Source organism: Papio anubis, chromosome 4 (assembly GCF_008728515.1).
Source record: "Papio anubis isolate 15944 chromosome 4, Panubis1.0, whole genome shotgun sequence".
In the NCBI taxonomy this organism is placed as follows: Eukaryota; Metazoa; Chordata; class Mammalia; order Primates; family Cercopithecidae; genus Papio; species Papio anubis.
The window spans coordinates 142,749,977-142,892,656 of record NC_044979.1 but is presented as its reverse complement, the minus strand read 5'-3'; the positions used below and the strand labels follow the sequence as shown (position 1 = coordinate 142,892,656).

Sequence of the window (142,680 nt, the reverse complement as noted above, 5' to 3'; positions counted from 1 at the left end):
GTGCTAGGATTACAGGTATGAGCCACTGCACCGGGCCAATTTTTGTATTTTTAGTAGAGACGGGGTTTCACCATGTTGGCCAAGCTGGTCTCAAACTCCTGACCTCAGGTGATCCATCCACCTTGGCCTTCCAAAGTGTTGGGTTTACAGGCATGAGCATCCGTGCCCGGCCCCAAAAGGATTATTGTAAAAAGAGTCTACACTCACAAGATTTGTAAATGAGTCATTTTTATGGAGATTATTTCTACTGCTTGTTTTTTTTTGAGATGGAGTCATGCACTATCACTCAGGCTGGAGTGCAGTGGCACAATCTTGGCTCACTGCCAACTTCGCCTTCCAGGTTCACGCAATTCTCCTGCCTCAGCCTCCTCAGTAACTGGGATTACAGGTGTACACCACTACACCCGGCTAATTTTTTGTATTTTTAGTAGAGCCAGGGTTTCACCGTGTTAGCCAGGATGGTTTCGAACTCCTGACTTTGTGATCAGCCCGCCTCGGCCTCCCAAAGTGCTGGGATTACAGGCGTGAGCCACTGCGCCCGGCCTACTGTTTATAATTCTCTCTAGAACCACACGGTAGAAAGCGCAGAGTGAAATCTACCACAAGGTAGAAATCTGCCACAAGGTAGAAATCTATGTAGTTGAATGTGCAAAGGACTCCAATTCCTGATGTCCAAACCTGATGCAGGAAACCAGATACAGAACCTTTTACAAAGACACAAAATCTTTTTGTAGAAACAAAAGGAAAAGCCAGCTGGGCGGCTGGGCATGGTGTCTCATGCCTTTAATCCCAGCACTTTGGGAGGCTAAGATGGAAGGATCCCTTGAGCTCAGGAATTCAAGACCAGCTTGGGGAACATAGACCACATCTCTACAAAAACGAACAAAATTAGCTGGGCATGGTAGCATGCGCCTGTGACCCAAGCTCCTCAGGAGGCTGAGGTGAGAGGATTTCTTGAGCTTTGGAGATCGAGGCTACAGATCACACTACTGCATTCCAACCTGTCTCAAAAAAAAAAAAAATCCCATGTTATAAAAGAAAAGGATTGTTTTTCCTCCCACTCAAAAAAGAGCGTGATTAACTGGGCATGGTGGCATATGCCTGTAGTTCCAGCTACTCGGGAGGCTGAGGTGGGAGGATCACCTGAGCCTGGGGAGGTCGAGGCTGCAGTGAGCTGTGATCATGCCACTGCCCTCCAGCCTGGGCAACAGAGTGAAACCCTGGCTCAAAACAATAAAATACCATAAGCTGGATCTAAGAGTAAATTTTTAAAAGTCTCAGTGACTGTGTCCAATAATTCAAAATAGATTGATACGAAGCTTACTGTTTAAACATGTTAATAACTAAAATGATCATTGGTAATTTTCAAATAAAATCACATAGAAACATTCAGTGTCCCCCTCCACGACACATTAAACCATAAGGAATATCAATTTTAGACAAGCATCATACTTGTTTGTTTGAACTCTACAGGCAATTCCATTAACCTTGTAAAATAGGAATTCTAATTTACTAAGTTATAAAAACTAGGATATCCCAAAGTTTTAAACAATAACTTCAAAGGTAGAAATGGTCAAGCATACAAAAAGCATCATTTTAAACTTTATTAAATTTCTTTTACTCTCACTTTGTAACTTTTGAATACATTTATTTTTTAAATTATTTTATTTTGTGATGGAGTCTCACTGTTGCTCAGGCTGGAGTGTAATGGCATGATATTGGCTCACTGCAACCTTCGCCTCCTGAGTTTAAGTGATTCTTCTGCCTCAGCCTCCTGAGTAACTGGGATTACAGACACTCACCACCGGGCTCGGCTAATTTTTTGTATTTTTAGTAGAGACAGGGTTTCACGATGTCAGCCAGGCTGGTCTCAAACTCCAGACCTCGTGATCCGCCCGGCTCAGCCTCCCCAAAGTACTGGGATTACAGGCGTGAGCCACCGTGCCTGGGCTTTTGTTTGTTTGTTTGTTTTGTTTTGCAGGAGGCAGTTCTCGTTCTGTCACCCCAGGCTGGAGTGCAATGATACGATCTCAGCTCACTGCAACATCCACTCCCGGAGTTCAAGTGATTCTCTGTCTCAGCCTCCTGGTAGATGGGATTACAGGTGCCGTCCTGCATGGCTTTGTATTTTTAGTAGAGATGAGACTTAGCCATGTTGGCCCAGGCTGGTCTCTGACTCCTGACCTCAAGTGATTGCCTTGACCTCCCAAAGTGCTGGGATTACAGGCGTCAGCCACCACACGCCAGCCACAGGTAAAATTTTTTTAAAAAGAGATGGGGGAATCTCACTGTTTCCCAGGCTAGAGTGCAGTGGAGCAATCCTGGCTCACTGCAGCCTGGGCTTCGACCTCCAAGTGATCCTCCCAGCCTCCCAGCCTCCCGAGTATCTGGGATGACAGGAGCAAGCCACCATGCCTGGGTCCCAGACATCATTTTTATGCAGGGGTTCCTCCAAGGTAAATATTGAGGATGGGGTACCTCTCACTCCTTGCCTATGAAATGGAAATCATGACATGTTTTGGGGACTATCGTGAGGACTGAAGCATAGGCCTTAATATAAAAATAAAATTTTTAGCCAAGCACTGTGGCTCACACCTGTAATCTAGCAGAAGGAGGATTCATTGAGCCCAAGCGTTCACGTCTAGCCTGGGCAACATAGGGAGACCCAATCTTTACAAAATAGAAAATAAAAAAAATTAGCCTGCATGGTGGTGCAGGCCTGCAGTTCCTAGCTACTGGGGAGGCTGATGGGGGAGGATGGCTTGAGCCCAGGAGTTGCAGGAGGCTACAGTGAGCTATGATGGGTGCAGCTGCACTCCAGTTGGGTAGCAGAGGCAGAGCATAGTCTTAAAAATTCTCGGCTAGGCGTGGTGGCTCAGCCTGTAATCCCCAGCACTTTGGGAGGGCAAGGTGGGGTTCACCTGAAGTCAGCAGTTTGAGACCAGTCTGGCCACAATGGTGAAACCCCATCCCTACTAAAAATACAAAAAATTAGCTGGGCATGGTGGCGGATGCCTGTAATCCCAGCTAATAGAGAGCTGAGGCAGGAGAACTGCTTGAACCCAGGAGGCAGAGGTTGCAGTGGGACAAGGTCTGCCACTGCACCCCAGCCGGGCAGGGGCGAAACTCCATCTCTAAATAAAAATTCTTCTGATGAGCTCCCAGGCAACAGACTCTCTCTCCTAGGAAGGGCGCAGTGCCAGACCCAGGTGGAGACTTCGAGTTCAGTTAGCCATAGCCCGCCCACGCGATGGAACAGGGCTTGGGCAGATCAGATCAGAAAACGTGGGGCCCATGAGGGGCCACCGCAACCATGGGGGACGTGTAGAGGCGCGATGCACCCCAGCTCTGTGTCACCAGAGCCACGGCGCCACACCCTGCCAGCCCGTGGCCACATCCCATGTGACTGCAGCCGCGGCTGTGGCTGGAAGTGCAGCGTGGCTAACCAGGCTTGTGGCGTCGTGGGGGTTCTGGGAGTTGGTCCCGGGGGAGTTCTTTTACGCAGTGTTTGCAGGGGTGGGACTGCAATGCGCGCACTTCTGGACCCTGAGCTGTTCCCACGGCATTGACACCTCCAGACACGTGGGGAGGGGCGGCGCGCTGGCTATGGGGCTGTGCTGAGTGCGCGCGAGCGTGGCCGGCACCCACCTGCTACAGAGCCAGCACTGTGCACTGGGGTCTGGGGCGACTCACTCCCGGCACGTGTCGCGGGTTTGTCAGGTGCTGCCGGTTGGGCTGGGGGACCGAGCGGCGGCGGCCCCTTATCTCACTGTCCTCCCGCAGCTCTGCCTCCTCGAGGACCCCCACCGTCCCTTGGGAAGCTCGCGCAGGAGCACCCACTGTGACCACCTGGGACGCAGGTGAGCTGGGGGCTCGTTCTGCACAGGGACCCCGCTCTTCCCAAGTGGGTTTGTTGCCGTCCCTTACCCTGGAGCTTCTCTGCCCATCCAGGTCCCTGAACTCCACACTGCACTCCGGTGCCTGGGTCTCTAAGGGGAAGGGGGCTGTTGGGGAAAGTCCCCGTCTCTTGCAGAGGGTAACCCCTTCTTTCTCTCTCCAACCTGGCTCATAGACCTCGATCACAGCCAGTGGTGGGCACTGAGCTAGGAGGAGGCAAGGCAGGGTGTGGGGGTTATTTCTGAAGCCTGGGCTCATTCAAAGAGCATATTGGTACCTGGGTCCAATTTGGGGAGGAAAGGCTGGGGTCCCTCGTTGGATGCAGTCCTACGGAGGTGTTGGTCACACACGTTAACGTGAAGGCGATCCAGGGGTAGGCCTGTCAGTTACCCAACTATCGGGGGATGCATGGACACCCAGGGGAGGGAGGGTTAGTTTCAACTGGGGAAAGAAAGGAGTGACTTCAGGTCAGACTTAAAAAGAAAAAATAAAGATGTTGCAGATGAAAGAGACATGGGGTCTTTCAGGACCAGTGAGAGCATCCTAAGGAGTAATGATGGGTGACACACTGAGGACTTGCTTGCAGGGGGCCTTGAGGCTGGGGCAGGGTCGGGGGCTGACTGGCAGGGTCCCAAGGCTGGGGTCTCCCTCTTGCTCCAACTGCAAAATACACAGTGCGCAGAGGCAGAGAAACACGATCATATTTGGGTGGTCAAGCATCCCTGCAGGAAGTAGAGTTATGAGGGTTGGACCCAGGGTGTGAGAAAATAGAGTAGGAAGATGTGAGACGCCTGATGAAGGCGGGACAGTGCCAGCACCTCTGTTGCAGACTGGAGGAGGAGGCGGCAGCTGCGCCAGTTCCATGTAGACTGTTCTTTTCCAGCCCTTGGTGAAGAAAGGTGAGCAACACTAGGGGTGGTGTGAGGTGATGGAGTTAGCGGAGGATGTCTGTCTTTGATGCTTTTTTTTAAGATGAAACTGACTTGAGTTGGGGAAAGAATGAAACTGGTACTGTAGGTTTAAATCTTGATAAGACCAAATGTTTTTGTGGTGGTGGTTTTTCTATCACGACTTTCCCTTGGGTCTTATTGGAAGAGGTTTTTCTTTTCTTTTCTTTTCTTTTCCTTTCTTTTCTTTTGAGACCGAGTCTCACTCTGTCACCGAGGCTGGAGTGCAGTGGCGTGATCTCAGCTCACTGCAACTCACCTCCCAAGGTTCAACAATTCTCCCTGCCTCAGCCTCCTGAGTAGCTGAGAGTATTACTGGCAAACTTACTGCAGCCAGCTGATTGTATTTTTAGTAGAGACAGGGTTTCACCATGTTGGTCAGGCTGGTCTCGAACTCTTGACCTCGTGATCCGCCCACCTCGGCCTCCCAAAGTGCTGGGATTACAGGCGTGAGCCACCTTGCCCGGCCTGAAGGAGGTTTTTCCTATGACATGTCCATAATTCTTTTTTGCTATTTTTGATTAGTAATATTAGAAGAGATCTAAATACATAGCAAAGTAAAAGAAAAAGAAACCTTTGTACTCATGATCCAGATTGAGCAGATGTCAAAAGTTTACTTCATTCTAAGCCGAATGGATGTGGAAAAAAAAAAGTATGCTGGGTTCAGATTTTCTACAGAACTAAAACCTCATAAATGCTGTTGACCCTTTGTACTCTCCCTTACTGAGATTAAACTGAAACTTAAAATTGCTATATATCTTTTATTTGCGGGGGTTGAGTCTCTTGTCACCCAGGCTGGAGTGCAGTGGCCCGATCTGGGCTCACTGCAACCTCCGCCTCCTGAGTAACTGGGATCACAGGCGCCCACCACCACACGTGGCTAATTTCTGTATTTTTGGTAGAGACGGGGTTTCCCCATGTTGGGCAGGCTGGTGTTAAACTCCTGGCCTCAAGTGGATCACAGGTGTGAGCCACCCCTGGCCAACATTGCTGTATATCTATGTTTTGGTTTATTTACTAGACAGGGTGTAGCCATAATCAGTGTAAAGATTGCTTTGTATGTTCATCACCTTTGCCTGTATTTCTTTCGGGGTTGTCTTTTTCTTATTTTTAGCATTTTTTTCATATATTTTAGATATAAATTCACTTTGAGTTGTGGACATTGCAGAAATCTTGAGTAGAATGTGATACATTCCTGACGTTTCTCCAATGGCTGTATTTTTTAGGATGGATCCACTTAACGTTGAGTGGTTTATTCTGGTTTTGTGTTTGCCAATTTTAGTAATTTATATTTTCTAGGAAAGTGTCCCATTTAATTTTGAATTTGTGGCAATTATTTATAGCAATCTTACAATTGTAAAACTCGACCATGGCCAGGCGCTGTGGCTCACGCCTGTAATCCCAGCACTTTGGGAGGCCAAGGCGGGTGGATCATTTGAGGTCAGGAGTTGGATACTGGCCTGGCCAACATGGTGAAACCCCGTGTCTACTAAAAATACCAAAAAAAAAAAAAAATCAGCTGGACAGTAGCGGCGCACGCCTGTAATCCCAGCAATCAGGAGGCTGAGGCAAGAGAATCGCTTGAGCCTGGGAGGTAGAGGTTGCAGTGAGTCAAGTGTATGCCACTGCAGTCTCATCTGGGCGACAGAGTGAGACCCTATGTCAAAAAAAAAAAAAAAAAAAAAATCAAACCTTGACCGTATCTGAAATTGTCTTTTTCATATCTTCTCTTGCTCAATTTTGCCTGGATTCTGGTCGATTTTATTTTATTTTATTTTATTTTATTTTATTTTATTTTGAGACGGAGTCTTGCTCTGTCACCCAGGCTGGAGTGCAGTGGCCGGATCTCAGCTCACTGCAAGCTCCTCCTCTCGGGTTCACACCATTCTCCTGCCTCAGCCTCCCCAGTAGCTGGGACTACAGGCACCCGCCACTTCGCCCGGCTAGTTTTTTGTATTTTTTAGTAGAGACGGGGTTTCACCGTGTTAGCCAGGATGGTCTTGATCTCCTGACCTCATGATCCGCCCGTCTCGGCCTCCCAAAGTGCTGGGATTACAGACTTGAGCCACCGCGCCCGGCCTCTGGTCGATTTTATTAATCTTAAATACAAGCCAATTATTTTATTAGTTTTAATAAAACCTTTCCAAGAATTAAGTTTTTTCTTTTTAACTTATTATTGTAGTCCTGATATATGTATTAAATAAAAAGTGAAACGTAATAACATTCAGCTGAGGTGGCTAGCATGGAAAAAAGAATAGGGAGCATCCACCCCCATTTGTCCAGTCTGTGTCTCCCAGAAAAAGACATTTAAAAAGGAAAAAAAAGCACAAACCCCCAAAGATAAAAGCATATGAGGAGAAATTAAAAAGAAGAGAGGAATACTTACTCTGTTTTATGGAATAAAGTGTTTTTCCACTTAAAACAAAAAAATAGAGCAGGTTAAAAAAGAAATTTCTGCCACAAATGTGTCACCTGAATCTAATCATGAGATATTAAACCTAAATTGAGTAATGTTCTTTTTTCTTTTATTTTTTTTTGAGACAATCTTACTCTTTTGCCCAGGCTGGAATGCAGTGGCACTGCCTCGGCTCACTGCAACCTCTGCCTCCCAGGTTCAAGTGTTTCTCCTGCCTCAGCCTCCCCAGTAGCTGGGATTACAGGCGCCCACCACCACACCCGGCTAATTTTTGTAGTTTCAGTAGAGACGGGGTTTCACAATGTTGGCCAGGCTGGTCTTGATCTCCTAATCTCAGGTGATCCACCTGCCTTGGCCTCCCAAAGTGCTGGGATTACAGGTGTGAGCCACTACGCCTGGCCTGTTTTATTTTTTAATAGAGACAGGGGTCTCACTATGTTGCCCAGGCTGGCCTTGAACTCCTGGGCTCAGAGGATCCTCTCGCCTTGGCCTTCCTGAGTGCTGGGATTATAGGTGTGAGCCACCATGCCTGGCCCCAGTGGTTTTAATGGTAGCCCAAGTACATGCAGATTTATAGTTATTTAGAGATCTCTTGCTGTGCATACCTGGGAAAATGCACCTAACATCTGCTGGCCATGTATAAGACAAACCATGTGACTATCAAGACCCCAAGGCTAGCTGGGCGTGGTGGCTCATGCCTTTAACCCCAGCACATTGGGAGGCTGAGGCAGGCAGATCACCTGAGGTCAGGAGTTCAAGATCACTGGCCAACATGGGGAAACCGTGTCTCTACAAAAATACAAAAATCAGCCAGGCATGATGGCAGGGGCCTGTAATCCCAGCTACTTAGGAGGCTGAGGCAGAATCGCTTGAACCCAGGAGGCAGAGGTTGGAGATCGTGCCACTGTACTCCAGACTGGGTGACAGAGTCAGATTCCATAAAAAAAAAAAAAAAAAAAAAAGACCCTAAAGCTCTCAGAGATACCCAGGAGCTGGCCCTGCCCCCTCTCCTTCTGGGTCATGAACGCCAGCCATGCCACAGCCCTGGGATGGCGTCTAGTACGAGGGGCTTCCTGCCCGCACAAAGCCTCACCCAGGTGCCGCTCGTGTGTGCTCTGCCACCTTGTGGTGGGACGTTTTTCATCAGCCCTGAAGTCCCTCCAGCCGCCTGCACAAATGTGGTAAAATGTTAGTATTTGGAAGATCTAGATGAGAAGGGTATTTGGAAATTCTTTGTACTATTCTTGAAACTTTCCTTTGAGTCTCAAGTCATTCAAGTAAAAAGTTAAAAAGCTAAAATCACTTATTGGAAAGGATGTGTTTAAACGCCCCCCCCCCAAAAAAATTTGGTTTGTATTCAAAACTAATAGACAAACTTCAGTCTGCACTGATCAAGGGAGAACAGAAATAAGCTATTTTTAGAATGGAAGACAAGATAATTTAAGATACAGTAGATTTTCTTTTCTTTCTTTCTTTTTTTTTTTTTTTGGAGACAGAGTCTTGCCCTGTTGTCCAGGCTGGAGTGCAGTGGCGTGATCTTGGCTCCACTGCAATCTCCATCTCCCTGGTTCAAGCAACTCCCCTGCCTCAGCCTCTGGAGTAGCTGGGATTACAGGTACACGCCACCACGCCCGGCTAATTTTTTTGTATTTTTAGTAGAGATGGGGTTTCACTATGTTGGCCAGACTGGTCTTGAACTCCTGACCTCAGGCAATCCGCCTGCCTCAGCCTCCCAAAGTGCTGGGACTACAGGCGTGAGCCACTGTGCCTGGGCTTTTTTTTTTTTTGAGATGGAGTCTCGCTCTGTTGCCCAGGCTGGAGTGCAGTGGCATGATCTTGGCTCACTGCTACCTCAACCTCCTGGGTTGAAGCAATTCTCCTGCCTCAGCCTCCCCAAGTAGATGGGACTACAGGCATGTGCCACCATGTCCAGCTAATTTTTATTTTTATTTTATTTTTGTAGTTTTAGTAGAGACAAGGTTTTACCATGTTGATCAGGCTGGTCTCGAACTCTTGACCTGAGGTGATCCACCCGCCTCGGGCTCCCAAAGTGCTGGGATTACAGGCATGAGCTACCGCGCCTGGCCAGTAGATTTTTAAAAAATGAGATGTTACTATAAATCATTTAATGGCATAAATCTGAAATTAAGTAAGACACATTTGTAGAAAATTGTAAATTGCTAAAATTGACTGACATAGAAAACCCGAATGAACCGCTTCTATACATTGCAAAAGTCTTGAAGAGAGTTTGATAAAATTCCTAAAAAACATATAGGCCTGGTATTTCTTTGGGAATATTTTCAAGTATGGATTCATTTCATATTTAGGGGTTTAAATTTTTTTTGTATTTTTATTTTCTAATTTTATTGTTTTTTGAGTTAGTGGGATCTATGCAATGTATATATTTTTGTTTTGGTATTCAGGTTTGCTTTTATGCTTGCCTTTTTTTTTTTTTTTTTTTTTTTGAGATGGAGTTTTACTCTGTCACCCAGGCTGGAGTGCAGCAGTGTAATCCTGGCTCACTGCAACCTCTGCCTCCTGGGTTCAAGCGATTCTCATGCCTCAGCCTCCCAAGTAGCTGGGATTACAGGCATGCACCACCATGCCTGGCTAATTTTTGTATTTTTAGTAGAGACAGGATTTCGCCATGTTAACCAGGCTGGTCTCAAACTCCTGACCTCAAGTGATCCACTTGCCTCAGCCTCCCAAAGTGCTGGGATTATAGGCGTGAGCCACTACACCTGGCCTGTAGTAATTTTCTATTGTTGTATGATAGACTGCCACTCATTTGGTGACTAAAACCACACCCACTTACTAACACAGAGTTTGGGAGGTCAGAAATCCTGGCAGCCTCGCCTATGGGTTCCACGCTCCAGGTAGCATCTGGCTCAAAGGACCGCGTAGGCTGGGGCTAGGCTTTTAGCTGAAGGCTCTGGGAAGAATCTGCTTCCAAGTGCATTTAAGGTGGTTTGCAGAATTCTGTTTTAAGACTCAGATCCCCGATTCCTTGCTGGCTGTCAGCTGGGGGCCGCACTCAGCTCCCTAAACCCACCAGCTTGCTTTCCAATGGGGTCCCCCGTTTTTTTTTTTTTTTTGAGACAGAGTCTCGCTCTGTCACCCAGGCTGGAGTGCAGTGGTGCGAACTCGGCTCACTGCAACCTCTGCCTACCGGGTTGCAGTGATTCTCCTGCCTCAGCGTCCCTGGTAGCTGTGATTACAGGCATGCGCCACCACACCTGGCTAATTTTTGTGTTTTTAGTAGAGACGGAGTTTCACCATGTTGGCCAGGCTGGTCTCAAACTCCTGACCTCAGGCGATCCACCCGTCTTGATCTCCCAAAGTGCTGGGATTAGAGGCGTGAGCCACCGCGCCCAGCCGGTCCCTCCATTTTCAAAGCCAGAAACAGCATGGACTCCGTCTTTTGTTCCAGGCTTTCTGACTTTCCCTTCTGCCACCGATTGGTTTCTCTCCATCGGGGTAAAGGTACCCTGCTCATATCTTCTCTTCCCCCTGTAGAGGCGGGGTGTTTGTTGACCAGGCTGGTCTCAAACTCCTTGGCCTCAAGCGATTCTCCTGCCTCAGCCTCCCAAAGTGCTGAGGTGACAGGTGTGCTAATGTTTTCATGTGAGCCTCACTGTGTCATTGTAATTTTGGGTTTTCCTCGTGTCTTTGCAGAAGCTCAGGATCGGACTTTGTCAGGAAGGTGGGTCCCTCCTCTCAGCACCTCAAGCTTGTTTCTACCCCGGTCTGAGAGCTGCAGAGGCTGGAGCTGGAGTCCCCACCTGAAGGTAAGTTCTCAGTAGGGGAGCGGAGCCTTGGCAGCCAAGTGGATTTGCGCAAGTGTTCGAGGCCCAGGCATGCCGGAAGTAAAACATTCCTGTGAAGAAGAACTTGGCAGCGGGGAGCAGGAATCTGCTTTGGAAAGCGAGACCCCAGTTCTGAGACCTCTTCACATAGCTTAGGGCTGAAGCCGGAGGGCCACGTGGAGGGTGGCAGCTCCCAACGTCCGTGTACCTGGGGCCGGGCATGGTGGTTCATGCCTGTAGTCCCAGCACTTTGGGAGGCCGAGGTGGGCGGCTCACCTGAGGTTGGGAGTTTCAGAGCAGCCTGGCCAACATGGCAAAACCCTGTCTCTACTAAAAATACTAAAATTAGCTGGGTGTGGTAGCAGGTGCCTGTAATCCCAGCTACTCGGGAGGCTGAGGCAGGAGAATTGCTGGAACCCGGGAGGCGGAGGTTGCAGTGAGCTGAGATCATGCCGCTGCACCCCAGCCTGGGCAACAAGAGCGAAACTCCACAAAAAAGCCCAAGGTCCACGTGCCTGAAATGGCCCCTGCCTGCAAACCCAGCGCAAACCTGAGTGGTCACGTCGAAGGATCATCTAGGTTTCAATTGAGTGGAAGCCTTGCTAGGAAGAGAAAGAGGATCTTGCTTTAGGGAGTGCGAGTTTGCGGGCTCAGGGCCAGAGCATGTCCCTGGTGCTTAGAGGACAAGCCCGGCCCACGCTGTCTCTGGATCATTTGCAATTCCCATCATCCTCTCCTGCCTGCGCAGCCCGAGCGTCCGCTCTGCCCATCCCCCTGGCACCTCCGGACCTGGCTTCTACCACGATGGAACCAGGGGTGTGCAAGGGAGAGAACACAGTCATAGCTTCTTAGTTTCTGTTTCCGGTTGGGCCAGTAAAGCCCCTTCCTCATCCCTGTTTTCCACTTAGCAGTAGAGACAGAAACGAAAAGCCATGGCCTCAGGCTGCTAAACAAAACCAAAACAACAACAACAAAATAAGGTGGGTTGAACAAGCTTGAGTAAATAAACTCTTACACAATGTCAAGCCATAGAATTTGCTTTCTTTTGGGCGGTGGGGGGAAGCAATCTTTTTTTTTTTTTTGGGACCGATCTCGGCTTTCTGCAGTCTCGGCCTTCCGGGTTCAAGCAATTCTCCTGTCTCAGCCTCCCAAGTAGCTGGGATTACAGGCGTGAGCCACCATGCCCGGCTAATTTTGTATTTTTAGTAGAGCTGGGGTTTCACCATGTTGGTCAGGTTGGTCTCAAACTCCTGACCTTAAGTGATCCACCTGCCTTGGCCTCCCAAAGTGCTGGGGTTACAGGCGTGAGCCACTGCCCCTGGCCCATAATTTTTTCTTTATAGATGTATGTTTACAAACTTATTTCATGTGCTGTAGTTTGTGGTGGATGTATACAAACAAGAAACAGGCCGGGCACAGTGGTGCATGCTTGTAATCCCAGCACTTTGGGAGGCCAAGGCGGGAGGATCACTTGAGGCCAGGAGTTCAAGACCAGCCTGGGCAACATAGCAGGACCCTGACTCTACAAAAAGCATATATATATGACATATATATATGCTTTTATATATATATATAAAGCATATACATACACACACACACACACAAAAATGAGGTTTTTTAGACGGAGTCTCACTTTGTTTGTTGCTCAGGCTGGAGTATAGTGGTGCGATCACAGCTGTCACTTCCACCTCCGAGGCTCAAGCGATTCTCCTGCCTCAGCCTCCCAAGTAGTTGGGATTACAGGGACAGGTGGTAGGGAGCCGAGATTGTGCCATACCACTGCACTCTAGGGCGACAGACAGAGACCCCATCCCCTTAAAAATGTTTTCTTACAATATTTTTGGGGGGATGGAGTCTTGCTCTGTCACCCAGGCTGGAGTGACACAATCTCGGCGGTACGGCTCAATCTCGGCTCCCTGTGACCTCTGCCTCCCGAGTTCAAGAGAGTCTCCTGCCTCAGCGTCTTGAGTAGCTGGGATTACAGGCATGTGCCATCACACCTGGCTGATTTTTGTATTTTAGTAGAGATGGGGTTTCACCATGTTGACCAAAATGGTCTTGAACTCCTGACCTCAGGTGATGCACCTGCCTTGGCCTCCCAAAGTATGGTGATTACAGGCGTGAGCGTCTGTGTCCAGCTGTTTCTTCAGAATAAATTTATAATAATTACGTTTTTGGGTAATGGGTGGGGGTTGTAGTAAATTGCACATCGATTACTGAGACACAGATACACATACTCATTAAGAAAAACTCCAGTCAGTCGTGGTGGTTGACCCCTGTAATCTCAAGGTTTTGGGAGGCTGAGGCGGGCAGATTGCTTGAACCCAGGAGTTTGAGACCAGCCTGGGCAATACAGTGAGACCCCCGTCTCTACCAAAAAATTTAAAAATCACCTGGGTGTGTGACACACCTATAGTCCCAGCTTCTTGGGAGGATCACCAGAGCTTGGGAGTCCAAGGCTACATTGAGTCGTGATTGCATCGCTGCGTTCCAGCCTGGGTGACAGAGTGAAACCCCGTCTCAAAAAACAAAAATCCAAGTCAGGCCTCACAAGAGTGAGTCCCTATGACATTTGCAAGGTGAGGGCTTTGCTCTGATAATGGGGACCCTTCAGAGAAGGTTTTCTCCCACCTGTGCCTGTGAGGGGTGGGGTGTGGGGTGGTCCCAGCAGTTGATCAGGAGCCCCTGGACAAGCGTGGCCTCTCACATCCTCTCTCCCCACCCCGACGTCTGCCTTCACAGGTGTCTGCTTTCCCACAACAGCAAAGAAGAACCATGGCCCAGGTGAGTGTGGCATGTCTTTCTACTGCGCTTTTTCAGCAGGGATTTCGGATGCTCATAAGAACGTGTCTAATAAAGGCTGGGCGTGGTGGCTCACACTGGTAATCCCAGCACTGTGGGAGGCCAAAGTGAGCAGATCACCTGAGGTCAGGAGTTCGAGACTAGCCTGGGCAACGTGGTGAAATTGCATTGCAGCCTGGGTGACAGTGAGACTCTGTCTCAAAAAAAAAAAAAAAAAAAAAATCTGGTAAAATGCAAACAGAAGTCAGGATCAGTGAAAACAGGAAGGAAGGAAGATCACAGCTGTGGGAAGGACAGGGGAGAGAGACTGTAGAGGCTGCTGCAGTTGTGAGATGCCTTGTAAATTTTTGAGACAGAGTTTCACTCCGTCATCCAGGCTGGAGTACAGTGGCATAATCTCGGCTCACTGCAATCTCTGCCTCCTGGGTTCAAGCAATTCTCCTGCCTCAGCCTCCTTACAGGCACCTGCCACCACACCCAGCTAATTTTTGTAGTTTTAGTAAAGATGAGGTTTCACCACGTTGGCCAGGCTGGTCTCAAACTCCCGGCCTCAAGTGATCCACCCACCTTGGCCTCCCAAAGTACTGGGATTACAGGTGTGAGCCACTGCGCCCAGCCCAATGCCTGGTAAATTTGTATCTGACATTCCTGTCACTTGAAAAAGGCAGGCAGATTCCATCTAATATACGACTTGTGTTGTCTGTTTTGGACAACCGTGTCTACTTCTCAGGAGAAATACGGCTTTTTCAGGCATTTAAAAATATATTTGATCTTTGTATGCGAGATGTAGCAGGCCTGTTCCTCAATAACCACCACAGCAAATCTCTTGTGAGTTTCCTTCCCCTCTGTATAAACAGCAGGTATTATGCCAAAGCTGCCGTCTGTGGTTCTGGTGGTTTGGTTTGAGGATGCAGAACACTCAGGCCTACAGAGACAGCCTTGTGTGGCGCCAAGTGACCTGGATGTAACACTGCATTACCTAGAGGAACGAATGAACGAACTGCGTGTTCTTGAAATGACCTGCCATGTCTACCGCCACACCACCCGGAACGTGCCTGATCTCGTCTGAAATTGCTTGCCATGATGGTTTTTAATTTTTAAATTAAAAAAAACCTTTTTGAGATGGAGTCTGGCTCTGTCACCCAGGCTGGAGTGCAGTGGCACGATCTTGGCTCACTTGCAACCTCCACTTCCCGGGTTCAAGTGATTCTCCTGCCTCAGCCTCCTGAGTAGCTGGGAATATAGGCAGGGACTAACACGCCCAGCTAGTTTTTGTATTTTTAGAGATGGAGTTTCATCATATTAGCCAGGCTGGTCTCAAACTCCTGACCTCAGGTGATCCGCCCCCTTGGCTGCTAGCTCTCTTTGCATGTGAGTGACATCAGTGTTTTCCACCAGTCTGGAAGCTTTCTCCTTCTTCTGCTCTTCACCCCGGGTTCTAGGAATGTGTGAGTGTGGAGTGCACTGGTCAGAAGTTCTAATTCAAGTTCTAATCCTTGAAGTTTTAAGAGCCAGAAATCCAACTAGAAGTAGGTTAGGATTAAAAAAAAAAAACAAAAAGTAATTCTAGAACTTTGGGAAGCTGAGGCAGGAGGATTGCTTGAGGCCAGGAGTTCAAGACCAGCCTGGGTAATGTGGCAAGACCCCGTCTCTACAAAAACAAAAATTAGCCAGGCATGGTGGCACATGCTTGTATTCACAGTTGCACAGGAAGGCTAAGGTGGGAGGATCACTTGAGCTTAGGAGGTTGAGGCTGCAATGAGCTGTGATTATGCCTTTGGACTCCAGCCTGAACAACTACAGACAAAGGAAACCTGTCTCAAAAAAAAAAAAAAAAAAAAAAATATATATATATATATAATATATATAAGAGCCCAACACACAAAGCCTTGGGAGAGCGGTGTGCAGTAGAACAGAGGCATCTGGCAACCCAGGTATCGCCAGGAATCTTTCTTGTTCCCTGTTCTCTGCTTCTGTGACTTTCTTCTCAGGCTGACTTTGTCTATGTGGCCAGAAATAGAGTAGCCACAGCTCGTCTCCTGACAGCTGCAAGTTCTGCCGCGGTGAGGGACTGAACCTCCTTTCACTGATCCAGTTTGAAAGCTCTCTGGGGAGGATTCCATTGGTCCAGCCTGGCTCAGGTGTGATGAAGCCCTCTGTCAGACGGCTATTGCTGGGGCAGGAAGGGGTTGGTCCCAGAGGAAGATGAGGCCTCGTGAAGTTTACCACTGTCCACTCCAGGAAGGAAAATGCTCACAGAGCCTGGGTTTCTTTGTGCTTTGTGAAGCCAGGGATGTCTGGGTGTTTCACACCAGAAATGTCTCAGAGCAGTAGAAGAGGCTAGAACAAGGTGGCGAGCCACACCTGCCCTGTCTGTGAAGCTGGACGTTTCACTTGCTCTCTTCCTTGGAAGCACTATTTTTTTTTTTGAGGTGGAGTCTCACTCTGTCACTCAGGCTGGAGTGCAGTGGCACAATCTCAGCTCACTGCAACCTCCGCCTCCTGGGTTCATGCCATTCTCCTACTTCAGCCTCCTGAGTAGGTGGGACTACAGGTGCCCGCCACCACGGCCAGCTAATTTTTTTGTACTTTTAGTAGGGGCCAGAGTTTCACCATGTTAGCCAGGCTGGTCTCGATCTCCTGACCTTGTGATCTGCCCGCCTCAGCCTCCCAAAGTGCTGGGATTACAGATGGGAGCCACTGCGCCCAGACGGAAGCCACTGTTTTGGACGAAGCCAAGTGCCACTGGGAATGACTCCCTGTTAGGGCAATCTGTGCACTAAAGATGACAATGATGACCCGTTCAGCTGTCTGTCCAGCACTTTTGTGGTCCTGCAACATGCATATTTATTTCATGAATAAACCCATGAGGAGAGCATATCTGAAATTATATATATTTACTTGGCCATATATTTATATAGAAATCATATAAATAAATTACATAGAAATTGCAAAGACATATGTATTAACTATGTAGACATTGTGTATATATATACTAGACATATGTGAACGACATTATATATTTATATGTATGTATGTATATGTACATATACTACATAGACGTCTGACATGATAGAGCATGCCTGTAATCCCAGCACTTTGGGAGGCTGAGGTAGGCAGACCACCTGAGGTCAGGAGTTGTTGAGACAGCCTAGCCTCATGGCAAGAAACCCTGTCTCTACTAAAATGCATAAATTAGCTGGGTGTGTGCCTGCCAATCCCTTTGCCCAGGCGACTGAGGCAGGAGAATCACTTGAACCTAGGAGGCGGAGGTTGCAGTGAGCCAATACTGCACCACTGCATTCCAGCCTGGGCAACACAGTGAGACCCCATCTCAAAAAAAGGCCGGGTGCAGTGGCTCAAGCCTGAAATCCCAACTTTGGGAGGCCAAGATGGGTGGATCGAGGTCAGGAGAATCCCGAGACCATCTGGCTAACACAGTGAAACCCCATCTCTACTAAAAAAACACAAAAACTAGCTGGGGTGTGAGAGCCTGTAGTCCCAGCTACTCGGGGAGGCTGAGGCAGGAGAATGCAGCCGAACCTGGGAGGCGGGCTTGCAGTGAGCTGAGATCCAGCCACTGCACTCTGGCCTGGGTGACAAGAGCAAGACTCCGTCTCAAAAAAAACCAAACAAAAACAAAAACAAAAAAATCCAGTCACTGGCTTCAGCAGCCTTTAGCCCTTGGTCATAAGTTTCTAGAGATCGGGGTGTGGAAGAGAACCCAGGCTCCTCAGGGTGATTGGAGATCTGGGCTTCTTTATGGTGCCTCTCCCCCCTCCCACATGGCTCCCGGTCCCTGCTGCTGCCCGGGCTGTGCCCTGCTTGCTGACCCCTCCCTCTGCACTTGTCCCACCTTTGGGGACACTTTGGGTCACCCATTTGCCTGTGAGCATCCCTCACCACCCCAGCAGCCTGTGTCTGGGGCGCCCACTGCAGCCCTCTCTACCCAGCATCCCCCCTTGACTTCCGCCGCAGTGACGAAAGCACCCAACCCTCACTTTTTTTTTTTTTTTTTTGAGGCAGACTCTTGCTCTGTGGTCAGGCTGGGTCTTGGTGGTAGCGATCTCGACTCACTGGCTCAAACTTTCCGGGTTAAGTGTTTCTCCTGTCTCCTGAGTAGCTGGGATTACAGGTGCCCAGCACCATGCCCAGCTAATTCTTTTGTATTTTTAGTAGAGATGGGGTTTTACCATGTTGGCCAGGCTGGTCTTGAACTCTTGCCCTCAAGTGAGCCACCTGCCTCGGCTTCCCAAAGTGCTGGAATTACAGACGTGAGCCAACCTGCCCGGCCTCAAATTATTTAAACTTTCATTAAACAACATAGTGAGACCCCACCTCTACAAAAAATTTAAATAAAATTAGCTGGGTGTGGTGGCATATGCCTGTAATCCCAGCTACTCGGGAGGCCGAAGCGAGAGGATCACTTAAAGCCAGGAGTTAGAGGCTCAGCAAGCCATGATCACACCACTGCACTCCAGCCTGGACAGACTGAACCACATCCCAAAAGATCTAGGAAACCAGGGCAGCTGTCACACCTGTAATCCCAGCACTTTGGGAGGCTGGTAGACAGATTACCTGAGGTCAGGAGTTAGGAACCAGCCTTATTCAACGTGGGAGAAACCCCTTCTCTACTAAAGAAGAAATACAAAATTAGCCAGAGTAGTGGTGCATCGTGTAATCCCAGCTACTCAGGGCTGAGGCAGGAGAATCACTTGAACCCAGGAGGCAGAGGTTCTTGGCTTGGTAAGATTGCGCCGGCACTCCAGCAGGTGACAAGAGTGAAACACACACTCCAAAAAAAACAAAACAAAACAAAAACTCTATATGTGTGTGTATATATATATCTCTATATATAATATATAGATAGATAATATCCTTGTATTTATATATATATATACACACACACACACACACACACCTCTTATATTTTTCTTCTAATAGGTTATAAATTAAAAATGTTTTGAATGGGGTCTTTAAAGAATTCCTTAGGGGGATGGGAGGAGGGTGCTTGAAGGAGGCCTGGCCTGTTCTGCATCATGGAATCCCTTCTCTGCATTTCTCTTGCTGTTTTAATTTTGAGCATAGCTTACATTGAGGATTAGAATCGTGCGCTAATTTAGCTCCTGCTATCCTCTTGTCTGGTGCCTCCCACCTTTTTTCCACATCAGATCATCTGCAGTTCCCCTCATACATCCGTGTGAGGTGGAGTAGCCATTTCCTGGGAAAAACAGGCACTTCTAAGCTCTGCTCGCGCCTTGCAAACGTTTCGCGAACCTGCAGGGCTGGTGCCTCTTTGCCCATGCCCAGTTTCTTTGGGAACTGGGCATCAGGAATCCCTTTCGCCAGCGGTTCGCGGCCACCAGGAAGCTTCCGCCGACGAATCGTTGGATCTGGCTGCTGTCTTCCTCGTGTCCATTCTGTACGTAACCACATGTCTACCACCGCCTACAGTGTAGTCTTACGGTACAGCTCTCTTCATGTGTTCATCTGCAGCAACACTTCTAAGCACCTGTAGAACAGGAACGATTTTGTGTTTAGCCCTTGACCCCAAGCACCTGGTAGAACACCGGCAGCGTGCCAGGTCCTTGAAAGATGCTTGATCATTGAAGGAATGAATGAAGATCCGGTAGTGATTGCACTCTTTTTTTTTTTGAGATGGGCTTGCAGCCTGGAGTGCAAGGGGCAGGATCTCGGCTCCTGCAGCCTCGCCTCCACAGGTTAGGAAAGCCCGATTCTCCTGCACTGAGCTTCCCTAGTAGCTGGGATTACAGGCACCCACCAGCACGTCCAGCTAATCTGTTTTTTGTAGAGATGGGGTTTCACCATGTTGGCCAGGCTGGTCTCAAACTCCTAACTTCAAGCAATCTACCCGTCTCAGCCCCACAAAGTACTGGGATGACAGGCGTGAGCCACTGCACCCGGCCGAGATACTTTTTCTAATATATATTTTCTCTTCCACAAAGTGTAGTACAAAGTTAGGGGCGTGCTCAGCTTCCTACCTAACCTAACATGGGGAGAGCTGACCTCAGAAGGTGATAAGAGCAATCTCCTCTACGCCTTTGCCATGGTACCCAGTGCCATGTGCTGTTCCAGGGGTCACTGTCATTCAGGGAGGTATTGTGAGCTTCACCTGGAAGAGTAGCGCTTAGCCCCTGAATGAGGCGGAGGGACCTTGTACCGGATGTGATGCTGGAGAACTACAGCCACCTGCTCTCTCTGGGTGAGGAAGACTTCCCCGTGGTCCGCCGAGGTTACATGAAGACTCTTTTCTTAGTTCAAGCCCAATAAAACCCCAGAACTGCTCACACACTAAAAGTGCTAGGCTGGGCATGGTGGCTCATGCCTGTGATCCCAGCATTTCGGGAGGCCGAGGTGGGAGGATTGCTTGAGCCACAGGTGCAAGACCCGATCTATACAAATTAAAAAATGAGCCAGGCATGGTGGCATGTGCCTGCAGTCCCAGATACTTGTGAGTCTCAAATGGAAGGATCACTTGAGGCCCGAGTTCAACACTAGCCTGGGCAACAGAGCAAAACCCCATCTCTACAAAAATTAAAATTAGTTGAGAGTGGTGATGCATGCCTGTAGTCCCAGCTATTTGGGAGGCTGAGATGGGAGGATCACTTGAGTGCAGGAGGTTGAGGCCGCAGTGAACTGTGATTGTGCCATTGCACTCCAGCCTGGGCAACAGAGCAAGACCCTGTGTCAAAAATAAAAGTGCTTGGCCTTGGGTTTCAGTGGTCAAAGAGTCTCGATCCCATTTGGGGTCCTTGTGAAGTTACTGGCCAAGTGAAACAGCTCTTCTCTGGCTGAGACGTCCACCGTTTGTTTTGCAAGCTGAACTGTCTGCTTGCTTGAAGGCCCAGCTGGCTCAGCACAAATCAGCACCCAACTGTTTCTCCAGACAGGGTGTCAAGTCAACAAACCAGCTGTGATCTCAGTTTGGAGCAGGGGAAGGAGCCATGGATGGAGGAGGAAGAGACAAGGACGTGGAGCTTCCTAGGTGAGTGGGTGGCCTGCAGGGGGCTGCGGGATGAGGCTCCTGGAAGTCTACAAAGCAGAACCCATGGATGTTTTTGGTTTTTTTTTTTTTTTGAGATGGAGTCTTAGTCACCCAGGCTGGAGTGCAGTGGTGTAATCTCAGCTCACTGCAACCTCTGCCTCCCAGGTTCAAGCCATTCTCCTGCTTCAGCCTCCTGAGTAGCAGGGATTACAGGTACATGCCACCATGCCTGATTAATTTTGTATTTTTAGTAGAGACGGGGTTTCACCATGTTGGTCAGGCTGGTTTCAAACTCCTGACCTCAGGTGATCCACCCACCTTGGCCTCCCAAAGTGCTGGGATTACTGGCGTGAGCCATGGCACCCTGCCGGATGTCCTCTTGTTTCAGGCAACTGTTCTTAAAAGCCTGGGATCTTGGCTGGGCGCGGTGGCTCGCGCCTGTAATCCCAGCACTTTGGGAGGCAAAGGCGGGCGGATCATGAGGTTAGGAGATCAAGACCATCCTGGCTAACACAGTGAAACCCCGTCTCTGCTAAAAATTAGCCAGGTGTGGCGGCACGCATCTGTAGTCCCAGCTACTCGGGAGGCTGAGGCAGGAGAATCCCTTGAACCTGGGAAGCAGAGGTTGCAGCGAGCCGAGATTGCGCCACTGTGCTCCAGCCTGGTGACAGAGCGAGACTCATCTCAAAAAAAAAAATATATAAAAATAAAAAATAAAAGCCTGGCATCTTTGCAAGCAGCTGTGGACATTTGGCCCTAAACCCTGAGATGCCTCAGTGATCCTGCCACCTGCACACATCACTACACGATTCCTTTCCTGTCCCTGGATTTTAGAGAAAGGCGTATTCTATTTTTTTTTCTTTTTTTGAGACAGTCTGGCTGTTGCCCAGGCTGGAGTACAGTGGTACCATCTCGGCTCACTGCAACCTCCGCCTCCCAGGTTCAAGCGATTCTCCTGCTTCAGCCTCCTGAGTAGCTGGGATTACAAGCACGCACCACCACCATGCTCAGCTAATTTTTGTTGTTGTTGTTGTTAGTAGAGATGGGGTTTCACTATATTGGCCAGGCTGGTCTTGAACCTCTGACCTCAGATGACCCTCCCCCACCTCTGCCTCCCAAGGTGCTGGGATTACAGGCATGAGCCACCGCTCCTGGCCCTCTTTTTTCTTGTTTTGAGAGAGGGTCTTGCTTTGTTACCCAGACTGGAATGCAATGGAGTGATCATAGCTCACTGCAACCTCCAACTCCCGGACTCAAGCGATCCTCTTACTTCAGCCTCCTGAGTAGCTGCTACTTCAGACACATGCCATCACACTGAGCTTCTTTTTTTTTTTTTTCATTTTTGTAGAGATGGAGTCTCCCTATGTTGTCCAGGATGGTCTGGAACTCCTGGGCTCGCGCAATCCTCCTGCCTTAGCCTCCCAAGTAGGTGGAACTACAGGCATGAGCCATATGCCTGACCGTCTATTTTCATTTGTCCTTTGATTCTGCTCTGCTGTCCCCACTAAGACCTCGATTGCTAAGTCTTCCTGTAGAATCTTCCGTATTTTCCCTGTGGTTATAAAACAGGCTTTCTCCTGTGTTCAGAGATTCATTCATCTGCCCTTTGTTAAAACAGCTATGATTTTATGCCATTTGTTGTTCTTTTCATCTTTTTCTTTCACTGTGAAATGCCTCAAAAACATATTTGCTACACGTATAATTTAGTCCCCATTCTCTTCTTCACACCCACAAACTGGTGAAAGCCATTCCTGCCCTTTAGTATACTTAATGACTTTATTTATTTTTGAGATGGAGTCTCCCTCTGTCGTCCAGACTGGAGTGTAGTGGCACCATCTTGGCTCATTGCAACCTCCGCCTCCCCAGTAGCTGGGACTACAGGTGCGTACCACCACACCTGGCTAAGTTTTGTATTTTTAGTAGAGATGTCATTTCACTGTGTTGGCCAGGATGGTCTTGATCTCCTGACCTCGTGATCTGCCTGCCTCGGCCTCCTAAAGTGCTGGGATGACAGACATGAGCCCCTGCGCCTGGCCAACTTGATGACTTTAAATCACTGCTGTCTCCCTCTCAGCTCACCTTCGTGTGGCATTGATTCATGCTGATCACCAAGTTTCTGCTGTAGAAAATGAAGGGGCTGGGTTATCTGGAGCTGGCAGCATCTTTTCTATTAAACGCTCATTCAGAGGCCAGGCATGGTGGCTCACGCCTGTAATCCCAGCACTTGGAGAGGCTGAGGCAGGCAGATCATATGAGGTTAGGAGTTCAAGACCAGCCTGGCCAACATGGTGAAATCCCATTTCTACTAAAAATACAAAAATTAGCCGGATATGGTGGCGTGCGCCTGTAGTCTCATCTAATCAGGGGGCTGAGGAGGGAGGTTTACTTGAGCCCAGGAGGTTGAGGCTACAGTGAGCTATGGATCCTTCAGCCTGGGCAACAGAGCGTGACCCCATCTCAGAGAAACAAAAATGGAAGTTCAGCTAGCAGCAGTAATGGAATCAGAAGTAATTAAACCCTCCAGGCATGGCAGCTGTCACCTGTAGTCCCAGCACTTTGGGAGGCTCAGGCTGGAGGATTGCTTGAGTCTAGGAGGTCGAGGTTGCAGTGAGCTATGATCACATCACTGCACTCCAGCCTGGGCGAGACCCTGTCTCTTTAAAAAAAAAAAAAAAAGAAAGAAACTTGGCTCATCTTCCAGGTTTTTTAGTAGAGATGGGGTCTCACGACGTTGCCCGGGATTGTGTTGAACTCCTGGGCTCAAGCGATCCTCCCACCCTGGCCTCTTAAAGTGCTGGGATTACAAGTGTGAGTCACTGTGCCTGGCTGATCTTAGAGGTTAATGTCAGCTTTGTCTACTTCATGCATCTGGTACTCTACTGTCCAGCCTGGTGTATGACCTTTTATATGATTTTTACATTCTTCTTTCAAGACCGTGTAATACGGCTCCATTCTGCCTAATGGGCTATACTCAGTATAACCCCACGGGGAGAAGAGCTGTTATTTCATTTGTCCATGTTTCTTCAAGAAGCTCTGGGGGACACTCCTTTAAACCCTCTTTGGATCAGGACAAGGATTCTTTGTCAAGCATTTGTTCAGGACACTGCTAATTAATTGATGATCCACACCGAAATTACTTGGGGAACTTTAAAAATACCCCTGGCTGGGTCTCACCCTAGAAATCTGATGGAGATGAACAGGTGGTCTTCACCTCAGAAATTCAGCAGTTCGGCTGGGCGCGGTGGCTCACACCTGTAATCCCAACACTTTGGGAGGCCGAGGCGGGCAGATCACAAGGTCAGGAGATCGAGATCATTCTGGCTAACACGGTGAAACCCCGTCTGTACTAAAAAATAAAAATAAATTTAAAAAATTAGCCAGGCGTGGTGGTGGGCGCCTGTAGTCTCAGCTACCCAGGAGGCTGAGGCAGGAGAATGGCGTGAACCTGGGAGGCGGAGCTTGCAGTGAGCCAAAATCACGCTACTGGACTGCAGCCTGGGCAACAGAGTGAGACTCCATCTCAAAAAAAAGAAAAAAAAAAAGAAAAAAAAATTCAGCAGTTCAGCTCAGGAACTTTTTTTTTTTTGAGACAGAGTTTCACTCTTGTTTCCCAGGCTAGAGTGCAGTGGTGTGATCTCAGCTCACCGCAACCTCTGCCTCCCAGGTTCACACGATTCTCCTGCCTCAGCCTCCCGAGTAGCTGGGATGACAGGCACCCACCACCACACCCGGCTAATTTTTTTGTATTTTTAGTAGAGACGGGGTTTCTCCATGTTGGTCAGGCTGGTCTCAAACTCCTGACCTCAGGTGATCCGCCCACGTCAGGCTTCCAAAGTGCTGGGATTATAGGCATGAGCCACCGCGCCTGGCCAGGAACTTTTTTTTTTTTTTTTGAGACAGAGTCTTTCTCTGTAGCCCAGGCTGGAGTGCAGTGGTACAGTCGTGGCTCACTGCAACTTCTGCCTCCTGGGATCAAGCAGTTCTCCTGCCTTAGTCTCCCAAGTAGCTGAGATTACAGGCATTCACCACCATGCCTGGCTAATTTTTGTATTTTTAGTAGAGATGGAGTTTCACCATGTTGACCAGGTTGAGTCTCAGACTCCTGACCCCAGGTGATCCGCCTACCTTGGCTTCCCAAAGTGCTGGGATTACAGGCGTGAGCCACTGCACACAGCCGGGAACTTCTAAACAGAGGAGTGACTCCCCTGAGTCGAACATGAGCCTCAGAGGTGAGGCAGCAGGTAGCGTCTTTGGTTTAAAATGTAAATGAAGATACACCAGGTGTGGTGGCTCATGCCTGTAATCTCAGCATTTGGAGAGGCTGAGGCAAAAGAATCACTTGAGGCCAGGAGTTCGAGACTAGCCTGGGCAACATAGTGAAACTCCATCTCTACAAAAAAAGAAACTAGGCATGAGCCACCGTGCCTGCCTAATTTTTATAATCCCAGCTAATTGGGAGGCCAAGGCAGGAGGATCACCTGAAGCCAGAAGCTCAAGACAAGCCTGGGCAACATAGTGAGACCCCCATAGCTACAAAAACAGTTTTAAAAACTAGCTGGATGTGGTGGCATGCACCTATAGTCCCAGCTACTTGGGAGGCTGAGGTGGGAGGATCGCTGGAGCCCAGGAGTTTGAGGCCGCAGTGAGCCATGATTGTACCCCCATTCTCCAGCCTGTATGACGGAGTGAGACTGTGTCCCCCCCAAAAAAAACAACAAAGTGGTAATACAGGCATCAGGAGACAGCAGGGAGTCTGACTCTGAGGCCAGGATGGCTTGTGTGGACTTTAGTATTCTTCTGTTAGACATCTTAAAGATCCATAGGTCCATGTGAGGATAAGTCACTGCAGAAAATGCCTCTAGCTACAAGATAATTCCTTTAATAATAAAGATCTCATGGCTGGGTGCAGTGGCTCACGCCTGTGATCCCGGCACTTTGGAAGGTAGAGGCGGATGGATCACCTGAGGCCAGGAGTTCGAGACCAGCCTGACCAACATAGTGAAACCCTGTCTCTACTAAAAATACAAAAAATTAGCCGGGCATGGTGGCGGGTGCCTGTAATCCCAGCTACTCAGGAGGCTGAGGCAGGAGATCACTTGAACCCAGGAGGCTGAAGTTGCAGTGAGCTGAGATCGCACCACTGCTCTCCAGCCTGGACAATGGTGTGAGACTCCATTATAAAAAAAAAAAAAAAAAAAAAAAAAAAAAAGCTGTCTTAAATCTCTTTAGGGGTGATCATGTTCCACATGCCTGCAGCATCTGGGGAGAAGGCTGGGAGGCTCTCCTGCTCCAGGGCTACGGCTTTTGTGTTTCAGGTTCCCTGACACCAGCCTTAAGAAACCACAGAGAAGGATGGAAATGGTATGAAGAAAAGACTCTTCCTCTTTCCCAAGACTCCTGAAGCCATTGGTGGCTTCCTTCTTGGTGCGCCTCACTGGCATAGACGTAATTCTTCCCAATCAGCCTTGACCGGCATGCACGTTCGCCAGCCAGGAGGTTAGGTAGGCAGAGGCTACCTGCACTGGCCATGCCTCTGAGGTTCCTGGCTCCTAAATGGTCCCTTCAGGAGGTATTTGTTTTTGAGACAGGGCTTTGCTCTGTCACCCAGGTTGGAGTACAGTCCTGCAATCACAGCTCACTGCAGCCTCCACCTCCTGGGCTCGTGATCCTCCCGCCTCAGCCTCCCATGTAGCTGGGACTACAGGCACACAGCATTACACCTGGCCAATTTTTGTAGAGGTGGGGTTTCACCGTATTACCCAGGCTGGTCTCAACCTCCTGGGCTCGAGATCCTCCTGCCTTGGCCTCCCAAAGTGCTCCAGTGCGCCGAGCCCAACAACATTTTTGATCATCACGTAGGGGAGTGGGGTGGAGGGTGCCACTGGCATCCAGTGAATAGAGAAAGATTCAGGGTGTGGCTGAGCATTTTATAATGCATGGGACATCCCTCAACAGCAAAGAACCATCCAGCACAAGACATCAACAGACGCAGCAGCACTAGGCTGGTGTTGGATTGGCGGTCCTTGCGTGCCATACTTACGTTTACATCCAGTAGGCGTTGGGGAGGCTTAGATGGCTCCGAAATGGTGAGATTCCCCTCAGTGGGGGAAATCTCAGGACAGATACTGCTTGGCACCCAGCATCAGGCGAAATCCACCTGGTGACCCATCCCCGGCGTCCTCTGGCCGACCATGCGTTGCAGGGCCTCCTCCATGTCCTGGTTCCGCAGTGTGTAGGTGGCTGGTACAGCAGCGGGGTGACGACGTAGATGAGCGAGACCAGCTTGTCCTCCTCAAGGGAACGGCTGCTCAGGGGCCTGGCATACATGGCTGTGGCGCAGCCGTAGTGGAGCACGGCCACGGTGAGGTGGGATGCCACCGTGTTGAAGGCCTTGCGGCGGCCTGCGACCCTCCCAACGCCCAGGACGACCACCAGCACCCAGGTGTAGGAGAGCAGGATGAGGAGCAGGGGCAGCAGCAGCAGGCAGGGCACCAGGAGGACGTGCTCCTGTGGGGCCCGGGACCCGCAGGCCAGCACCAGCATGGCCGGGAGGTCACAGAAGACGTGGTTGACCAGGCCGTCACGGCAGAAGGCCAGCTGGAAGATGGCCGTGGTGAGGCCCAGGGCCAGGATACAGCCACCCGCGCAGCAGGCGGCCAGCAGGCCCCAGCAGACATCTACGGTCATGAGCTGAGGGTAGTAGAGCGGGCAGCAGATGGCCAGGTAGCGGTCGAGGGCCATGGCAGCCAGCAGCAGGCACTCGGAGCCCCCCAGGGCCACAAAGAGGCCCATCTGGGCAGCTCAGGTGGAAGGGGCAGGAGAACGCCGGCCAGCATGCGTGGCGTGAGCACCAGCGTGTAGGCTGCCTCCACCGCGGACACTGCCCCCAGGAAGAAGTACATTGGCGAGTGCAGGGCGAGGTCCACCAGGGCTGAGCCCAGGATCAGAAGGTTCCCCGCCCGGGTGGCCAGGTAGAGCGGCAAGAGGAGGGCGAAGAGCAGCACGCGGAGCAGCCCAGGATCACCAACTCCTGCAGGGCTGTCCCGTTGGACTCAGGCCAGCAGCTCGCGTTGGGGTCAGCGGCAGGGACAGGAGTGCAGGCTGGAAAGGTGTCACTGTAACACCTCCCTCCCAGACACCTGCATGCCTTTTGTTTGTCCTAGCCCCAGAACCCCATGCCCAGCCTTCCGGGGCACCCCCCTTGCTTCTCACTCTGACCCCACATTCTCTCAAGAACCCAGAATCCTCCCCTCCATCAGTCCTGGGCATCCCTCACTTCCCACTGTCCAATGTCCCCCAGAAATTCAGATGGCCGGAGCTGCTGTACTGTGCCCTGCATGCTTCCAGGCACCCAGGGGTCTCCTTCAGACCTGGCCACCCGCCCTCCCCATTCTATCCCACCTCGTCCGTACCTAGGGAGCCAGGCATCCTGGTTTCCAGCCTACAGTGAGGAGGAAGAGCTGCACCCGGCGGGGAAGAAGGACTGGAGGGAGTCCGGGTTCTCCCGGGTGATCTCTGCGTGGAGTGGTCTTGGTTCTGAGCGGCAGGAAGGACCAGTCCTGCAGACAGAGCCATGTGGGTGAAGCCTCAGGAGCAGTGGGAGTATCCTCTGTGCACAGAGGCCGCCTGACCCCCTGCACGCCTGCCAGCCCCGTGCTGATAAAACAAGTGCATCCGTCATCTCTCCTGCGCTGGGATGGGTGCTTTATGATTCCCTTTACTTCCCCTTTGCTGGATTCAGGACAAACCCATTGCAATCCTGGGTTCATCATTTCTCCCTCAGTCGCAGAGAAAATAACTACCAAGGAGGAGCATCCATCCTCTCCAGGGAGGCAGCCGCCTCGTGAGGAAGAGCAGCCTTCACGAGTCAGAGCACCTGCTGCCATGGTCGTGAGGAGAATTCCAGTCCTTCCTCTTAGATGCAGAGTCATATATCATCATCACTACTGAGACTGGGTCTTGCTCCGTTGCCCAGGCTGGAGGGCAGGGGTGTGATCTTGGCTCACTGCAATCTCCACCTCCTGGGTTCAAGCAATCCTCCCATCTCAGTCCCCCAAGTAGTTGGGACCACAGGTGTACACCACCACATCTGGCTAATTTTTTTTTATTTTATTTTTTGAGATAGTGTCTCACATCACTCTGTTGCCCAGGCTGGAGTGCAGTGGTGCAGTCTCAGCTCACTGCAGCCTCTGCCTCCCAGGTTCAAGCGATTCTCCTGCCTCAGCCTCCCGAGTAGGGGGGACTACAGGCATGTGCCACCATGCCCAGCTAATTTTTGTATTTTTAGTAGAGACGGGATTTCACTGTGTTGGCCAGGCTGGTCTCAAACTCCTGACCACAGCTGATCTGCCTCAGCCTCCCAAAGTGCTGGGATTACAGGCATGAGCCACTGTGCCTGGCCTAGTTTTTCTATTTTTTTGTTGAGACAGGGTTTTGCCATGTTACCCAGGCTGGTCTTGAACTCCTGGACTCAAGTGATCATCTGCCTCGGCTTCCCAAAGTGCTGGGATTACAGGGGTGGACTACTGCACCCTACCTTTTTTTTTTTTTTTTTTTTTTCGAGACAGGGTCTCACTCTGTTAACTAGGTTGGAGTGTGGTGGTGTGATCACAGCTCACTGCAGCCTCAACCTCCCAGACTGAGGCAGTCCTCCTCCCTCAGCCCCCAAGTAACTGAGACCATGGGTGCATGCCACCACACCTGGCTATTTTTTTTAAAAATTATCTGTAGAAAAAGGGTCTCCTTATATTGCCCAGGCTGGTCTCAAGTGATCCTTGTGCCTCAGCCTCCCAAAGTGCTGGGATTACAGGTGTGAGCCACCACACCCAGCCCATATGTTTAAAAAATTTTTAAAAACTTTACATTTTTTAAAATGTCAAGACTTTAAATTTTTTTAATTTTAAAAAATTTAAGCATTTTTAAAATTTAAAGAAACTAAAACATTTTTAAATTTTAAAAATCTTAAAAATTTTTAATTTCAGAAAAGCTTTAAATTTTTTTAAGTTAAAAAAAAAGTTTTTTATAGAGATGGGGTCTAGCTGTGTCACCCAGGCTGGTCTCAAGCTGTGGGCTTCAAGTGAAACTCCTGCCTCAGCCTCTTAAGTAGCTGGGACTACAGGTGCGTGCCACAATGCTCAGTTAATTTTATTTATTTTATTTGTGTAGAGATGGGAGTCTTGCTATGGTGCCCAGGCTGGTCTCGAACTCCTGGGCTCAAATGAGCCTTAGCCTCCCCAAATGCTGGGATTACAGGCGTGAGCCACCACACCGAGCCCAGAACCATTTTTTCCGCCGCCTCCTAAACACTTCCACCAACCCTTCCAACTCAACCTGTCCCAAGTTCAATGTGTTATTTCTAACCCAAGCTTCCCCCATCTTTCTGGGAATGGAGCTGGCCCAGTGCCAAAATCAGGAAGATTCATTCCAGATTAATTCTCTCTCCTGCACCCTCGAATGCAACTGGGCCCCACAGACGTACCTCCACCTTGGAAGTTCTTCTCTTTCCCCTAAGTACTGTTTTCCCTTTCCTTTCTGAGAAAGAGTCTCGTTCTGTCACCCAGGCTGGAGTGCAGTGGCGAGATCTTGGCTCACTGCAACCTCCGCCTCCCTGGTTCAAGCAATTCTCCTGCCTCGGCTTTCTGAGTAGCAGGGATTACAGACGTGTGCCACCACACCTGGCTAATTTTTGTAGTTTTAGTAGAGAAAAGAGCTCACCCTGTTGGCCCGGCTGGTCTCGAACTCCTGACCTCAAGTGATCCACCCGCCTTGGCCTCCCAAAGTGAACCACCGGGCCTGGCCATGTCTTTCTCTTTCCTAACAGATCCTCCTTGATCTTCCAGTCGCAGCCAACTTCTGAATCACTTTTCCATGCCACCAATTGGAACGGCCCTTCGGATCCACAGGTATCAATTCTTTGCTTAACAATCCCTCTCGACCATCAGGGTCGAGTCCACACTCCTTAGCATGGCATGCGTGGTTTTTTTTTTTTTTGAGACAGAGTTTTGCTCTTGTGGCCCAGGCTGGAGTGCAGTGGTGCAATCTCAGCTCACTGCAACCTCCGCCTCCTGGGTTCAAGCGATTCTTCTGCCTCAGTCTCCCAAATAGTTGGGATTACGGGTGCCCGCCACCATGCTTGGCTAATTTTTGTATTTTTAGTAGAGATGGGGTTTCGCCATATTGGGCAGGCTGGTCTTGAACTCCTGACCTCAGGTGATCTACCCACCTTGGCCGCCCAAAGGCACTTGGGGTCATTCACAAGGTCATGCCCTGCATCATTTTTTTGTTCCCTTCCCCTGTGCAACACGTACCCGGGTTGGAGTGAGGGACTCACATCCTGAATACACCGTGATTTTGCTCAAGCTGTTCTCGTTTCCTGAATTTACCTACCTGGAAAAGTTCTAGTCGTCCTCCAAGGCTGCATGCATACGCCACATCCTGGGTGACAACCCTTGTTCCCCAGGCAGGCTCGGTGCCACCCTCTAATCCCACCGTCATTTAGGCAACTCCACTAAACTCCGTTTCCTGCAATCAAAGATTTGAATTGTGTTTATCTGTGTTGTTTGCTGAATTATCGTAAGTGAAGGAATGGCCAGGCGCGGTGGCTCACGCCTGTAATCCCAGCACTTTGGGAGACCAAGGTGGGCAGATCACAAGGTCAGGAGTTGGAGACCAGCCTGGTTAACATGGTGAAACCCCGTCTATACTAAAAATACAAAAATTAGCTGGGCATGGTGGCAGGCACCTGTAATCCCAGCTACTCAGGAGGCTGAGGCAGGAGAATCACTTGAACCTGGGAGGCAGAGGTTGCAGTGAGCCGAGATCGCGCCACTGTGCTCCAGCCTGGGTGACAGAGTGAGACTCTGTCTCACAATAAATAAGTGAAGGAATTAGTTATGCTATCCTTATTTCTCCCTAATGTGTGCCTCCTCTCAATGTCCCCCTGACTTGGGGTTCTGTCCCTGGAACCTCAGAGAGCCAGAGGCTCCAGCCTTGTGCTGCAGTCAATTGCTCCAAATTCTGTTGGATCCTGCCCTAAAAATGCCCCTTGGCATTTGCCATCGGTTACCATCAATCTCAGATGAGGTACCTGCAATAAATCAGCTTCATGGTCAATACTGCCTCAAATTACTAGAATCACGTCCATCTGCACACCCAGCCAAAGGTCAACCACCCAGTCTTCCTCTGGACTCACTCAACTGAGGCACATCCTTCTCCTCCTCCTCTGTTTCTTCATACATCCCAATCCTTGAGACTTTATATTCCTTTAAAGATGCCTTAAAGAATTAAAGGTAGATCTACCATTCGATCCAGCAGTCGTACTCCTGAGTATCTACCCAGAGGAAAAGACATCATTATATGAAAAAGACACGCATATTTATAGCAGCACAATTTGAAATTGCAAAAATATGGAACCAGCCCAAATTCCCATCAATCAACGAGTAAAGAAAATGTGTGTGTGTATACATATACATACACATACATATGCATATATACATATATGCATATATACATACACACACATACATATACATATACATATATATATCACAGAATACTACTCAGCCATAAAAAGGAAAGAAATAATGGCATTTGCAGCAACCTGGATGGAGTTGGAGACCATTCTTCTAAGTGAAGTAACTCAGGAATGGAAAACTAAACATTGTATGTTCTCACTTATAAGTGGGAGCTAAGCTATGTGGATGCAAAGGCGTAAGAATGATACAATGGGCTGGGCATTGTGGCTCACGCCTGTAATCCCAGCTCTTTGGTAGGCTGAGGTGGGCGGATCAAAAGGTCAAGAGATCGAGACCATCCTGGCCAACATGGTGAAACCTTGTCTCTACTAAAAATACAAAAATTAGCTGGGCATGGTGGCAGGCGCCTGTAGTCCCAGCTACTCGAGAGGTTGAGGCAGGAGAATTGCTTGAACCCAGGAGGCAGAGGTTGTGGTGAACAGAGATCACGCCACCGCACTCCAGCCTGGCAACAGAGCAAGCAAGACTTTGTCTCAAAGGGGAAAAAAGAAAGTCATTTGAGTGGGGCTTTTCCAGGCAGTTGCCTTATAGGTGAAGTACTGACAATTCTCTGAAGATAGGGCTTTTTGGCGAGTTTCAAACCCATTTTCTCTCAAATGGTTGCTAATTTTTTTTTGAGGCAGGTCGCTCTATTGCCCAGGCTGGAGTGCAGTGGTGTGATCTCGGCTCACTGCAACCTCAGCCTCCTGGGTTCACACTATTCTCCTGCCTCAGCCTCCCGAGTAGCTGGGACTAAAGGGGCCTGCCACCTCGCCCGGCTAAGTTTTTATATTTTTAGTAGAGATGGGGTTTCACCGTGTTAGCCAAGATGGTCTCCATCTCCTGACCTCATGATCCGCCCACCTCAGCCTCCCAAAGTGCTGGGATTACAGGCATGAGCCACCACGCCTGGCCTTTTTTTTTTTTTTGAGATGAGTCTCTTGCACTGTCATGCAGGAGTACAGTGAAACAGCTTTCGGCTCACTGCAATCTCTGCCTTCTGGGTTCAGCCATTCTCACCACCTCAGCTATCCCGGTAGCTGGGACTACAGGCACCCGCCACCAGCCCGGCTAGTTTTTGTATTTTCCAGTGGTGAGGGGTTTCACCGTGTTAGCCAGGATGGTCTCAATCTCCTGACCTTGTGATCCACCCACCTCGGCCTCCCAAAGTGCTGGGATTACAGGCGTGAGCCACTGCGCCTGGCCTAAATTGCTGGTTTTTACAGCTACTGTGGGTTTTTTTTTTGAGATGGAAGGATCTCACCCCCCATTGCTCAGATTAAAGTACAGTGGCATGATCATGACTCACTGCAGCCCCGACTTCCCAGGTTCACGCAATCCTCCCACCTCAGCCTCTCAAGTACCTGAGACTACAGGCTTGTGCCACCATCCTTAACTAATTTTTGTATTTTTTGTAGACATGGGGTCTCGCCATCTTGCCCAGGCTGGTCTTAAACTCCTGGGCTTAAGCAATTTGCCCACCTTAGCCTCCCAAAGTGCCGAGATTACAAGTGCGTATCTGGCCAAGTCTATTGGGTTTTAAGGCTATCACAGAGCTGAGAAGAATGAAATGGGAAGGTCGTATGTCACAAAGCTCATTGGTCGTGTGAAAGGAAATTAAATCTTGGGAACCCAGGCTGGGCATGGTGGTTCACACCTGTCACTCCAACACTTTTGGATTTATCTGCCAGATAACCTGAGGTCAGGAGTTCGTGACCAGCCTGGCCAACATGGTGAAACCCCATCTCTGCTAAAAATACAAAAATTAGCTGGGTGCGGTGGTGCGTGCCTGTAATCCCAGCTACTCAGGAGGCTGAACCAGGAGAACTGCTTGAACCCAGGAGGCAGAGGTTGCAGTGAGCCAAGATTGTGCCACTGCACTCCAGGTTGGGCGACAGAGTGAGACTCCATCTCAAAAAAAAAAAAAAAAAAAAAAGAAAAAATAGGCCGGGTGTGGTGGCTCACACCTGTAATCCTAGCACTTTGGGAGGCCGAGACGGGCGGATCACGAGGTCAGGAGATCGAGACCATCCTGGCTAACATGGTGAAACCTGGTCTCTACTAAAAAATACAAAAAGTTAGCCGGGCGCGGTGGCAGGCGCCTGTAGTCCCAGCTACTCGGGAGGCTGAGGCAGGAGAATGGCGTGAACCCGGGAGGCAGAGCTTGCAGTGAGCTGAGATCGCGCCACTGCACTCCAGCCTGGGCGACAGAGTGAGACTCTGTCTAAAAAAAAAAATAAATAAATAAATAAAAATTAAAAAAATAAATAAATAAATAAATAAAATCTTGGGACCTCAACCTCATTAAGCCAAAGGGAAAAGTCAAGCTGGGAACTGGGTTGTGCAAACCTGCCTCCCCATTTTGGGTTTCTAAATAAGATGGTTACAAGATGAAAAGCTACAAGCCTCCCCCACATTTTGCCCACAAGGAAATTCCTAGTGAGCTGCAAGATCTTTAAGGTGTTTCTGTTAAAATTTCACCATGGCAGGCCGGGCGCGGTGGCTCAAGCCTGTAATCCCAGCACTTTGGGAGGCGAGGCCAGGCCCAGGATCCACGAAGTCAGGAGATCCGAGGGCCGTCCTGGCTAACACAGTGAAACCCGTCTCTACTAAAAATACCATAAAAAAACTTAGCAGCTGGAAATGAGGTGGCGAAGCCACCTTAGTCCCAGCTACTCGAGAGCTGAGGCAGGAGAATGGCGTGAACCGGGGAGGCCCGGGCTGCAGTGAGCTGAGATCCGGCCACTGCACTCCAGCCTGGAGTGACAGAGCGAGACTCCGTCTCAAAAAAAAAAAAAAAAAATTCCTGCAGTAAAACTGATAGCTTATCTTTTAAAGGGGCAGTCAACCCGCTGCCCACCAGACACAAATGCATATCAGATTGCTCCCCTGCCCCACTTTCTCTATGGTATCTTGTGTAAAAAAAATGCTGGGCAGACATGGTGGCTCATACCTGTAACCCCAGCACTTTGGGAGGCCGAGGTGGGCTGATCACTTGAGGTCAGGAGTTCGAGACCAGCCTGGCCAACATGGTGAAACCCCGTCTCTACTAAAAATACATATATTAGCTGGGCGTGGTGGAGGGCACCTGTAATCCCAGCTACTTGGGAGGCTGAAGCAGGAGAACTGCTTGAACCCGGGAGGTGGAGGTTGCAGTGAGCTGAGATTGTGCCACCGCACTCCAGCCTGGGTGACAGAATGAGACCCTGTCTGGGTGCGGGGGGTTGGAGGGAGAGCAGATTCACTGAGCCAGACAAAAGGCATGAATGACTATTTTTCCTGCCTCCTTCTTATATGAAAATTGTGTACTTCTCAGTATCTCACCCCTTCCCCTTTAAAGGTGGAGCCCTCAAAATTATCTCTGGAGAAAGACATAGACGTGTCTCCCTGGCATGTATCATTAACTTTGGCAAAGAAACCTCCTAAAATGATTGACAACTTGTCTCATCATTTTTCTCTGTTGACAATCTTACAGATATTCAGCTATTTTTCTTAAACTCCTCAAATTGTTATAAGCCTTTGGTTAATTTCTAAAGTTCTGAAAAAGTTGGTTTTGACTATTTTTGCCAGGGTTTGTGTGGCTTTTATGCAGATTTTCAGTTGTTTTTGGGGGCTTGTTTTGAGACGAAGTTTTTGCTCTTGTCACCCAGGCTGGAGTGCAGTGGTGTAATCTCAGCTCACTGCAACCTCCACCTCCCGGGTTCAAGCAATTTTCCTGCCTCAACCTCCCGAGTAGCTGGGACTACAGGTGCACGCCACCATGCCTGGCTAATTTTTGTATTTTTAGTAGAGACTGGGTTTCACCATATCGGCCAGGCTGGTCTCGAACTCCTGACCTCATGATTCGCCTGCCTCAGCCTCCCAAACTGCTGGGATTGCAGGCATGAGCCACTGTGCCTGGCCAAGGTGCTATTTCTGTTCCTATCTTATGGATGAAGAAATGAGATCATAATGGGGTGTTTGGGGTAGAGGGCTGGAGATCTGGGGTAGAGGGCTGGAGATCTGGAGTAGAGGGCTGGAGATCTGGGGTAGAGGGCTGGAGATTTGGGGTAGAGGGCTGGAGGAGTCACTTCTCAGCAGAGACCCTCATGGGGCTACAGCCAGAGTCTTTGCCTGCAATATTGTCCCCCATTTCACACATCCCAACACTGAAACTTACCCCATTGCTCTTGCAATAGACTGAACATGTCCCCCCCCAATTTATATGTTGAAACCTACCCTCCAAGGTGATGAGACAGGGGCCTTTGGGAGGTGATGAGTCATGAGGGTGTTACCCTCACCAATGGTATGGTGCCCTCATATTAATAAAAGTGATGGCTGGGCGCGGTGGCTCACGCCTGTAATCCCAGCACTTTGGGAGGCCAAGGCAGGTGGATCACGAGGTCAGAAGTTCAAGACCAGCCTGCCCAACATGGTGAAACCCCTTCTGTACTAAAAATACAAAAAATTAGCTGGGCGCGTGGTGGCAGACGCCTGTAATCCCAGCTACTCGGGAGGCTGAGGCAGGAGAGTTGCTTGAACCTGGGAGGCAGGGGTTGCAGTGAGCTGAGATCATGACACTGCACTCCAGTCTGGGCAACAAGAGTGAAACTCCATCTCAATCAATCAATCAATGGGACCCCAGAGAGTTCCCTCCCTCTTTTTCTACCACGTGAAGACACAAGAAGTCTTCGATCTAGAACCAGAAGAGGACCCTCACCAGAAGCTGACCAGGCACCCTGATCTCAGATCTTCAGTCTCCAGAGTTGCAAGACATAGATGTCTATTGTTGATAAGGCAGCCAGTCTATGGGACTTTGTTATGGCAGCCCAGACTGTCAAAGACAGCTCTAGAGGGGCTATGTGTCCAGGAGGGGATGAATCAGTCTTTTTCGTCTTCTTAAGTCAGGGTCTTGCTCTGTCACCCAGGCTGGAATGCAGTGGTGTGATCTCAGCTCACTGCAACCTCTGCCTCCTGGGCTTAAGCCATCCTCCCACCTCAGCCTCCCAAGTAGCTGGGACTACAGGCACGTACCACCACACCCAGCTAGTTTTTGTATATTTTGGTAGAGACAGGGTTTTACCACATTGCCCAGGCTGGCCTTGAACCCCTGGGCTCAAGTGATCCACCCACCTCAGCCTCCCAAAGTGCTGGGATTATAGGCGTGAGCCGCCATGCCCGGCCTCTCCTTTAGTTCTCAGCTGTGAATGTTCTCCCACATCGTCAAACTCCCAGCCTGCCCCCAGGCTTCACAGAGTCCTATCTGATGAAGTAAGGGAGCACAGCCACCCCCTTATCTCCCTGGCTCAGTCTATCCCCTCCAGGGCGTCTGGACTTTTCTCCAGGGCAGCGTGACCTAGGGGCGACATGGGAGTTTCCTTGACACAGGTACTATCTCTGAACATCTCTGCCTCCATCTCTGTTTTGAGACTGGTCCCTGGAGTCAATGAAGGGGTTCCCTCCTTTCTCCCAAAACCCTTATCTTAGCTCCTGCTTTTCCCAGGCCCTAAGATCCTGGGGGCAGGTCTTGTAGAGGGGGAGCCCTTGTGGGGCTTCAGGGACCTGCAGTCTTTAGGAACGGGCACAGGTCTGGATGTTGATGGGCAATTGCGGTCAGGGTAGATACACCGCTGCCACAAGCGCCTTCCGTCCAGGGCTGCTGCCAGGCAGACGCTGCAACGCCCGTTCCCGGCATCTCCCACGATCTGGTCTTCAAGCCTTCATCTCATTCTCTGCCCACCTGGGTCTTGTCAGCCCCAGAAAGAACCTGAGTTCAGAGGAGAAGCGGAACCCAGGCCAATGGGCAGTGGCCACCGCAGAGACACTGACCATCCCTGGGAGAGCCTGAGCCCACCGCCCAGAGTTCAGAGCCTGAAATAAGCAGCCCAGCTAAGAGCCCCGCTCCACTGCCCAGAGGAGTACCAGAGTGAGCTTGGCCTGGAACCCAGAGACCATCTTCAAAATCTCATCCCAAACCTCTCATAGATGCCACTGTGTCCCTGGCCCCTCTGTAATTACTTCCTTCAGCCCCTTGTTCCCTTCACAGTAGTAATTTTCTTTTTCTTTCTTTCTTCTTCTTTTTTTTTTTTTTTGAGACAGAGTCTGCCTCTGTCACCCAGGCTGGAGTGCAGTGGTGCCATCTCAGCTCACTGCAACCTCCCGCCTCCCGGGTTCAAGCAATTCTTCTGCCTCAGCCTCCCAAGTAGCTGGGATTATAGGCCCTCATGCCAGGCTAATTTTTGTATTTTTAGTAGAGAAAGGTGGACTCAAACTCCTGACCTCAGGAGATCCGCCCGCCTGGGCCTCCCAAAATGCTGGGATTACAGGTGTGAGCCACCGCGCCTGGCCGATTATTTTAATAAGATGATTGACCATCTTTCTTATTAGACTGTAACCCACAAGGGCACTTCTGTTGCCGTAGTGTCTCCAGATCCTAAGGCAGCCCACCTGCTGATGCAGTTCTGAGTGCTGCCACCAGGTGGCAGGGCTGCCTCACACTTGTCCCGGGGACAGAGGCAGGACGACCCTCACCTTGAGGGCTTTTCCCTTGGTTGGTTTCCTACCTGCACTCCACTCTCTCCCTGAGGTGTGAGTAGGGATGCTCCCAGCTCCAGGAGACACAGCTGTGGTGTCGCTGGCCAGGATGAAGGTTTCTAGAGAGGTTCCACTTTTATACCTCCAAGTTCAGACATTTTCTTCCCCTCTTATAGGCTGGGGCGAGCTACCACCCAGCCCACAGTGTAAAAGGGGTCTCATGTCTGTCTTACCACTCTTTTTTTTTTTTTTTTTTTTTTTTAAGACATAGGGTTAGCTCATGCCTGTAATCCCAGCACTTTGGGAGCCCCAGGCAGGCAGATCACGAGGTCAGGAGATGGAGACCATCTTGGCCAACATGGTGAAACCCCATCTCCACTAAAAATACAAAAATTAGCCGGGCGTGGTGGCCGGCGCCTGTAATCCCAGCTACTCAGGATGCTGAGGCGGCAGAATTGCTTCAACCCGGGAGGTGGAAGTTGCAGGGAGCTGAGACCACGCCATTGCATTCCAGCCTGGCAACAGAGCAAGACTCTGTCTTAAAAAAAAAAAAAAAAGACATAGGGTCTGGGGTCTGGCTCTGTCTCCCAGGCTGGAGTGCAGTGGTGCAATCATAGCTCACTGCAGCCTCCAGCACCTGGGCTCAAGCAATCCTCCCACCCCAGCCTCCCGAATAGCTGGAACTACAGGTGTGCACCACCACACCTGGCTAATTTTTCTATTTTTATGTTTTGTAGAGATGGGGGTCTCACTATGTTGCCCAGGCTGGTCTCAAACTCCTGGGCTCAAGGGAGTCTCCTGCCTTGGCTTCCCAAAGTGCTGGGGTTACAGGCATGAGCCACTGTGCCCAGCCTTCACTCTGACTTTGAACAGGTCTCCTGTTTGCAGCCCACTGCACATCTCCACCCTCTGGCATACATGTTTCCTCCAATCCCAGAGCCTTTTCCTCTTTGACTCCCCTCCCAAGGAGTGTTTACCTCTGCAGAACTTGGGCTTCTGGGTTTTTTTTTTTGTTTGTTTGTTTGTTTTTTTGAGACAGTCTTGTTCTGTTGCCCAGGCTGAAGTGCAGTGGTATGATCTCGGCACACTGCAACCTCTGCCTCCTGGGTTTAAGCGATTCTCTGCCTCAGCCTCCTAAGTAGCTGGGATTACAGGCACCCGCCACCACACCCAGCTAATTTTTGTATTTTTAGTAGAGACGAGGTTTCACTATCTTAGCCAGGCTGGTCTTGAACTCCTGACCTCGTGATCCACTTGACTCAATCTCCCAAAGTGCTGGGATTACAGGCATGAATGACTGCACCCAGCCTGGGCTTCAGTTTTGCTCTGCCAGGCGTTGCCATTAGCAGTGTTTCTCCTAACACTGTGTGGACATTTCTCTTCTACCTTCAACTGTATTCATGCTCCCTTTATCTTGGTGGGGTTAAGCCAAAAAAGGGGGATGGGGACTGCATGCAGTGACTCATGCCTGTAATCCCAGCCATGGCAAGAGGATCACTTGAGCCTGGGAGCTCTAGACCAACCTGAGCAATATAGCAAGACCCTGTCTCTACAAAATAAAATTAAAAAAAATAGCTTGGTGCGGAGTGTGTGCCTGTAGTCCCTATTACTCAGGAGGCTGAGGCAGGAGGATCTCTTCAGCCTAGGAGTTCAAGACTAGTCTGGGTGACAGAGCGAGACTCTGTCTCAAAAAAAAAAAAAAAAAAAAAGTCCTGGTTGTGGGTTGAGTGAGATGCAGTGGGGGATTGTTTGTGCCAAATCAGTCTCTTACAAGCTCCTCAGTAGGTTTCAGGGGAAGCTTCGATGTCACGTCCCTCAGATTCTGGGGGACAGTTGCTGCTTTGGCCTGGTGATTATCGTGAGGCAGTGGGATGGAGAGAAGCAAAGGCGATGCAGCTGGTCCATATCCCCAGCAAGTGCAAGAGCACATAACAGACGCACTGCAAGCGCACATAACCATGCCGGACGCACTGCAATCACACATAACCGTGCCAGACACATTGCAAGTGCAGATAACCATGCTGGATGCAGGCAAGCACACATAACCTTGCCGTATGTATTGCAAGCACAGATAACCATGCCAGGAGCCATGGCAAGCACTCATAACCATGCCGGAGGCACTGCAAGTGCACATAACCATGCTGGACCCATTGAAAGTGCAGGCAGCCATGCCAGACGCATTGCAAGTGCAGATAACCACGCTGGATGAAGGCAAGCACACATAATGGACGCATTGAGAGACTGCAGGCGCATATCATCATGCTGGACTCATTGCAGTCCACTTAAGCATGCTAGTTTGGGGGTTGATACCAACCCCTTTTCCTTTCCTAACTTTGTAATCCCCCAAGCCATGAACACCAGCGTCAGATGTATAGAAGTCAAAATCTGTTTTATTATGAACGATACTGAATTGGAGGAAGTAGAGGGACTGGGGTTGGGGGCAGGGGGTGGCGCGTGGGTTTCCCAGCACTTTGCACCTGCCAGTCACAGGTGAAGTTAGAAAAACACAAATTCTGTTAGAAAAAGCAGAAGGAACTGTGGACAAGGCTATCCCAGAGAGACCAGCTAGGGAGGGGACAAGGTCTGCTTGCTCACTTGGCACTTTTGCAGCACTCACCAGCATGGTGAATCCAGGTGAGAAGAGGACTAAGGGACTGGAGACACCCCCTGCTTCCTGGAAGGCGTGAAAATAACCCCCACCCCTCCCCAGCGGGAGACAGAAGCCCATCACCTGAGGCATTTCTAAATCCCAGTTTCTTTCACCCAGGCCGGCTGTATTGCAGTTGTGCAATCTCAGCTCACTGCAGCCTCCACCTCAAGCCATTCTCCTGCCTCAGCCTCTCGAGTAGATGGGACTACAGGCACCCACCACCATGCCCGGCTAATTCTCTCTCTTCTTTCTTTCTTTCCTCTGTTTTTCTTCTTTCTTTCCTTCCTTCCTTCCTCCCTCCTCCTCCTCCTCCTTTTTCTTAAATATATTTTAAGTAGAGATGGGGTTTTGTCATGTTGGCCAGGCTGGTCTTGAACTCCTGGTCTCGAGTGATCTGCCTGCCTCGGCCTCCCAATGTTCTGGGATTACAGGAACGAGCCACTGTGCCTGACCCAAATCCTATTTCTCAATGGCAAAACCTGGAAACCCAGTTTTTGGAAATAATTGAATCCCTGGCACTTTCTTCTCAGATGACTGGGCATGATGCACCCCAAACACATGGTAAAGGGAAACTGGGATACAGCAAATAGTGACTTTTTTAAAGCAAAGAGGCCCAGCATGGTGGCTCATGCCTATAATCCTAGCACTTTGGGAGGCCAAGGTGGGAGGATCGCTTGAGCCCAGGAGTTTGAGACCAGCCTGAGCAATAGAGTAAGACCTTGTCTGTACAAAAAATAAATTAGCCAGCATGGTGGCATGTGCCTATAGTCCTAGCTACGTCGGCGGTTGAGGCAGGAGGATTGCTTGAGCCCAGGAGGTGGAGGCTGCAGTGAGCTACGATTGTGCCACTGCACTCCAGCCTAGGCAACACAGTGAGACTCCATCTCAGAAAATAAAAATAAAAAAGTAAAAATAAAAATAAACACAACGCTTTAACAAAGAAATATCAGCAGCCTAAAAGTCATCAACTGTGTGCTTCAGTGGACTCAGGCTGTGGGGAGGGATGTCTTTTCTTTTGAGGTGGAGTCTCGCTCTATCACCCAGGCTGGAGTGCAGTGACCGGATCTCAGCTCACTGCAAGCTCTGCCTCCCGGGTTTCCGCCATTCTCCTGCCTCAGCCTCCCAAGTAGCTGGGACTACAGGCGCCCGCCACCTCGCCCGGCTAGTTTTTTGTATTTTTTAGTAGAGACAGGGTTTCACCGTGTTAGCCAGGATGGTCTCGATCTCCTGACCTTGTCATCTGCCCATCTCGGCCTCCCAAAGTGCTGGGATTACAGGCTTGAGCCACCGCGCCCAGCCGAGGGATGTCTTTTCTGAAGACTGGAAGGGAGTTGAGGAGCTCCATACCTTTCAGGTGGCCACAGAGAGAGCCCCAGCAGAAATACCCACGGGGAGAGGGAACCTGCCATTCTGTGGGTCTGAAGGGTGAAGAGGTTCCCCCATTCGTTCAGAGCCAGGTCCTCAGAAGGCCATTTTCTAAAGTCTTAAAAAAAAGAGACAGGGTCTTACTGTCACCCAGGCTAGAGCACAGCAATGCAATCACAGCTCACTACAGCCTCAACCTCCTGTGTTCAAACAATTCTCCCTCCTCACTGGGACTACAGGCATGCACCACCATGCCTGGTTAATTTGGAAATTTTTTGTAGAGACAGAGGGGGTCTTGCTATGTTGCCCAGGGTGATCTTGAACTCCTGGCCTCATGAGTTCTTCTCACCTTGGCCTCCCAAACTGCTGGGATTACAGGCATGTGCCACCAAGCTGGGCCATCGTGGGGGGATTTTAAGTTACAGATTCAATTTCTTGTGTCAGTTTCAGTAATTTTCTAGAAAGTTGTTGGTTTTATCCAAATATTTAAATTCATTGGCATGGCCAGGCACGGTAACTCACACCTGTAATCCCAGCACTTTGGGAGGCCCAGGCGGGTGGATCACTTGAGGTCAGGAGTTCGAGACCAGCCTGGCCAACGTGGTGAAACCCCGTCTCTACTAAAAATACAAAAATTAGTCAGGCGTGGTGGCACATGCCTGTAGTCCCAGCTACTTGGGAGGCTGAGGTGGGAGGATTTGTTGAAACCGGGAGGTAGGGGTTGCAGTGAGCCAAGATCATGCCACTGCACTCCAGCTTGGGCGACAGAGCTAGACTCTGTTTCAAAAAAAAAAAAAAAAAAAAAAAAAAATTAAAAGCAAATTAAAACATTAAAAAGAAGTTGACATAGAATGTTGATACTATCTTATAGGCTCTGCAATGATGTCTCACTTTTCTCCTTCCTAATGGACCAGAGGTGAGGACAGAGGCTGGCATTCCAAGCAGTGCAACAGTGTGAGCCAAGCTCCAGCACAAACGCGGGAACAGCAGCTGGCCCTGCCCGTCTGGGGGTTCAGGCAAACACCGGGGATGCAGAGGAGGGTCCCAGTGCCAGGTCCTGCTGATACGTGATGGACATTCACCTGCTGGTAGAAGTAGCTGCCATATGATTGGGTGGTTTTATCAGCCTGGGGTCATGGAGGCAAACAAAGTGCCACCTAAGCCACATTGTTGCTTGAAGCCAAGGGACAGGGAAGCTGTCACATCTCCTGAAGCCTCTCCTTGCACCATTCAGGGTCCCCCTTTGCTCCTGATGTCTGCACTATGCACATTCACCCAGGCCCAGTGCAGGCTGCTCCTCCACCACCAGCCCCACCAACCACACCTGCCCCACCTGAGCTCAGCTGATTGTCACAGCCTTGCCTCTGCACAGTTCTGCCCTAAGTTTTTTTTTTTTTTTTTTTTTTAAAGAGATCAAGTCTCGCTCTGTAACCCAGGCTGGAGTGCAGTGGCATGATCATAGCTCACTCTAGCCTCAAATGCCTGGGCTCAAGCAATCCTCCTGCCTCAGCCTCCTGAGTAGCTGGGATTACAGGCACAGGTCACCATGCCTAGCTAATTCTTAAATTTTTATGTAGAGATGGGGTCTTGCTTTGTTGCCCAGGCTGGAGTACAATGGCATAATCATAGCTCACTGCAGCTTCCAACTCCTGGGCTCCAGTAATCCTCCCACCTCAGTCTCCCGAGTAGCTGGGACTACAGGTCCTTGCCACCACACCCGGCTTAGTATTATTTTTTTATAAAGATGAGGTGTTGCTATGTTGCCCAGGCTGGTCTCAAAATGCCTGGACTTAAGTAATCAGCCTCCCCAAGTGCTGGGATTACAGGTGTGACTACCATACTTACCCCTTTTCTTTTCTATTTTGAGACTGAGTCTTACTCTGTCACCCAGGCTGGAGTGCAGTGACACGATCTCGGCTCACTGCAACCTCTGTCTCGCAAGTTCAAGCAGTTCTCCCATCTCAGCCTCCGAGTAGCTGGGATTACAGGCACCTACCACCACGCCCAGCTAGTTTTTGTATTTTTGGTAGAGACGGGGTTTCACCATGTTGGCCAGGCTGGTCTCGAACTCTTGACCTCAAATGATCCACCTGCCTTGGCCTCCCAAAGTGCTAGGATTACAGGCATGAGCCACTGCGCCCAGCCAAACCCCTTTTCTAGATCCTCCCACATCTCCCTTGCTCTGCTACTGAGCCTGGTGAAGGCCAATGTCACGCTGGGCCTGCTCCTCTGGCTTGGCTCAAGTGAAGACCTACCAGACAGTGAGCCTGTGGCAGTGTAGAAATGCCCAGCTATGCCCCCAGCTATGTCCAGGACACAGCAGGAGGAGAAGGTGTCATCACTTTAACCACAAAGCTTTAAGAAATAGTGGTTTTAGGTCAGGCACTGTGGCTCTTACCTGCAATCCTAGCACTTTGGAAGGCCGAGGCAGGCAAATCACTTGAAGTCAGGAGCTCAAGACCAGCCTGGCCAACATAGAGAGACCCTGTCTCTAGTAAAAATAGAAAAATTAGCTAGGCATGGTGGCACACACCTGTAATCTCAGCTACTCGGGAGGCTAAGTCAGGAGAATCACTTGAACCTGGGAGGCGGAGGTTGCAGTGAGCTAAGATTATGCCACTGCACTCCAGCCTGGGTGACAGAGGAAGATCCTGTCAAAGAAATAGTGGTTCTTTACCTCCCAGTAGAGATCAATGTGCTCCTGTGAGTGGTCAATTTATTTTTTTGATACGGTCTTGCTCTGTCACCCAGGCTGGAGTGCAGTGGCGCAACTGGCTCACTGCAACCTCTGCCTCCTGGATTCAAGCGATTCTCCTGCCTCAACTTCCCAAGTAGCTGGGATTACAGGCATCCACCACTACGCCTGGCTAATTTTTGTATTTTTAGTAGAGATGGTGTTTCACCATGTCGGCCAGGCTGGTCTTGAACTCCTGGTTTCAGGTGGTCTGCCCGACTCGTCCTCCCAAACTGTTGGGATTACAGGCATGAGACACCACACCCAGCCCCATTAATTTTCAGTCACTGCCAACTCACCCATCTATCCATGAGTGTAAATTTCGCTTTTCAGCCTTTGAACAAGAGGACTCTAGCATTCTACGCAGTCCCACGCAATCACCATTGGAGCAACAGTAACGTGGAAATAGGGGCTGGAGCGTCTGGGAACAGCCTCTCTGCACAGTGTGTGGCAGACACAGTCACCTGAGTGCTTGTCCCCGGTGGGAGAAAAAGCCTTTGAGAACTGAAGGTCTGCCAAGCTCTCTGCTGAGCGTCGTGTGACACAGCAGGAAACACGGCCCATTCTTGCCATCAGGAGCTTGTAAGACGGTTTATGGCAAAGGAAAGCAATCATTTTCGTGCACACACACACTTGTATGCAGAAGACATCCTATCCTGGGTTTGTGGCTACAATAGTCAAATGCCGTTTCTGCAAACTATTGGTCAGGACATTTCAGTTAAAATGGACAACAGGGCTGGGTGTGGTGGCTCATGCCTGCAATCCCAGCATTCTGGGAGGCCAAGGTGGGCAGATCACTTGAGGCCAGGAGTTTGAGCCAGTCTGGGCAACTTATGAGACCCCCGCCTCAAAAAAAAAAAAAAAGAAAACAAAAATTTTTTTTTTTTTTTTTTGAGGCGGAGTCTCGCTCTGTCGCCCAGGCTGGAGTGCACTGGCCAGATCTCGGCTCACTGCAAGCTCCGCCTCCCGGATTTACACCATTCTCCTGCCTCAGCCTCCCGAGTAGCTGGGACTACAGGTGCCCGCCACCTCGCCCGGCTAGTTTTTTGTATTTTTTAGTAGAGACGGGGTTTCACTGTGTTAGCCAGGATGGTCTCGATCTCCTGACCTCGTGATCCGCCCATCTCGGCCTCCCAAAGTGCTGGGATTACAGGCTTGAGCCACCGCGCCCGGCTCAAAAATTTTTTTTAAAGATTAGCTGAGGGTGGTGGCGCATGCCTGTCGTTTCAGCTACTTGGGAGACTGACACAAGAGAATCACTTGAGCCCAGGAGTTTAAGGCTGCAGTGAACCATGACTGTACCACTGCACTCCAGCCGGGGTGACAGAGCAAGACTCTGTTGAGAGAAACAGGAAAAGGAAAGGGGAGAAGGAGAAAAGAACATTCATGACGCGGGTGTTGGCCCGAAGGTTTCAGCATGGTAGGCAGCTGTGGGTGTGTTGGGTTTGGGGTTGTTGGGATGAGGAACAGATGAGCTGCATCACAATCAACCACTTGGGAGTGGAAGCTTTACCTGGGCCAAAGATGATGGGATACAACTGGGTCTCAAATAACTTATATCAGGCCTAAAAACGGAATGCCAATTAGCGACCATACGAAGCAAATAGACAACACCAGGAGATGCCAGACCTCAAGGCAGGTCCCTTAAATTGCATCCCTCCTTGGACACTGACTGTGCAGTGCCAGAGCGGCCAGGCAGGAGGCCAGGGCAGACCTGCAAGGTGAGGCATGCCACACAGAGGGAGCAAAGGCTACGCCACTCTCAGTGCTCTTGGGGTGCAGGGGCAGTGGCAGTGACATCCTCCCAGGCATGATGACGGGCAGGGACGATGGTGGGGGGTGCCTCCACCCACTCGCCATTCTCCATGGTGCAGAGGGAACCTGGCCCAGGTTCTCATGAAGACCGAGGGGACTGGGAGGAACAGACAAGGACCTGAAAAGGCTGCAGGGTTCCTGCCAGGCGGCGCTCCGAGCACAGAGCTGGCATTGTTAGTTTACTGAGGTCTGATGGATATAGAGAACTGCATCCATTTAACTGTGTGGTTTCAATGAGTTTTGACATAGATATGTACACCTGTGAAGCTGTTGCCACAAAGAAGATGGGCCAATCCATTGCCCCCCGTATTAGTCTGTTTTCATGTTGCTATAAAGAAATGCCTGATACTGGGTAATTTATAAAGGAAAGAGGCTCAATTGACTCACGGTTTGCATGGCTGGGAGGTCTCAGGAAAGTTACAGTCAGAGCAGAAGGTGGAGCAAACACCTTCTTCATGATCTTGGGCAGGAGGAATTGGCACTTATAAAACCATCAGATCTCGTGAGAACTCCCATCAGATCTCGTGAGAACTCCCTATCATGAGAACAGCACGGGGGACGCCACCTCCATGATTCAATCACCTCCCACCAGGTCCCTCCCCTGACACCTGGGGATTACGATTCAGATTACAATTCGAGATGAGATTTGGGTGGGGACACAGCCAAACCATATCATCCCCAGAAGCTTCCCTGTGCCCCTGTCACCCCATCCTCGCCCACCCTCATCCCCAAGCAACCTCGGATCTGCTGTCAGGGTAGATTCAAGTTTTTTTTTTGAGACAGGATCTCACTCTATTGCCCAGGCTGGAGCGCAGAAGTGCAATCATGGCTCACTGCAGCCTCAACCTCCTGGGTTAAGTGTTCCTCCCACCTCAGCCCCCTGAATAGGGACTACAGGAGCTCACCACCACACCTCAATTAATTATTATTATTTTTGAGACAGAGTCTTGCTCTGTTGCCCAGTCTGGATCTCGGCTCACTGCAACCTCCCCCTCCCAGGTTCAAGCAATTCTCCTGCCTCAGCCTCCCGAGTAGCTGGGATTACAGGTGTGCACCATCATGCCTGGCTATTTTTTTTGTATTTTTAGTAGGGACAGGGTTTCACCATGTTGATCAGGCTGGTCTTGAACCCCTGACCTCAATCCACTCGCCTCAGACTCCCAAAGTGCTGGGAGTACGGGTATGAGCTATTGCACCTGGCCTGAGATTTTGCCTTTTCTAGGATTTCATCAAGGATAGAATTATATGCAGTATTTGGTCGGGCATGGTGGCTCACGCTTGTAATCCCAGCACTTTGGGAGGCCGAGGTGGGCGGATCACGAGGTCAGGAGATCGAGACCACGGTGAAACCCCGTCTCTACTAAAACTACAAAAAAATTAGCCAGGCGCGGTGGCGGGCCCCTGTAGTCCCAGCTACTCGGGAGGCTGAGGCAGGAGAATGGCGTGAACCTGGGAGGCGGAGCTTGCAGTGAGCCAAGATCATGCCACTGCACTCTAGCCTGGGTGACAGTGAGACTCTGTCTCAAAAAAAATAATTATATGTAGCATTTTTTATTGGCTTTTTTTTATTGGCTTTTTTTTTTTTCAGGGTAACGTTTCTGAGACCCATTCATGTTGCATGTGTCAGTAATTCTTTTCTTTTTATTGCTGTTGAACATTCCCTCATGAGGCTGTATCATGGTGTTTATCCATTCTACCTGTTGATATTTGGGTTGTTTCTAAAATTCGGCAATTATAAATCAAGCTGCCATGAGCATTCGTGCACAAGTGTTTGTGAGGCATGCTTTCATGCCTCTTGGGTAAGTGCCTAGACCATGGAATGGCTGGGTCGTAGGCAGGTGTGGGTTTAACATTTTAAGAAACCCGCCGGGTGCGGTGGCTCACCCTTGTAATCCCAGCACTTTGAGAGGCCGAGGTGGCTGGATCACCTGAGGTCAGGAGCTCGAGACCAGCCTGACCAATATGAAACCCCCGTCTCTACTAAAAATACAAAAATCAGCTGGGCATGGTGGCAAACGCCTGTAATCCCAGCTACTTAGGAGGCTAAGGCAGGAGAATCGCTTGAACCTGGGAGGCAGAGGTTACAGTGAGCCAAGATGGCACCACTGCACTCCAGCCTGGGCAACAAGAGCAAAACTCTGCCCAAAACAAAAAACAGAAAACAAAACCCAAAAACAAACAACACAAAAAAACACCCACCAGGGCTGATATTTTTGAAATCATTGAGACAGAAAGTAACAAGGGTGGCTCCGGCGTGTGCTGTTACTGAGGCTGGGGCCAGGAGGCTCAGTGTGGTGAGCAGTGCCCCTTGGGGGAGCAGGACTAGACATGCTTACTGTGCCCAAGTCAGCACGCTCCTCTGAGATCTCAGGTGGTCTTGAGCAAGAGCTGAGTGCCCCACCATTGGAGACGTTAGGGACCAGCAAATGGGACATCCACAGGCTGCAGCATCTAGAGATGACAGAGTCAGGGGCAGAGTGTTCAGACAGGGCTGCAGGTGACAGTCAAGGACAGAGCACAGAGCGGCTGCAGGTGACAGGTCAGGGACTAGGTACATGGCTGGAGCTGCAGGTGACAGTCATGGGCCAGATGCACAGGCGGGGCTGCAGGTGACAGGGACCTGGTGGACAAATAGGACTGCAGATGACATTGAGGGATCAAGTACACATATGGGGCTTCAGGTGACACGGGCGGACTGAGTGCAGAGAAGCGTCTGGGGATGTCAGCATCAGGGACTGGGGGACACAGCTGCTTCGTCAGAAGACAGTGACAGTGCCTGAATAGGAACACCGGGCCTCAAGAGCTCAACCAGGGCAGGTGCCTCCTGGCAACAGGGCCAGGCCTGGAGCTGGGAGGAACCCAAGACAGCCTGGCCTACCAGGCACCGGCCCATCCAGAAAGGAAACAGCACCGCTAGTTAACAAAGAACTTTATTATTTCTAATAAATGGTGCTGAGGGTGGGGTCTGGAGAGGGCACACAGCTGTCCCCTGTCAATGCATTGAGGCCCACACTCCTTGGGAGGGGACAGGGGAAGCCCCATGTTCCCCGGAGCCTGTCGCCGTGGCCTGCAGCCCTGGATGCCTCTCACGGAGCCGCAGGTCTTCCTCCCCGGCTTTCTGGTCGCGTGGCCACCACAGCCCCATTATTACAGCCAGAGCCCGGGGCCAGGTGTGAGTCGGCCTGCAGCTCTCCGTCTCCGCCAGCCTGGACTCCTGGGAAAGGGGATAAAAGGGGGGCTTCCTGGTGCTGGCTAGAAAGCGTGATGCTCTCCAGCCAGGCAGCCCCCTGGTCCTCTGTGCTGTAGCTGTGCCTGGGGGGGCAACGGGGACGCTGTCCCTGTCCCGCAGCAGGTGCCCTGGGGGTTCCAGGTGTGTGGCCGGCCTCAAGCCAAGGGGCCCAGCAGGCCCACCCCGTGTTCTCCACCCTCTGACCCTCGGGGCCCAGCCAGTCACCCTCCCACCCCTATCTGGTCCCGTCCTTATCCAGGTCCCTGTGCTGGGTCTGTAGTGCCTCATCTTTGTCTCCGTCTCTTCCTTTCTCCGGGTCCCTGACTTCCTCTCTTCCCGTCCATCCCCCCGCCCCTAGTCCCCTTCCCCGCCCCTCCCCTGCAGCTTGGGGCGATTGAAACCTTGAAGCAGGTTCTGAAGGCCTTCCTGGGTGTTAGCATCTGGGAGGGGAGCGGCCTTGGCGGTGGGGACCGGGGCGGCCGGGAGCAGCAGCAGCAGCAGCAACAGCGGGGGCCACATGGCCTGTGGGCCGGGCGGCTGTGGGGGGACAAGGTGGGCGTTAGAAGCCCTGCCCCCTCTCCACGCCCTTTCCTCTCTGCCCTCTCACTTCTGCGTGCCAGGCTTGCACATCCAGCACCCTTCACCTGCCACCACGGCCCGCCTGTGTCTCTCGAGCAGCCCTGAGTCAGCCCACAGACCGGTCACCGGTCTCCGGCTCCCCAGGGATTGTTAGATCCAGACAGTTCTGCCCCAGAGCTGCCCTGGAGCTCGGACGCCTACACAAGCCAGAGCCACGCCTCCGCGTGCTGGCCACGCCCTCGAGCCCAAGCCATGCCCACCAACTGTTAACGCTTCACCCAAGCCCCTACGCAATGACCACGCCCACACACATAGCCACACCCATTCCCGGCCACGCCCCCAGAGTCCCGCAGTCTCCACTCACCAGCCATGCCCCCACTGCAAAAGGCCACGCCCCTGAGCACGGCCCTGGAGACCCATGCGGGCCTGGCCCTCTTCTGTGATCCCCAGTCCAGCCCCAGTGCAACGGCCCGGGCCCCCGAGTTGAGCCTCATCCAGCATCCGGGTCAGCCTCTGCCACCCTCAGCATGGAACACAGTCGTTTCGGGTTCCTCACTCCTGTTCATTCTCCATTTTTCTTGAACATACGGGGAATATTCATAGTAGCTGTTTTAAGGTCCGGATCACTAATTCCATCATCTATGCCACTTCTGGGTCTTTATTTTTCTACTCATTATGGGTTCTGTTTTTCTGCTTCTTTGCATGCCTGTTTTTTTGCTTTTGTGTTTTCGAGACAGGGTCTCACTGTTGCCCGAGCTGGAATGCAGTGGCATGATCATAGCTCACTGTTAATTCCTGGGCTCAAGCGATCCTCCCATCTCAGCCTCCTGAGTAGCTGGAACCACAGGTGCACGCAGCCATGCCCAGTTAATTTTTAAAATTATCTTTTGTAGAGATGGAGTCTCACTCAGTTGCACAGGCAGGTCTTGAACTCCAGGCCTCAAGAGATCCTCTTACCTCAGTCTCCCAAACATTACCAATATATTCTTATTTCTTTGAGAATCTTTAGTATAGGTGGTACAGTTTTTTCTTTGGTGATTGAGTTCCTCAAATGTCTGGTTATTTTTGTCAGAACTCATTTTCTCCAGGGAAGTGCTGCAATCTTGACTGGAAAGAAAAACCAATCACATAGCTACTTCCTGGTTGGGAGGTTAACCCCATTTCTGCTTCTTAGAAGGGTTTTATAGAGGATGTTGGCTGGGCTCAATGGCTCACGTCTGTAATCCCAGCACTTTGAGAGGCCAAGGCAGGTGGACCACCTGAGGTCAGGAGTTTGAGACCAGCCTGGTCAACATGGTGAAACCCCATCTCTACTAAAAATACAAAAAATAGGGCCGGGCGCGGTGGCTCATGCCTGTAATCCCAGCACTTTGGGAGGCCGAGGTGGGCGGATCACGAGGTCAGGAGATGAGACCATCCTGGCTAACACGGTGAAACCCCGTCTCGGCTAAAAATACAAAAAAATTAGCCAGGCGTGCTGGGGCGGGCGCCTGTAGTCCCAGCCACTCGGGAGGCTGAGACAGGAGAATGGCGTGAACCCGGGAGGCGGAGCTTGCAGTGACCCGAGATTGCGCCGCTGCACTCCAGCCTGGGCGACAGAGCCAAACTCCGTCTCAAAAAACAAAATAAATAGAGAAGGGGCCTGGCTGTGCTGCCCAGGGTGGTCTTGAACTCCTCAGCTCAAGATCCTCCCATCTCAGCCTCCCAAAGTGCTGGGATTACAGGTGTGCCTGGCCTGCTTCCCTTCTTTGAAGAGCTTGGCTTCCTCATATCTGGACATAATTTAGGATGGAATAAGGAACAGTGGATGAATTTTTGGCCTCAGGTATAAAGAAGTAGTCTTGCGTTTGTATCTTTTGACATAAAGACAAAATTGAAAAGTTCGCCAACCCCAAGCCAAGCACCAGCAAATATGGGCGTGGGTGGAGAAAATCTCCTGTGAAATGGGCACTTCCGGTGGGAGTGAAGGGTGAGCCCCTGCCTTGCTTAACACTGCCTGGTAGTTCTGCCCAAAGGACTGAGAGAGCAAAGTGAGCCACTGTGGGGGAATCACACCCCCAAGTCGCAACCAACTCCCAGATTCCCCCTCCTTCGCAAAGCATTAGTCACCTGTTCACACTTCAGCTTAACCCTCAACGAGTAGGGTGGAATGAAAAGCACACGGCCGGGCGAGGTGGCTCACTCCTGGAATCCCAGGACCTTGGAAGGCCAAGTTGGGTGGACCACTTGAGCCCAGGAGTTTGAGTCCAGCAACACAGCAAGACCCCGTCTGTATGAAAAAAAAAAATAAAAAATAAATTAAAAAATTAGCCAGGTGTGGTGGCATGCACCTGTAGTCCCAGCTACTCAGGAGGCTGAGGTGGGAGGATCATTTGAGCCCAGGAAGGCGGGGCTGCAGTGAGCTGTGATTGCACCACTGCACTGCAGGCTATGGTGAGCACCTGACTCTAAAAAAAAAAAAAAAAAAAAAAAAAAAAAAAAAGGCCTCTCCACCAAAAAAAATTAGGCACACATAGTCTATGCCATCCAATGTCACGTCCTTTTTGCTGTGCTTTTACAAGCTCAGCCAGCCCCCAATCAAAGTGTTTTTTTTTAATGGTGCAAAGTCTTCATGACCCGTTTCTTTCATTCACTTACATCTGTGCTGTTAATTGTGTAACTGAGATTTCCTCAAAGGTTTAACTGAATACTTTTTAAATAATTTTCCATCAAATCAAACAGCATTATATTCATTCACTGCCAAGAAAGGTCACCTCTAAGGTAAAAGTTAAGATGAATCCCGAATTTAGAAATGCGGAAGAACAATTTGTTTAGGGAAATATGAAACGTTACATATTAGCTTCTTTATTGAAGAGGCAGCTCAGACCCATTTATATATGCAAAAGTATGGATGACAAAGTATGTAATGACTCTTTAACCTTCTCAAATATTTCACTTAAAATATACATTATGCTAAGCCTTAAGGACAGCATAGGAAATCTTAGTAGTTGCCATCAAAATTACTATAAATATGTATTTTCTGCACAGAATTATGCAAAATCTACCATTTAATTCCTGTTATGCAGCATATTCATACACATCTAGAAAAATATGAGTAGAGTGACGAGTAACACAAATGTTAGCCATTTGTGATTTTAAAAAACTTTTATGGAAAGTGTAACACACATGCAGAAAAATACACATACCTTAAGTGCACAGCTCAGAACACACTCAGATATTTAGCACCCAGGTTTAGAAACAGATTATTCCCAGCACCAGATAAATGCCCCCTTTCAGCCTTGGCCAAGACTAACCGCTATCCTAATTTCAAACCACATAGACAAGTTTTGCCCGTCTTTATAATTTATACAGAAGGAATCATACAGCATGTTGGCTTTTGTGCCTGGAGTCTTTCATTTAGCAAGGTTTGTTAAGTTCAGCTACATTATTGCATGAACTTCTAGTTCATTCGTGCTGTTTTACAGTATTCCATGGAAATAATGCCACTTGTTTATTCATTCCATTGCAATGTGCCTTAAGATAGTTCTGTTTTGTGCAGTTTTATGCTATAAATATTCTGCGTGTCCTTTGGTGGAGACACATGCCTTTTTGCTGGGTTTGGGTAAAAGGGTATACTTGGTTTTAAGTGCCAGCTTTCAAAAATGGTTTTATGGAGGAGCAATTCCACCAGTAGCGTACAGTTCCTCTTGCTTACATCCTTGCCAAAAGGATGCTTTTTCATGCTTTTCATTTTAACCATTTCCATGGATGGGTAGCAGTACTACATGGTGTTTTAAATTTGCATTTCCCTGATTACTAATAAAGCTAACATCTTTTCATGCTTAGTGGCCGTCTGGATATCCTCTAAAGTGAGTGGATATCCTCTAAAATATTTTGCCTTTTCCATTTTCCCCCTTGATTTGTAGGTGCTCTTTACATATTCGAGATCAGGGGCCAGAAAACTATGAGTGCAGACCAAATCCAGACTGCCACCTGGGTTTATGAATGGTTTTACTGGGAAGCAGTCATGCTCATTTTTTAAAATGCATGGTGTATGGATGCTTTCACACAATAGCAAAGATAAGCATTTGTGACAAAGCCAAAAATGTTCACCATCTGGTACCTTGCTAAAAAGTTTGCCAACACTTTTGCTATACTCAGTGCTGTTGTCACATACATGAACTGCAAATATCTTTTCCTCCTCATGGTTTCCTGTTCATTTTCTTACTGGTGGTCTTTCTGATAAACAGAAGTTCTCAAACTTACTATTAAGTTCTATTTTATGGGTTAATGCTTTTTTGGGTCTCAATAAACCTTTGCTTACTCCAAGATTACAAACTGTCCAAGATTTCTTTGTAAAGCTTTCACATTTCATATTCAGATTTGCAATCCACCTTCAACTGACTTTTTATTAAATTACAAAATTTAATTGGCAAAGCACATTTACTGGAAAGAACACCCTTTCCCCCACTACACTTCAATGTCACCTTTCTCAAAAGTCAGGTGATGGTATACATGTGGGTCTACTTTTGAATCTGTATGCTATTCCACTAGTCAGTTTTTTCATCCTTGTGCCCAAAATAACACCATCATAATTTATGTGGCTTTATAACAGGTCTTGATATTTGGAAATTTCAATCCTCTCTGTCCATTCTACAAGATAGCTTTGACAATTATTGGCCTTTTGAATATGCATATGAATTCTAGAATTAGCTTGTTTATTTACATTAAAGAATTTGCTAGGATTTTAATTAAGGTTGCAATGAATTTAGGGAAAAAGCAACGGTTTTGAGATTGTCCTGGAATCCTATCCCTCTCCTCCTTTGTAATTTTCTTTTCTGGATACAGTTCTTCAAAGCTTATTAACTCATTTTTCCCCCCTAGGCACTTGAGGGATCTTTTAAGTGGCACTGCTTTTCAAAATTTCATTTTCCATGATTTTTGCTGGTATATCATAAAATGCTTTTTGCATAACTTTTATGCAGGGAACCTACCAAATTTACTCATGGCATCTGCAAATAGAGATTTATATTTTTTCTTTTTTTAAAATTTTACTTCTTTTCTAATCTTTATGCCTTTTGTTTCTGTTTCTTGCATTAGTTTTCTGGTTAGGTCCTTCTGAACAATGCTGAATAAAATCATTGACAGCAGATATCCTTGTCTTATTTTTATAATCTTAGGAGAAATGTTCACTATTTCATCATACTGTTTGTTGAAGTCTGTTTATGCAATTAAGGAAGTCCCTTTCAATCCATCATTTGCTAAGATCATAAATGAACATTAACTTTACCATAAGAATGTTCTGCATGCCAGATTACTTTTCTACAGGTGGTGTACAATAGCAACTGATTTGTGAATATTAAGCCACCTTTGCACTCCTGGAACACAATCTATTTGATTACCATTTTACCTTTTTCCAGAACAAACGATCTTTGTTTTGTTTACCCAGTATCTGGTCATATGACCACTATAAAACAAGTTACTGGCAAAGAGAATGGAATCATTATTATTTTGACTAATCAGGATTCCCCTGTGTAATGTGAAGAAGCAGTAGCTACCTAAACTGTTCCAGCAAGAAATGGAGTGAGGACATTAAGTTAATTGACCAAAAAATATCTTCTAGAAACTTGAATCAATTTGTTCCAAAATACTGGGAAAAAGGGGAATGCACAAAACAATGACACTGTATTTGTATCAAAGAGAAGTTTCTGAATAAAATTTCTAAATTACAAAATATTGGCACTAGGCACACTGAAAACTATGGGTTAAAAAACAAGGGTGGTGTGAGAGCTGGGGATATTTTAGAGTATGGGCAGTATGCTTGTTCTCTTTCACTGAAACAGACTTAATTCCAAATTATGTTATGTATAGTTTATCAAAATAGTCTTTTAGAAAATCTTATCTTGCTCAGATGCAGTTGAAAATTTTACAAAAACACTGCCTCTTCTACTAATGAGGCATTTGTTAAAAACCCATTTGTAAATTCCTCTAAATAGAAAACTAGGTATTTTACCATTTTATACCTACTAAATATTATCTGACCAACAATATATCCTGTCTTAGTACATTTGCCATCCTAATATTCAAATAAGAAAACTGCCTCTTCACAAGTTGCCCAATTCCAAACTTGCATAGAATTACCATTAGATTGCATTTTAAAGACATGATAAAAAATGGCCATACACTTATTTAATGCTACTGTCCTCATGATCAACTCCTGATAATTTAAAAACTTCATTTTATACAATGAAGATTTATTCAGAGCTTATAGCCTCTGAGATCTTTCCTATAAACACCTGATTTTACATTAGAAATATGGCTTTTAGTAGAACAAATTTCCAAGACAATATATTTTCCACATTCACCATATTGACAGATTTTGCCTTTGTATGATTCCCTGATATGTAAATACAATTTGAATCCAAAATAAATATTAAATATTTATAAAACTTCACTCCTGCATAAATTATCTAGTGTCTGATGAGTCGTATGATCTTGCTGAAGGTTTTGCTTCTTGTTACATTCTTCGGGATTCTTCTCTGTGAAAATCCAGATTAAAATGAATCTAACGCCTAAATGCTTCTCACTATTCAGGAACATGAACCCTCAGATAAACACTTTGACTTTCTATTGGATTTTCCATATTCATTATATTCAGAGAGTTTTCTAAAAATTGAGATCTGACTTCAGAGACTTTCCACATCAAGTACATTCATATTTCCTCTTCTGTGAATTCTCTGATGGCTATTGAAGGCTGATCTGTGGTGGAACTTTTTCCCACATTCATTACATTCATAGGGTTTCTCTCCTGAATGAGTTCTATAGTGTACAGTGAGGTATGACTTCTGAGAAAAGACTTTCCCACATTCATTACATTCATAGGGTTTCTCTCCTGAATGGCTTCTGTAGTGGACAGTGAGGTTTGACATCCGAGAGAAGACTTTTCCACATTTACTACATTCATAGGGTTTCTCTCCTGAATGAATTCGATGATGTATGGTGAGATATGATTTCTGAGAGAAGAATTTTCCACATTCGTAACATTCATAGGGTTTCTCGCCTGTGTGTACTCTTTGATGTCTGAACAGGGATGAATTATGGGAAAAGGTTTTCCCACATTCGCTACATCCATAAGGTTTCTCTTCTGAATGACTTCTATAATGTTCAGTATAGTATGATAACTCAGAGAATAACTTTCCACATACATTACATTCATAGGATTTCTCCCCTTTTGGAAGTGGCTGGTGCCCATCAAAGGCTGAATTTACAAGGAAAGTTTTCCCACATTCATTACATTCATAGGGTTTCTCTCCTAAATGAGCTGTATGATGGTCGGTGAGATATGACAACTGAGAGAACTTTCCACATTCACTACATTCATGGGATTTCTCTTCTGTGTGTACTTTCCGATGTCTAATGAAGGCTGAATTTAAATTGAAAGTTTTGCCACATTCATTACATTCATAGGGTTTCTCTTCTAAATGACTTCTATAATGTATAGTGAGGTATGACACCCGAGAAAAGAATTTCCCACACTCGCTACACTGATAGGGCTTCTCTCCTGTGTGTGTTCTCTGATGTGTAATCAGGGTAGACTTTCGGTAGTAGGATTTCCCACATTCATTACATTTATAAAGCTTCTCTCCTGTGTGAGTTCTCTGATGGTCACTGAGTGCGGACTTGCGGGAGAAGGATTTCCCACATTCGTTACATGGATACGGCCTCTCTCCTGAATGATTCCTCTGGTGTAGGGTGAGATGTGTCTTTTGGCAGAAGGTTTTCCCACATTCACTACATTCGTAGGGTTTCTCTCCTGAATGAGTTCTTAGGTGCTGAGTGAGGTGTAACTTCTGACAAAAGGTTTTCCCACATTCATTACATTTATAGGGCTTCTCCTCTAAGTGTGATCTCCGATGTACAGTGAGGGTTCCCTTTTGGCTGAAGGATTTCCCACATACATTACATTCATAAGGTTTCTCTCCTGTGTGAGCCCTCTGGTGGATGATGAATTTTGACTTTTTACAGAAGGATTTTCCACATTCACTGCATTCAAAAGGCTTCATTTCCATTTGTGATCTCTGATATGCATTAAAATTTGACATCTGTATGAAGTCTGGTCCAGAATCATTCCACTCATAGGGCTTCTCCCCCACGTAAGCTCTCTTATGAGCAACAAAAACAGCCTCATTGTCTAAGACTTCCATGCATTCATTATATTCAAAAGGTTTCTCCAAAATATTAATTTTCTGAAGAATATTTTCTTCATTTTGAGAATAGGTATCCCCATTTTGATTAAATTCATACATTTTCTCTCCATGATATGTTTTCTCACATTCATTACACTCATCAGGTTTTGTCTTGGCATAGCTTCCGTCACTACTAATTAATTCCGAAATAGATTCTAAATTCTTTCCACATGAGACACAATTATGAGCTATTATGCTTGAAGGAACAAGGCTTGTTTCCATATAAGTTTGACAAAATGTATTCTCTTTCTCTTCAGTCAGGGTTTTGCTGTTGATACAAGCAGCTTGCCTTGAATGTTTATCTTCATTTTCTTGGATTCTCTCTATCAGGTCATCAAATTTCCAGACTTCTAAAAAGGAAAAATAGTAAACAAACTTTGTAAATCTAAACACACTAGCCATGGAAAGGTACTGGTACTCAAGAGCCCCCATTGTGGGGTTGACTCTGGCTTTAGAGCCAATCTCCATAAATAAAAATAATTACAAATGCATAGTTCTCTTTGTCCTTTGATTTCTAATACAAAACATAAACACACACACACACACACACACACACACGGTGAAAGGATAAAGATGAGATAGTGGTAGAAAATAGAAGAGCAACTTCATATTGAATACAGGTAACTTTGTTGCTTTACAAATATTATGTTTCAAACTTTGGTAGAAAAGGTGAAATAAAACCAAATGATGAGCAGAGAAGTGGCTGAAAGTGTGCCAGATCCAGGCAAAGATGGGAGGATTTAGATCAAATAGAATCAGGAGGAACAAAAACAGGTGCTAGGTCTCCATACAAAGGAAATCTATTATGGATTACATTTGGGAGACATCTATTACAATTTATATTAAACTGCAAGATATTGCTTCATATCAAGATACGATGGTAGCATCCCCACTAGCCTAGACCCTTCCAAAATCTGTGCCTTACTAGTCTGCATACAAATGCAAATAAACATTCTGAATGCTCTGATTTCTTCATGTTTACAGAGAAGATTCGCATTCATCTGGAGGAGACCCAGGCAAGTCAATGTCCAAAAGAAATGTAAGCTAGACCAGAGGGCAAGGTATCTTTTTTTTTTTTTTTTTTTTTTTTTTTTTTTGAGATGGAGTCTCGCTCTGTCACCCAGGCTGGAGTACAATGGCACAATCTTGGCTCACTGCAACCTCCACCTCCCAGGCTCAAGTGATTCTCCTGCCTCAGCCTCCCAACTGGCTGGGATTACAGGCACACACCACCACCCCCAGCTAATTTTTGTATTTTTAGTAGAGACAGAGTTTCACCATGTTGCCCTGGCTGGTCTTGAACTCCTGACCTCAGGTGATCCACCCACCTCAGCCTCCCAAAGTGCTGGGATTACAAGCATGAGCCACAGTGGCCAGCCAGCGGGTATCTTAAAAACAAGATCATGCTGGGCATGGTGGCTCACGCCTGTAATCCTAGCACTTTGGGGGCCCAAGGCGGGTGGATTGCCTGAGCTCAGGAGTTTGAGACCAGTCTGGGCAACATGCAAAACCCTGTCTCTACTAAAAAAAGAAAAAGAAAAAACAAAACAAAAAACCCAAGATCAGATCTTTGAAGTGTTCTGAAAGTCGTATTTAATACTAGCTAACCTTCTTAGCCATTAAATTCTGCTTTCCCTGATTGCACAATAAAGCACAGTGGTTAAGAGCATGAACACCAGAGCAGGCCACCTCAGTTCAAACCCCCAACAATTTACTAACTAAGGCACTGTGGTCAAGTTACGTAACTGTGATGCAGTTTCCCTCATCTGAATTCAGTATGAATATGAGTGCCTAAATCATGGGGTTGTCAAAGGACTGAATTAGTACATGTAAACTGCTTAGAACAGTTTATAACATAAAACAAATGATCATTAAGTTCATTTTCTTTCAATTTGCTGACTTAAATTTCCTAAAACCATTCATGTCCCTATAATTCTTTTACCTAATTCTGAATACAAACAAGAGTTCCCAAACTCCTGGGTTTCATTTGGTGTAAAATCTTGTATCTCAGATTCCTAAAGCTGCCCCTATGATGTACTTTCATTTTTATGTATCTTACACATTTTTGGATCCACTAAACTATTGTTAGCTGCTATCACCCACATTCAAAGCAACCCTGATGGTACTCTGCTCAGAAATCTACAACATCTCTGAGCTCCAGCACCCCAAACTCCAACAGAAGAAACAGAAAGGTTATTAATGATATTTTTCACTACCTGGATTCATGATATATATCCAAGCTAGCATTCCACTAATCTGCCAACATCTTCTGCTCCTGGAAGCCTAGGCTATGCCTTGCATATTCTAAGCCACAAGTCTGTGCTAGTGATCTTCCCCGCTCAGTTTGACTTCTGGTGTTGGCTATACTCAAAATCTATCTATACTTTGGGGGAAAGTTGAAGACACTTATCAAATCTCTTCCCAGTTCACTGAATCTCTTTCCCTTACATTTTAAAATAGCTTTTACATAAAGTTGCACAATGTGCATTGGAGTATAAATTTTCCATGTGAAAGCTGAATTTTATAGTTCATGCAGCTATGATCCTATTTCCTAACCAAAACCTATGCCCCTGGAAAGTATTCATATTTTCTTTGTATCTCTCTGAACAGAAATTAAAGTAGTTCCTAATCTGATGGGTGCTTACAGGTTCTAATCTAACCCCTATCTGTTTTATCAGAATCTATAGCTCAGAATAAATGATCTCTCAATGGATTAATGATAAAGATCTTTCTTTTACCTAGCTCCTTGGCAAGTCAATAAAAAAACCCACTGAATACCTACTGTATGTTGCATTATCAAAGCAAGAAAAGTAAAAAGGTCTTTCCTCTTTGGAGGATTATAATTCTGGTAGAAGAAGCTCAAGCAACAAATATATGTACCTACCTATCAGAGCATATAATCATTTAGAGCATATATTCCTATCAAAGCATAGAATCACAGAGCATATACTCCTATCAGAGCTTATACTCAGAGCATATACCACTCCTATCACAGCATAGAATCCTATCAGAGCACACAATCTCAGAATATATAATCCTATCAGAGTGTATAATCATATTGGAGTATACAATCATATCTAACTTTTTGTGGAAACAATCGCTGAGTGGAATAGGTATTAAGAGAAGGAAAGACTGGAGTAGTCAACGAATCATGAAGGAAACTTCAAGGAGTTAACCTTTTAAGCTCAAATGTAAAGCATAAAGTTCTAAAGTTTATTGCTCAACAATGCAAATACAGTTAACATTACTGTACACTTAAAAATGGTTAAGACGGTAAATTGCATATTACGTGTTTTTTTTGGTTTGTTTGTTTTGAGACGGAGTTTTGCTCTGTCGCCTAGGCTGGAGTGCAGCGGCAATCTCCGCTCACTGCAAGCTCTGCCTCCCGGGTTCATGCCACTCTCCTGCCTCAGCCTCCCAAGTAGCTGGGACTACAGATGCCTGCCACCATGCCTGGCTAATATCTTTGTATTTTTAGTAGAGATGGGGTTTCACCGTGTTCGCCAGGATGGTCTTGATCTCCTGACCTTGTGATCCACCTGCCTTGGCCTCCCAAAGTGCTGGGATTATAGGCGTGAGCCACTGTGCTGGGCCATGTTATGTGTTTTTTAAACCACAATTTAAAATTAAATGAAGGGGCTGGGTGTAGTGGCTCATGCCTGTAATCCCAGCACTTTGGGAAGCTGAGGAGGGCAGATCACTCTGTTGAACTTCTGGCCAACAGACTGAAACCCTGTCTCTATTAAAAATACAAAAATTGGCCGGGCGCGGTGGCTCAAGCCTGTAATCCCAGCACTTTGGGAGGCCGAGACGGGCGGATCACGAGGTCAGGAGATCGAGACCATCCTGGCTAACACGGTGAAACCCCGTCTCTACTAAAAAATACAAAAAACCAGCTGGGCGAGGTGGCGGGCGCCTGTAGTCCCAGCTACTCGGGAGGCTGAGGCAGGAGAATGGCGGAAACCCGGGAGGCGGAGCTTGCAGTGAGCTGAGATCCGGTCACTGCACTCCAGCCTGGGCGACAGAGCGAGACTCCATCTCAAAAAAAAAAAAAAACCACAAAAACACGCCGGGCGTTAATGGTGCATGCCTGTAATCCCAGCTACTCGGGAGGCTGAGGCACAAGAATCACTTGAACCTGGGAGGCAGAGGTTATCCTGAGCCAAGATTGCACCACTGCACTCCAGCCTCAGTTACAGAGACTCTGTCTCAATAAATAAATAGGCTGGGCACAGTGGCTCAGACCTGTAATCCCAGCACTTTGAGAGGCCGAGGCAGGTGGATCACAAGGTCAGGAGTTAGAGACCAGCCTGACCAATATGGTGAAACCCCATCTCTACTAAAAATATAAAAATTAGCCAAGCATGGCGGCGTGCGCCTGTAATCCTAGCTACTTTCGGAGGCTGAGGCAGGAGAATCGCTTGAACCTGGGAGAGGAATGCTGCAGTGAGCCGAGATTGTGCCATTGCACTCCAGCCTGGGCAACAAGAGCGAGACTCCATCTCAAAATGGAAGGAAGGGAGGGAGGGAGGGAGAGAAAATATGTATTATCTGGGCAAGTAAAATGCAGATGAAGGAAAACGACAATGATCATTTGAATGGAAGATGGATCCACTGTAATCCAGGTATGGGAGAATACTGAACATTAATGTCAAAAGGAACTGAATGTGCTGACGATCTGCAAAGCATTTCACAAAGGACAAAGAACACAAACTATGGAGAGAAGACTAGCACAATCAAATACTGGGAGGTGAGGAAGGTAGACAGAATTCATGATTTTGGAATGTGCACAGTTTATCATCAGACATTCTGAGAAGGAAGTGAACTGTCTCACTGGTACTGCTGTTATCAAGCAAAATATTCAACTAGACTTCTGGTTAAAAGTGTTAGACATATCAATTTGGAGGCAAGCTGCCAAAATACACAGGAAAAAAGGTCTTAGAAGTTGAGATCATATAAACTCTTTTAGGGGATACAAAGAAAACCAAAAAAGTGGAAAACAGGTCCTAGGGTGACACTCCTGAAAAGGCAAGAAAAGGAACGGATATTCACTTATGAATTTCACACTTCCTGAATGTCTACTACGGACAGAGCATGATTCCAGTTATGGGGAAGGGGAAATGAACACACAGACAGCTGATAAATGAGCACTGGGGAAAGAGAGGAAAGCTGAGGAGTGCTATATTGTCACATCAACTGAGCATGGACTTTGGGAAATGACGTACACTACCAGCTGTGACTGAATTCATAAGCATAGGTGGAAGATGAGGTTTTGGTATCTGAATGCCTAAAGACGTAAATAAAATTAAGGGCAGAAAATAAGTCCAAGGTATTTTTAAAGGAAGGAAGGAAAGAAAATGGAAGATAAAAAAGAATGAAGATAAAAGTCTCAAGTTAATTTTTATGTCAGACTTCTGAATGCCCCAAAACAAAACAATTCTGTAAGGCTGGGAGCAGTGGCTCAGGACTGTAATCTTAGCACTTTGGGAGGCTGAGGTGGGTGGATCACTTGAGGCCAGGAGTTCAAGACCAGCACGGCCAACACGGTGAAACCCCGTCTCTACTAAAAATACAAAAATTAGCCAGGCATGGTGGCATGCACCTGTAATCCCAGCTACTCAGGAGGCTGAGGAAGGAGAATTGCTTGAACCTGGGAGGTAGTGGGTGCAGTGAGCTGAGATCGCACCACTGTACTCCAGCCTGGGTGACAGAACAAGACTCTGTCTCCAAAAAACAAACAAACAAACAAACAAAACCCCACAACAATTCTGTAATGGCGAGGGAGTAAGTTACCAATAATGCTGGAGAAAGAGGAAGTGAATAGGTCTCCAGTACAGGTTAGAATGGAAAAAATCCCTACCAATGTAAATCAAATGCAAAATCAACAGAAGAGTTCATGTATGTGTGTGGGAAGGAAAGTGATATTTGGGGGTTGGGAGGTGTGCCTGAGGGTACTGAATACATGTCAACAACTCTTTAGTCACTCCCAAAGGTCTGGGATGAGCATTTTTTAACATTTGATACTCTACTAACTTGCCTGGACTATGTTGACATGGAAATTCACCTTCCATTATCCACGGCTCTTCTCCCTGCTCCAACTTAATGATGACGTTTGGCTTGGTGATATCATACCCTGTTAATGGGAAAAGAAGGAGGACTTGGGCAAGCTGCTTGGCTTCAGAATCTCCAAAGTACAAGATGTTGCCACCTCATAAGCTGCCTAACAGAAGTGCTCCATTTTTTACCTTATCAAAGTTAGAACCTTTTAATGAATAATAATATAAATACTCCAGCTAATGCCCACAAGGAATTAAATGGTGTCATCACTTATTTCTTCAAATTCAAGGATAAAACCCCATTCAACTGAGAGCATTCAGAAAGCAAGCTATCCTCACCCACAGAAACTAGATGGCTATAGTTCTCCAACATCACATCCCTGTATGTTATCTTCTCATCAGGGTCCAGTTGCTGCCACTCCTCCTGGGTGAAATCCACAGCCACATCTTTGAATGACACTGGCCCCTGTAATGGCAACATGATCAGAATTGGGAAATATGGAAAAGGGATGGGGGGATAACATTTTACAAAGCTCACTGGTAAAGTTAACCATGAACATTGTATACCTTATTTTATGTTACGGATTATGGAAGGGAAATCATATTGGAAATCATATTGGAAACATATATCCTTTGGGATCATGTATATACACGTATACATACGTGTGTATATGTACACACACACACACATATATATAAAATATATATTACCCACAAAAACAAAAACCCCAAACACAACTGAACTCCTATTTTGAAACTGAACTGAGTTTTGGGGATATGAGTGAAACATCATGCCTGCTCTCAAAAAGTGGACAACCTAATAAGGAGATAAACATGTAAACAAACATATGCATTTTACTCCTGGTCACTTCTTTTAGTCTTCTTTGCTGCCAGACCCTCCCCTTCTCCTGGACCTCTTCATGTTGGAGCGTCCACCACTCAGTTCCTGGTCTTCTTCTTCCTAACTCACTGCTCTGGGGCTCTCACCTAGTTTCAACTCCTTGTTCTTCTGGCTCTTTTATTCTCATGGCCAGTGGCCTCTGGCTATCTGCATGGCAGAGTTTTATCTCAAACATCTCAATCTTACAGCAATAAGTATTCGTTAAATGAATGAATGCCCAAAGCTGTTATTAGAGTAATGCAGACAAGGTGCAGAATGATTTAAAAAAAGAGAATCAAATTATTTTAACTTTATGCCATCATATTAGGCTTCAGACTCAGTTAACTGGAAGTCCTTAAAGATGCACTGTGTATTCTATGGGATGAAGGGGAAGAATATGATGAGGTGTAAAAAGTACCAATGGCAAACATGAAGCAGCTTCAATTTTTAAGAGGTTGGGGCTGGGCATGGTGACTCATGCCTATAATCCTAGCACTTTGGGAGGCTGAGGTGGGAAGATTGTTTGAGCTCAGGAGTTCGAAACCAGCTTGGGCAACACAGTAAGACCTCATCTCTGCTAAAAATAAAAATTTTTAAAAAAATTGGCTGGACATCATGGCACATGCCTGTAGTTCCAGCTACTTGGGAGGCAAAGGCAGGAGGATCGCTTGAGCCTGGGAGGTCAAGGCTTCAGTGAGCTGTGAACGCAACATCGCACTCCAGCCTAGGCAACAGAGCGAGACCTTATCAAAAAAAAAAAAAAAAAAAAAAAAAAAAAAAGGAAAAATACAAAACTCCTGGGCTCCAGCAATCCAACTGCCTTGGTCTCCCAAAGTGTTGGGATTACAGGCTTGAGCCAGCATGCCCTGCCCAAACTTGTAGTTTAGAAAAAGAAAGTGCCCAGTAAGCATGTTGCATTATCCTATTATTTATAAAGAACATATCAACAAGGGGTTCAAACCCAGTGATACAGCTAGGACCAGGTAGATCCCAAGATATAGCAGAGGCAGAGCCACTAGGCTGCTGGGCTTAGAAACTAAAGCAGGACACCCAAGCTTATCCATAGGCAGGCCACAGGAGCTGATAAAATCACTGAGAGAGAGCTATAACCTTCTGGGTTAAGTTAGTCCAGAATGTAAGGAGGCAGTAGGGGTTAGAAGACTGATCAACCAATAAACAACATAAAATTACATGCCAATACCACTTACATCAATACAAATACCCAAAATGAAACATAACCAAACAAAATCTAGTACCAGTTTAAAAACATAATATACAACAGCCAAATGGGACTTATTCCCATTTGACTAGTTTAATATTTGGAAATCTATTAATATGACAAGCCACTATAACACAGCAAAGAAGAAAAGTCTTGTATCCACAAAGATACTTGAAAAAGCTTGACAGAAAAAGCTGATTTAAAAAAACAAACTAAAGAAAATAGAAACTTCATTAACATCAATATTATGTATATACACAAATATAACTATTGTACCCTAATATGCAATAGTACATATGATATATATGTGACATACGTATTTCAATTACACACAAGCACATATATACAGTTTGCGTGTACACACACACACACACACACAAAATTTACACCTCAGTCTTCTCGGTCCAAAAGTCAAGATTTTACTTAACAGGGAAAAACGACATACCTTCCCACTAAGATCAAGAACAAGGTATTAATAAAATGCTCACTATCTACAATTAGAGAAGAGAAAACAATAGAGGAATATAAGAAAAAGTAAAAGTGCTTAGGCATGGTGGCTCACGCCTATAACCCCAAAACTTTGGGAGGCCGAGACAGGCAGATCACCTGAGGTCGGGAGTTTGAGACCAGCCTGGTCAACATGGTGAAACTCCATCTCTATTAAAAATCCAAAAAAAAAAAAAAAAAATTAGTTGTATTATTAAGGTCAACTTAATCAGTTACCCTAAATTACTTTATAAATATGCAATCCCAATAAAAATACCAAAAAGCTTTTTCCTGGAACTAGATAAACTGACACTACAGTTCATATGAGGTGGAAGAAAATCAAAAACAGCTCAGGGAAAAAAAACATTTGGACATGGATAAAACTGGATCCAGGCCAGGTGCGGTAGCTCATGCCTGTAATCCCAGCACTCTGGAAAGCTGAGGCAGAAGGACTGATTGAGGCCAGGAGTTTGAGACCAGTCTTGGCAACATAGCAAGACCCTATCTCTACGAAGAAAAAAATACGTATATTAGAAAAAATATATAGAGAGAGACATTAGGACTTCTGCTCTCAGTTGTGATAAACTAACAGGTACTGGATATACCCTCTAACCTGAAACAGCACATACCAAAGAACAACAACAAAAAAACAAAAACAGAAAGAAACATAAAATGGAGAACATATATGAAGCAATTTTTTTTTTTTTTGGCGAAGTCTCACTCTTGTCTTCCAGACTAGAGTGATACGGCACAATCTTGGCTCACTGCAACCTCCGTCTCCCGGGTTCCAGTGATTCTCCTGCCTCAGCCTCCCGAGTAGCTGGGATTACGGGTGTGCACTAGCACGCCTAGCTAATTTTTGTACTTTTAGTAGAGATGGGGCTTCACCATGTTGGCCAGGCTGGTCTTGAACTCCTGACCTCATGATCCACCTGCCTCGGCCTCCCAAAGTGCTGTGATTACAGGTATGAGCCACCACGCCTGGGCTGAAGCAATGGTTTTCAAGGCACTGACTATCAGGCAGTAGAGTTATCTATGAGTGATGGGAAATAAACAAGGTGAACCAATCAACTTCTGCCTTGAGCATTTCCAGGCCACGGAGCAGGGAAGAAGAACAGAGGCAGATGTGAGGAGAAAGAGTTGCAAGATGGGAAAATGGGCAGGAAATTGCAACCCATAAGGAAGAAAAGAATCAGTCCATCAAAACTGGCCCAGAATTGACACAGAGTTTACAACTGGCACAGAGCACTGAGAGAGTTCATCATTCTATTCCAAATGTTCAAAAAAATTGAGACAGGCAAGATGTAAAAAAGACCCATGTGAACCTTCTACAGATAGAAACTAGAATATCTGAGATGAAAATTAAACTGGACAAGATTAACAGCATCGTGGAAAAAAGACATTAGTGAATATAAAGATAGCAACAGAAGTTACATAAAATGAAACAGAACAAACAATTAAAAGCAAATAAAGAGCAACAGTCTGTTGTGGGAAAATTTCAAGTGGCCTAATATACAGGCAACAAGAATCAATGGAGGGGAGGTGGTGGATATTTGAAGAAAAAATGATAAAAATGTTCCCAAAGTGATGACACCATAAACCCAAGATCCAAGAAGTTCAATGATCCCCAAAACAGAAACATGAAAAAAATGATACCATGACATATTGCAATCAAATTGCCCAAAACTAATGATAAAAAGTTTAAAACAATAAGGGAGGGAAGACAAAAAGACATGTTATATACAGGGGAACAAAGATGAGTATGACATCAGATTTCTCTTAGAAAAAAATGTAAGCAGGAAGACGATAGAGAAACATATTTAAAGCACTGTGGAGAAAAATCCAGCAAAAACACCTTTAAAAGGAAAGACAATGAAGACATTTGCAGACATACAAGAATTCATCATCAACTAGAAGAAATGTTAAAGAAAGTCCTTCAGGCAGAAGTAAAATGACAGCAAATAAAAATTTAGATTTACACAAAGGAATGAAGAGTACCAGAAATGGTAACTGCGTATTTTCTTTCATTATTTAAATCTCTTTAAAAGATAACTGGGTCGGGTGTGGTGGCTCACATCTGTAATCCCAGCACTTTGGGAGGCTGAGGCAGACAGGTCACCTGAGGTCAGGAGTTTGCGACCAGCCTGGCCAACATTGCGAAACCTCGTCTCTACTAAAAATATAAAAATTAGCCAGGTATGGTTGTGGGTGTCTGTAGTCCCAGCTACCCGGGAGGCTGAGGCAGGAGAATCACTTGAACCCAGGAGGCAGAGGTTACAGTGAGCCGAGATCACACCCCTGCACTCCAGCATGGGGGACAGAGTGAGACTCTGTCTCAAAATAAATAAATAAACAAACAAACAAACAAATAAAAGATAACAGTTTAATTAACAACAATGTAATAGATTCTGTGTGGCACTGATACCACCTGTAAAAATAAAATGAACAATGGTGTACAGACCAAGAGGAGAGAAATGGAAGTATCCTATTGTTAAGTTTCTCTTACTCTAAGAAAAATGGTACATTACTTAAGAATAAACTATGATAATTAAAGTTGCACACTATAAATTCTAACTCACTAAAATAACAAAACAGTGTGACAGCTAAAAACCCAACAGAAGACATAAAAGTAGAATCATAAAACATTCTCAGTTAATCAAAAGGAAGGAAGACAAACAAAGACATTTTAAAAAGAAACAAAGAAGATGAGACTAAAAGAAAGCAAAGACAATGGACTATAACCTAACTAGTTTTATCAATAATCACATTACATGTAAACAGTCTATACATCCCCAATTATGAGACAGAAATAGACTGATGAAAACAAGCAAGATCTAAATCTTGCTGCCTATAAGAAATAATACTTTATATATAAAGATGCAAATACGTTAAAAGTAAAAGGATGGAATAAGATATACCATGCATGTATTATTAAAAAGAATGCTACATAAATAACAAAGTACATTTCACAGCCTGGAATATTAGCAGGGATAAGGAAGGCCATTTTACAAAGTGGTTTATTAATCAACAGGACATAACAACCTTGAACATTTATGTATCTAATATAACACATAAAGCAAAAAGTGGTAAAATTGCAAAGAGAAACAGAACCACAATTACAGCAGGAGATTTCAGTCCCCTCTCCCTGACAATTGATACAAATAGGCACACAATCAACAAGGATATAGTACACCTCAACAACACAACCAACCAACTTGATCTCATTAACATTTATCAAACACTCTACCCAACCAGAGCAGAACAAGCCATCTTCTCAAGATGCGTAGAATTTTCCCAAGACAGATCCTATTCTACGCCATAAATTTAAGAGGTTCCATGTAGCATTCCAGACAAAAATTCACAATCTAAATCTAATCATGAAGAAAGATCAGGGAAACCTAAATTTAAAGACTTCTATAAAATCACTGGCCTGTATTCTTAAATTTATAATGGCACTGAGGAACAAATCCATATTAAACAGACTTAAAAAGCATGAAAACTAAAGGCAATTGACAGTCCTAGACTGAATCTTCTACCAAAAATTAAAAATTGCTATTAAGGAAATTATTGGGAAATTGGCAAAAACTGGAAAATGAACTATAGTTAAGATAAAAGTATTAAATCAATGACAAATTTCCTGAATTCAATTACCGTGCTATGGATATTTAATAGAATGTTCTTGATTTTATGAGATATAATGTAAAACTTTATAGGGTAAAGAGACATGACACTCTCAAATAGTTCAGAAAAAAAAATATAAATACATATACACACATATATGTATATATCCATATAAATGATTAATGTGGGAAAATGTTAAGAATGAAGTATCTGAACAAAAGGAAGTATCTGGTATTTCTTTGTAAAATCCTTGCAATTTTTCTGAAAATTTGAAATGATTTCGAAACGAAATGCTGAACAGAAAATAATGCTATCAAATACATATTATATGTATATATTTGCTATCAAATATATCAAATATATTTCAAAAGGACTCAGAAACCAACTTAAAGGGATTCCATCTGGCCAAAGATGGAGCCATTTAATTTTCTAAAAGAATCACAACTTCGATGTACTGAAATATTTACTATCTGTTTAAACCCATGAGCTCATAATGGTAACAAAACAAAAAAACCTTCCTGCTTAGAAGCCTACTCAATATTTTAGAAACTGTCTTTCCTGCATGAATTACATAACCAAATAGAGAATAGAAATTTATCTTCAGAAAATTATTCTAGGCCAGCTGTGATGGCTCAGGCCTATAATCCCAACACTGGGAGGTTAAAGAAGAGGATCACTTGAGCCCAGGAGTTCAGGACCAGCCTGGGCAACATAGCGAAACCTGTCTCTACTAAAAATTAAAAAATTAGCTGGGCATTGTGGCACATGACTATACTTTCAGCTACTTGGGAGGCTGAAGTGGGAGGATCACTTGAGCACAGAAGTTTGAGGCTGCAGTGAGCCATAAACGTGCCAGCCTGGGTAACATAGTGCGACTCTGTTTCCAAAACAAGAAAAGAAAAGAAAGTTATTTTGGCTAGTAAATAAAGAAATGGTAGAATTAGCAGATCACCATTTTGCCTCCCCTAATGAACTAGTAAATCACAGCAATAATCAACAGTCGATAGTTCTTAAGTTCACAAAAACAAAGAAGGTAACACGTGCCTCCAGAAGTAGACAAATGCCACGTATGGTACAGCTGTGTGAAAAGAATTGAACATAAACCTGATTAGACTTCCAGATCAAACTACCAATTTTACAAGGCATACAAGATGTTTTTTTTTAAATGTGCTAAAGGTGAAACACAATCTAAACTGAGGATAACCAACTCAGTTTCTTCAAAACAATGAGCATGCAAGAGACATACTATGGGAACTATTGAAAGATTTAACTCAACTGCCACATGTATTAAGAAAGGGAGTATTATGGGTTATTCCTAGCCCCTTTTAAAAAGATTCCTTATTGGCCAGGTGTGGTGGCTTACACCTGTAATCTTATAGCACTTTGGGAGGCCAAAGTGAAAGGATTGCTTGAGGCCAGGAGTTTGAGACCAGCCTGAGCAATACAGTGAGAATACATCTCTAGGCTGGGAGCAGTGGCTCACGCCTGCAATCCTAGTACTTTGGGAGGCCGAGGCGGGCAGATTGCCTGAGCTCAGGAGTTCGAGACCAGCCTCAGGGTGACACGGTGAAACGCAGTCTCTACTAAAATACAAAAAAATTAGCTGGGTGTGGCAGCGTGCACCTGTAGTCCCAGCTACGCGGGAGGCTGAGGCAGGAGGATCGTGTGAGCCCAGGAGATTGAGGCTGCAGTGAGTTGTGAGAACGTCTCTACACTCCAGCATGGGTGACAGAGCAAGACCCTATCTCAAAAAAAGAAAAAAAGAAGGCCGGGCATAGTGGCTCACGCCTGTAATCCCAGCACTTTGGGAGGCGGAGGCGGGCAGATCATGAGGTCAGGAGATCAAGACCATGGTGAAACCCCGTCTCTATTAAAAATACAAAATATTAGCTGGGCACGGTGGTGGGTGCCTGTAGTCCCAGCTACTCAGGAGGGTGAGGCAGGAGAATGGCGTGAACCCAGGAGGCGGAGCTTGCAGTGAGCCGAGATCACGCCACTGCACTTCAGCCTGGGCAACAGAGTGAGACTATCTCAAAAAAAAAAAAAAAAAAAGGAGAAAAGAAAAAAAGGAAACAAAACAAAACAGACTTCATCATTTAAAGACAAATAAATACTTACAGATGAATCATTTTAAATGCCAAGAAAAGAGAGACTCCATGGAGAAATATCAGTTTGGAAGTAACAGATGTCAAAGGCAGACAAAGGGTCCTGTGAGGTAGGGCTAGGAAATGCCCACTGGATTTGACTGCAATTAAATCACCGGTAATGTTTACTGACTGACTCAGCAACGTGAAAAGGACAAAACTAAAACACTGAGAACTGAAATGAGAAACAGAAATGAGGAAATCTTCACAAGAGAGTAACTATATTGCTGCTGTGCAACCCAAACAAAAAGAAGAACAAGTATTTGAAGAATGACCACGTCATTCATTCCCTCCATGATCTAGGACTCAAGAGTAAAAACAGAATTCTGTCTACTTGGACCACAGTATTTCCATCCCTGGAAAAATGATATGCACCAAGTTCTCCTTGGGCAGCAGGCCCTCTGCTTACCTAAGCACCAAGAATAAGCCATAAGTTACGGTAATTTAATGGTTGTTATCAGGAAAGCTATCCATAATTATATCAACTTGAATGAAGAAATTTTTCCAAGTCCTAGAAAATATTTTAAATCCACAAGTAACAAAATTGGTTTCTCCTTATAATCAATGCAAATGATGTCACGGATGGTGACAATGCAAACGATGTCACGGATGGTGATATGGTTTTGGTTTGTGTCGCCGCCCAAATCTCACGTTCAATTGTATTCCCCAATGTTGGAGGTGGGGCCTGGTGGGAGGTGACTGGATCATGGGGGCAATTTCCCTCTTGGTGCTGTTCTCCTGATACTGAGTGAGTTATCACAACACGTGGTTGTTTAAAAGTGTGTAGCGCCTCCTGCTCCCTCTTCCTCCTGCTCTGGTGATGGATGCTGTATCTGCTTTCCCTTTGCCTTCTCCATGACTGTAAGTGTCCTGAGGCCTCCCCAGCCACGCTTCCTATGACAGAGCCTGCAGGTGGGAGCCAATTCAACCTCTTTTCTTTATAAATTACCCAGTCTCAGTTATTTCTCTATACAGTGTGAGAATGGACTAATACAAACGGCATTTTCCTTTTGTGATGACTGCAAAGAATATCAGCCCTGGGTGCGGCTCAATTTCAACAGCCTTAAAATATACTACCCATACATACAAGCTTCACAAATCACTTTTGGTGCTGATCTGCCACACTCACTACATTTTACAGGGTAATGTCTAATTCCACATTCCCATTTTAAAGTATGAATCCTGGCTGGGCGCGGTGGCTCATGCCTGTAATCCCAGCACTTTGGAAGGCTGAGGCGGGGTCACCTGAGGTCAGGAGTTTGAGACCAGCCTGGCCAACATGGTGAAACCCTGTTTCTTCTAAAAATACAAAAAATTAGCTGGGCATAGTGGCGCATGCCTGTAATCCCAGCTACTTGGGAGGCTGAGGCAGGAGAATCGCTCGAACCCAGGAGGTGGAGGTTGCAGTGAAGCGAGGTCATGCCACTGCACTGCAGCCTGGGCAACAGAGCAAGACCCCATCTCAAAAAAAAGAAAAAAAAGAAGTATGAATTCTTACAAATCTCTGAAAATGCATCATAAAATAAAGTAGTTGGACATATACACAAGCAGGAAAACTCACCTGCAATGTGTTCATTTTCTGCTGCTCTTGGAAACGTGCAGAGACTGTGGCTGGTAGACCTAGAGGGGGAGAAGCAGGTCATTGAAGTCATAAGTGCTCTGGCTTGCAAAGGCAGAAATCTCGTGTGTAAGAACCACAAAAGAAAGCTCAATAGGCTAACACCCTCTGAACACTCAGCCTGCAAACACTCAGAAGGGCCTAAAAGAGTGATACAGGGTTTCACCATGTTGGTTGTGGCTGGTCTCACTTGGCCTCACAAGTGATCAGCGCCTGCCTCGCCAGCACAGAAACCCCTCTAATACTTAAAATAACAAAGCCACTAGCCAGGCTGTGAAGTGTCACATGCCTGTAGTCCCTCAGGAGGCAGAGGCACAAGAATCCTTCGAACCTGGGAGGTGGAGGTTGCAGTAAGCCGAGACCACGCTGCTGCACTCCAGACTAGGTGAGAGACACTGTCTCAACACACACACACACACACACACACACACACACGAGTGATGGGGAAGCATGCACTTGTAACTTTGTAACTCTAAGATAATCAGGTAGTAATTAGACGAGTTAGACTCTCATGGGTAACATGACTCCTTTTATAGTCTGCCATCATGCAAAAAGAAAAAAAAAATCCCATCATACGGCTCGTGATTTTTGTGGTTTGTTGAGACAGGGTCTCAATCTACCACCCAGGCTGGAGTGCAGTGTTGCATTCACAGCTCACTGCAGCCTCGACCTCCTGGGCTCCATCGATCCTCCCCACCTCAGCCTCCTGAGTAGTTGGGACCACAGGTCCCAGCATGCCTGGCTACTTTTGTATTTTTTGTAGAGTCAGGGTCTCCCTATGTTGCCTAGGCTGGTCTCTAACTCCTCTAACTCCTGGTCTCAAGGGATACTCTTGCCCTAGCCCCGCAAAGTGCTGGGATTACAGGTGTGAGCCACTGTATCCGCCCGCATTTCCTTATTGTCTCTTTAAACTGCTTAAAATAAAAAAAGCCACAGGAATCGAGTATGTGAGCTCTCAGAAATGAATATGTATAAAATATGGTTTTGTTTCTAAATTATCTAACTGAATTTGGTTATTGCTGCACCTAATAATCTTCTATTAAGAAAACTAGGATACGGGAGAAAGAACACTGGCCTGGGAGATAAGACTCCTGAGCTCTACTATGAGCACCTCTACCCACAAAGCCGGTGACCTGGTCAAGTCGTCCACCTGCTAAGGCCCAGCCTCTTCCCCTAGCAACTGAGGCAGCAAGAGAGAATCCCTGCAGACTGTTCCTGCATTACTACCATTCTCCAGGGCAGATCTAAGGGGGGAATCAGCAGACACTTAAATGAGAGAACAGAGGTGCTGACAGACGTTTAGAGGCGGTCGAAATCTGGAGCACGGAGAGGAGGAGGAAGGGCTATTAGGGGTTAGTGGGGAGTGGAGACGACGTCCGCAGCTGAGGCTGGGGACACCCTCCACGTCCCCGTAAGCCTCGTCCTCCCAGATCTTCCCATGCAGCGCCTGTTCGGTGCAGCCGGACCCTGCCTTCAAACCGAAACACGCGTCTCTCCTGCAAGCGATCGGGACCCTCCCCCTGCCCCACACTCTAAGGTCCCCAACGCACGGTGACTTTACCCAGGCCCTTCTCGCTCCAGGCCCGAAAACCCAAGACCTACCCGCCTGGGGCTCCGCAGCCTCTGCCCCACGGCTCCCAAGAAGCCGGGGCGGGCCTGCTGTCGCACGTCTGCTCGCGAGGTCCCCTCCTCTCAACCTCACCAAGGCTGTTCTGCTCCCGAGGGGCCCCGGCCGGGCCTACAGGGCAAATCCAGGCGAGTGTCCTTCCCGCGGCCCAGATCCTCCTCCCTGGGGCTCACCGTACAGCAGCGGCCTGGTCCAGGCCGCCAAGGACACAAACGGGCCAGGCCCGGGTCCCGCCGCCCTTTCGCCTCCGCCACCTCCCGCCCGGTCCCTCTGGCCCCAGCGCCGCCGGCTCCGGGGCTCACGCTCCGGGGTCCCCGCTCGAGCCTCCACCCGGCACGCGCGAACCCTGCCCCGCACAGCTCTGCGCCCGCCTAGGTGCTGGCCCTGGCGGTCAGCGTCCAGCCCCGCAAGCTCCGCGATTCTCGTCCACTGGAGGCCAAAGCCTGGGAACCAGAGTAAGCGGTGACCTGAAGACGCACAGGAAGCGAGGGCAGTGCGGGGGCAGCGCGCATGCGCGAACACGCACACAGGGAGAAGTGCACACGCGCAGCACTGCACCGGAAGTCCGCCTCCCAGGGCCCGCCGCTGGGCCCAGGACAAGTATCGGACTCTATTTCCCAGGAGCCTATGCGCCCCCCAAGTTTAGGGGCCGTTTTAAATGTCTCTACCCCGCCTAAAGGGTAAGAAGCTCCAGGCTATGAGCTTTGGCAGCCCTGAACCCCGGACTGAACTTCGCATTTGTCTTTATTCCCTTTTAGGGTCAAGTCCAGGGCTGCCTGACTGGGTCCTGGAGCCCAAAGCCTCTGGGTTAGAACCGAGTTTCCCATAAGGAGAAGGAAAGGAAAGGGTGTATCATGGTTACTGCGCTGAAATGCTAAGATTAAGTTTCACTCAAATACTAGGACAGGATAAATGCTCAGCGATGCTTTCCAAGAAAGAAAAAGAAAACAATTTGTGGCCGGGCGCGGTGGCTCACGCCTGTAATCCCAGCACTTTGGGAGGCTGAGGCGGCGGATCGCGAGGTAAAGAGATAAGAGACCATCCTGCTCAACATGGTGAAACTCTGTCTCTACTAAAAATACAAAAATTAGCTGGGCGTGGTGGCGCGTGCCTGTAATCCCACCTACTCGGGAGGTTGAGGCAGGAGAATCACTAGAACCCGGGAGGCGGAGGTTGCAGTGAGCCGAGATCATGCCACTGCACTCCAGCCTGGCGACGGAGCGAGACTCCATAGCTTTTCTAGATCACACAGCGAATGCCTAAAAACTGTAGAGAAATCAGGAAATACACACACAAATCGAACGAAGAAAAGAGATGCCTGTGATCTTACCTTCCCCAGGAGGATTATGTTTAGGGTTAGGTTATGTTGACCAAAAAGAGTCGAAGTCTGTAAAGAGTTTTATTCTGGGCCTGTTTGAGTGACCATGGCTGGTGACACAGCCTCAGGGGGTCCGCAAAACGTGAGCCCAAAGTGGTTGGGTTACAGCTTGGTTTTATACATCTCAGGGAGACAGCAGTTACAGGCAAAGACATCAATCAATACATGGGAGGTATACATTGGGTCAGCCAGGAAAAGGTTTCAGGTCACTAGTAGATTCAAAGATTGGCAGTTGGTTCAGAGTTAAGCATTGGCTGAACAGCTGGAAGACTACATAAAGAAATGGGCCATTGCAGTGGCTCATACCTGTAATCCCAGCATTTTGGGAGGGGGAGCTGGGAGGATCCCTTGAGGCCACGAGTTCAAGGACAGCCTGGGCAACAGAGCAAGACCCCCACCTCTACAAAAAAAAAATTATCCAGGTCTGGTGGTGCCTTCCTGTAGTCCCAGCTAGTCAGGAGGCTCAGATGGGAGGATGGCTTGAGCCTGGGAAGTTGAGGCTACAGTGAGCCATGATTGTGCCACTGCACTCCAGCTTGGGCAACAGAGAAGAAAAGAAAGAAAGAGAGAGAGAAAGAGAGGAAGGAAGGAAGGAAGGAAGAGAAAAGAAGGAGGAAAAGAAAAGAGAAAAGAAAAGCTTGAGTTAAGATAATGAGGATTGTGGAAACCAAGGTTCTTGTTATGTAGGTGAAGCCTCAGAACAGGCTTCAGAGAGAATAGATGATAAATATCTCTTATTGGATCTTAAAAGGTGTCAGACTCTCCAGAAGAGTGTAAGGGAAGGAGATTCTCTACAGAATGCAAATTTCCCCCGAAGAGATGGTTTTGCAGGACTATCTTAAAGTGTGTCAAAGAAAATATATTATAGGGTAAAATACTATGATTTCCTTCAGGGACTGCTATCTGTCATGTGGTGCTATATCAGAGTCTGTTGGAGTTGGGTATCTTACTGATACAAACAGCCTGTTTTGTCAGTCTTATGACCTGTATTCTAATGCTAATGTTGGTCAGCTGTGCCTAAACTCTGACGGGAGGAGAGTATGACAAGGTATGTCTGACCCTCTCCTTCCCGTCATGACCTGAATTAGTTTTTCATGTTTATTTTGGATCCTGTTGGCGAACAGCGGAGTCCGGTCAGTCAGTTGGGGTTAGAATTTTATTTTTGGTTTACAATTAAAATGTCAATTTTCAAAAATGGGATCATAAGGACAATGATTCATCACAATTTTTTGGTGAAATCTAACAGTGTTCTTGCCCAGTTGTTTCATAAAAACTGGTAAGGAAAAGACTAAAAATAAATTCTTCTGAGGCCAGGCACAGCGGCTTATGCCTGTAATCCCGGCACTTTGGGAGGCCGAGGCGGGCGGATCATGAGGTCAGGAGATCAAGAGCATCCTGGCCAACATGGTGAAACCCCGTCTCTACTAAAACACAAAAAATTAGCTGGGTGTGTTGGTGTGCCCCTGTAGTCCCAGCTACTTGGGAGGCTGAGGCAGGGGAATCACTTGAACCCGAGAGGCAGAGATTGCAGTGAGCCAAGATCACACCACTACACTCCAGCCTGGCGACAGAGCTAGACTCCATCAATCAATCAATCAATCAATCAATTCTTCTGTTAACCTAGAATAGTCTCTCCACAAATTCAGAAAATAAAGAAAACAATTTTATTATTGAATAAACATTAAACCAGACTGTGATGCCCATCACAGGTGATCCATTAATGAAATGCAAAGAGAAATAAAGCCTCCTTTTTTTTTTGATACAGAGTCTGACTCTGTTGCCCAGGCTGGAGTGCAGTGGTACAATCTCAGCTCACTGCAACCTCTGCCTCCCCCGTTAAAGTGATTCTCCTGCCTCAGCCTCCCAAGTAACTGGGAATACAGGCGCGTGCCACACACCTGGCTAATTTTTTGTATTTTTAGTAGAGACAGGGTCTTGTCATGCTAGCTAGGATGGCCTCGAAATCCTGACCTTGTAATTCGCCCGCCTAGGCCTCCCAAAGTGCTGAAATTATAGGCGTGAGCCATGGCGCCTGGCCAAAGCCTCCTTTTTATATAGCCCGGCAGATACAATCCATTGCATACATGCTCTCAAGATAAACAGTAACTCATCCGCATGTAAAAGGACTCGCTATGCAATTTTTTTTTTTTTTTTTTTTTTTTTGAGACAGGGTCTCATTCTGTCATCCAGGCTGGAGTGTAGTGGTGTGATCTTGGCTCACTGTAACATCCATCTCCTGGGTTCAAGTGATTATCGTGCCTACGCCTCCCGAGTAGCTAGAATTACAGACATGTGCCATCATGCCCAGTTAATACTGGTATTTTAGTAGAGACAGAGTTTCACCATATTGGCTAGGCTGGACTCAAACTCCTTCTTTCGATTTCTGTGTGGTTTCAAGTGATTCGCCCGTCTCAGCCTCTCACAACGTGCTGGGATTACAGGTGTGAGCCACTGTGCCTGGCCTGCTATGCATTTTTAAACGCTCATTCTAAATTCACCTGGAAATCAAGGTGGCCATCCATGCTAGTTAATTACCTGTATCTGATGAAAAAATAAAACTTCTCATATCTCCTTGATGAGCAGGTAGTAACAGCTCAAGGTGCCTAGGCTAAACTCCCTGGGCAACAGGAGGATAGGGACACTATCTTCCTCGAGGTTTACATTTCAAAGACAAGACTCTCAGGCTCTTAAGAAAAAAAAATTCCTGGGTTGTGGCCGGGCGCCATGGCTCAGGCCTGTAATCCCAGCACTTTGAGAGGCCAAGGCAGGTAGATCACCTGAGGTCAGGAGTTCAAGATCAGCCAGACCAACAAGGTAAAACCCTGTCTCTAATAAAAATACAAAAATTAGCCAGGCATGGTGGCAGGTGCCTGTAGTCTCAGCTACTCAGGAGGTTGAGATGGGAGAATTGCTTGAACCCGGGAAGTGGAGGTTGCAGTGAGCCAAGATCTTACCACTGCACTCCAGCCTGGGTGACAGGCGAGATTATGACTCAAAAAAAAAAAAAAAAAAAATTCCTGGGTTGTAACTGGGTTGCAATGTTGGCAAGAAGTTCATTTACCTTTTTAAAAGATTTAGATACATATCAAAGGCACAAAAATTATTTATATTACAAGGTTTATCAAGGAAATACTCTTTAAAAAGGAGAGGAGAGGCCAGGCACGGTGGCTTACGCCTGTATTCCCAGCACTTTGGGAGGCCGAGGCGGGTGGATCATGAAGTCAGGAGATGGAGACCATCCTGACTAACACAGTGAAACCCCATCTTTACTAGAAATACAAAAAAAAAGGCCAGGCTCAAGCCTGTAATCCCAGCACTTTGGGAGGCCGAAACGGGCGGATCACGAGGTCAGGTGATCGAGACCATCCTGGCTAACACGGTGAACGCCGTCTCTACTAAAAAATACAAAAAACTAGCCGGGTGAGTTGGCGGGCGCCTGTAGTCCCAGCTACTGGGGAAGCTGAGGCAGGAGAATGGTGTAAACCCAGGAGGCGGAGCTTGCAGTGAGCTGAGATCCGGCCACTGCACTCCAGCCCGGGCGACACAGCGAGACTCCGTCTAAAAAAAAAAAAAATACAAAAAAAAAAAAAAATTAGCGGGGCATGGTGGCGGGCACCTGTAGTTCCAGGTACTCAGGAGGCTGAAGCAGGATAACAGTGTGAACCCAGGAGGCAGAGGTTGCAGTGAACCAAGATCACACCACTGCACTCCAACCTGGGTGACTGAGCAAGACTCCATCTCAAAAAAAGAAAAAAAAAAAAAAGGAGAGGAGAAAAGGTTAATTTACCTTTTGGCCAAATAAGATAAATTTACTCTTTTTTTTTTTTTTTTTTTTTTTTTTTTTTTAGAAAATCCATACAGTGAGGGCTGGGCACGGCGGCTCGTACCTGTAGTCCTAGCACTTTGGGAGGACAAGGCAGGCGGATTGCTTGAGACCAGGAGTTCGAAACCAGCCCGGGCAACATGGCTACTACAAGTACAAAACTTAGCTGGGCATGGTGGTTTGCGCCTATTGTCCCAGCTGCTCTGGAGGCTGAGGCACGAGAACCGCTTGAACGTGGGAGGCAGAGGTTGCAGTGAGCCGAGATTGAGCCATTACAATCCACTCTGGACAAGAGCGAGACTCTGTCTCAAAAAATAAAAAGATAAAAAAAAAATTAAAAAAACCCAAAGAGCCTCTTTTCCATCTCCCCGACACAGAGTTGTCTTCAGTAATTTCATTCGCTTTTTTCCTCAGGGTTTCCAGGGTTTCTGGGTCCCAGAAGGTGAAGTTCTCTTCAAGGTACAGAAACCATGACTCCGCAGAGAACCGCAGAGACGGCAGCATGACCAGAGCCCCGTCAGGTGCGGGGAGGCTGCTGGGCTGAGACTCGGGCTGAACTTCCGCTGCAGGTCGACTTATTCCCATCGGCACCAAAGCCGCTGGAGGGGGTCATCCAACAGCAAAGGAAGCGGGGGCGCGGCTTGGAGGCTGTTTCAGAAGGTCCCACTGAGCCGAGGACTCAAGGCCTGGCCACAGCCCTCCCAAGTGAGGCCCAAATCATATTTCACCACGCTCAGAAAACCTTGTCTGCTCATTTCAGTCCACAGCGACTTTGCTTTATGATCTCTCTTGCACTGTCCAACCCAGAAAGTTCCAAACCTGAATGGATTCCAGTGAGGGAGTTAAATCAGGCCCCACCTCAGTTTCTGAACTACAATCAATAGGGCTGGGTCCCAGCATCTGCATCTTAATGTTCCTTCGTGTCATCCCGAAAGGCTGGTATTTGCAAATCCTTTTGGGGAGCGAAGGGTTTTTTAGAGACAGGCCTCACTCTGATGCCCAGCCTGGAATGCAGTGGTGGGATCACAGCTCACTGCAGCCTTGAACTCCTGGCCGCAACAAATCCTCCCACCTTGGCCAACCAAAGTGTTGGGATTACAGGAGTGACCACTGTGTCCGGCCAGGAAAGCCCTTCTGTTTCACCTGAATGATATTTCGGCAGCATACCTACAGCCATTGTTGTATGAAACTGCATCATTGCAGGAAAAGAAAAGGTCAGAGGTGGCTGTTTTGCTTTTTTCTGAAGGTATCAGACCGACCAAATCTGGGCTAGCCTTTTTTTTTTTTTTTTTTGAGATGGTGTCTCGCTCTGTCACTCAGGCTGGAATGCAGTGGCGTAATCTCGGCTCACTGCAACCTCTGCCTTCCAGGTTTAAGTGATTCTCCTGCCTCAGCCTCCCAAGTAGCTGGGATTACAGATGTGCACTCCCCTGCCCAGCCAATTTTTTCTGTATTTTTAGTAGAGACGGATTTCAACATGTTGGCCAGGCTGGTCTCGAACTTCTGACCTCTGGTGATCTGTCTGCCTCGGCTTCTTAAAGTGGTAGGATTACAGGCATGAGCCACCGTGCCTGGTTTGCCCATTTTTTGACAATGTGTCAACATCATGTAAGATGGGCACTGCCTCAGTGTAGTGTGTCTAGACAAGGTGGCCAGAAGAGAGAGGAATATGCAAACCAGGCTTGAAGATGAGTTAAATCAGAGCGTTTCATTCCACAAAAGAGAAATTTTAATGGCGTCAGAACATTGATCTTCTAATCTTTGAAAGCCTTTTAACCAGGAGAGAGACAGCAAACTGTTTTGTTGTAGAAAGACCCACCCAGCTCTGACGGTTTAAAGGGTCATGAATGCAAATTTGAACTCTAGAAAAGCAGAGCTTCCTAACGATGGGACTTCCACAGCACTGGGATCTGCTTCCTCGTTCAGTTTGTGCCTTTCCCATGAGCGAGAGACTCCCAGGAGAGCCGCAGCCCGCTAGGAAGCCGTGTGGGACTCACTCACAGCTTCTTTTTTTTCAGACGGAGTTTTGCTCTTGTTGCCCAGGCTGCAGTGCAATGGTGCGATCTTGACTCGCTGCAACCTCCGCACCCCGAGTTCAAGTGATTCTCCAGCCCACCACTCCCAAGTAGCTGGGATACAGGCACCCGCCACGATGCCTGGCTAATTTTTTTGTATTTTTAGTAGAGATGGGGTTTCACCATGTTGGCCAGGCTAGTCTCAAACTCCTGACCTCAAGTGATCCACCCACTTGGGCTTCCCAAAGTGCTAGGATTATAGGCGTGAGCCACTGAGGCTGGCCAGGAACCCCCAGGTTTTTCGGATGGTCTCTGAATGTCATACAACTTTTATTTTTTATCAAAAAAATTTTTTTGACACAACAGCTTGCTGTATTGCCCAGACTGGAGTGCGGTGGCCAGATCATAGCTTACTGCAGCTTCCAACTCCTGGGCTCAAGCCATCTTCCTGTCGCGTGAGTCTCCCAAGTAGCTGCAACACAGGTGCCAGCCACCACACCTGGCTAATTTTGTTTGGTTTTGTTTTTTTAGAGATGGGGTCTTGCTATGTTGCCTACACTGGTCTTGAACTGCTGGCCTCAGGCAATCTTCCTCCCTTGGCCACCCAAAGTGCTGGGATTACAAGCACGAGCCACTGCACACAGCTGAGATTTTTCGATTTAGTCTTTTTGTACATGCGATATTTTATTAATAGAATCCATAAATGTTAGGGAAATTTCTGAGTTTAGAGCAATACATATGATAGAAAATGTGATATATAGACTAGAGTTGCTTAGCCGAACTGGAGGGGCTGGCTTTAGGTAATCCACGGACTCCCTGAAATTGGGGACACCAGTAGAAATATGTGTGAGCTCATGGGCAGATTCCTATGATTTTCAGGCCTCAAAATGTCTCCTCTTAGGGCAGAGGACGTGTGTACCCCCAGTACAGAATCTTGGACAGTGAATGTCAGTGAACATTGGGCAGAAAAGCTCTGCCAAATTGAGTGTTCTGATGTGACTTTTTCATCAAGTCAATGTTCCTGGGATCTCTTGTACATGATCATCTCACTCTTGTAAGGTTTCATCGTTTCTGCTTACCCTAGTTCTTTCCCACCCTGTTCTCTGAAATGGGCATGTACAGAGAAGAGGAGACCCCAACATGCTTCAGGCTTTGAGTGGAGAGAACACAGCCTCTGCTGGGACAGGGAACAAAGGGATACGGAGACCCTGAAGATGCTTTTGGACAGTGGTCTGAGGTCGGGACAGTGGCAGGAGATACCATTCACTCAGCATCTCCGGGACAAGAGATCAGCCTGGCAGTTACATGTGTTTTTCTTCAAACTGGTTGCCAGGTTGGAATGGCCAATGACATCAGAGATTCCAACCTTCCTGATTGGAGGACCGGACTCCGTCGGCGCCTGGAAGCTGAGGTGGACAACAGTATCTTCTCAGAGCTGTTCGCCACTCCTGACTTCTCCCAGCCTCGAGAATTCATAACACACTTCTGGCTCCTAGCAGAGTCCAGAAAAAGGCCTTGGACAGAACAGAGACTATGTTCTGTGGGATGGAACAGATTTTGGGAAAGATCACGACCCTGCTCCCCGAGGATAAGGAGGAGAGCCCCCGGTCGAACACCTCGGGGTACTCCCTCCAGGAGGTGGTGGATGATGAAGTGTCGGGACCATCAGGTGAGGGGACTGGAGCAAGAAGAGGTGGGACAGGATTGACTAAGACGAAGAAAGGGGGCTGGGTGCAGTGGCTCACGCCTGTAACCCCAACACTTTGGGAGGCCGAGGCAGGCAGATCACCTGAGGTCAGGAGTTCAAGACCAGCCTGGCCAACATAGTGAAACCCCATCTCTACTAAAAGTACAAAAATTAGCTGGGCAGTAGTGGTGCGTGCCTATAATCCCAGCTACTCGGGAGGCTGAGACAGGAGAATCGCTTGCGCCTGGGAGGAAGAGGTCGCAGTGAGCCGAGATTGCGCTACTGCACTCCAGTCTGGGTGAGAGAGTGAGATGCTGTCTCAAAAAAAAGAAGGGTCAGAGGTCAGGAAGGAGAACCTGAGGAGGGTGTGTGGGAAGAATGGAGAAATTCAGGCCAGGTGCAGTGGCTTACACCTGTAATCCCAGCACTTTGGGAGGCCAAGGCAGGCGGATCACTTGAGGCAAGGAGTTTGAGGTCAGCCTGGCCAATATGGTGAAACCCCATCTCTACTAAAAGTACAAAATTGAGCTGGGCATTATGGCAGGCACCTGTAATCCCAGCTACCAGAGAGGCTAAGGCAGGAGAATAACTGGAATCCGCGAGACAGATGTTGCAGTGAGCTGAGATTGCACCACTACACTCCATCCTGGGAGACAAAGTTAGATTCTGTCTGAAAACAAAACAAAACAACAAAACAAAACAAAAAAAAAGAGGGACTCAGAGAGCCAGGGACCAGGGAAGGACGTGAGGAAATGTTCTGAGGACAGAGAAACGGAAGAATGGGGAGGAGAAGGAGCAGCACATGGGGTTGACAGAGGAGAAAGTCAGAAAGATGGCTTGGAGAAGCCAGCAGTCTGCAAGGCTGGGGAGGATGGAGAGTGCTTTGGGGTTTGGGGTCGGGGTCTAAGGTGATCAATTGCAGAAGCATTACACGCTAGTCTGGTTTCTTTACTCAGCCCTTGGGGTAGATCCCAGCCCCTCATGTAGGTCCCTTTGCTGGAAAAGGAAGAGGGAGTGGTTGGATCAATCTGACGAGGAGCCAGAGAAGGAGCTCGCCCCTGAGCCTGAGGAGACCTGGGTGGCGGAGACGCTGTGTGGCCTCAAGATGAAGCTGAAGCGACGGCGAGTGTCGCTCGTGCTCCCCGAACACCACGAGGCCTTCAACAGGCTGCTTGGTAGGAGGACACCCCAGAGAGCACCTCCAATCCTGTTCTTTCTAAAAAGAGGAAACTTCCAATAACCACACTTTTCCAATGGGAAAAATATGCCCCCAGTGGGTGAGCTCTCCATGTGGGAGGACTCTGAAGTGATCACTAATGAGGGACGCTTAGGAGACGATAGAGGATTAGGCTAGACTTGATAAAGGTCGGCGCTTGGGATAAGAAAGCTTGGTTTCGGGCCAGGTGCGGCGGCTCATGCCTGAGATCCCAGCACGTTGGGAGGCTGAGGCAAGAGGACTGCTTGAACTCACGACTTTCAGTCTGCAGTGAGCTATGACTGCACCACTGCACTCCAGCCTGGGTGACAGAGCAAAACCCTGTCTCAAAAAAAAAAAACCAAGGCTGGGCATGGTAGCTCATGACCCGAGATCGCGCCATTGCATTCCAGCCTAGCCCACAGAGAGAGACTCTGTCTCAAAACAAATAAATAAATAAAAATAAAAATCAAATAAAGAAAAACAAAATCAATAAACAAAGACAGCGGTTTCAGCTGTGCCCTCTGAAACTTAATGTCTTTTACTAACTTTTCTAAACCTAAGTGTCTCCATCCATAGTGGGGGATACCAAGGCCATGGTCACACCCTGATGTGACTGTCTCATGAGGAAATGATGGGAATTCCTTTATGACTCTGCAGCGGTCCCTCCGGGTCTGCTGGGAGGGTGTCCTGGCTTATTCCCAGCCCTACATCCTGTAGATTCTCACACCCAGGGCCTCCTTCGGCCTCTTCCCAGGGGAGTCTCAGAGCAGGAGCCTCTCTCCCTTGCCCAGTGAAAGTCATTCTCCCCTCTCCCATCCCCCTCACCCGTGGCCACAATCCTGAGACTCCCCCCTGGAAGGCACACTTCTCCTTGCTGCCCTGCTGCTCCCACGGAAACCCTGCCCTGCTTCTCATGCTGACATCTGCTCTCTAATCACAGAGGATCCTGTCATTAAAAGATTCCTGGCCTGGGACAAAGATCTGAGGATGTCGGACAAGGTAAGGTTGTTCTCCATGTAACTGTGCTCCTGTTCTAATGAACGGCTTGGGGGAGGGCACCGCTTCCAAACCCACAGTTCTCCCTCCACCACCTCCCACCAGATGCTTTTTTTTTTCTTTTCTTTTTTTTTTTTTTTTGTGAGACAGAGTCTTGCTCTGTTGTCCAGGTTGGAGGGCAGTATCTTGATCTTGACTCACTGTAGTCGACGCCTCCCAGGTTCAAGTGATTGTCCTGCCTCAGCCTCCAAGCAGCTGGGATTACAGACGTGAACCACCACGCCTGGCTAATTTTTGTGTTTTTAGTAGAGACGGGGTTTTGCCATGTTGGCCAGGTTGGTCCTGAACACCTGACCTCAGGTGATCCACCCACCTTGGCCTCCCAAAGTGCTGAGATTACAGACGTCAGCCACTGTGCCCGACCAGCTCCCACAGTCTTGAGTCTTGGCACTCAAATATTTTTTTTTTCTGAGAGTCTAGCTCTGCTCCCCAGGATGGAGTGCAGTGGCATGATCACAGTGCACTGAAGCCTCTAATTCCTGGGCTCAAGCAATCGTCTTTACTCAGTCTCCTGAGGAGCTGGGACTAGCACATGCCACCATGCTGAACGAATTTTTGAAATCTTTGTAGAAACAGGGTCTCTCTATGTTGCCCAGGTTGTTCTCGAACTGTTGGGCTCACATGATCCTCCTGTCTCCACCTCTCAAAGTACCGGCATCACAGGCTTGAGCCGCCACTCCCAGCTGTTCTTGGTCTTTTTATGATTTGTCAGCATCTCTCTCAGGACTCTGCTGGTCTCTTGCCAAGTGAATGAACAGCCCATCTCTCCTATGGGTCCTCTGGGATCTGAGCCCTGGGTCACAGTCTGGCCGCAGTCCTGGAGCTCCTGGCCCCTCTACTCTCAGCTCTTTGGGACACTTCTCTGCCTGGCACACAAAAGACCCTCCTGACACCAGCTCACCTAGACACACCCCCTCCAAAGATCCCATCTGGAGTCCACCATCCTGGGAGCATCACCGAAAACCCTTCCTCCGGCTTCTCAGATTTGCATCCAACCTTCGAATATCCCTCCAACCCGCCATTTCCAAATAAGTACAGCTACCCCAATACTGAGGTCCCTTCTCTGAGGTGCAGCCCTTCCCCAGACCCTCATTCCCCCTCTCCACAATCTTCCTCTTCCAAGATGTGACCTCTCCCTCTCTGTGTTCCTTTCTCTCCATCAGTATCTCCTGGCTATGGTCATAGCATATTTTAGCCGGGCCGGCCTCTTCTCCTGGCAGTACCAACGCATTCATTTCTTCCTGGCTCTGTGAGTGGTTTGCTTCCTCCTATCCATCAATATCCAATGCCCTGGGACAGCGGGGGAAGTGGGATTCCAGCCTTTCATTTATCCTTTCACCTATTTGTCCTCTTTACTCTGTGTACAAAAAAGACAGGATTATACTATCTTGTTCTTAGACTGTTGTTTCTAAAAAGAAACTCAGGCTGGGCGCGGTGGTTCATGCCTGTAATCCCAGCACTTTGGGAGGCCGAGGTAGGCGGGTGACCTGAGGTCAGGAGTTCGAGACCAGCCTGGCCAACATGGCCAAACCCTGTCTCTACTAAAAATAGAAAAATTAGCCAGGCACGGTGGTGTGCACCTGTAATCCCAGCTACTCAGGAGGCTGAGGTGGGAGAACTGCTTGAACCCAGGATGGGGAGGTTGCAGTGAGCTAAGGTTGAGCCACTGCACTCCAGCCTGGGTGACAGAGCAAGACTTTTTCCCAAAAAAAAAAAAAAAAAAAAAAACCTCCAACACCGGTGTACAAATAAAAGAATAAAACAAAAGGAACCATAAACCGCTCCTAAGGGGAGAAGAAAAGGGAAAAGGAGCAGAGAGGCGGACACAACACTTCCCCCAGCAAGCAGCCTTTCTGGTTCTTCTCTCTCTCCTTCCCACATCAACCGCAAACGCCATCGACCTCCTCCGGGTTCCCATGATGGAGACCACAGTTCAGGTCCCCCCTGCATCACTCGAATCCACTGTCAAATGCTCCCTGATGGGGTCTCCTGGAGCCTCTCCCCAAGCCAGGGGGCTTCCTAGTGCAGCCTGAGCATCTTTCCAAAGCACAACGCCCTCACTGCCCACCTGAACAACTGCCTTAGCAGACGTCTTTCTTTTTTTCTGAGATGGAGTCTCACTCTGTCATCCAGGCTGGAGTGCAATGGCACAATCTTGGTACACTGCAAGCTCTGCCTCCTGGGTTCACACCATTCTCCTGCCTCAGCCTCCTGAGTAGCTGGGACTACAGGCGCCGCCACCGCGCCCGGCTAATTTTTTTTTTTTGTATTTTTAGTAGAGACGGGGTTTCACTGTGTTAGCCAGGATGATCTCGATCTCCTGACCTTGTGATCCGCCTGCCTCGGCCTCCCAAAGTGCTGGGATTACAGGCATGAGCCACACCGCTCGGCCTAGCTGATGTCTTTCTAAATCGAGGCCAGGGTCCACAGTGCCAATTCCACCCTCTCTACAATCTCTACAACCACACTGGCTCGCCATCTTGGTGTTTCCTGGCTTGGCTTCACTGCTCCTTCCAAATGCCCTCCACTGACTTTGTGTTTGTGTTTTCTGTCTGGGTGTCCCGCACACATGTGGTTCTGAAGGGAAGGACACAGTCCTTGAAGTCAGTTCACCCCACAGCCTCTGTCGTGCCTTCCCTCATCTTCCAACTTCGGCATGCCCGTAGCTCTCCAGTTACGTCCTATGATAATGTGACATTGGGATTAGGTCATCTGCCCTGATTTCTCCCAGTCTCATTAGACTAGATGAATGTAGAAGGCAGGGTCCTGGCAAAATATCAATGTATTCAATTTCTTTTATTTTTTTGAGACAGAGTTGCCCTGTCCCACAAGCTGGAGTGCAGTGTTGAGATCAAAGCTCAGTGCAGCCTCTATATCCTGGGCTCAAGGGATCCTCCCACCTCAGCCTCTTGATTAGCTCCGACTACAGGGCTGCGCCACCACACCTGGGCAGTTATTTATTTATTGAGACAGAGTGTTGCTGTGCCTCTCAGGCTGGAATGGAGTGGCCCAATCTCAGCTCACTGCAACCTCTGCCTCCTGGGTTCACACAATTCTTATGCTTCAGCCTCTTGAGTAGCTAGGACTAACAGCTGTGCCACTACACCAGGTTGATTTTTGCATTTTTAGTAGAGATGGGGTTTCTCCATGTTGACCAGGCTGGTCTGGAACTCCTGGTCTCAAGCAATCTACCGGCTTGAGCCTTCCAAAGTGCTGGGATTACAGGCATGAGCCACCACGTCTGGCGTATATTTTATATTTTTAATAGAGACGAGGGTCTTGCTATGTTGCCCAGCCCCATCTCAAACTCCTGGCCTCAAGTGATCCTCCTGCTTCGGCCTCCCAGTGTGCTGGGATTCCAAGCGTAAGCCATCACTCTTGGTCACCAGTTGGGTTTTTGTCTCTATCATGAAGGAGTGGGAGACGCCTTTCAGCAGGTCTCTGTCCAGCAGAGCCCTCTGAGGAAGGCGTGACTCTCTGCAGGGTGGGTGTCAGTCCTGAGCGGAGGACGGTCCCCTGCCCTCCTCTGGGAAGCTGACCTCAGCCGGAGGTCTCTCCTGGTGGTGCCCCTAAGCAGTAACCTGATTTTTGTCCCCAGCTACCTGGCCAATGACATGGAGGAGGACAGCGAGACCCCCAAACAAAACATCATCTACTTCCTGTACAGGAAGAACCGCTCTCAGATACCCTCATTCCAGAAGCGTCGGTTCCAGTTCTTCTATTCCATGCGCTCGGGGGCCGAGAAGAAACCCTCTCAGAAAGCCTTGTTCCATAAGCTTCGGTTCCAGTTCTTCCATTCCATGCGCTGCAGGGCCTGGGTTTCCCTGGAGGAGTTGGAGGAGGTGGGTGGGGCATGGGGAGGTGGAGATGCGGGGGAATCGGGTGGGCTGGAGGCTGGAGGAGGGCAGGGAGGGGTATCCTGGCGAGTCCCCATCTTCTCAAAGGGCGTTTGTTTTTCCAGATCCAGGCTTACGACCCAGGGCACTGGGTGTGGGCGCGAGATCGTGCCACCTTTCGTAGAGCTCCAGGGACCATGGAGGCCTGAGGTCATCGGCCTGAGAGAAGGTACATCTGCGTCCTCTGGGGTAAAGAAAGAATATTGGGGTCTATTTCGGAAATCCGAGGAACCAATTGCTTGATCCAGCTTCAAGCCTGGGCAATGTGGCAAGATTCCCTCTCACCAAAAATACAAAAATTAGCTAGGCGATGTGGGAGGCATCTCTACTCCCAACTACTCAGGAGGCTGAGGCGGGAGGATCGCTAGAGCCTGGGAGGTTGGGGCTGCAGGGAGCCCTGATCCTGCCACAGCACTCCAGCCTGGGCAACAGAGTGACACCCTGACTCAAAAATAATCACAAATACTGAGTTTGGGGAGCTTCATTATGATTGATGCACTTGAGTTACCGATTTGGGTTGAGGGTTCAGTGGAGTTTTGGTTTACATCTTGTGCAGCTGACCACGTTGAGCAGAGCATGAGACTTCATCATGAGGAGGTAGGATGATGGATTAGGCTTCTGGACTCGTGGTTCGTGATGTTGTCACATTAGAAACGGACCTAGCATGGTTACAAGTTTAGCTCTGAAGTGACACAAAAGGCCCCAGCTGTGATGAGGTCCAAAGCCACATTCTCTGAGGGTGCCCTACTCCCTGGGCAGACCCACCCAAAGTCCTTGCTATGAAGATCACTGGGGCTAACCTTGGGTGTACTGAGTGAGTTTTGGAGTCAGGGTCACCAAAGTGCAAGTATCACAGTTGAACACAATGGTGCAGAAGCAGGGTATAGAATGAAAGTCAGGAGATAAAATTGCATTTCCCAATTGCTCTGAACTCTAGTTAGACTTGACGTGGGACGTGAATAACCTTCCTGTCTAGAGAGCTGCCTCCCTGAAGTGTGACATCCTCTCTCTCACTTCCAGAACACCGGGCCCAGGGAGATGCGGATTTTCAGCAGAAAGTTTATTCCAATGCTAATGGCAGACACCAGGAAGGAGGAGAGCAGCCATTTGTGCAGATTATCTACAAGAACCTGGACTGTTCTAGATGGAGCTGAACACAGTGATCACGTTGTCCTCTTAGGACTGGGGGGCTACTTCTAGGAATCCATAGAGAACAGTGAGAAACCAAGGGTGTTTCTGGTTCCACCCCTTCCTGCAGCACCACCTCCCTTTTGATATTGCTGAATTCCAACCTCCCTGGTGCCAAACCTGGAGGTCCTGTTTCCTATGGACTTGGCTGCCGCAGTCCTGGAGCATTTGAAGGCACACGGCAGACACTCAGATTGGCACGGAATTCTTTGTGAAATATGAGTGCCATAGACCGTAACAGATAGCTTCATTCACACTATGCATTTTATTGGTTTGTTTGGAAAATGTGGGCCATTGAATTATTAACAGGTTTGTTTTAAATAGTTTGGAAATTGTTGTACTTTTGAAAACATGCTGTTCCTGTAGAGTTTTTTGATGAGAGTTATAGCTGTTATATATACATAAAGATAATTTTCTCTTCATCCTAAATCTTTTATCTTTAAGTTGTTTTCTGTATTATTATATGTACCTCTGAAGCGAGTACACTTTTTATCTATGATACTTACATAATAATCTCTTCTATTTATAGCTATTGGTAGTTCCCCTAAGTTTTCATCATAGACATTTTTATTTGCTGTTTAGGTTTGTGACTGAATTGTGAGCATTCAAGTTGTGATTTTTAACATGTCTTAGATATATATACTAACATGTCTAATATATACTATATATTTTATTAGTTTATTTTGAAAAAGGTGGGCATAGAATTATTACTACGTTTATTTTAAATATTTTGGAAATACTGGTATTTTTGAATAGAAGCTGTTTCTATAAAGTTGTGTGATGGGTGTTATAACTGTTATACACACATAAATATCATTTTGTTTTCCTTTTTAAGAGAGGATTCTTTTTATCCTAAATCGTTTACCTTTCAATCTTTTTATCTATTATTACATGTGCTGCTGAAGGGAGCACACTTTCTATCTGTGATACTTGGTTAATGTATGTATTACATTTATAGCTACGCGGTAGTTCCCCTAAATTCTTGTAAAAATAAATTTTTATTTGATATTTAGTGTACGTTTGAAATGTGAGAATTCAGATGTAATTTTTTACCTTGTATTGGCATGTTTGTATGTTACTTTAAAGAGGATGTGTGTTCTAAAGGAGGACATGAGCTGTGTGTTTTCAAGAGAACAGTGCAGTGCATCTCTTGGGGAAACGTAATAAAGATGAACTTTTCTCACCTTCACAGCAAGTGTGATCATATTGGTCTGGATTGATTATTTGCTGTCTAGTGACATTTTTCCTTAATGGGGTTGGTGGTTATTTGAACATATTCATTAGCTCTGGAAGATAATCCTGTACTGTTTTTTACGTAGAATAAAACACAAGGCTGGGTGCAGTGCTCACACCTTCAATTCCAGCAGTTTTGGAGGTCATGGCGGGAGAATCACTTGAGGCCAGGAGTTTGAGGCCAGCCTCAGCAACATAGCATTTACATCTATTTTTAATTTTTAGTTTTAAAAAAAAAACAATAGAAGAGAAGGCTGATCCCAAGCTACAGGGTTTGTTTGTTTTGGATACAGACTCTCGCTCTGTCTCCCAGGTTGGAGTGCAGTGGCCCAACCTTGGCTCCCTGTGACCTTCACCTCCAGGTTCAAGCCAATTCTCCTGCCTCAGCCTCCCAAGTAGCTGGGACTACAGGCACCCGCCTGTACGTCTGACTAACTTTTGTAAAAATAGTAAAGACAAGGTTTCGGCATGTTGGCCAGGCTGGTCTCCAACTCCTGACCTCAAGTGATCCGCCCACCTTGGCCTCCCAAAGTGCTGGGATTACAGGCATGAGCTACTGCGCCTAGACTCCAAGCTAGAGTTTTAAAGCAGGAAATGAGAGAAATGTATCGAGAGAAAAACCAGGTGGTAAGAAAACTCTAAAGGTGGCCAGGTATGGTGGCTCACGCCTGTGATCCCAGCAAGAGTTCAAGACCAGCCTGGCCAACATGGTGAAACCCTGTCTCTACTAAAAATACAAAAATTAGGCAGGCGTGGTGGTGCATGCCTGTAATCGGAGCTATTTGGGAGGCTGAGGCAGGAGAATCACCAGCAGAGATTGTGTCTCCCCACCCCCTCTCAAAAAAAAAAAAAAAAGTTCCTGCAACAGTTAAAGCTGTTAAAGACAGGCAGTCTGCCATGCAATTCTTTGCGATTTTTCTTTTTTCTTTTTGGAGTTGGGGTCTTGTCCTGTCACCCAGACTGGGGTGCAGTGCTGCGGTCATAGCTCACTGTGGCCTCAGACTCAAGCTCAAGCCATCCTCTTACCTTGCCTCCCAAAGTGCTGGGATTATAAGCATGAGCCACTGCACCTGGCCTGTGTGATGCAATTCTGATGTCAACTCCCTGATGTTACATCAAGTGCCACAGGTTAAGGCCACAAGCCCCCACTAGACTGCCCTCGCTTTAGATGCAAGCCGCAAGCTTGGGTGTCCTCAGACCACATGTACTTCTCACCAACTGCCTGCAAATCTGGAGGTTCCCATGGTGCCCTCAGGTTTGATAATTCACTATAACAGCTCACAGAACTCAGAAAAGCAGTTTCTTTTTTTTTTTGGTTTTTTTTTTTTTTGAGATGGAGTCTTGCTCTGTCACTGGGGTGCAGTGGCCACCACGCTTGGCTAATTTTGTATTTGTATTAGAGACGGGATTTTGCCATGTTGGCCAGGCTGGTCTTGAACTCCTGACCTCAGGTGATCTGCCCACCCTGGCCTCCCAAGGTGCTAGGATTACAGGCATAGCCACCGTACCCAGCCGACTTCTAGAGTTTCAATAACAGAGATGTGGTTCAAGAAGACAAGGCCTTGACTGTTTCTACAGACTGACAAGATGTAATCTCTGTGGTCCATGCCCATGGTGCGATCTGGAAAATGGGGCCTTCTAAATGCCAACAACAAGGAAATCAAATGTGCAACAAACAGAAATACTAACATTGATGTGAGCCATGGAGAGGCCTAAACAGATTACTGCAGTCAGTCCATTTCCAAGGTCATCAAAGGGGTAACTCTAAAATAACAAATTTCAGATGCCATGCCCCAAATAGCTGCACGGGGTGGGGAAGTCCTCCACATGCCTCTGCTTCCTTCAGTACCTCTTTATGAAATAAGCCAAGGTACTTCCCTGGGAAATTTCCTCTTCTCTTTTCTTTACTTTTTTTTGAGATGGAGTCTTGCTCTGTCGCCCAGGCTAGAGTGCAGTGGTGCAATCTCAGCTCACTGCAACCTCTCCCTCCCAGGTATTAGCAGTTCTCCCGCATCAGACTTCTAAGTAGCTGAGATTACAGGTGCGTGCCACCATGCCCAGTTAATATTTGTATATTTAGTAGAGACAGGGTTTCACCATCTAGGCCAGGCTGGTCTTGAATTCCTGACCTCGTGATCCACCCACCTTGGCCTCCCAAAGCGCTGGGATTATAAGAGTGAGCCACCGCGCCCAGACTTCTTTTTTTATTTTGTTGAGGTGAAGTTTCCGTCTTGTTGCCCAGGCTGGAGTGCAATAACGCAATCTCGGCTCACTGCCACCTCCTCCTCCCAGGTTCAAGTGATTATCCTGCCTCAGCCTCCTGAGTAGCTGGGATTACAGGCACCCACCACCAAACCCAGCTAACTTTTTGTATTTTTAGTAGAGATGGGATGTGGCCAGGATGGTCTTGAACCCGACCTCTCATGATCCACCTGAATTGGTCTCCCAAAAGCCGGGATTACAGGTGTGAGTCACTGCGACCAGCCCCTCCCGTACCTCTTTTGGCCAAGGCAGTACAATTCAGAAGAATCTTGCCAGGGAAGACTGGGAAATGGACGTCAACGTGATGCCTATGGCTCCTAGTGGATTTAGATACCTCCTGGTGCTCACTGATACCTTTACCAGTTACACGGGGGCTTTTCCATGCCAGACTGAAAATGCAGGAGATCACTGATCAACCTTCAACTATTCACTAACAGAACACTGAGGGGACTGCGTGGTCCCCAATACCTCCTATTGCACTTGGATAAACACTTCCTGGGAAATAGAGATGAATAGAAAGGAAATAGTCAAACAAGTAGAGATGGCTGTATTCCCTCAACCAGAAGGGTCCATTAGTCTGTTTTCATACTGTTATAAAGAACTACCGGAAACTGGGTAATTTATGAAGAAAAGAGGTTTAATTGACTCACAGTTCTGCAGGCTGTACAGGAAGGATGGCTGGGGAGGCCTCAGGAAACTGACAATCATGGCAGAAGGCGAAGGGGAAGCAGGCACGTCTGGCCATGGTGGAGCAGGAGAGACAGAGAGAGTGAAGAGGGAGGTACTGCATGCTTTTAAACAACCAAATCCCATGAGCCCTCACTCACTATCATGAGAACAGCAAGCGGGGAAGTTGGCCCCCATAAGGCAATCACCTTCCACCAGGTTTCTCCCTTAACACTGGGAATTACAATTTGACATGCGATTTGGGTGGGGATACATAGCTGAACCATATCAACGGTAGTTCAACCACGAGATTGATTGACTGAGATGGAGTCCCACTCTGTTACCTAGGCTGGAGTGCAGTGGCACAATCTCGGCTCACTGCAACCTCTGCCTCCCAGGTTCAAGCAATTCTCTTGCCTCGGCCTCCCGAGTAGCTGGGACTACAGCATACGCTACCATGCCTGGCTAATTTTTGTATTTTTAGTAGAGATGGGGCTTCACCAAGTTTGCCAGGCTGGTCTTGAACTCCTGACCTCATGATCAGCCTGTCTTGGCTTTTCTTTTGCTGGAATTACAGGCATGAGCCACTGCACCCGGCCAACCACTGAGATTTAGAAGGCAGTCGAGTCCACTATACCACACCTCACCTGGTTTCTTCCTCTGATGGGGCCCCTCGTGGCCACTGTTCTGTTACTTTTCAGTCCTATTTATTTAAACGGATGGTGAGCTGTCTGCCCTCCAGGCTCCAACACTTCCATCTTCAGCTTGTATTACAACAATACCAGCCCTTCAAGCTACTCCAGGTGACCCCAGAACTCATTTGAACTCAACAGCTCAAGAGTTTCATTCCTCTCACTTTCCTCTCACTTTAGGGGACTCAGTGCCCCTGGTCAGCATGAAGTCAGTACGGAAACATGACCTCCATCCCTAATCCCTCAACAATGAAGAGTGGAAGGTGTAGGCAAGAGGGTGGGGGCACGGTTTGTAAATCTGTAACTGCATCAGACCAAATCTAGTTCAACTTTTTTTTTTTTTTTTGGACGGAGTTCCTCCACCTCCTAGGTTCAAGTGATTCTGCTGCCTCAGCCTTCGGAATAGCTGGGATTATAAGGGTACTCACCATTTTGACCAGGCTGGTCTTGAACTCCTGACCTCAGGTGATCCACCTGCGTAGGCCTCCCAAAGTGCTGGAATTACAGGCATGAGTCACTGCACCTGGCTCAGTTCAACTTTTATGTAATGAAGTTGTCAGTTGCTTTTCAATTGCCATGGACCTGCAGGTTAAAGGTCATGTACCCTGTGCATTCTCAGGTTAACCAAGCATGCCACCACAGAGTGGAAACTAAGAGCTCAGCCTGAAGAGCTGGGACTGATTTAAGAACCGGACACCCCATGGCAGGAGCCAGGATCCAATCAGATTGAGTTCTGGTGTCCCCCATGGCAGGATCCAGTCAGATCACACAGCCCAGCATGACTTTACTGCAAGATCCAATCAAATCACACCTCATTACCGTATGGGCATGGGGCTGTTTTGGTTGTGAGGGGTCTGTTTCATTGTTGTTGTGGTGTGGTTGTTGATGTAGATGGCTTTATATGTAGGTATGAAGTACCTGTATAGTGTGTACACATGTGTAGTGTGTGTGCAGAGTGTGTGTAATGCATGTATGTAAGTTAGAATTACTGGAGTGTATTATTACATGTGTGAATTGTATTGTGCATGTGGTGTGAGTGCATGTGTAAGGTATGCATATGTAGTGTAAATTACACTAATTGGCAAGTGATGCACATATGTGGAGTAATAATGCATGTATGTGTAGTGTAGATTACATATATGCTATTACATGTATGAGTATGTATACATGTGTGGGTGTGAGTGCATGTAGTGTGTGTCTTGTTGTGTATTGCATGTGTGGTGTGAGTGCATTGGTGTGAGTGCATGTGTGGTGTGTGTGCATGTGTGGTGTGAGTGCATGTGTGCTGTGCATGTGTGCTGTACATGTGTGGTGTGTGTGCATGTGTGGTGTGTGCATGTGTGGTGTGAGTGCATGGGTGGTGTGAGTGCATGTGTGGTGTGTGTGTATGTGTGGTGTATGTGCATGGGTGGTGTGAGTGCATGTGTGGGTGTGTGCGCGTGATGGAGATGAAGGGGACTGGGTGGGTGAGTGGGGACAAGCTTTAAGGTTTTAAACTCAGGGCAGTTAGTAGTGTGAAAGAACATGTAATTCCTCCCACTTCTAGTAGGTACAATATACTCTGAGTTTCCTCTCAGGAGGTTGCTAGCTATGTGTATTCAGATGGAGATTATGAACACAAAATCTAATTCAATCTTAAATATAATTGAGACATTGCAATTCTCACATGAACTTAAGAGTCTTGCTTAAAACGTCCTAATAGAAAACATGCTTGGCATTGGACAGTTCACAACAATGACACTGATACAACTCTGCCACAGACAGACAATACAGATCACTGCCCTTGAGTGCAGTGACCTGTTCCCACATGATACAGTCAGTTCTTATGAGGAGAAACAGTTAAATAAATAACCTACTAGATGTGATGGAGATGCCACTATGATGCCCAGTTCTTTAAACAAAGAAGCGTCATCTGGACTTTGAAAATGGCAAAAGGTGTTTGGGGAGAGGGGTAGCGGGGGTTATTTGAGCACAGGTGGTGAAAAGAGCAAGAAAAATATTGACACAGTGGAAGAGAAACTAAACACTTCCCACTTTACATTACAGTATCTGTCCTAAAGAAGATGATATAAAACAGGAATCCAGAGCTTTGTAACTGGAGTGCCACAAGTAGCTGCCATCTCAGTAACCATGTCAACCGTTACTCACAAAGTACTCATCCTCATTTGCTTATGAAAAGGAAAGCACTCAAATCCTTCTTATACATCAGCGGTCAGGTAAACAGCAGATATCTGGACCATGAGGGCAGCCCATAATACCATAATATACATCTAAAAAAAATTTGCCTCCCTACCTTTCGGCAGCGAGGATTAGGACAGCTGAACCTCTTCACATCACTGTCCAACAGAGCAGGAAAGCTACAGGAGGGGCACCTACAGTCAGAACAGCAGAAGTGACATTACTTCAAACATTAAAGACTGACTTGGTTCCAGCTCCATGTGGCTGTTCATATGAAGATGGAGTTTTGAGCTGGACATTCACATCCCCTTTATACTTGTTAGTTTTCCGGAAAACACAGATTGAGCCTCTTCTTTGCGCTGGCTCTTATCAGGAAACATAAGCACCACTTGCGGTCCTGACTCAATATAAACCACTCAATAAACACATCTCAATCTCAATGAGAACTCCTTGCATATACCGATTTCCCTCCAGCCCAGGGCACCATGATTGTATCTATGGGCCAGAAGATTAGGGGGTGCCAAGACATGTAGACAGAAGTTTGAGCTGCAGGCCGGGCACAGTGGCCCACACCTGTAGTCCCTGCACTTTGGGAGGCCATGGTGGGCGGATCACTTGAGGTCAGGAGTTTGAGACCAGCCTGGTCAACATGGCAAAACCCTGTCTCTATCAAACAAACAAACAAACAAAAAAGTTGGACATGGTGGCGCACACCTGTAATCCAGGCTACTCGGGAGACTGAGGCATGAGAACTGCTTGAACTTGGGAGGCGGAGGTTGTAGTGAGCCGAGACTGCGCCACTGCACTCCAGCCTGGGTGACAGAGTGAGATTCCATCTCAAAAAAAAAAAAAAAAGAAAAAAATTTGAGCTGCAGAGTTTTCCATTAACAAAATTACTGGTTACTCAATGGTTTCAAGGTGTTAAAAAATAAAAATAAATAAATAAAATCATTGATAATCTTATTTCTCAGCAAGAAATGCCAAAAAACCTGGAAGATATACTCAATTTTCATCATCTGACGCAAGTGCCCAGGTAGTTTTCACAATGGGGAAAGGTTGGCAGATGGCACGCTCTGCCTGAGAACGAACCCGACAAGCTCATCAGTGTAGGCTGCTGCAACCTCCTCCTCGGCTTTTCGTTCATAGTACTTATATAGGATGGTCTAGGGGAGCACCTTCTCCAGCTCACTGGTTGGGAACGAACACGTGCAGCTGCCTTCCATGCAGCTGAGCTCCGACTAGAAAAAGGTGAACAGGCAAAGAAGAAAAAAATCAACACCGTTTATAGAAAAATAAAAAGCGTCAGTGGTTAAAAACATAGATACTGAGACAGTAGAGCAAAGATCTCTCTGAGAAATCACAATTAAATCACGAAAACCATGAAACAAAAATCCAGTACATCTTTGATATCACTAGAGGATCTCTATTAGCCCAAATCACAATCCACAGAGGTTGAAAGTGGAGGAAGGGTAAATGGCTTAGCAGACCAGACAGAGAAGCCCATAGCTTACGGTCTGAAAAGGAGATGCTGGGAAGAAGTTGGTCCCCTCTACAGATATTAGAAAGCTGGAGACCCTCTGGAAAGCAGAGCTGAGTGGTGGGGAGGGGTGGGGACTCAAAGTAATAAACTGAAAACAAGGAGATGGGTGGAGCCTGAAGTTCCTACCCCCTTCAGAAGGAACTGGCTGACTCTGAGAGAAATGAGGAAGATCTGAACAGCTGGACCACAAGGCTCTGGCCTGGGAACCAGTCAGAGAGGAGAGCAGAGCAGAGCTGAGGAGCTCTGACTTGAGGAGAGCAAGTCAGGGTCTGAAATGAAGTCTGCATAATGAACAGAGAATTCTCCAGCTCCTTCCTCCCATTCAGTTTCAGAATATTGGAAAATGGGCTCACACCCACTAGGCAGGAGGCAGACTGAATCACCCCAGGGAAGAGACTTAAGGGCCATTCAGGTTTATAATATAAAAGCTAACTGGCTCCCAAGCACCTAGAGTCAAACCTACTGCTCTATAAGCCCCACTATTCACACAGCTTTCCAACAGCTCTTTAACATGAACAAAGAGTGTCAGACATGAGGAATGCGTCCCACATGAATGAAAGACAGACACCAAAGAAAACAAATGGAAAAACACATCCTAAAAATAACTAGCTAAAATTTATGAGGCATTTACCATGTGTCAAATAGTAAGTTTATTAAATTCATGACCTCATTTAGCTTTCAAAACAATGCCATGATTATTTCCATTTTACAGAGGAAGAAACTGAGGCTTAAGGTATTTAATTTGCTCAAGATCACAGAGCTGGTATGGCTGACGGGGGGCATGGCCCAATGCATTCTGCTTGACTCCAAAGGTCATGCTCTTTGAAAAAACAGAAACTTTATTTATTTATTAATTTTTCTGAGACAGAGTCTTGCCCTGTCCCCAAGGCTGGAGTGCAGTGGTGCGATCTCGGCTCACTCAGCCTCCTGAGTAGCTGGATTACAGGCACCCACCATCACACCTGGCTAATTTTTGTATTTTTAGCGCTGATTGGGTTTCACCATGTTGGCCAGGCTGGTCTTAAACTCCTGACCTCATGATCTGCACAACTCAGCCTCCCAAAGTGCTGGGATTACAGGCATGAGCCACCGCACCTGGCCTATGTCTTTTTCTTTTTCTGAGATGCAGTTTCCCTCTTGTTGCCCAGGCTGGACAGCAACGGCACAATCTGAGCTCACCACAACCTGTGCCTCCCGGATTCAACCAATTCTCCTGCCTCAGCCTTCCCAGTAGCTGAGATTATAGGCACGCGCCACCAGGCCTGGCTAATTTTGTATTTTTAGTAGAGACGGGGTTTCTCCATGTTGGTCAGGCTGGTCTTGAACTCCTGACCTCAGGTGATCCGCCCACCTTGGCCTCCCAAAGTGCTGGTATTACAGGCATGAGCCACCATGCCCGGCCCCTAATGTTAACATCTTATGTCAAAACCAGGAAGTTGATAGTGGTCTGCTACCATTAATGGGGCCAGGCTTTCCACTCATATCTTCTCTTCTGGCCCAGGATCCCACAAGGCATCTAGTCGTCATGTCTCCTTAATCTCTTCCAACCTGAGTTTCGCAGTATTTCTTGGTCTTTTACAGCCCTGACACTTTTGAAAAGTACTGGCCAGTAAGTTTGTAGAGTGTCTCTCAATTTGATTTGTCTCATGATTAGACCTAAGTTAGGCACTTTTTGGCAAGTTCTCAGCATACGCCAGACAGATGTCAATGTGTCTTATGTATGGTTGGGGATGTAAAAAGCCCCCCAGCTTTTTGAGATGGGGTCTTACTCTGTTGCCCAGGTTGAAATGCAGTGGCTCCCACCTCAGCCTCCTGAGTAGCTTGACTACAGGTGTGAGCCACCATGCCCAGGTAATTTTTGTATTTTTTGTAGAGACGGGGTTTCACCATGTTGACTAGCGGGTCTCAAACTCTTGACCTTAGGTGATCCACCTGCCTCAGCCTCCCAAAGTGCTAGGATTACAGGCGTGAGCCACCGCGCCCGGGCAAAAAGTCATATTCTTAATCACTGTGTTAGATTTCTATTGCTGCTGGAACAAAATATCACAAACTTAGTAGTGTAAAACAATGTAAAATTCCCATACTGTGTTTGTTATGCTGGTGTCCAGAGAAACTGACTTTGGAGAGAGAAATACGATCTTGTGTAAAGTAAGTTATGTTATTTTAACATATATTTAATCCAATAGGCTGCAAGGTTCTCTCTTTCGGAGGTAAGCTTCCCTCTGATTATAGAATAAGAAGATGAGTGAAGCGGGTGCTCCTCTGTAGCTAGGCATGGGGACGTGGAAGAATTCTACTGCTACCTGAAAAGAAATCTGCTGTGCTTAGAGAACCCATATAATCACACACAACAGGTAATGCCCATAAGCACACCAGCAGAATTCCACCTCACCCTGAAAGAGGCACTTACACTTATCTATCAACATGGTCTCCTTAGACTCCAGGAATGTGTCCTACATACATGGGACATATTACACAGTTCTTACCTTTCCAGATCCAAAGACTGCCTCTTGGGCGTATCTGAACAAGTGAGCATCTGTGCACTGCGTCAGCTCCTTGAATGGAAATTCCCCATAGCAGCAGCGACACTCAATCAGCTGGCTGTCCTGTAGGCAGTCAAGAAACACATATGAAATGTCCTGCACTTAAGCAGAGGGGGAGCCTTGTCTCCCATCCTCATCTCTCTCCCACCACCCCCCACAAATTCTGAGGTAAAAAGCAACCCATTTTAGGGGCCATAAAACAATGATATGCTGTTTCATGCTATATAAATCCAGTTCAAGATACTAGCACAATAGTAATCCATACCTAAACCAGCGACGTTTTCATGGGTTTTGTCTGGTATTCTTTAGAGTAATTCTTTGTATAAAGTTATGATATTCAATCCCATGGTGCAAAGGGAACTAGAACATCTGCACTCAGATGTTAATGTGATTATAAAAAGCAAGGATAAGGGGCATGAGAGATGTTACCCAAAATGCTTTCAAAAGTTGAATTTTGTTCTTGTCATAAAGAGTGTGAACGGGTCATATCCAAGTCTGAGCTTTATTTTAAGGGACTATTGAAGCTATAACTAAAGCAGCAACCTCAAGTAATGTACCAGGCTATTGACTCCTTTTATTAACTATAGCAACTGATCCAATCACCAACTCATTCTTTTTTTTTTTTGAGATGGAGTCTTACTCTGTTGCCCAAGCTGGAGTGCAGTGGTGCGATCTTGGCTCACTGCAACCTCTACATCTCAGGTTCAAGTGATTCTCCTGTTTCAGCCTCCCGAGTAGTGAGGGTTACAGGCGCCCGTCACTACGCCCAGCTAATTTTTTGTATTTTTAGTAGAGACAGGGTTTCACCATGTTGGCCAGGCTGGTCTCGAACCTTGTGATTTGCCCACCTTGGCCTCCCAAAGTGCTGGGATTACAGGCATGAGCCACTGCATCCAGTCCCATTCTTTTATTTATTTATTTTTTATTTTTATTAGAAATGGGGTGTTTCTATGTTGACCAGGTTGGTCTTGAACTCCTGGGCTCAAACAATCCTCCCATGTCAGCCTCTCAAAGCGCTGAGATTACAGGCACGAGACAGGGTGCCCGGCCACTAACCCATTCTTAATGCCACATTAGAAAAGGTCACTAGCTGGGCGTAGTGGCTCACACCTGTTCCCAGTACTTTGGGAGGCTGAGATGGGTGGATCACCTGAGGTAAGGAGTTTGAGATCAGCCTGGCCAACATGGTGAAACTCCGTGTCTACTAAAAATACAAAAATTAGCTGGACATGGTGGCACATGCCTGTAGTTCCAGGTACTCGGGAGGCTGAGACAGGAAAATTGCTTGAACCCAGGAGGCAGAGGTTGCAGTGAGCCAAGAAAGCGTCACTGCACTTCAACCTCGGTGACAGAGCAAGACGCTGTTTGGAAAAAAAAAAAAAAAAAAAAAGAAAAAGAAAACTCACTGTATGAGGGCGGCAGACACCATACAGAAACCCATCTTATCCTGAGGTTAGACATATCTCTTTCTTTTAACTCTAAAGTGATATCTAAGTTGTAAACTTTCCTTTATGAGTCTATCTAATGAACGTCAGGTAATGATTTTTAACGGGAACATCTATTATCTCCCCTTCAATTCTGATTCAGTGTGATATAAGAGTGACTACATTAGATCATGTATCTGACTATAACTTGGCGGAACTGCAAACTCGGCAAATCAACAGGAGGTTATCCAAAAACAAATTTGCCATCAAAAATGCTGACAAAACATGGTAAGAGAAAACAGCCCATGAAAATATCCAGAATAAACAAAGTGAGATTTCAAACTACCTTTTGATACTATTCTTCATTCATCTGCAGGGCAAGCTAAGTCTTCATGCTGAAGAACAGAAAAAGCACACACTCAGACACAAATTTAGTAAAAATGACATTAACCATTTAGTATTCATTTCCATAAACATAACTCCAGTATTGTGATCTCTTTGATTACAGTTTAGCAGTTCAAAAAGTTACCTATGAATAAACTGTAAGTGGACGAGAGAGCTAGAAAATACAGGACAATTTTTCTTCAGTATGACTCAAAATGTAGAATAAATAAGGGAAAAGGTTGACACATAAAACACTTTGAATAGCAAAGAATAGCATCAACAAAAAAAAACTGAACAAATAAAAACTAAGTTTGGCTGGGCGGGATGGCTCATGCCTGTAATCCCAGCACTTTGGGAGGCTGAGGCAGGCAGATCACATGAGATCAAAAGTTTGAGCCCAGCCTGACCAACATGGAGATACCCCGTCTCTACTAAAAATACAAAATCGGCTGGGCATGGTGGTGTACACCTGTAATCCCAGCTACTTGGGAGGCTGAGGCAGGAAGATCACTTGAACCCGGAAGGCAGAGGTTGCAGTGAACTGAGATCGCCCTGTTGCACCCTAGCCTGGGCAACAAGAGTGAAACTCCGTCTCAAAAAACAAACAAACAAACGAAAACTATGTTGACAACAGACTTCGTTGGTGAGGCTGTGTGGTAGTAGGCACCCTCACACATTACTGGTGAAAATGCAAAGCAGGACAACCACACTGGCGGGACACTGGCACAGAGTCATCAATGCCACTTCCAAGAGTCTAGCCCAAAGATGCACCTGGGCAGAAACAGGGAATGATGCATGCATAAACTTATCATGGCGCTATTTATAATCACGAAAACCTGGAAACAATCCTAAACATCTATCAACAGGGGAATGACTGAATAAACTGTGGTATTACATAAAATGGTATACCAGCCAGTTTCAAAAAGGAAAGAGAAAAATCCCTATGAATTGCCATAGAGTGATTGCCAGGATGCATGGTTAAACGAAAAATGCAGTCACAGAAGAGTCTGCCACCATTTGGGATTACATTAAATTATTTGTGAGACACTGTCTCACTCTGTCGCCCAGGCTGGAGTGCAGTGGTGTGATCCTGGCTCACTGCAGCCTCAACCTCCCAGGCGCAAGAGATTCTCCCGCCTCAGCTTCCCGAGTAGCTGGGACTACAGGTGTGAGTTAATATACCTGGAAAACTCTGCTACTATCTGGAAAAGAAAGATGGGTAAATAAAAATATACATATTTGCTTTTCCATAAAATAAGGAAAGATAAACCAAAGACTAACAATAATGGTTATATATAAACAAAGTGGGGGGCCAGGTGCAGTGGCTCACGCCTATAATCCCAGCACTTTGAGAGGCCAAGCTGGATGGATCGCTTGAGGTCAGGACTTTGAGACCAGCCTAGTCAATGTGGCGAAACCCTGTCTCTACTAAAAATACAAAAATTGGCCAGGCATGGTGCCGTGTGCCTGTAATCCCAGCTACTCAGGAGGCTGAGGCAGGAGAATCCCTTGAACCCAGGAGTCAGAGGTTGCAATGAGCCGAGATCCTGCCACTGCACTTCCAGCCTGGGTGACAGAGTGAGACTCCGTCTCAAAAAACAAAGGAAAGTGGGAGAAAAGGATAGCACAAAAGCTAGATTTTTCTGAATATTCCTTGTTTTATAGTTTTGATTTCAGAACTAAATTTTTTTTTTTTTTTAACAAAATTAGTTAAAAAAACAAAACCAATTCTCTAAAAGTTCAAAATAAACAGAAAGAAATAAACTTTTTTTTTTTGAAACAGTCTTGCTTTGTTGCCCAGGCTGGAGTGCAGTGGCATGATTTTGGCTCACTGCAACCAACCTTGACCTCCCAGGTTCAAGCGATTCTTGTGCCTCAGCCTCCCAAGTAGCTGGGATTACAGGCATGTCCCACCATGCCCAGCTAATTTTTGTATTTTTAGTAGAGACAGAGTTTTGTCATGTTGGCCAGGCTGGTCTTGAACTCCTGGCCTCAAGTGATCGGCTGCCTTGGCCTCCCAAAGTGCTGGGATTACACACATAAGCCACCATGCCTAGCCAGAAACAAATAAACTTGTTTATCAAGTTAATGGCACAAGCACCAAGACTTACTTCAAGTGACTTTAAGATATTTGAATTTTATATTCTCAGATATAATCTGACAATAATGTTATTAAGAACCAAGACTTTTAGCATCAGAGAAAAGAAAACAAAGTTAGCAGGGCATGGTGGTGCGTGCCTATAACCCCAACAATTTTGGTGGCTGAGTCGGGAGGATGGCTTGACGCCAGAAGTTCAAGACCAGCCTGGACAACATGGGGAAATCCAGGCTCTACAAAAAAAAAAAAAAAACAGAAAAAAAGTGCTGGGATTATAGGCGTGAGCCACTGCACCTGGCCCCCCACTTTGTTTATATATAACCATTATTGTTAGTCTTTGGTTTATCTTTCCTTATTTTATGGAAAAATACTTAATCTAATAAGATTGGTGATATTAATGAATGTTATTCTGTAACAGATTAAGATAATAAATTCTAATTTCTGCTTAAAATCTAGAATTTTGGTCAAAAATAATCACTTCATTCATTTTTGAGAAAATGCCTGCCAAATACCTAATTTTGAATAATCACAGTTTTTCTGTCACTTTTTTCCAAGTAAAAAGTGGCCAATGCAGCTGCTTTGCGTCTCAATTGCACAAGCACTCTCCTCATACCTGGATATAAGACAAGCTTCATATCCTGGGATGTGGCGGAAGCACTTTATGAAGACTTCATTTTATTACACAGAATATTGAAAAGATGTTTTCAAGGGTCAAAATTTGGTAAAATAATTTTTACTGCTTTATCAAAGACATTTTAAGGTGAAACTGGTGTGTCTTAAAAATGTAAGCGCATGGTGGTGAAGAAAACAAAGATTATGAGGATGGCTCTATGCCACTGGTCTGATTTATGCCAAGGCACCAATGCTTTGCTTCTGCTGGTACAAATTCAATATGGTGAAAAAGCAAATACAGCTGACCTTGATCAACAGAGGTGTGAACTGTGGGGACCCACTTATGTGCTCGTTTTCTTCTGCTTCTGCCCCGAGACAGCAAAACCAGCACACCCCTCCTCCTCAGCCTACTCAACGTGAAGACCATGAAGATAAAGACCTTCTCATGCTGATCCACAGTACCATTTAATGAATACTAAATATATTTTCCTTATCATTTTCTTAATAACATTTTCTTTTCTCTAGCTTACCTTATTCTAAGAATACAGCATGTAATACACAAAACATACCAAACGTGTTCATCGACTGTTATGGGTAAGGCTTCCTGTCAACAGCAGGCTGTTCACAGTGAAGTTTTGGGGCAATCAAACATTATATGCAGACTTTCAACTGCACAGGGGGAAGCACTCCTAACTCTCATGTTGTTCAAGGGTCACTGTAATGTCTTAGTATAGTTATAAGAGGTTTGACCTCGTAGACCCCCAAGAGAGTCTTGGGAAACCCAGGGATCTCTGGGTCACACTATGGGAGCCACTGGTTTAGAAGATACTTATTAAACAATCAATATATACATTCCAGCCGACTTGCACATTTGATACTGTATTTAGAAAAATCAAAGGGTGAAACTGAACCGAGGCTGAGGGAGGAGGTGAAACAGATACACTAAGCTCCAATTAAAATTTTCTAACATAAAGCTGATTTATGAAACCACAAACATAAGTATTATGACAAAACCCAGGTTTGTTCTTTTAAAAATTTTGCATATATCCGAATTCATCACTCTGAAGAAAAGGGAAATCTTAAAAGACAGTTTTGTACTAACTAAACCCTAACAGCAAACCAGAATCCCAGAAACATACCCCAAGACCAGAGCACATCTTCCTACCTCTGCCATCTCTTTGATTTTCTGCTCATAGAACTCCTGCTCTTGTTGCACAGCTGGAAGGAGAGCACGCCGGTCATAGGACCTACAATGTCGTCGCTTATTTTCAAAACAGAAGATCCTCTTTTCTATTTTTATGTCACCTAGAAGATATATGACAATGCAAAAGCATGCAGACAACTGTGTGTTAGGAATCTGGGCCAGCCATGTCCATTCTTCCCGGCCTCATCTCCCTCTTCTCTCTGGTGGTACGTTTCATGACTTCTCTACCACACTCTACCATTTGGGAAGACTGGGCTTCTTACCATTTGCCAACCTACTATCCATTTTTTGACCTTTCTGGTTCTTTCCCTCTGTTTATGCTCCATTGGAAGGCATCTCCTATTCTGTCACTAGTGTACTATGTGAATGTACCACAATTTATTATCTATTTCACTACTGAGGACATTTGGGTTTACTGTTTTGGGTTAATCTGAATAGTGCTGCTTATAGCCATGTGTTGGTGAATGCATGTCTGCAATTTAGCTGGGAACTGCTAGATCATGGGATAGGCTTACTTCCAGCTTTAGAAAATAATGCCAGTGTTCCAAAGTGGTTGTACCAGTTTACACCCTTCCTCCATCAGCAATGCATGTGAGTTCCAGTCTCTCCCACGTCCTTACAACACCTATCATCGGTTTTTAATTTTAGCCATTCTGATGGGTGCAAATGTGCCATATGTTTTTCAACCATTTTTATTTTGAAAGCATTCAAATATATAAGGGGTGGAAGGAATAGTACCTAGATTCACCACAATATATTATAACATGAGAATAAAGAAAGCAGAATGACAAATATCAGACATATAATTGATCTGTTTAGGTTCTGTATTTCTTTTGCTGATTTGGCAAATTATGATTTTCTTTTTGGAGACGGAGCCCCGCTCTGTTGCTCAGGCTGGAGTGCAGTGGCACATTCATAGATCACTGCAGCCTCGACTCCTGGGCTCAGGTGATCCTCCCGCCTCAGCCTCCTAAGGAGGTGGGACTATAAAGGCAGATGCCACCACGCCCAGTTAATTTTTTTGTATTTTTTTAGAGATGGGATTTTTCCCGTGTTGTCCAGGCTGGTCTTGAAGTCCTGGGCTCAAACCATCCACCAGTCTTGGCCTCCCAGCCACCAGCCTTGGCCTCCCAAAGTGCTGGGATTACAGGTGTGAGCCACAATGCCTGACCAATTTATATTTTCCTAGAAAACTTTATCTCATCCAGATATTCAATGTACTCTTGTCTTTTCTTGGTAATCTCTTGATTTTAACATTTACTATCTGGTTCCTAATACATTTTATTTTGATTCTCCTTTTATCTTGCTCATTCTCACATTTTTTTAAATTCAAACTTTTTCTTCAGAAAACCAGTTTTTGGGGCCACGCCTGTAATCCCAGCACTTTGGGAGGCCAAGGATGGCACATCATCTGAGGTGAGGAGTTCAAGACCAACCTGTACAACATGGTGAAACCCCGTCTCTACTAAAAATACAAAAATTAGCCAGGCGTGATGGCACACACCTGTAATTAATCCCAGCTACTTGAGAGGCTGAGGCAGGAGAACTGCTTGAGCTTGGGAAGCAGACTCCGTCTCAAAATTAAAAACAAAACCAAACCAGTTTTTGGTATTATGAGAATAGAAAAGCACATGATTAGAGAGTAAGCTTTGAAGCCAGATTCCCAGCTCGGCTACTCGCTAGCTGTGTAACATGTGCCAAGTTACTTAACCTCTCTGTGTTTCAGTTTTTTTTCTACAAAATGATAATAATGGCACATACATCTCATAAGGTTATTTGAAACATAAACGAATTAATCCATTAAAGCACTTAGAAAAGTGACTGGTACATATTAAGTGCTAAATAAATGTTAGTTATTATAATTATCAATGCTACAAATTAAAAAAAAATTCCACCCTCTATTATTTCTTTTGTCTTTACTCAGTTCTTTTTGTAGTTTATCATGTTAAAGTAGTAAGATTTATTTTCAGTCCTTTAATTTTATTTATTTACTTTTTTAGAGACAGAGTCTTGCTCTGTCACCCAGGCTGCAGTGCAGTGGCGTGATCTTGGCTCACTGCAAACTCTACCTCCCAGGTTCACGCCATTCTCCAGCCTCAGCCTCCCGAGTAGCCGGGACTACAGGTGCCCACCACCACGCCTGGCTAATTTTTTTGTATTTTTAGTAGAGATGGGGTTTCACTGTGTTAGCCAGGATGGTATCGATCTCCTGACCTTGTGATCCGCCTGCTTCGGCCTCCCAAAGTGCTGGGATTACAGGCGTGAGCCACTGCGCCTGGCCTCAGTCCTTTATTTTTAAAAATAAATGCGATTAAGTCTATACACTTCCCTCTAATTTATTTTCCTGAAGGACCATAAAAAGGACAGAGGAGGGAGAACCCTGTCTCACTCTGAGTCAAGCAATTATAGCCCAAAGAGCAGTGCTTAGATGGAAAACAAACTGAATAGGAAAAAAATGGGATGCCTGGAACAGATAAGGGATTCTTAGCCTGTGTCCTTATAAAAAGCTGTTAAAAAAGGCTAAGTATGAGTCATAGACATTAAACTACTAACATAAATCAAATGTATTTTTTATCTCATACTTACAGGGTCCTTAAAGATTATCTGATAATTAAATTTAAGACTCAGCATCTAAATTAAAGTGCTATACCTAAAACAAGGGACTGAATCAAATAAAATGAAGTTAACAGGGAAAAATGTGAGATGCAGCGAAACTGAGAGAGTAATATGACCTGACAGCAATGTGGGTGAAAAGAGCAAGGCTGAATGTGAGCAGACCTCATGTGGAGTATGATGTCCAGTCTTCTACACCCCAACTTTCAAAAAGACCCTGACAAGCTAGAGAAGGGCACGTAGGGACAGGGAGAAGAGCAGTCAGGCTGACGAAGGGGTAACAGCCAGAATCTGTCTCTCCATAGGCAAGAACTACAACCACGGCTGGAAACTTCAGGAAGTACATGCTGACTTAATACAAAGGAAGAACTGTCTAAAAGACGGAGCTGACCAACAAGGGAGTCAACTATCTTGCAAAGTAGCACTTTCTCCACCACTGAAGTCAGAAACAAACGCTGTATGGCTATGTACAAGGATGCCTGTTCTGAACTGTGGGTAAATTTGGCTGAATGAAAAACCACCTGCACAGTGCCCCTAGTTCTACATTCTGCCACAGGCCAGGAGAATGTCATGTCAGCAGGGCACTGCTCCACAGACTGGCTTAGGAACCTCAGGAGTCATAGCCTAAGGGATTTGCTTTTAGATCCTGAAAAGTTCATAGTAAATACAAATACTGCCGGGCACGGTGGCTCACGCCTGTAATCCCAGCACTTTGGGAGGCCAAGGCGGGTGGATCACGAGGTCAGGAGATCGAGACCATCATGGCTAACATGGTGAAACTCCGTCTCTACTAAAAAATACAAAAAACTAGCTGGGCGTGGTGGCAGGCACCTGTAGTCCCAGCTTCTTGGGAGGCTGAGGCAGGAGAATGGTGTGAACCCAGGAACCACAGCTTGCAGTGAGCTGAGATTGCGCCACAGCACTCCGGCCTGGGCGACAGAGCAAGACTCTGTCTCCAAAAAAAATAAATAAATAAAAAGCAAATACAAATACTTTCCAGCTTTATATAGTCACCTGAGTTTCCACTTAGTCATACCTGAAATCAAGTGTGGTAATTAAGTGCACACATAGCAGAAAGGGATGATCTCTAGAAAAGTTGTAGTAACTCCTTTACTGGGTAGAAGCAACTCAGATAAAATCTGAGTTGTTATAAAACTCAAGTTTACATTTCTGGGGATGAGACCTGAAGTAACCTCTTCGAAAGGGTTTTCAGCAGTTATTTCATCAATAAGAATGACAGAATTTTGGAGAAACATGTGGCTATTGGCCATTCTCTCAGTTGCATAAGTCACCCTCTGCAGTAAGGCCTCATTCGTAAGTCTGGGCAGTTTTTACCTAACAACACAGCCAATTTTCATCAAACCTTCAAGACCAGTTTTTTCCCCAAGCTTAACAGCATACTCAAATACTTTCTCACACATGAATTTTCTACCACACAAAATTTTCCTGCCATGGTTTATCTTAAGTAGGAAGAAGGAAGCCAACAAGTGCAGCCACTTTCTGAAAATTTTGATGTGCTTAGAAAATAGTTCCTGTCAGTCACTCCTTGGACTGGCCTGGCCAGATGCTCAGCAGATGGCAGACACCTGTAGCACGGCTTCCTTCACTGACTGTGAAGAAGAAAAGATACAGTGTTGCAGCTACACACTGCCAGCAACACAGTTTACATTACCTTGTTCAAACTTGAAATCGATGTAAGAATACTGGTTCATTTCTTTTCTCTTCTTCCTTTTTCCACCGGTTTCTGGTGATAGCTCCTGACATTTTTTCATGGCATCAGAAAAGGCCTAAAAATTGAGAAAGCGAGAGGTTACTTCTGTAAATGGAAAGTAAGAATACACAAGACAGGCAATCCCCAAATGCCATTTTAACACATCTTCAGCTTTCTTCCCAGCACGGCTAACAATAGGTAGTGGCGGCTGGGTGCGGTGGCTCATGCCTGTAATCCCAAAACTTTGGGAGGCCAAGGCGGGTGGATGCTTTGAGGTCAGGAGTTCAAGACCAGCCTGCCAACATGGTGAAACTCCATTTGTACTAAAAATACAAAAATTAGCTGGGTATAGTGGTGCACGCCTGTAATCCCAGCTACTCAGAAGGCTGAGGCAGGAGAATGGCTTGAACCCGGGAGGCGGAGATTGCAGTGAGCCAAGACTGCACCACTGCAATCCAGCCTGGGTGAAAGAGTGAGACTATGTCTCAAAACAAAAACAAAAACAAAAACAAAAACAAAAAGAATAGGCAGTGGTAAATAGGCAGAATTTATTTTCATTTTCTCTGACTTTCATAAACTGGTACAGTGGTGGAAGCAAAACACTTAATGACAGATTAAAGAGTAACTAGGGAAAAGAAAAACTGTTGGCAGGGTGCAGCGGCTCACACCTGTAATCCTAGCACTGTGGGAGGCTGAAGGGGATGGATCGCTTGAGCTTAGGAGCTCAAGGCTAGCCTGGGCAACATGGGAACACCCCATCTCCACTAAAAATACAAAAAGACAGCTGGGAGTGGTGGTCCACAGCTGTGGTCCCAGGTACTCAGAGGCTAAGGTAGGACAATCACTTGAGCCTGAGAGGCAGGGTTGCAGTGAGCCATGATTGTGCCACTACACTCCATCCTAGGTAACACAGGAGACCCTGTCTCAAATAAAACAAAACTGTCCAAGCTCTCCTTGAATAAGTACAGGTTAAATCACACAATGGGCTGGTGAGTTCCATTCTGTAGGTAAATCTTCCATGTTGTTTCTCTGGTTAATGCTCCTCTTTACTCTCCCCTAACCTGCTTCCCCCACGCTCTTCTCTGCGTGTACCTATATCCACCCCACCCTTGGACAGGATGCTGAAGTATAAAATCCTTCCACTGGTGAGGATCCCTTTTCTTTCCTACCTTCAGCTTCTCCCTCTTAGATTTTGCTTATCAGGATTTAAATGCATTCAAGTCAGGGAGGCTCACGCCCAAGGTGGCTCATGCTTGTAATCCCATCACTTTGGGAGGCTGAAGCAGGTGGATCACCTGAGGTCAGGAGTTTGAGACCAGCCTGGACAACATGGCAAAACCCTGTCTCTACTAAAAATACAAAAAAATTAGCTGGATGTTGTGGCATGCGCCTGTAATCCCAGCTACTTGGGAGGCTGAGGCAGGAGAATCGGTGAACCTGGTAAGCGGAGGTTGCACGAGCTGAGATCATGTCATTGCACTCCAGCCTAGGTAACAGAGCGTGATTCTGTCTGGGGGGAAAAAAAAAAAGGGCTCAAGTCTTTGCCATCCTAAAAAAGGGACAGAGAAGGGGTACCTGATTTGAACAGGAAGGAGGGGTGTGTGAGGTAGGGCCATTCTGCCTGGAAGAGAAGAAGGAAGAGTGGGAACCTTTCAGGAAGACCGGGTGGAACTCCTGAGTGTGGCAGGGGGTAGGAGGCCCTGGGGCTCACGTCCTGTGGCTATGCTGTTAGGATGCAGGGCAGGCTGGGGTCCAAGCCTGGGCGGCATGAGAAGGGGGGTGGCTATGATGGCAATGTTTGTCTGAAACTCCTGCTGAAACTTAATCCCCAGTGTGGCAGTGTTGAGAAGGTGATCTCATCTCTCTTTCAATGCCAGCCCCTCTTTCTTCTTCCCCTCTTTGTAGAGAAACTTATCAAAGGAGCTGTTTATCTTCTGTTTCACCACCTCACCCTTATGACCACAAGCTTTCCAGCTGTCTCTAATCTGGCATCTACCCTGCCTTTGCACTTACTAATCTATGCTTATTATTGAGTGGCCAAGTCTACAAGTCTACCATCTGCATTTTAGTCCTCATCTTGCACAATCTCTTAGCAGTATTTAATAACAGGCTGGGCATGGTGGCATCCCAGTGCTTTAGGAGGTTGAGGCGGGAGGACAGCCTGAGGTCAGGAGTTCAAGACCATCCTGCACAATCTAGCAAGACCCCATTTCTACAAAAAACAAAATAAAAAGATCATCCAGGTGTGGTGGTATGCACCTATAGTCCTAGCTACATAGGAAGCTGAGGCAGGAGGATGGCTTGAGCCCAGAAGGTCAAGGTTGCAATAAGCCATGATTGTGCCACTGTACTCCAGCCTGGGTAACAGAGAGAGACCCTGTTACTAAACAAGAATAACAAGGATGATGATGATGATAATACAGACTGCTCCAGTCTCACAACTTCCTCCTTCCTGTCTGCCTGCCTCCTCCGCTTGCTCTTCACATGTCACCAGTCCTCTCTTCTCACCTGATATCTCTGGGTACCTCATCCTGGCTGGTGAGATTTTCCATATGCTAATGACTCTCAAAGTCCTATCACCATAAAACCCAAGGACACACACACACACACACACACACACACACACACCCATACAGAAACCTAAAAACTTTTCTACAGTCTGTATTTTCCAAACTTTTTAGTCCATTCAACCTTCCAGTGAATTATTTTTACTTAGATGTCTCACAGGCCCTTCTCAGCACACTGGCAACCAGTGTTTCCCAGACTGAATTCATGATTATTTCCCTCCAAAGCAGATGTTTATACTAGTTCTCACCCCAACAAATGATACCAACATCTTCCACCAAACTCCTACTTGGGTCTGTGATTAAATGTTCCTTGCTCAGGGAGGCCCTTCTGGAGACCTTTGGTCTACCTTAGGTTGCCTCCTATTTTACCCTTTCAAAGCCCCTCTATTCTTCTTTCAGTTTTTTGGCCGGGCACGGTGGCTCATGCCAGTAATCCCAGCACTTTGGGAGGCTGAGGCAGGTGTATCATCTGAGGTTAGGAATTGCTGACCAGCCTGGCCAACATGGTGAAACCCTATCTTTACTAAAAATACAAAACTCAGCCAGGTGTGGTGGTGAGCATCTGTAGTCCCAGCTACTCAGGAGGCTGACGCAGGAGAATCGCTTGAACTGGGGAGGCAGAGGCTGCAGTGAGCCAAGATCGCGCCATTGCACTCCAGCCTGGGTGACAGAGCGAGACTCCATCTCAAAAAAAAAAAAAGGTGGAAGGGGCTTGGCCTACCTCAGCATGAGCCACAGTCCTCGGCTTGGTTCTTCCCTTCCTACAGGTAAAACCCAATGAGTATTTTAACCACTATGATAATTCCACGTTTGTCCTTTGGACAAAAGAAACATTACAGTGTTTGCTGAGAATCACAAGAATTTCAGTAGAATAGAATTAAATGGCAGTAAGAGCGACCAAGAGGAGTAAGCCAAGGTCTCTGCTAGTGCATGCACTCCTGTTCTGGCCACAGCTACAAAGCGGGCACCGTGTGCTGTCCTTCATGGAAGATGTCTGTGTTACCCACCACGAACCAGCACCCTTCTCACCCTTAACAAAGGCCTTTAAGTGCTATCTATTTTAGGATCCTGGGGGGAAAATGCTAGGAGCTGTCAGTAGCTGCCCATTCTTGTTCCCGGACTCTTTACAGACCTTACGTCCTATCACTGATAACTGAGCCATCTGGGGGATGGATGGTCGTGTGACCTGTCCGAAGTCGGAAAGCAAATCAGGAAGGAGCAGGATTAGAACGCATCTTTCATACTCCTGCGTTCCACAGTAGAATGTATTACCCTCCATGTTTTTATGGTCAAACTAGAGCTTCTCTGCTTCTCATCTATCTATTATTTCTTTTCATTTAGCCCTTCATGACCAGCAAATACCTATTTATCTTCACCCTAACTCCTTAGCAATCATAAACCATCCCAATTTCCACAAGCTGGACTGTTCATTCTGTTATCATGGGAAGATGTAGCCAAGAGGTGTGACCCCAAGAGGAAGACCAAGTACAGCACCTTTCGGGTGATTGCATAGTGTCCTTTGAGCTCGTGCAGGGCCCACTTGATATCCTGACTACTGAGCATTTTGAAGTCTGCCATGAGGAGGTCAGCAGCTTGGATGAAGCAGCGCTGGTCAAGAGGAGTCAATTTAGAATAGTCAAAAAAGTCTATTTTAGGCAACTGAAACGAGAGAGAAGCATAAAATCAGAGGCCAGGCAGTACATTTCCCATGTAAGTGAAATCATTTTAAGAATTACATGTGTAGAAAAGAATAATGTTTGTTCTAATTACTCTATAAGGAAGTTACCAGCCCTATAAGAGAGATGAGAAAATGGTGGCTCAGAGAGGTTAAACGCACCTGTCTGGAGCCGACAGACTAGTTTTACTAGTTATAACTAGTAAAGAAGTATAGTTGGGGATTTAAACCAATATTTCAGCCATCTTCTTTCCATAACATATTTACAAACAACTATTTTTTTCTATTATAGAATATGTAAGAGATATAATCAAAGAATCTATGGGGAGTTGGAAGATCAAGCAACAGATCTTAATAAAGTTAGTTCTCAACCATACTTTACCATATAATACACTAAATGCCAGTTTGGATCACAAATAATGACAATGATTAAAGTTTTTAAAAACCAAACTCTTTACATCTTGATATGAGATCTGGTTAAACAGATGTATAGTATACACTGTATACAAATCTCACATTAAAAGAAAAAAGATATTCAACTCTAGGTAACGATCTGCATGCTGACGTATTTACAGGGAAGTGTACTGATGTTTTTGCAATTTACTTTGAAATGCATTATAATGAAATGAAACATAACAAAGATGTGCTGCTGGACAGACAAAGGACATATGTATGATAAAGAGGACAGAGTAAACTGTTAACTTTCTAGTAGCACCAGTGGTAGGGATATAGGTGATCGACGTAAAATATTTCAACTTTTCTGTAGGTTTGAAAATTTTCATAATAAAATGTTAGTGTCCTGGCCAATTCTTGGAATTTGCTTTGCAGGATTAAAGATATGGAGGATTCGTTTAATTCTTTGTGGGAAAAGGAAGATAAGAATTACAAGGAAAGATAGAAGTTAAAGACAGAATTCAAAGTGGCTCAGAATGGGAGATCGCACTGAAGTATAGACATATTCTGAAATCCTATGTCCCTCTGCTAGTCTTTAAAAACTTGTCCCAACAAAGCACTTTCTTCCCATACAGATAACAACAACAACAACAACAACAACAACAAACCAGGGCATTTCCAGGTAGCGACTGCAAAACAAGAACACGACACTTGCCTTTGTCTCATCCTGGCTGGCCAGCAGACTGCTACTGGGATTTATGATGATTCTATCTTCTCTCTTTGGATAATCTGGGATTTCCAGAAGAAAATTACAAAGTCCGCAAAAACAAATGATGTTACTTTCATACTGCTTCCAAATCCCACACCTGCCCATTGCTTCAAATGCAATGTTTGAAGAATATAGTCCTTAATCACACATTACAACTGGCCTAACAAGAAATTAAGATGTGTGCAGCCCAGAAAATCTAAACAGATAAATAAACAAACAAGTGCATTGAATTCCTATCTTTGTGGAAGAGAAAAAATTTAAAAAGCAATGAACATACTGATTAAGGCAAACTCCTCTGAAGTTTATGTATCAGTTGTGTGTTAATGTAATGAAGTCACTGAAACTATTATTGGTTAAACTTCAAAATTGAAAAATTTGTAAGAAAAGTAGCTATTCTTTGTCAAGAAAACTATGAACAAGTAAGAAGTGGAAAACTATTCACATTTACAGTAAAAAACAGTCTGCTAAGAAATGAAATAAATAAATGAAATATAAAAGATCTTCTGTTAATTCATTAATACTTTTTATACCCCTCTGGTAACATAAATCTCTACAGTAATATAAAGCTCTATGAGCCACTGAGTTATACTCGGTTTATTTAGCTAGCTGTTAAGCTAGACTGATGAATAGACCATGTTTTCCTACGAACAGACACTCTTCACACCAAACCCATTAGCTTTGTCTATTATCATCATGAAATACTTCCAAAGTAAGGATATATAGAGTGAGATAACACACACTGACGTATCACCACCCAGACCCAACAAATGTTAACTATTCAGGCTCTTCACAGTCAAATCAGACAACCACCTTGGAATGACTGCACAGTAGTGAAGACAGAGTGAGTGGGGTACAGCTCTAGCCACATTCAGTAGCAAGGAAGTTCCTTTGCTCAGAGGTTAATGGGGACTTCCCCTTTTCTCTGTTCTTTCTCTTGCTCCAGTAGATTCCTAGGATGAACCCCTAGGTGCTATACCTGCAGTTCTCACACACCTCCTTTCTACTGATTCTCTTTTGCCAGATGTCAATAGTAACGCCTATAATAGTAGTACAGGAGGTCTGGCAGAAAGAGGGCAGAGAAAAAGTGTCCAGCTCTGGCTCCTTTTCTCACCCAGGTGCCAGTGTTTGGGGACTGGTTTGCACAGGTTCGTTTATTCTGCAACCCCCGCCGGGGACCCATATCAAAGTGCTCTCGCTCATCCTGACATCTCACTGCATTTCCTTTTGCCATTACTTCTGGGAGTCCCATACACTTTTTGTCTCTAAGCTCCCCGCTTCCCTACCACCACAGCCTGCCCAGTCTATGGAACACAACACTAGAGGCCCAAAGAGAGCAAAAAAAGCAGGAAACTCCTCCTATTACAGAGGGAGACAAGAATTCAGAGTACATTTTCCTTTAAAACCATTGTAATCAGTGGTAATTCTCCGTCCTAGAATTCACTGGTGTGCACTGAGGTTATGCAAACCTTTGAAGGCTGACCTGAGAATTAGCCACCAGCAAAAATCCTGTCTGTAGGGAAAGTCCTGAGTTCTAGACAACTCATTACATGTGCATATTTAACGTGGCAACAAACCAGACACGAACTAGCTTTAAAATGGTCTGTGTTCACATGTTTTCTTAAGTACATGATACATAAGTACACCTCTACATGAAATACAGGTGGAACAGCAGATATGATTTCTTGAAAAAACAAACATGTTTGAGAGGTTCATCTCTCCCCAATTCATTTTATATTTTCAACAATACTAAGAACTTCAAACACTGAAATGCTACAGATACGAAGTTCCACATGGCAGAAATCAGAAGCTCTCACTATAAACTGTAAGAATTCATTTCTAGTTTAATCCCTTCATTATGCTTAACAACAGAACTGTTCTGGAGGTTAAGTGATATTTGGAGGCCCAGAAAATGAAGGACAAAGAAAGGACAGGACAAATGAAGGACAGAAACAAGTGGTAGCCTCTGTTCTAATATCTGCACCCTGAGGCAAAAGCAGTGGGGAAGCCTGTCAGACTTCAATCTGCCCACCTCTTCATATGATGTCATGCTTAAGCTGATTTGACATGCTAGCAGATCTAAAGAAGGCACTCCTGCAAAGTAAGCCAGGCTAGTACTCTAACCTTTTTTTTTTTTGAGATGGAGTCTCGCTTTGTTGCCCAGGCTGGAGTGCAGTGGTGTGATTTCAGCTCACTGCAAGCTCCGCCTCCCAAGTTCATGCCATTCTCCCGCTTCAGCCTCCCGAGTAGGTGGCACTACAGGCACCTGCCAACACGCCTGGCTAATTTTTTTGTATTTTTAGTAGAGACGGGGTTTCACCGTGTTAAACAGGATGATCTCGATCTCCTGACCTCGTGATCCGCCCATTTTGGCCTCCCAGAGTGTTGCGATTACAGGCGTGAGCCACCGCACCCAGCTGTATTCCAATCTTTCAACCCTTAGATAGCTGTTGCTGCCTTCATCCAACTGAAGTTGACCCCGTGTGAGTGAAAGGTCTAAGTTAACCAGCCAGAGTAGATTACCTGCCATGTGGTTCTCCACAGGCCCTTCCTGCTTAAAATGTCCAGATGGTTCCATCTGAAGGCCATTTAAAGACACACAAATAAAGCAACTGAGACTGAGCTACAACAAAATCCCAGGCTGCTCAACCCAGCTTTGGGCCTTATTTCCAGTTTCCATTAACATTTTAGTTTAGTTGTGGAATTAACATTGCCCTAGGAGTCCAGAGACTAATGGTAAGGAAAGCAGTCTCAGGAAAACAAGATTGGCTTGAGAAAAAGCAACACACGGACTGTACATTCCCCTGCTTTTTGGATTTCACGAGAATTTTTATGTGTTTAAGGATCAATATTTGCTTCTGAGTGACACAAAAAGCACAGAGGGTCAGCAAGTCCCTAAAAATAAGTACACGTGTGAGACTCAGGAAGTAGGAGAACAGAACTGTAACAGAAGGTGTCAATTTGATTACATTTTAGTGATTTTTATAGACAATCTTGAAGATATATTTAAACATGATGTTCATTTGCAGAAGGAGAGAAAAACATTGAAGTATACTCAATTTTGATGAGGTTAAATTGTTAAAAAATACTAAAATATGGTATCTGGTATTCAAATCATTGTTCTATAAATGAGCTAAGTTTATACTTTTCTCTATCATTTACATTTTCTGTAATGAATAAACCAGTATTCCATTTCATAACCAGGAAAACATTAACCAAAAAAAAAAAGGAATTCAAAGAGAAGAGAGATGTAAACAATTCACACACAAGGGAAATATAATTAGTAAACAAATATATGAAAAAAACAGCCAATTATCAAAGAAACGTCACTTATGCTACTTTATGCCTACCCTAGTTAACTACAAAAAATAACATCATAACTCAGTAATGCCGAAGAGCTGTTAAAGCAATTCACACATTTAAGTTGTTTTAAATGAGTGGAAGTCTACGAGAAAGTTTTCATTGTAAAAATGTAGTCATTGCTGCTCAATTTTCCTGTAAACCTAAAACTGCTCTAAAAAATGAAGCTTAGTAATTTTAAAAAATGTAGTTATTATCATGCCACTTAGAAGCCCAAAAAGAAAGTACTTTAAAAGCTTAGGAGGGAAAAAAATCTCCAACAAACAATTCTGCTGGAAGACAGCAAACATAGCCAACAGGAAGGTGGATGCCAGGGCGTGGGGCAAGTAGAGTTCAGGAGACAAGCAGGAGAATGTTCACAGCTACATTATTTGTGACAGTCAGAACTCAAATCCCTATCAAAAGTAGATGGAAAATTTCATTGCTAAGTGGTATAAATGGAATACCACTTAGCAATGAAAAATATATAAACTATGGTTCTACCCAACGTGAATAAACCTCACAAACATAATGCTGAGCGAAAAGAAGTCAGCCTCAAAAGACTATAGACTATACAAAATCTTTATGTAGTGTTCAGAGAGGATAGCAATGTTCTATTTCTTGAAGATTTCTGGGTTGTGGTTACATAAATTTTTGGATTGTGATAAATTATTGAGCTGTGCATCTTTAATTTGTTTATTTTTCTTTTTTCTTTACGTATATTATAAACACATTGGTATACAATAAACAAGTTTAAAAACTATACACAATAAAGAATATGTGGAAAGCCTTGAGAAGAGTGAGTAACTGGCATGTAAATAACAAAATGGCTTTCTTTCCTCACTGTATGGAAGGTTAAATACTCAGGTAGAGTCTCTCACTGAAAAATAAAAAATGCTTTAAGAGTTTGGGTAATCCAAGCTGGGTGAGGTAACACATGCCTGTAATCCCAGCTATTCGGGAGCTGAGGCAGGAGAATCATCTGAACATGGGAGGCTAAGGTTGCAGTGAGCCAAGATCATGCCATTGCACTCCAGCTTGGGCGACAACGGCAAAACTCCGTCTCAAAAAAAAAAAAAAAAAAGAAACCAACTATATCAAGAACTCAAGACATGAGCTTAGAGTCAAACAAGAAAATGAGGCACCATGGCAGCCAGCAGGAAGAACAGAATATGATTCCCAAGAACTTAACACATCAGAACAATCAAACTCACAAAGAAACTAGGTTTATTGTTTAAAGAAATAAAAGAAAAAAAAAAGATTAAAAATAAAGTCAAAGAGCAAAACTCGAGGAAAATAACCAAGAGAATTAAAAGCTAAAACATCATAACTGAAAAACAGTAACACAGTGGATGAGTTAAAAGATTACACTCTGCTGAAGAGAAATTTGTGGGCTAGAAGACACCTCTGAAGAAATTATCCAGAATACATCTCAGAGACAAAGAGGTGGACTTAGAGACATAGAGATCGTGGGAGAAGAGTTACAGAAGACAGGAAACAGCTACAAAATTTCCAGAACTGACAACGTCACCAATCTATGGCCTGGTAGTATATACTCTTAATGGTTTTGCCTTACTGAGAAGCATGTTAAGTAAAATTGATAAAGATTAAGGGAAGGCCAGGTGAAGTGGCTCACACCTGTAATCCCAGCACTTTGGGAGGCCGAGGTAGGTGGGTCACCTGAGGTCAGGGGTTCAAGACCAGCCAGGCCAACATGGGAAACTCCATCTCTACTAAAAATACAAAAACTAGCCAGACATGATGGCGCATCCCTGTAATCCCAGCTACTTGGGAGGCTGAGGCAGGAGAGTCACTTGAACCTGGGAGATGGATGGAGGCTGCAGTGAGCTGAGATCGCACCATTGCACTCTAGCCTAGGTGACAGAGTGAGACTCCATCTCAAAAATAAATAAATAAATAAATATCTGATGACAGTGGTTGTACAGAGGTGGGATCAGACAAGGCCACTACTGGCTCCAACAGAGTCATTGTACAAATTAGAAAAAAGTACCTACATTGGGGTATGTACTTGGAAAAGGGTCCTTCCTTCTCAGCTTGGCAGGGAAGAAAGCCACCTGCACCCCTGACTGAGAACTACACTATAAGATAGGAACTCAGAGGAAAGGTGTTTAGTGAACTGTCTATTTTGTTTAAATTTACCACCAGGCTGGGCACGGTGGCTCACAGCTGCAATCCCAGCACTTTGGGATGCCAAGGTGAGCGGATCACGAGGTCAGGGGTTCAAGACTGGCCTGACCAACATGGTGAAACCCTGTCTCTACCAAAAATACCAAAATTAGCTGGGCGCGGTGGAGCACGCCTGTAATGCCAGCTACTCAGGAGACTGAGGCAGGAGAATTGCTTGAACCCAGGAGGCGGAGACTGCTGTGAGCCAAGATTGCACCACTGCACTCCAGCCTGGGCAACAGAACGAGACTCCATCTCCAAAAAAAAAAAAAAAATTTTACAACTATTTCACCTCTGCAGATCAGAAGGAGGGGAAAGAGTCTATTTGTCTCCCAGGCTGGAGTGCAGGAGCATAACATAGCTCACGGCAGCCTTGAATTCCTGGACTCAGGCAATCCTCTTGCCTCAGCCTCCCAAAGAGCCAAGATTAAAGGTGTCAGCCATGTGTCTGGCCCATATTTATCCCTTTTATAATGAAAATTAAGAAATGTGGCCAGGCGCGGTGGCTCACACCTGTAATCCGAGCACTTTGGGAGGCCGCAGCAGGTGGATCACCTGAGGTCAGGAGATCAAGACCAGCCTGACCAACATAGAGAAACCCCATCTCTACTAAAAATACAAAATTAGCAGGGTGTAGTGGCACATGCCTGTAATCCCAGGTACTTGAGAGGCTGAGGCAGAAGAATCACTAGAACCTGGGATGCGGAGGTTGAGGTGAGCCAATATTATGCCATTGCACTCCAGCCTGGGCATTTAGTGAAATTCCATCTCAAAAAAAGAAAAAAACAAAACAAAACTGCAGAACAAAAAAATACATGTTCCAAAATTCCCCTCAAGGCTAAGCCAGAATCTTCTGGCAAAAAAGAAATTAAGCATCATGGGAAGACAAGACTGGTTCAGCATCACCTGTAGTATTTCAGGTCATAAAGGCCTAGTGGAGCACTCCTTTATAATCAACACGCCTTCAAAAATTGATGGTGACACTCTCTCTTAAGATTCCATGACTGCACATTAACAGCGTCTTATCAGCAAATTAATAGCTTATTAATCTCGTTGTAATGAATGAGTCTTACACTTCATTCATGGCAGCAATATCATTATCTGATATAATTCTGGTCTAACTAGTCTTTTTATGTCTCAAAATGAAATGTCCCTGGATTCTAAATGGTACAAAATAGGATCATTTCAAAAGAAATAACTGTGATACTAAAAGAAAAAGCCACAGGTAAAGGGATAAAGTGAGAGCAAACAACTTACCTTGTCCCCGATGGCAGTGAAAGTTGTTCAAGTGAATCACCTCTTCATTGCTGTTTCCCTCTGCCATTTTCAAACGCAGACCTGCACATACGGGACTGCTAATATCTAAACATGGTGACCATCTGTTTCAAAAGGTCTGAAAAGGAAGCAAAGAGGAACAGTAAGAAAGAGGGAATATCAAAACTCTTGCCATGTATCTGGTCAGGGAACATCTGAAGCTTATGCTGAAAACATTCCTTGGGAAAACACATCCAAGGAAGTAGGTCAAAAAAAAAAAAAAAAAAAAAACCCACAAAAACTCAAAACGTATGTCATTAAAACATATTTTTAAAATACACATATTAAACAGACAAAGTACAGACAGATAATTCACATCTTGATACAAATATGCTAACAAAGAAATGGGCTAAGGGTACTAATAGGCAATTCACAAACAAGAAAACACAGAAGATGCTCAACCTCACTAATAATCAGGGAAAGGCAAATCAGAAAATGAATTATGTTTCAGCCAGACGCAGTGGCTCACGCCTGTAATCCCAGCATTTTATGAGGCCGAGGTGGGCAGGTCACGAGGTCAGGAGTTTGACACCAGCCTGACCAACATGGTGAAATCCCAGCTCTATTAAAGTACAAAAATCAGCCGGGCATGGTGGTACGCACCTGTAATCCCAGCTACTCAGGACACTGTCGCAGGAGAATCGCTTCAATCAGGGAGGCGGAGGTTGCAATGAGCCAAGATCACGTGGCTGCACTCCAGCCTGGGCAACAGAGTGAGACTCCTTCTCAAAAAGAAAAAAGAATTATGTTTCAAACCACTGGTGTGGCAAAAAAAGCAAGCATGTAAGAAATGGGGAATCTTCTACATTGCTGGTTTGGAGAGTAACTTGGAAAAGATATTCTAAATAGCAATTAGCAATACACCCTAAATTACAAATGTACATCCCTGTGACTTAGCAATTCCACTTCCAGATATATTAGCTAAAGAAACCTCTGTGTGTTCTCCAAGAAATATGCATAATCGAATACATGGACAAGGAAGGTCATTACAGCAAATATGTAATAAAAGCAACTTGAAATGGCCTTACTGGACATCAGTAAAGGAATAAATAAAATTCATATGAGGATACAACACAGTTAAATTAACTAATGTTAAATGAAAACAAGTGTGATACCATTTATGTAAATTCTTACACAAATTTAAAATACATTATATTTAAATATTAAATTAAAAAATACAGCCAGGTGCGGTGGCACACACCTGTAATCCCAGCTCTTAGGGAGGCCGAGGCGGATGGATTACCTAAAGTGAGGAGTTCGAGACCAGCCTGGCCAACACGGTGAAACCCCAACTCTATTAAAAACACACATACAAACGCCGGGTGCGGCGGCTCACACCTGTAATCCCAGCACTTTGGGAGGCCGAGGCGGGCGGATCACGAGGTCAGGAGATCGAGACCATCCTGGCTAACACGGTGAAATCCTATCTCTACCAAAAAATACAAAAAATTAGCCCGGTGCGGTGGCGGGTGCCTGTGGTCTCAGCTACTCGGGAGGCTGCGGCAGAATCGCTTGAACCCGGCAGGTGGAGCTTGCAGGGAGCCAAGATCGCGCCACTGCACTCCAGCCTGGGCGACAGAGTGAGGCTCCGTCTCCAAAAAGAAAAAAAAAAAAAGAAAAAGAAGAAGAAAGAAAAAAGAACGTTCTCTTTGCACGATCGAAGTACCTGGGACAACTGCTATCCAGGCCCTCAGGTATGCACAGAGCCCTGGCGGATTTGTCAGAAATTTCTGTAACCCGCACGCCGCGCACGCTACAGGGTTGGTTGCAACTAGCCCAAAGTCTTGGATCCCTGGTCCCGTTACACCGGGAGCCGGGCCACCTCGACGCGGGGACAGCGGCCTCGCTCCCTGCCCAGCGCCCGGGCACCCGAGCCGGGCCAGCCCCCAGCGCCCCGTAGAAGGGTTTGACGCACTTGCGGTGCCCTCGCGAGTGCCCGGTGACAGTCGCCAACTTTCGCGGAACACCACCCGCTCCAGATGTGAGGGGAGAGGTGGTAAAACGCCGCCCGCCTGGGCTGGGGTTCACAGGGACCGGCCGCCTCCCGCCGCTTCTCCAGGCCGCGCTCGGGTGCACGGACCCCGCCTGCGTGGCAGCCTCGGGCCCGGGGGAGGGAAGCGCGGTCTCCTGGGCTGTCGCCCTCGCGCAGCCGACCCAAAGGGCCGGCCCGCGAAACTTCGCGAAGAGGCGGGAGGGGGTCGCCCGGCCGCTCAGCGCCTTTGTCGCTCCCGCCTCGCCTCCGCACGGGGCTCGAGACGCCCAGCCCAGTCCTTTGGCCCGATCCCGCCCGGACCTCGGCCCGCGCCCCTCAGCTCCACGGAGGCGTCCCGCAGAGAGGCCGCCTCGCCTCACAGACCCGCCCAGGAGCTCGAGTGCGCCCCGCGACCGACACTCACTCGCCACTCAACTCGCCGGCTAGCCAGGTGGGTTCAGCGGCTTTCGCTACCGCGCCACTTACTCTTTAGAAGCCGCAGCTGCAAGCTCCATCGCCGCCGCTGAGGCAGCAGCTACACTCCTTGCGGTCCTGCCGCGCCGTTACCTCGCTCCGGCGCACAGCGCCCCCTCCCGACTAAGGACAGGAAGAACCATAGAGGCACTACGGGTGCTGTGGAGGAGCGACCCGGGGTCTCACCATAGAGAGGGCCGCCTAGCCGCGCCTGCATCCGGGCTCTCCGCCTGCGGAGCCTTGACTCCCCCATCCCGGAACCCACAGGAGCCGCCGTCTCCCCAGAGCTTAAAAGGGTACGGGGCAGGTGGTTGTGGACGTTTACTCGATATCTACTTATTTGTCCTAATTGCTTTGGCAAGTCATTCATTCATTCTGCAGATATATTCTGTGGATTTCCTGTGGGCCACGCACTGTTCTAGGATTTGGGGAAATTAAGAGTAAAGTGGGTCCCGTGGCTGGGCACAGTGGCTCACGCCTGTAATCCCATCACTTAGGGAGGCCGAGGCACGGATCACTTGAGGTCTGACGTTGGAGACTAGCCTGGCCAACGTGGTGAAACCTCGTCTCTACCAAAAATAAAAAAATTAGCCAGGCTTGGTGGCGGATGCCTGTAATCCCAGCTACGCAGGAGGCTGAGGCAGGAAAATCACTTGAACTGGGGAGGCAGAGATTGTAGTGAGCCAAGATGGTGCCACTGCACTCCAGCCTGGGCAACAGAGCTACACTACATCTCAAAAAGAAAAAAAAAAAAAATATATATATATATATATAGAGAGAGAGAGAGAGAGAGAGATTGAGAGAGAGAGAGAGAAATGTGCTTCCGGCCTCAGGAAGTTTAGGTTTTAGTGGGCAAGTGAATAACTGACTAAAATACTGCTCCTGCTGGGCACAGTGGCTCATGTCCATAACCCCCGTGCTTTGGGAGGCCAAGGTAGGAGGATCGCTTGAGGCCAGGAGCTCAAGACCAGCCTTGGCAACATAGCAAGACCCCAACTCTTAAAATAATTGCTGGCCAGGTGCGGTGGCTCACACCTGTAATCCCAGCACTTTGGGAAGAAGCCGTGGCAGGCGGATCACTTGAAGTCAGGAGTTCGAGAGCAGCCTGGTCAACATGGTGAAACCCCGTCTCTACTAAAAATACAAAAATTAGCTGGGCATGGTGGAGCGTGCCTGTAATCCCAGCTACTCGGGAGGCTGAGGCACAAGAATTGCTTGAACCCAGGTGGGGGAGGTTGCAGTGAGCCAAGATCAGGCCACTGCTCTCCAGCCTGGACAAGAGAGTGAGACTGTGTCTCAAAAAAAAAAAAAAAAAAAAAAAAAAATTGCCAAGTACACCTTTAAGTAGAGATGTCGTCAAGTCAGTAATTAGATAAATGAGTCTGGGCTGGGCACAGTGGCTTATACCTGTAATCCCAACACTTTGGGAAATAGAGGTGGGAGGATGGCTTGAAGCCAGGAGTTTGAGACCATCCTGGGCAATAGAGTGAGACCCCAGCTGTACAAAAATAAAAGTTAGCCAGGCATGGTGGTGTGCACCTGTAGTCCCAGCTACTCAGGAGGCTGAGGCAGGAGGATTGTTTGAGCCCAGGGGTCCGAGGCTGCAGTGAGCTATGATCGCACTACAGCAGTCCAGCCTGGATGACAGAACAACAGCCTGTCTCAAAAGAAACAAACAAAAACAAAACAGGAAAATGAGAGGAACAAGAGTCTTGATGTGGCAATGTGTGTTCCTTCTTTAAGACAGTAGAGTGTGGCTTATGGGGGCTTGCATGGGACAGAAAAAGACCACTGCTTACAGTGCTCTGGGGAAGCAGTGTCCTGAGGGAATAGTCATGTTTCGGTGAAGTAGAAATTGAAGGGCTGCGGGCCGGGCGCGGTGGCTCAAGCCTGTAATCCCAGCACTTTGGGAGGCCGAGATGGGTGGATCACGAGGTCAGGAGATCGAGACCATCCTGGCTAACATGGTGAAACCCTGTCTATACTAAAAAATACAAAAAACTAGCCGGGCGAGGTGGTGGGCGCCTGTAGCCCCAGCTACTCCGGAGGCTGAGGCAGGAGAATGGCGTGAACCCGGGAGGCGGAGCTTGCAGTGAGCTGAGATCTGGCCACTGCACTCCAGCCTGGGCGACAGAGCGAGACTCCATCTCAAAAAAAAAAAAAAAAAAAGAAATTGAAGGGCTGCTTACAGAACAGGATGAGGATCTAGGGATCTTACAGATGTCAGGCCCTGAATTAGAGGGTGCAGTGCATGGGAGACGTTAGAGGATGAACAGAAGAGAGAGCTTAAGATAGACAGTTATCTGGGATGAGATCCTGGAATAACCTGGAAGGTAAAACAAGGGCATTGTCCTTGATGAGCTTATTCTCCATGCTGGTCCTCTTGGGGGAGGTGGACAATCGCTGTCAGTTACAGCCTTCTTCTTAGGATGGTCCTCATAAGCCCTTTGAGATGTTGGAAGAAGGCAGTATTGGAAGGAGAGCTTGGTGATCTTAGCAGGAGTGCAAGGTTCTTTCTGGACTCCTGAACCCCTCTGTTGTTGGTGTCACATCCAAGGCAAGTAAGCTCGAGTAACCTCTCTGAGTCTGGAATTTTTTATTTGTTTAGGCTCTTTGGAGACTCTTGACTCAGACATGATGGCAATGAGAAGAGAGACTTTATGTATTTATGTATGTATTTATTTATTTTTGAGACAGGGTCTCCTTCCATCACCCAGGCTGGAGTGCAATGGCACGATCTCGACTCATGGTAACCTCTGCCTCCCAGGTTCAAGTGATTCTGCTGGCTCAGCCTCCCAAATAGCTGGGAGTACAGGCACCCACCATCACACCCGGCTAATTTTTAAAATAGTTTTTGTAGAGACGGAGTTTCGCCATGTTGGCCAGGCTGGTCTCGAACTCCTTACCTCAGGTGATCCGCCTGCCTTGGCCCAAAGTGCTGGGATTACAGGTGTGAGCCACCATGCCAACCCTTTATTTTGAAGTTTAATTTAAAAAAATATTAATAGATAGCTAGGTGTGGTGACACACACCTGTAGTCCCAGCAACACAGGAGACTGAGGCAGGAGAATCACTTTAATCCAGGAGGCAGAGGTTGCAGTGAGCCGAGATTGCGCCACTGCATCCCAGCCTGGGTAACACAGCAAGACTTTGTCTCAAATAATAATAATAATAATAATAGAAACAGACTTTCAGCTGGGCACAGTGGCTCACGCCTGTAATTCCAGCACTTTGGGAGGCTGAGGCGGGCGGATCATGAGGTCAGGAGATCGAGACCATCCTGGCTAACACGGTGAAACCCAGTCTCTACTAAAAATACAAAAAAAAAAAAAAAAAATTAACCAGAAGTGGTGGTGGGCACCTGTATTCCCAGCTACTCTGGAGGCTGAGGCAGGAGAATGGCGTGAAACCAGGAGGCGGAGCTTGCAGTGAGCCGAGATTGTGCGACTGCACTCCAGTTTGAGCGACAGAGCAAGGCCTTCCTGTCTCAAAAAAAAAAAAAAAAAGAAATAGAATCTCACTTTGTTGCCGAGTCTGGTCTCGAACTCCTGGCTCCAAGTGATCCTTCCGTCTTGCCCTCCTAAAGTGGTGGCATTGCAGGTGTGAACTGCCACCTCTGCCTGGGAATTTTTTATTTGTAAAATGGGAATTTTAAGATATTATCTATTGCCCAGTGTTGTTGCAAGGATGAAATGGGATCATGTGTGAATTCAGAAGCTCTCGAAGGAGTTATTTGTTTACATGTTGTTCATGTCTTAAGCATTTTTGGAGTCATAAAGACAATTATCCTATCTTTGCATATTTCCCAGTGAGGGCGAGAGGAAGCTATTCCCTCCTTCTAGGTTGTCTGGATCATTCTGGTTAATTTTGAAGCCTCTGACTTTTTTTTTTGAGACAAGGTTTCACTCTTGTCACCCATGCTGGAATGCAATGGCATGATTTTGGCTCGCTGCAAACTCTGCCTCCCGGATTCAAGTGATTCTCGTGTCTCAGCCTCCCAAGTAGCTGAGATTACAGGTGCCTGCCACCACATCCGCCTAATTTTTGTATTTTCAGTAGAGACAGGGTTTCACCATTGTTGACCAAGCTAGTCTCAAACTCCTAACCTCAGGTGATCTGCCTGCTTCGGCCTCCCAAAGTGTTGGCATTACAGGCGTGAGCCACTGTGCCCAGCCCTATTTTTCTTTTTTTTTTTTGTGGGGGTGGGGTGGGGTTGGGGTCTCACTCTGTCACCAAGGCTAGAGTGCAGGGACTCAATCAATCATAGTTCACTGCAGCCTTGACCTCCCAGGCTCAAGTGACCTCCCATCCCAGCCTCCTGAGTAGCTGGAAATACAGGTGTGTGCCACCACGCCCGGCTAATGTTTTAATATTTGTGTATAGATGGAGTCTCCTATGTTGCTCAGGTTGGTCTCAAACTGCTGGCCTCAAATGATCCTCCTGCCTCGGCCTCCCAAAGTGCTGAGATTATAGGCTTGAGCCACCGCACCTGGCCTTTTTTTGTTTGTTTTTTTGAGATGGAGTTTCGCTCTTGTTACCCAGGCTGGAGTGCAATGGTGTGATCTCAGCTCACTGCAACCTCTGCCGCCCAGGTTCAAGCAATTCTCCTGCCTCAGCCTCCTGAGTAGCTGGGATTATGGGAATGTGCCACCATGCCCAGCTAATTTTGTATTTTTAGTAGAGACAGGGTTTCTCTATGTTGGTCAGGCTGGTCTTGAACTCCTGACCTTAGGTGATCCACCTGCCTCATCTTCCCAAAGTGCTGGGATTACAGGCGAGAGCCACCGTGCCCGGCCTGTTTTCTTTGTCTTAATGTTAACCAGCACCAACAATCAGAAAGGGCAAGATAGCTACCTGCAGAGTAAACTATTGTCGATAAGCGATGTTTTGCTGTTTTCCTGGGAAGAGCATGGAAGTTCCATCTATGAAAATCCATATGATCCATGCTGGCTGTAATTCCATGCAGTTATGGCCAAAGGCGTGCAACATGCGCTCACCCCTTGAGCCTGCCAGAGAGCCGAGGCTGTAACTCCCCGCCCTGTGAGTCATCACAGCATGGCTTCATTGCATTTTCTGGTTACAGTTAGTTTAATGTGCATCTGACCTGTGAAATCATGGACGGTAGTGGAGGACCGCCGTTATTCACAATTTGCCCATCATCATTTTGTTCCCAAGAACTGTCATCAGCTGTATCTACATGACGGTGTGCTGATGTTGTCATAGAGGACATTATTCCCAAACTCAGTCTGCTTTCAGAAGAAGTAATTTCCTGCCATTTTGGCCCATTACTTGCAAAAAAAAAAAAAAAAAAAAATCAATGTTATTGAGGTGTAATTTATATGTGGCACTAGTCACCCCGTTTCTATCAGTTTTGACAAATTTATATACCCTCGTAACCCCCCACAATCAAGATAGAGATCAATTCCATCACCCCAAACTATTCCTTCCTGTTCCTTCTAGTCCATCCATAACCCCCATCCCTGGTGCTAGGCAACCACCTGCTTTTGGGCACCTGCCTTTTGTCACTTTATATTATTTATTTGTTTTGAGATGGAGTCTCGCTGTGTCACCCAGGCTGGAGTGCAGTGGTGCGATCTGGGCTCACGGCAACCTCCACTTTCCAGGTTCAAGCGATTCTTCTGCCTCAGCCTCCTGAGTAGCTGGCACCCCCCACCACACCCAGCTAATTTTTTGTATTTTTATTTTATTTATTTTTTGTTATGGAGTCTCACTGTTGCCCAGGCTGGAGTGCAGTGGCATGATTTTGGCTCACTGCAACCTCTGCCTCGCAGGTTCAAACGATTCTCTTGCCTCATCCTCTCAAGTAGCTGGGATTACAGACATCACCACCATGTCCAGCTAATTTTTTTATTTTTAGTAGAGATGAGGTTTTGCCATCTCTACTAAAAAGGTGGCCAACTAAAGTTGGCCAGGCTGGTCTCGAACTCCTGACCTCAGGTGATCTGCCTGCCTTGGCCTCCCAAAGTGCTGGGATTACAGGCTCACGTGAGCCACCCACCGTGCCTGGCCCTTTTTCTTATTTTAGACTAGAATTTCTCTTTCTGTAGTTTCACATACATGGGATCGTATGGCATGCACTCTTGTGTCTGGTTTCTTTTGCTCAGCATGTTTTCTGTTTTCTGAGACAGGGTCTCACTCTGTTGCCCAGGCTGAAGTGCAGTGGTATGATCTTAGCTCACTGCAGGCTTGATCTCCCAGACCTAAACCATCTTCCTGCCTCAGCCTCCTGAGGAGCTGGGACTACAGGCACGCATCACCATGCCTGGCTAATTTTTTTTATTTTTAATAGGGACGAGGTTTTGCTATGTTGCCCAGTCTGGTCTCAAACTCCTGAGCTCAAGTGATCCACCTCAGCCTCCCAAAGTGCTGGGATTACAGGCGTGAACCCCGTGCCTGGCCTCCTCATGCTTTTGAGATTCTTCAATGTTATGTGTATCAGTAGTTTATTCCTTTTTACTGCTGAGTAGTATTTGACCACAAGGATATGACACCATTCATTCATCCATTCACCAGTCGATGCACATTGAGTTTCTTTCATTTTGGGGCAGTTATGAATAAAACTGCTATGCACATTCATGTACAAGTTGTTGGGTGAATACCTGTTCATTCTCTCAGTGTGGAATTGCTAAATCATATCGTAAGAACCAAACTGTTTCCCGAACTGGTACATCAGTTTACTTTCCCCCTGGTGCTGAATGAGAGTCCAGTTGCCATTCTTGGTATCTCTAGTCTTTAATTTCAGCTGTTGTAACAGATGTGTGGTGGTATATCACTGTGGTTTTGATTTGCATTTCCCTGGTGGCTAATGATGTTGAGCATCTTTTCTTGTGCTTATTGGCCTTTTGAATATCTTCCTTTTTAGACACAGCATTGTCTAGGCTGGAGTGCCGTGGCATGATCATAGCTCATTGCAGCCTTGGATTCGTGAGCTCAAGCGATCCTCCCACCTCAGCCTCCTGAGCAGCTGGGACTCCAGGCACATGCTGCCACTCCTGGCTAATTTATATGATTTTTTTTCTTTTTGGTAGAGATGGGGTCTTGCTATATTGCCCAGGCTGGTCTTGAACTTCTGGCCTCAAGCGATTCTCCCACCTTGATCTCCTAAAGCACTAGGATTACAAGTGTGAGCCACTGTGCCCAGCCCTGGCATTTTGTATATTTTCTTTTGTGAAATTTATGTTCAAATTTTTAAAATCCCATTTTAAAAATTGAATTTTTTTTCCTCTTCTCATAGTTGACTTGTAAGCATTCTTCTTATAGTTTGGATGTAAGATTTTAGTATTGCATACATTTCCTCTGGCTTACTTTTCATTTCCTTTTTAAATTTTGTTTTTAATTTTTCATTTTCCAAGGCTGTCCTATGCCACGTTTCTCTTCTCTTCTCTTCTCTTCTCTTCTCTTCTCTTCTCTTCTCTTCTCTTCTCTTCTCTTCTCTTCTCTTCTCTCTTTCTTTTCTTCTTCTTCTTTCTCTTCTCTTCTCTTCTCTTTCTTCTCTTCTCTCTTTTCCTTCCTTTTTGAGACATGTGGTCTCATTCTGTTACAATCCAGGCTGGAATGCAGTGGTGCAAATCCTGGGCTCATCACAGCTTCCAGCCTCGAGGCTCAAGCAATCCTCCCACCTAGGCCTCCTCAAGTAGCTGGGACCTGGTAGTAGCGCCCTGCCACACCCAGTTAATTTTTGTATTTTTAGTAGACATGGAGTCTTTTGATTTTGATGAGAGCAACATAGTGAGCACTGGGATTACAGGCGTGAGTCACCATGCCCGGCTGAATTGTACATTTAAAAATAACTAAAAGAGGCCGGGTGCGGTGGCTCATGCCTGTAATCCCAGCACTTTGGGAAGCCGAGGCGGGAGAATCACAAGGTCAGGAGTTCGAGACCAGCCTGGCCAACATGGTGAAACCTTGTCTCTACTAAAGATACAAAAAATTAGCCAGGCGTGGTGCTGGGTGGAGGGTGCCTGTAATCCCACCTACTCGGGAGGCTGGGGCAGGAGAATCGCTTGAACCCAGGAGGCAGAGTTTGCAGTGAGCCGGAATTGCACCATTGCACTCCAGCCTGGGCCACAGGGTGAGACTCTGTCTCTAAATAAATAAATAAATAAATAAAAGAGGCTGGGTGCGGTGGCTCATGTCTGTAATCCTAGCATTTTGGGAGGCTGAGGTGGGTGGATCACCTGAGGTCAGAGGTTTGAGACCAAGGGTGAAACCCTGTCTCTACTAAAAATAAAAAAATTAGCCACGTGGTGGCGTGTGCCTGTCATCCCAGCTACTTGGGAGGCCAAGGCAGGAGAATTACTTGAACCAGGGAGGCAGAGGCTGCACTCTAGCCTGGGTGACAGAGCAAGACTACGCCTCAAAGAAAAAGTTATTATTGACTATAGTCACCCTGTTGTGCTTTCAGATACTAGGTCTTATTCATTCTTTCTATTTTTTTTGTTCCTTTTAACCATCCCCACTCCCTACCCATCCTCGCACTACCCCTCCCAGCCTGTGATAACTTTACGTCCTTCTACTCCCTATGCCCATAAGGTCAATTGTTTTGATATTTAGGTCCCACAAATAAGTGAGAATAATAAGTGGGATTACAGGCATGAGCCACCCTGCCCAGCCTCAGCTATTTTTTAAAACTTTTCTGTAGAGACGGGGATCTTACTATATCGCCCAAGCTGGTTTCGAACTCCCAAGCTCAGGCAATCCACCCGCCTTGGTCTCTCAAAGTGCAGGGATTACAGGTATGAGCCACTGCACCCGACCACCTGTGTGCATTTCATCTAATGCACCTTATGAGTGTACACGTGCATCTTTTTGGGTTGAACGTCCTCTATAGCTACCATTTGTCCCTCCAGATCCACTCTCAACCTTTTTCTACCTTGTTGTCTACACTGGAGGCCAGCATGTGAACACTACCATGTCATCTGGCTTCAGGGCCCTGTGGATTCTGGTTGGGTTTGGCCAATGAGAGCTGAGACCAAGCAGGCCTCCCCTTAAGGGGTTGTTGAGTCCCCCAAGTATGGAAATAAAGAAAAATTCTGAGTTCCTTCAAGGAAAATTCCAGGCATCTGGGAAGCCCTGAGCACTATCTTGATAAGCAAGATGATAATAGTAGCCTAAAACAATAGCCAAGGGGTCAGGCGGGGTGGCTCACGCCTGTAATCCCAACACTTTGGGAGGCCGAGGAGGGTGGATCATGAGGTCAGGAGTTCGAGACCAGCCTGGCCAGCATGGTGAAACCGTCTCTACTAAAAATACAAAAATTAGCCGGGCATGGTGATGGACACCTGTAGTCCCAGCTACTTGGGAGGCTAAGGCAGGAGAATTGCTTGAACCCAGGAGGCAGAGATTGCAGTGAGCCGAGATTGTGCCACTGCACTCTAGCCTGGGTGACAGAGCGAGACTCTGTCTCAAAAAAAAAAAAAAAAAAAAAAGCCTAACTAATGGAGAGAGGAAAGCACCTGTTTGCATTTGGATGCTCTTGGGGCTTATTTCTTGCCAAAATAATTGGATTGTGTTTTACTGATCATTTGTTTGTGCGCATATCAGTATAGTCATGGGAAATTAGAATTCGAGAAACTGATATTCTTCTTTTTCTTTTTTTTTTTTTTTGGCCAGGCTGGTCTTGAACTCCTGACCTCAAGTGATCCACCTCGGCCTCCCAAAGTGCTGGGATTACAGGTGTGAGCCACCATGCCCAGCCTGGAGAAACATTGTTTCAATGAAGGTAAATGACATGGAGGTCCAGGTTCCCTACAAATGTAACTTATTTTGCCCTCTGGACAGAGGCCTTACGTAGAATATGCCATCTCCATTGCATAACGGATTGCTGCTTTGCTCATTCAACATTATAATTTGATGGTTCTGGTAACGCACAGCTGCAGTCTGGTTGTCTCTTGATGCCCCATGGTCAAGTGCTTAGTCTCCACCAGGACCCTGTGGCATGCAAAGAGCTGCATTTTGAATCATAAATGTGCTAAAGAATGGGGCTTTTGTTCTATAATCCTCGGCATCTCCACTGTGGCAACAGCCTTTCTTTTCTTTCTTTCCCTCTCCTTTCCTCCCCTCTCCTACCCTCCTCCTCCCTTCCTTCCTTCCATCCTCCCTCCCTCCCTTCCTCCCTTCCGTCCTTCCTTCCCTCCCTCCCTCCCTGCCTTCCTGCCTTCCTGCCTTCCTGTCTTCCCGTCTTCCCTCATTCCTCCCGTTCTTCCTTCCCTCCTTCCTCTTTTCTCTTTCTTTCTTTCCAGACAGGGCCTCACTCCAACCCCCAGGCTGGAGTGCAGTGGTAAAATCACGGCTCACTGCAGCCTCCACTTCCTGGGCTTAGGTGATCCTCCCCGCTCAGCCTCCCGAGTAGCTGGGACTGCAGGCACGTGCCACCACACCCAGCTAATTTTTTGTATTTTTTTGTAGAGAAAGGATTTCCCTATGTTGCCCAGGCAGGTCTTGAACTCCTGGGCTCAAGCTGTGCTCTCATCTCAGCCTCCCAAAGTGCTGGATTATAGGCGTGAGCCACCATGCCTAGAGCTGCAGCTTTTCTATTAGAGCGTGCCAGAGACTCCACGTACCATTGTTATCTCTAGCACCGTGGCATGTTCTGTGGGTATATGTGGCATTGTGGGATATAACACATAATGTGTCTTTAGGCAGCAGGGCCATCTGGAGCACACCAGAACCTGCTGCAGAGCTCTCTCTCAATCAAAGGAACACCAAAAACTGCCATCCTAGGCTGGGTGTAGTGACTCATGCCTCTAATCCCAGCACTTTGGGAGGCCGAGGAGGGTGGATCTCCTGAGGTCAGGAGTTTGAGACCAACCTGGCCAACATGGTGAAACCCCTGTCTCTACTGAAAATGCAAACAATTAGCTGGGCATGGTGGTATGCACCTGTAATCCCAGCTACTCGGGAGGCTGAGGCAGAAGAATCTCTCGAACCTGGGAGGCAGGGGTTGCAGAGATCTTGCCACTGTACTCCAGCCTGGGCAACAGTGCAAGATTCTATCTCAAAAAGCAAAAACAAAAACAAAATCAAATGCCATCTGGAGCCAGGCATGGTGGCTTACACCTCTAATCCCTGCACTTTGGAAGGCCAAGGCTGATGGATTGCTTGAGGCCAGGAGTTCAAGGCCAGCCTGGCCAATATAGCGAGACCCTGTCTCTATTTTTAAAAACTTACTGCTGGCCTAGAAGTCTAAAAGAAAAATCATTAAAAAAAAAAAAAACCTAAATAGATAAATAAATAAAACTGGCCTAGCATGGTGGCTTATGCTTGTAGTCCCAGCACTTTGGGAGGCCGAGATGGGCAGGTCATTTGAGGTCAGGAGTTCGAGATCAGCTTGGCCAACATGGAGAAACCCCATCTCTACTAAAAATACACAAATTACCTGGGCGTGGTGGTGGGCACCTATAATCCCAGCTACTCTGGAGGCTGAGGCAAGAGAATTGCTTGAATCCGGGAGGTGGAGGTTGCAGTGAGCCAAGATTACACCATTGTACTCTAGCCTGGTGACAGTGAGGCTCTGTCTCAAAAAAAAAAAAATGTCTTGCGAGAACAGGGAAAGGAGACTGGCTTTGGGTTTTTATGGTGGTTGGTGGGTGCAAATGGGTGAGGGTTTGTGTGCGCTCAGGGTCTTGTGTGGTTTAAACCTCCCCTTGGCAGCAAAGGAGGGAGCACTGAGGCTTCTTATCAATTTCCCCAGGTGTCAGTCACAGGGGAAGAGGGAAAATGATACTTAAAAGCCTTCAGCACTATATAAGATTTGGCCAGGCGCGGTGGCTCACACCTGGAATCCCAGCACTTTGGGATGCTAAGGTGGGTGGATCACTTGAGGTCAGGAGTTCAAGACCAGCCTGGCCAACATGGTGAAACCCCGTCTCTACTAAAAATACAAAAATTAGCTGGTCATGGTGGTGCACACCTGTAGACCCAGATACTCGGGAGGCTGAGGTAGGAGAATCACTTAACCCTGGAGGCGGAGGTTGCAGTGAGTTGAGATCGTACCATTGCACTCGAGCCTGGTGACAGAGGAAGACTCTGTTAAAAAAAAAAAAAAAAAGATTTAAAAATAGAACAAAGCCAGGCATGGTGGTTTACACCTATAATCTCAGTGCTTTGAGAGGCTGAGATGGGAGGATTGTTTGAGACTAGGAGTTTGAGACCAGCCTGGACAACATAGCAAGACAAAAAAATAAAAATAGGCTGGGTACACTGACATGACTGTAATCCCAGTGGGAGGCCGAGGTGGGAGGACCACTTGAGACCAGGAGTTTGAGACCAGCCTGGGCAACAAAGTAAGACATCATTCTCTACAAAAAAAAAAAAAAAATTGCCAGGCATGATGGTGTGCACTTGTAGCCCGAGCTACTAGGGAGGCTGAGGTGGGAGGACGGTTTGCACCTAGGAGTTTGAGGCTACAGTGAGCTATGATCATACCAGGTGACAGAGCCAGACCCTGTCTCTGAAATAAAAATAAAATAAGACCAAAGTGTGTTGCCTATTCTCACACCCCTCAATACTTAACACAAAGCACTTTTTTTTTATTTGTTTGTTTTTTAAGACGGAGTCTTGCTCTGTTGCCCAGGCTGGAGTGCAGCGGTGTGATCTTGGTTCACTGCAGCCAACCTTCTCCTCCCGGGCTCAAGCGATTCTCCTGCCTCAGCCTCCCGAGTAGCTGGGTTTACAGGTGCCCACCACCACTCCCGGCTAATTTTTGTATTTTCAGTAGAGACAGGGTTTTGCTATGTTGGCCAGGTTTGTTTTGGACTCCTGGCCTCAAGTAATCCGCCCGCCTCAGCCTCCCAACGTGCTGGGATTATAGGTGTGAGCCACCATGGCCATGGCCGACCTGTTTACCAGTTTACTATAAAGGGCATTACAAAAAATGCAGAGGAATGGCCAGATGCCAAGGCTGATAGGGCAAGTTTTATGGGAAGGGGTGGAGCTTCCATGCCCTCTCTGGGCATGCCATCCTCTCTGCACCTCCACATGTTCAGCATCGAAGCTCTCTGAGTGCTGTCCTTTTTTGTTTTGTTTTGTTTTTTTGAGACAGAGTCTTGCTCTGTTGCCCAGGCTGGAGTGCAGTGGCATGACCTCAGCTCACTGCACCTTCACCTCCTGAGTTCAAACAATTCTCCTGCCTAAGCCTCTCCACTAAATTGGGTCCACAGGCACACCCCACGATGCCTGGCTAATTTTTTTATTTTTATTTTTAGTAGAGACGGGGTTTCATTATGTTGGCCAGGCTGGTCTCAAACTCCTGACCTCAGGGGATCTGCCCACCTCGGCCTCCCAAAGTGCTGGGATTACAGGCATGAGCCACCATGCCTGGCCCTTTTTGGGTTTTTTGGAGGCTTCATTTCATAGGCATGATGTACTGAATCATTGGCCATTGGTGATGAACTCAACTGCCAGTCCCTCTCCCTTCTCTGGA

The 142,680-nt window shown here is 46.6% G+C and overlaps 4 protein-coding genes and 1 long non-coding RNA gene across 10 annotated transcripts in view; 2 read left to right on the top strand and 3 right to left on the bottom strand.

Moving 5' to 3' along the window:
* Positions 1-50,378: 50,378 nt before the first annotated feature.
* LOC100998811 lies at positions 50,379-53,536 on the bottom strand. 2 transcript variants are annotated; one of them, XR_002520893.2, is made up of 4 exons: positions 53,382-53,536; positions 51,338-51,849; positions 51,095-51,230; positions 50,379-50,678 (listed from the first exon to the last, which is right to left on the bottom strand). It is a non-coding gene; the product is annotated as an uncharacterized LOC100998811 (long non-coding RNA). The 2 variants fall into 2 exon arrangements; XR_644671.4 differs by lacking the exon at positions 53,382-53,536 and having other exon boundaries at positions 51,338-52,036.
* A 545-nt stretch (positions 53,537-54,081) lies between these two features.
* Positions 54,082-101,581, bottom strand: RBAK (RB associated KRAB zinc finger). 5 transcript variants are annotated; one of them, XM_031664920.1, is made up of 7 exons: positions 101,510-101,581; positions 100,391-100,614; positions 98,671-98,824; positions 75,465-75,523; positions 65,893-66,019; positions 65,535-65,630; positions 54,082-59,847 (listed from the first exon to the last, which is right to left on the bottom strand). In XM_031664920.1, the coding sequence occupies exons 4-7, from the start codon at positions 75,477-75,479 to the stop codon at positions 57,938-57,940; spliced, it is 2,148 nt and encodes a 715-aa protein (XP_031520780.1). In that variant the 5' UTR covers positions 75,480-75,523; positions 98,671-98,824; positions 100,391-100,614; positions 101,510-101,581; the 3' UTR covers positions 54,082-57,937. The 5 variants fall into 5 exon arrangements, with proteins under 5 accessions (XP_031520780.1, XP_031520779.1, XP_017812066.1 ...); XM_031664919.1 differs by lacking the exon at positions 101,510-101,581 and adding an exon at positions 101,135-101,183; XM_017956577.3 differs by lacking the exons at positions 98,671-98,824; positions 100,391-100,614; positions 101,510-101,581 and adding an exon at positions 77,124-78,876.
* LOC100998474 (putative speedy protein E7) lies at positions 84,912-93,477 on the top strand. The gene is made up of 7 exons (XM_017956580.3): positions 84,912-86,033; positions 87,008-87,226; positions 88,190-88,248; positions 89,469-89,554; positions 91,904-92,147; positions 92,267-92,370; positions 93,222-93,477. The coding sequence occupies exons 1-6, from the start codon at positions 85,898-85,900 to the stop codon at positions 92,348-92,350; spliced, it is 828 nt and encodes a 275-aa protein (XP_017812069.1). The 5' UTR covers positions 84,912-85,897; the 3' UTR covers positions 92,351-92,370; positions 93,222-93,477.
* On the bottom strand, positions 101,547-127,447 carry LOC100998119 (E3 ubiquitin-protein ligase RNF216-like). The gene is made up of 8 exons (XM_017956581.3): positions 127,394-127,447; positions 126,734-126,869; positions 119,900-119,973; positions 118,611-118,775; positions 114,511-114,625; positions 110,187-110,326; positions 104,447-104,566; positions 101,547-101,658 (listed from the first exon to the last, which is right to left on the bottom strand). The coding sequence occupies exons 2-8, from the start codon at positions 126,798-126,800 to the stop codon at positions 101,584-101,586; spliced, it is 756 nt and encodes a 251-aa protein (XP_017812070.2). The 5' UTR covers positions 126,801-126,869; positions 127,394-127,447; the 3' UTR covers positions 101,547-101,583.
* An 11,456-nt stretch (positions 127,448-138,903) lies between these two features.
* The window catches only part of MMD2 (monocyte to macrophage differentiation associated 2), a 74,691-nt gene continuing 70,914 nt past the window's right edge, over positions 138,904-142,680 (top strand). The window contains exon 1 of the mRNA XM_009202545.4: positions 138,904-138,978. The gene's annotated coding sequence lies outside the window, so the exon portion shown is untranslated. The remainder of the gene's footprint in view (positions 138,979-142,680) is intronic.

Bases quoted from the DNA above. Each gene is read 5' to 3' on its own strand.
- LOC100998119 (XM_017956581.3), bottom strand. From the start codon at position 126,800: ATGGCAGAGGGAAACAGCAATGAAGAGGTGATTCACTTGAACAACTTT. The intron at 114,626-118,610 runs GTGCTGTACTTG...CTCAATTTTTAG, and splicing joins ACTATGCAATCACCCGAAAG to GCCTTTTCTGATGCCATGAA. The intron at 110,327-114,510 runs GTAATGTAAACT...TATATCTTCTAG, and splicing joins CGATTTCAAGTTTGAACAAG to GTGACATAAAAATAGAAAAG.
- RBAK (XM_031664920.1), bottom strand. The intron at 65,631-65,892 runs GTGAGGATAGCT...TCCCATTAACAG, and splicing joins TAGCCATCTAGTTTCTGTGG to GGTATGATATCACCAAGCCA. The intron at 59,848-65,534 runs GCAAGTTAGTAG...TTTCCTTTTTAG, and splicing joins TCCATGTCAACATAGTCCAG to AAGTCTGGAAATTTGATGAC.
- LOC100998474 (XM_017956580.3), top strand. From the start codon at position 85,898: ATGTTCTGTGGGATGGAACAGATTTTGGGAAAGATCACGACCCTGCTC. The intron at 88,249-89,468 runs GTAAGGTTGTTC...TCTCTCCATCAG, and splicing joins ATCTGAGGATGTCGGACAAG to TATCTCCTGGCTATGGTCAT. The intron at 89,555-91,903 runs GTGAGTGGTTTG...TTTTGTCCCCAG, and splicing joins ATTCATTTCTTCCTGGCTCT to CTACCTGGCCAATGACATGG.